The sequence below is a fragment of the Ovis aries genome, chromosome 11, assembly GCF_016772045.2.
Source record: "Ovis aries strain OAR_USU_Benz2616 breed Rambouillet chromosome 11, ARS-UI_Ramb_v3.0, whole genome shotgun sequence".
NCBI classification, from domain to species: Eukaryota; Metazoa; Chordata; class Mammalia; order Artiodactyla; family Bovidae; genus Ovis; species Ovis aries.
The window spans coordinates 21,383,516-21,527,694 of NC_056064.1; the positions used below are offsets into that span (position 1 = coordinate 21,383,516).

General features: G+C 40.2%; 2 protein-coding genes and 1 pseudogene across 4 annotated transcripts; all 3 read left to right on the forward strand.

Annotated features, from left to right (window-relative positions):
• The first annotated feature begins 13,232 nt into the window (after positions 1-13,232).
• CPD (carboxypeptidase D) lies at positions 13,233-85,133 on the forward strand. Its single transcript, XM_015098556.4, has 21 exons — positions 13,233-14,028; positions 19,642-19,889; positions 46,382-46,524; positions 47,435-47,604; positions 48,708-49,057; positions 49,980-50,171; positions 52,323-52,490; positions 56,766-56,875; positions 62,405-62,507; positions 62,994-63,136; positions 65,244-65,413; positions 65,591-65,914; positions 68,112-68,307; positions 70,968-71,103; positions 71,994-72,125; positions 75,064-75,159; positions 75,266-75,330; positions 76,555-76,686; positions 78,080-78,265; positions 79,489-79,588; positions 80,968-85,133. Exons 1-21 carry the CDS (start codon positions 13,283-13,285, stop codon positions 81,192-81,194), a joined length of 4,137 nt encoding a protein of 1,378 aa, XP_014954042.2. The 5' UTR covers positions 13,233-13,282; the 3' UTR covers positions 81,195-85,133.
• On the forward strand, positions 26,831-45,557 carry LOC106991395 (amelogenin, X isoform-like; annotated as a pseudogene).
• Positions 85,134-90,829: 5,696 nt separating the features above from the next.
• Positions 90,830-128,492, forward strand: GOSR1 (golgi SNAP receptor complex member 1). Of its 3 annotated transcripts, none has more exons than XM_012185431.4 (9): positions 90,830-90,880; positions 93,726-93,846; positions 99,316-99,403; positions 99,754-99,861; positions 103,179-103,270; positions 107,472-107,546; positions 114,945-114,974; positions 121,452-121,534; positions 124,486-128,492. In XM_012185431.4, exons 1-9 carry the CDS (start codon positions 90,850-90,852, stop codon positions 124,512-124,514), a joined length of 657 nt encoding a protein of 218 aa, XP_012040821.1. In that variant the 5' UTR covers positions 90,830-90,849; the 3' UTR covers positions 124,515-128,492. The 3 variants fall into 3 exon arrangements, with proteins under 3 accessions (XP_012040821.1, XP_004012576.1, XP_060251291.1); XM_004012527.5 differs by having other exon boundaries at positions 124,497-128,492; XM_060395308.1 differs by having other exon boundaries at positions 121,452-128,492.
• Positions 128,493-144,179: the final 15,687 nt, after the last annotated feature.

Consider the following 144,179-nt stretch of genomic DNA (forward strand, 5'->3'; position numbering starts at 1 on the left):
GGGAAATCAGTCCTGAATATTCATTGGAAGAACTGATGCTGAAGCTCCAACACTTTGGCCATCTTATGTGAAGAACTGACTCATTGGAAAGGACCCTGATTCTGGGAAAGATTGAAGGCAGGAGGAGAAGGGGACGACAGAGGATAAGATGGCTGGATGGCATCACTGACTTGATGGGCATGAGTCTGAGCAAGCTGTGGGAGTTGGTGATGGACAGGGAGGCCGGGTGTGCTGCAGTCACGGGGTTGCAAAGAGTCAGACATGACTGCGTGACTGAACTGAACTCTTTGGAGTCCCCCTGAAATGACACCAATCTGTTTCAGTAGTACCTGTGCAACTTAACTTCCTTCAGGAATATTCTACCAGATGGTTTTTCTAGGACAGGATTCTTTAGATAAAAGTTAAAGAAACGCAACTTAAACCAGTTTAAGCGGGAAGCAGAAAGTATTGCCTCCTGCAAGCAAACGATGGATGGAGAAGTGGAGCTGCCCTCAGGAGTGACTGGTTCTCTTCAGATCACTTTCTGGCATATCTTCTCCTCTCTGCCTCTCTTTGCGTGTTGGCTTCATTTTTGAAATTCCATTGTCCCTGTGAAATCAGAACTTTGTCTTCAAGCAAGTCTAGGCTTCCATCCACATAGCCTTCCAACTGAGCAGAGAAGAAAGCACTTTCCCCTTAGTTGCAGTTAGAGAACTCTGATGATCCTGGTTTGGGATTCATGCCATCCCTGAACCAATCACCGTATTTATGGTGGAGATCTATCTGGATTGTGTGCCTGCTCTAGGGCTGGAGATTGGAGAAACTGTGATTGGGCAACCCTACCACAGGTATGTTTGGAACAGGGAAGGACAGTTTCCAGAGGAGCAGAGTACCTTTGAGACAGATAAAGCAATAAATGGCTATATATGTATGCCTGACTTTTAAGGAAAATCTATATTTCCATGAAATACAAATGTCTTCATTCTTCAATTCACTGAAACTACAAATCAGTAATATAGCCCAGACACTTAAAAAAAATTTTTTTTAATTGAAGTATAGTTGATTTACAATGTTGTATTAGTTTCAGGTGTACAGTAAGCGGTTCAGGTATATATACATACATAGGTGTATTCTTTTTCATATTCTTTTCCATTATGGCTTATTACAGGATATTGAATCTAGTTTCCTGTGATATACAGTAGGACCTTGCTGTTTGTGTATTTTATACATAGTAGGCACCCCACTCCAGTACTCTTGCCTGGAAAACCCCACGGACGGAGGAGCCTGGTAGGCTGCAGTCCATGGGGTCGCTAAGAGTCAGGCACGACTTGAGCGACTTCACTTTCACTTTTCACTTTCATGCATTGGAGAAGGAAATGGCAACCCACTTCAGTATTCTTGCCTGGAGAATTCCAGGGACGGGGGAGCCTGGTGGGCTGCTGTCCATGGGGTCGCACGGAGTCGGACACAACTGAAGCGACTTAGCAGCAGCAGCAGCAGTTTGTATCTGGTAACTCCAAATTCCTGGTTTATCCCACCCCACCCCTTTTCCGCTATGGTAGCCATTACTTTGTTTTCTATGTCTGTGAATCTGTTTGTTTTGTAAATAAGTTCATTTGTATCATAGTTTAGGTGGCTCAGAGGTTAAAGCGTCTGCCTCCAATGCAGGAGACCCAGATTCAGTCCCTGGGTTGGGAAGATCCCCTGGAGAAGGAAATGGTAACCCACTCCAGTATTCTTGCCTGGAGAATCCCAAGGACGGAGAAGCCTAGTAGGCTACAGTCCTTGGGGTCCCAAAGAGTCGGACACGACTGAGCGACTTCACCTTCACCTTTAGATTCCAGATATAAGTGATATCATGTGGTATTTGTTGTTCTCTTTCTGACTTATGTCTCTTAGTATAATCTCTAGGTTCATCTATGTTGCTGCAAATACATTATTTCATTCTTTTTTATGGCTGAGTAACAGTACACTATACACACACACACACACACACACACCTCACATTTTCTTTATCCACTTGTCTGTTGATGGACATTTATGTTGCTTCCATGTCTTGGCTACTATGTAATTAGTAGCATTACTAAGTAATGCTGCTATGAACATTGGAGTGCATGTTATTTTTTTGAATTAGAGTTTCTCTGGATATATGCTCAGGAGTGGAGCCCAGGCACATCTAATCTCACTCAATTTGTTGTACATCTCTCAGCCATGGGCGTATCTAACTATCCATGAACCAATTCTATTTAGGTTTTGGCTTCAGTACAGTTCAGTTCAGTCACTCAGTCATGTCTGACTCTGTGACCCCATGGACTGCAGCACGTCAGGCTTCCCTGTCCAACACCAACTCCTGGAGTTTACTCAAACTCATGTCCATTGAGTCGGTGATGCCATCAAACCATCTCATCCTCTGTTGTCTCCTTCTCCTCCTACCTTCAATCTTTCCCAGCATCAGGGTCTTTTCCAGTGAGTTAGTTCTTTACATCAGGTGGGCAAAATATTGGAGTTTTACTTTCAGCATCAGTCCTTCCAATGAATATTCAGGACTGATTTCCTTTAGGATGGACTGGTTGGATCTCCTTGCTATCCAAGGGACTCTTAAAAGTCTTCTCCAACACCACAGTTCAAAAGCGTCAGTTCTTCAGTGTTCAGCTTTCTTTATAGTCCAACTCTCACAGCCATACATGACTACTGGAAAAACCATAGCTTTGACTAGATGGACCTTTGTTGGCAAAGTAATGTCTCTGCTTTTGAATATGCTATCTAGGTTGGTCATAACTTTTTTCCCAAGGAGCAAGCATCTTTTACTTTCATGGCTTATATGTCCTTTTAGGCAAACTTAAGAACTGGAAGAGAAGCGCTACTTAAGCAACATTCTGTCGTGCTCGGTAGCCAAAATCCCATCTGGGGAATTTCCCAGGTGGTCCAGTGGCTAAAACTCCACATTCTCACTGCAGGGGGCCCGGGTTCAGTCCCTGGTCAGGAACTAGATCCACAGGCCTCAACTAAGAATTTGCATGCTGCAATGAAGATTGAAGATCCTACATTCTGCAAGTAAGACCTGGCACAGCCAAATAAATAAATAAATAATTTTAAAAATTCCTTTCCCTGTTGCCAAATTATCCTCCTTCTACTCATTAACAACCACTGAAGTTACCAAAAATTGGGAGAGAGAAAATCTGCCATGGTAGTGAGAAAGGCAAATATCATCCTTCCTCTTAAGAGCTTTTTAAGGGTTGGGAAGGTGCCCACAGCTAGGGCACCCCTTAAGGCACCAGCAAAGCAGGAACATCAGAATGAGAGAAACATTCATCTTTCATGTCATCTGAATTTTGTAATCCTTAAATCCAGAAGGAAGCTATTTTGATTCTAGAACATATGCAAGGTTTGTGTCATTTTGAAAAATAAAATTTGAATTTGAATTTTATTTTGGGAATGGGAAACCATAATTTCTTTAGTTCTTGAGGCTCTTCTTAATCTGGCCTGAATTGTGTTTTCCTTACTTCTATGTCCGGAGCTTGGATTTGGATCTGGCATAGAGACAGTGCTTAGTCAAGTTCTATTGGATGGATTAATAAATGGATGGAAGACCCACAAAGAAGAATGAAATGCTAGAAAAGCTTTGGGAGTGGGTGTACAGCTGCATTGGGAAGCAGCATTAGAGAACCTGCTGGAACATCTGCTCTGGTGCCCCTAGAGATTTGCTGTAATTTCCATCTGTTCTGTCTTGTCTTTGGTTGCACTGGTTCAACCAGGTTTTTGAATTATTTTGTGTGTTTATTTGTTTTGGTCCTGCTGTGCAACACGCAAGACCTTAGTTCCCCAACCAGGGATTGGAAGCATACAGTGTTAACCACTGGACTGCCAGGGTAGTCCCCATTTCAGCTTGTTTTTATCTGACTCCGTTGTTCTTTCCTTTTTGTGTAAAGTGTTTCCCTTCTCTGTTGAGCAAATGAGCTAGTAATTGCTTCTTATGAGGATCATTTTGCAAACCCACTGCTTTATGCTGTGTCCCTGGCACTCGGGGTCTCCTGGGGAGCCTTGGCTTTTGTGTGGGCTTGCAGCATTTCAGCAGCGGCCTTCTCCTTGTCACTGATATCCTTCTCTTGCCCTGTTTCCACCCAGACCTCTAACAGAGAGAGGACTGCAAACTGTTCCCATAAATAGTATCAGTCTCTTCACCTTCTGGAGCTTCGTCTTGTACTTTTGAGATACAGTCCAGCTGGCTGGGTGTGAATGTGCTTTGTTTGTGCCAATTCAGTCTCGGCAAGTATTTTCATCAAAATTAGAGGCTGAAATTGCTGACTGCCAGAGCATCCCTGGTAACTGAATATGTTTCTGGCTGGGAGGTGTGAGTTGTGCTCTGGGGCCTTTATGCAAGAGCTCACAGTCTCAGTTTATTGCTGTTTATATTGGAGGATGTCTTTGGATCTGGGCAGACTTGACTACATCTGGGCAAGAGAATGCTTAGTCCCTTTTGAATTTGTTGTTAGACTCTAGGACTAGCTTTGGGCAGAACTAGAAAATAAGTATGAGGATTTCCCTGGTGGTCCAGTGGTTAAGAATCTGCCAACCAATGCAGGGGACATGGGCTGGATCCCTGGTCCAGGAAGATGCCACATACTATGGGGCAACGAAGCCTGTGTGCTGCAACTACCTAAGCCCCCAGTACTCTAGAGACCATGCTCTTCAACAAGAGATGCCAATGAGAAGCCGATGCACTTCAACTAGAGAATAGCCCCTGCTCACTGCAACTAGAGAAACCTCATGCTCAGCAATGAAGACCCTGTGCAGCCAGTAAATGAATCATTTTTTTTTAAAAAAGAAAATAAGTTGTAACCCAAATAAAACTATACTCAGCCCTATCTCAGCACTGTCATATCCAAAGAAATTCAAGTGGAACTCCCATAAAACACCTGAGAAGTAAAGCATGGTAAGTCTTTACAGAAGTTATCTTTAAGGTGTGTCTCTCTTAAAGTCTCATATTTCTCAAGACCTTCCTCCAACTTCTTATCTTTATGAAATTCCTCCTTCCTCATGCATGCTCTTTATTACTCTCCTCACTCTTAAGGAAGGCAGAGTGCTAGTTTTTTTAAAAAAATTGAGATAAAACTCATATAAGGTAAAATTAACTATTTTAAAGTGTACAGTTCAATGGCATTTAGTACACTAATAATATTGTGCAACCATCAGCTTTATCTAGTTCCACAATATTTCCACTGCCCAAAAGGAATCCCTGTGCCCATCAAGTACCTCCCATTCCCCCTTGCACTTGTATTTTCAAAACTGGGGTTGACACGTATCCACTACCACGTGCAAAATAGATAGTTAATGGGAAACTGCTGTAGAGCACAGGGAGCTCAGCTCCGTGCTCTGTGATGATCTAGGGGGTGGGATGGTGCGGGTGGGAGGGGAGGATATATCTATACATATAGCTGATTGATTCACTTCCTTGTACAGCAGAAACCAATACAACATTGCAAAGCAACTATATGTATGGCAACACACACACAAACACACACACAGAGCCTCCCTGGGTGATTTTAAAGGGTAAGTGGTGCTGAGAACCATCAGTTTGATACAATCTAGTCTCTCTGGAATTTCCCTACTGACATCTCCACTCTACCCTGTAGGCTAAGCAGTTAAGCCAAAGAAATGTGGGGGCAAGTTCTGTTTTTAGCCCCAGTCCCATGGCAACCCTATTCATCCCCTTTCAGCATTTTTCTCTCTCTCTCCTGTCCCTTCCACCTGTATGCCATTCTCATGGGTCCATATCCTCAAGCAGCTGTTACACAAGTCCATCCTGGTGTCAGCTGACAACACTCTGAAGATCCCTGGTGTGTTTGCCTTTAAATTGAGGAGAAAGCCTTTTAGACACAGAAGAACCTCTGTCTAGGGTTACCCTTTAGGTACTAGACAGATGGGAGAGAAACGGACTGTTTCAGGAATGAGTCTTTCTCAGGTTCTTTGTTACCTATGAAAGAGGCAGCTACTAAAACAACTATGGGGTTTAAACTTAGAAGATAGTGCTGTTGGTCTTCCCTGCTGGTTCATTTTATAAATGCTTAAACATTAGTTAAGGGCTTCTTACGTGGCACAGTGATAAAGGATCCACCTGCCAATGCAGGAACTGCGGGTTCAAGCAGGGGGTCGAGAAGATCCCCTGGAGAAGGAAATGGCAACCCGCTCCAGTACTCTTGCCTGGGAAATCCCATAGACAGAGGAGACTGGTAGGCTACAGTGCGTGGGATCACAAAGAATCAGACGTGACTTAGAGACTAAACAAATGATCCTAGGTGCGTGTGTGTGTGCTCACTCAGTCGCATCCAACTCTGCAACCCCACGGACTGCTAGGTACAAGATACTTAATCTCTCAGAGCCTGTATTCTTATCTGAAAAACGAGGATGATGATACTGACCTCAAAGTATTGTACTAATATTTCAATAAATTGCAGCCTCAGAAACTGATTCTGATTGAAAATTGGTTTATTGGAAAGATATTGGCTGACTCACAGAATTGCTAGAAGAGTTGGAAAATCAGAAAGTGAAAGTGTTAGTTGCTCAATCATGTCTGATTCTTTGTGACCCCATGGACTGTAGCCCACCAGGCTCTTCTGTCTGTAGAATTCTCCAGGCAAGAATACTGGAGTGGGTTGCCATTCCCTTCTCCAGGGGATCTTCTCGACCCAGGAATGAACCCAGGTCTCCTGCACTGCAGGCAGATTCTTTACCATCTGAGTCACCAGGGAAGCCCAGGGACAATGCCCCAAAGTGAGTGGCAGAACTTGGGAGAGTGCTGCCACTGTCACCAATACCAACCATTGCAACTTGTCTCCCCCACTGCCCTGCCCCCCACCACTGGCACTGAGAGCTGGATGGATGCTCTGTCTCCTGTGTCACCCCAGAGACTGTATGTTGCCGCCACGCTTACCCATCACAGCTAACAAGAATCAGCCACAGTCTCTGCTTCTTTGCATTGTTGTTGTTTACTGGCTAAATCCTGTCTGACTTTTTTGCAATCCCATGGACTGTAGCCTGCCAGGCTCCTCCGTTCATGGGATTTCCCAGGCAAGAATATTGGAGTGGGAAATTGCCATTTTCTTCTCCAGGGGATCTTCCTGACCCAAGGATCAAACCCACATCTCCTGCAGTGCAGGTGGATTCTTTACGACTCAACTGCCAGGGAAGCCTGGCTCCCAATTCAAAGCCCGTCACAGGTTCAACTACTTGGCCAAACTGAGGCCCATGTTCCAGAAGGCATTTTCAGACCCTGCCTTCCACCAAGACCGCAAAGGTGGAGGGTTCCCCAAATGAGGGGGGAGGGTTTCAGATGCTAGACAGTCAAAACTAAGGACAAATATCCTTTTCTAAATTAAGAGGATTAGTGAGACAAACTGCCTATTGTAAACACTAAAGCCCTGTACAGGGATTATTTACCGGCACTTTGTACGTAGTTACTTATTTCACTGTGTTGCAGCACTTCCTCTTCCTTATCCCTTTTTTCTTCCTTCATATGCCTCCACCCCCATCCCAGTGCCCGCAGACATACTTCATAATGTTGAATACATAAAACCTGCTGCTGCTTAGGTTTGGTTGGTGAAACAGTTTGGTGTTGACTGGCCATAGTATTGGTTCAGACCTAGACATGTGACCTCAAGTGATCAGCAAACCTGATTGCACAAGGGCATCCTCTGTTGCTGAGTATGAGTAAGAACGGGCTTCCTAGGTGGCTCAGCAATCAAGAATCCGCCTGCAATGCAGGAGACGTGGGTTCAGTCCTTGGGTTGGGCAGATCCCCTGGAGAAGAAAATGCAACCCACTCCAATATTCTCATCTGGAGAATCCCATGGACTCCAGGAGACTGGAGTCCCATGGACTTCCACCCAGAGGAGCCTGGTGGGCTGAGGTTCATGGACTCATAGAGTCGGACATGATTGAAGTGACTAAGCACAGCACGTGAATAAGAAAGCATGTGGCTTTAGAAGCTTCTGGCAGCCCTCTTGGGACCACACAGAGAATCAGAATAAAGTGAACATTGTGTTATAGAAGGCAAGGGTCAAGGACAAAAAGAAAGCAGGTGATTGGTGACCATTTAGCCACAGGATAAAGCTATGCCTGAATCCAGACTTCTCCTTTGGACTTCTCAGTTCCGTGAGCCAATACATTCCATTTATTATTCAAACTAGAATGAGTCAGGTTTTCTGATATGTACAACCGAAAGTAACTGATACTTGCTTCCCTCCCTCTCTACCTCTTGAGAATAGAACTGCTCTCCATTTGGTGCTGGCAAATAAAGAGGGTTATTTTTAAAATACAGATGAAAATCATTATTATGGCCTCATGTTTGGGCAGCAGCCTGTCTATGCCCTAGAATCAGGCCTAAGACAGAAGGGGCTGACCTAATCAAGGGCAATTTTTGAAAGTGATTTCAATAAACATCTTTCATTTCTCTTTGACCTGGAAAGATAAAGACTCTGAGGAAGTAAGAGCAAACGCTATAAAAATGAAAACAAACCAACAAAACAAGCCAACAAACCCCTCTGTTCCACATCCCATTAGCAGGTCTTGAGGACATGTTAAAAAACTGCTGGTCCCTGTGGTCAATGGCTGAAAACTATTACTCTCCATTTCTCTCTCCCACACCTTGTGATGATTATTTCACATCTTTCTCTCTTTCCTCAAACCTCCAACAGCTATTACATCATCCTTACCCTCAACTGATGGCTACGACATCCCATTTCATTTAGAAAATAAAAGCAATCAGCAGAGAATATCTACCAGCTCCCAACACGTCATCTACTCACTTAATTGTACTTACATTCACACATCCTGCCTTTCCCTTTGTGAACACAGGGGAAGTGGCGTTTAGTCACTAAGTCATGTCCAGCTCTTTTGTGACCCCATGGACTGTAGCCTGCCAGGCTCCTCTGTTCATGGGATTTCCCAGGCAAGAATACTAGAGTGGGTTGCCTTTTTCTTCTCCAGGGGCTCATTCTGGACCAGGAGTTGAACCCGCATCTCCTGCATTGGAGGGCAGATTGTTTACCATTAAGCCACCAAGGAAGTGTCTGTGTTCTTACCTAAGACCAAGCCTCTGTTGGTGTATTTGATCCTATGCCCTTCCTTGTCTTGGATACTGACAAGGTCATTTACCTGGTCACCTTCACTAGCCTGTGAAGTTGTCTTTTACTTCTTCCCTTTTACCCAAGTAGTTGCTAAATCTTGTCAATCCAATAACCCAAACATCATTTTAACATATCTTCTCCTTTCTATCCTAATATTGCCAGAATCAGCTCTTGTCTAGAGGGCAACTGCTTTTAAGTCTGCCCCACACAGCCCCTGGAATTCTCTTGCTGAAACACGGATATGATCCATACCACTCTCTTCATAAACAATTCTGTAAGTTTTTCATTTGCTGTGGAATAAAGCAAAACTCCTTTAGCATACTTGAGGCCTTTCATCATCTGGCACCATTCTCCTTTCATGGCTACGGCTCCTGCTGCTCCTCCCAACACACCTTATATTCCAGTCACCGTTACCCTCTGTTCTCACTGGTCCCTCTGCCTTGACTGCTCTATTCTCCATTTTCTTCCCTGTTTGAGAATTCTTATTAAACACACACACACACACACACACACACAAATAACGATAATTTCTGAAAGCTTGTTATATGCCAAGTACCAAGAATTACATTAAATATTATACCTGTATTATCTCACTTAATTCTCAGAAAAATGAAATAACTTCCCCAAGTTAAAACAGCTAGAAAATGGTTGATCTAGAATTTGAACTCAGTTCATGAACTCAGTATTGATGAAGTTTTCTCTGATGCCTCATCACAATTAGCTGCTTTCTCCTCTGGGTTCCGATAGCGAGGTTTTTCCATTTTTGTTTCATTTTGTTTTAGTTCACTCCATAGAAGCAGTCTTATTATTGAGTAAACACACAGACTCTGGAGCCAGACTCCCTGGGTTTGAGTCCTGGATCTGTGGTTTGCCAGCTGTTAGATCTTGTGCCTCAGTGTATCTATCTTTGAAACAGGAGAGTTAATAGTACCTACCTCTGGATTGTTGTAAGGATTAAATGCATCAACCGATGAAAAGGTATAGTGCAGTGGCTGTTACATAGCACTGGCCCCGTGGATGCATCCGGTCCTGCCTGTGTTCTCTCTCACTAGACTCTGGCCTTATAGCAGAGGACAATCCTTTATTTATCCCCCAATCCTCTGTCACCCATAGAACAGACCTTTAGCTAGATGGATGCTCCATAACCATTTGTCAAATTGAACTTGTCAGTGGGTGGGTGTTTCTGCCAGACCATGTGACATTTACAAGTTCATAATCTATGCTGTGTTTCGATTACCTATGAGTCTTTTAGAAAAGTCGTTACTGAAGACCATCAGGCCATCTAACAAGCTCTGCTTTGTTTTTCAAAAGCCAGGTCATTACCACTCAGCTTCTGCGAACTGGAAACTTTTTCCCAAGTTCCTTCACTTGTGAAGCCAGGACTTTCCTTGTGGGAAAGAGAAAAGGGACACCTGTCATAGGTTAGGATTTCTCAGAGGCAGCTGGAGTTATTTAGTTGGAGGCTTCCCCTCCAGTGAGCAGTGACCGGGTCAGGAGCTTTGGGTTTCACTTCGAACCACCAGCACAGAATACCTGCTTAGGATGGAGGCTCCAGACCAGAAAGAGGTTGAAATTGCAAGGCGGGAGGCCTGGGGATTCTTGGGAGGGCGCTGGCTCAAGTTACATCACATTATTTCACAGCCCTCACATGTTTATTTACTGCCTCCCTAGGTGAGGCTGCAGGAGTGCGTTGGCAGGAAGAGGCTTCCAAAGAGAGTGAAAATGGTAGAAAAGGAAATATTTGATTAAAGGTTAACATGCCCCCTGGGGCTGCTTTGATTTGGATTATTGTAAAAGTGCACAGAGTAATGATTAAGTACTCCCTGGGGTAGCGGGGGGAGGTGGTCTCTGTACAGAGTTGGGGCTTTGCTTCTGATGAGTTGCAGCTGGTGTGTAAGAGGCACATGAAACCAAATGGGCATGGAAGAGAAGAGATGCTCAAAGGACCACAGTGACTATACTAAATTCATCATCCTCACCTAAGCCCGAGCCTTCTCCTGTCCTCTTCCTCAGTGAAAGCTCGCAAGTTGCTTTGGCCATAACCTGAAGTCAGCCTACAGCTTCTCTTTCTGTCACCTTCTCTTTCCTGTCTACGTTCTCTCCTAAAGGTCTTTCAAATCCATTTCCTCCTTTCCATCTCCACTGGCACTGTCCTCAAGGGTTCAGAGCCTAATCATGTCTTTTTGGATTATATCTTCTTTACAGGTTTCTCAGCCTCAAGTCTTAGGCCTTCCACTTCATTCGCCACTGTTACTGTTATTTTTTTTTTTTAAGGAGCTCTTTATTCTTGCCTGGAGAATTCCATGGACAGAGGATCCTGGTGGGCTTGCAGTCCATGGGGTTGCAAAGAGTCAGACATGACTGAGCAAATAACACCTTCACTTTATTTTTTATTAATTTATTTTTGGCTGCGCTGGGTCCTTGTCCTGGCGCATGGGTTTAGCTACCCTGTAGGGTGTGGGATCTTAGTTCCCTGACCAGGGATCATACTTGCGTCCCTTGTGTTGGAAGGTGGATTCTTAACCACTGGATTGCCAGGGATGTCCTGGGATTTTTCTAAACTAGCTTAACATCTGTCAGTGGCTCTCCATGGTCTTATGGATCAAGTGCTCCCCAGAGCCCAGCTTGTGAAGCTGTTTGAGTTCTGATTCTGCTTCTCTGGTTTGTGTCCTCCATACCCGTGAGCTCCTTCACAATCCTGACCTGTATGCAGTTCCTAGGATGTGCAGTATTTGCTCATAAGTTTTCAGTGTTTGCTCCTCCTTCTGCCCAGAATACCTACCCACTTCCTCTCCTAATTTCTCTCCTCCTATGCTCCTCCCTCCTTGGGCTGAATGAAGTTTCCTACATCCCTAATTATAAACTTACTACAAACTGTATCCAGTCTCTGAGCAGAGTGAACTGCTTCCCAGCACCATAGCTGTGGCACACAATAGTTGCTCAATAAATACTTCATACATAACCAACTAACTCTACTAATCACATTAGGGTTCAATCATAGTTCAAGGAAGGAGCCTGGAAACGCCTGGCTTTGAAAGAAGGAACTACAACAGTTATTGCAATTATGTTCTTTGATGGGTAAAATTTCACACTTGATAAAAGAATTAGGAGGTTTTGTGCTTCTTCAAGCTAAAGTGATTTAAGCCTACTTCAAAGACCAGTTTAAAGGCCTCTTCTCTGGATGATAACACATTGTATTTGCCAGCTTTAAGGCATTTTGGAATTATTCTCACCAAGCAAATGTTTCCAGAAATGTCATACCTACTGCTTTTGAAATGTCACTCTAAGGCCACAGTTAAACAAGTAACTCGCTCAGGAGAAGTGTGAAAGGTGGGCAAGTGAACCATGAAATGAATTCGCCTACAGGGCTGAGACCAGCCCACACTGGAACCTGTGGCAGTGAAATAAACTGGGGTAACACCGAGGAAATAAATCCATCAACACAAAGAGAGCCTATTACATAGAAGATTTTCACTAGACATAAAGGAGACATCTTCTTTCAACATAATGACTAAAAACTGGAAAAGAGGTAGTGAACCCCTCTGCCTCTCTAAATGATCCAGTCCCTTCAAACGCTGACTGGCGGGGCGCTGGGCTCAAGTTGGCAGACCCTCTCCGACGGGAAGGGTGTACGGTGGGAAGGGCTGCGACGTCTTCTGTCTCTTCTAAGGTAGATTCTTTCGAACCTTTGAGGGTTTTTTTCAAGTTCTTTGATTCTTTTCGAACCTTTTGATTCTTTCTATTCTCGGTTCTAAGCGTTAAAGCGCAGCTGGGGAAAGCTGCAACAAAGATGGGAAGGAAGCCGGTGATAGTAGTCAGAGGAAAAGGGGTGACAATGAAGGGATAACCCATAAAAAAGAGAACGAGTGAGTAGAGGAGAAGCGGAGCAAAAGCAGAAAAGGAAACGGGGTGGAGGGAGAGAGAGAGAGACAGGAACCCTGACCGAAGAGGAGAGTGACCAAACTACCCAGACAGGAGGAAGGCACGCCCAGAGGGGGGAATCTGCTGCTTTAAGGACGGCCCCGCCCACGGAGTGACGCGGCGGCAGGCCCGCCCACCATTGGCTGCGGCCGGAGGGCGGGATGGGGTTGCTAGGAGCGGAGGGGATCCGGCGGGCCCCGGCCTCCCGGAGCGCGGAGCCGGGGGAACGGAGCCGGGGTTAGCGGAGCTGCTGGAAGATGGCGAGTGGCTGGGACGCGCGGCCGCCCTGGCGGCCCGGGCGCCTCCCGCTGCTGCTGTGTCTACTGCTGCTGCTGCAGCTGCTGCGGAGCCCGGCCCGGGCCGCGCACATCAAGAAGGCGGAGGCGACCACGACGACGACGACCAGCGCGGGCGCCGAGGAGGACGAGGGCCAGTTTGACCGCTACTACCACGAAGAGGAGCTGGGCTCGGCGCTGAGGGAGGCGGCGGCCGCGGGGCCCCCGGGGCTGGCCCGCCTCTTCAGCATCGGCAGCTCAGTGGAGGGCCGGCCGCTGTGGGTGCTGCGCCTCACGGCCGGCCTGGGGCCACCGCCTCCTGACGGCGACCCGGGGCCCGACGCGGCGGGGCCGCTCCTGCCTGGCCGGCCGCAGGTGAAGCTGGTGGGCAACATGCACGGGGACGAGACCGTGTCGCGCCAGGTGCTCGTCTACCTGGCCCGCGAGCTGGCGGCCGGCTACCGCCGCGGGGATCCGCGCCTGGTCCGCCTGCTCAACACCACCGACGTGTACGTGCTGCCCAGCCTCAACCCCGACGGCTTTGAGCGCGCCCGCGAGGGTGACTGCGGCCTCGGCGACAGCGGCCCTCCCGGGGCCAGCGGCCGCGACAACAGCCGCGGCCGCGACCTCAACCGCAGCTTCCCCGACCAGTTCAGCACTGGCGAGCCCCCGTCCCTGGACGACGTGCCCGAGGTGCGCGCCCTGATCGAGTGGATCCGCAGAAACAAGTGAGTACCGCCCTCCCTCCACCCACCTCCCCATCCACGCATCCCTCCGGGGCACAGTCTGGGTCCCTCACTCCGCAGGCGTTCAAACAGTGCTCGCAGGCCTAAGGGACTGGAGTAGAGAGGGCGGAGGGCAACACCCCATAAGGGGAACTAGGGCCCAGGCCGCTTAGCCTCTGTCCTCAAGATAATTGTCGGAGAAGCGCTGCCTGGAGGATGTCATTTATTCAAATAATGCAGAGAGCTGCCGTTTGGCTGGAGGGGAGACTCCTTTATGGCTTTCTGGTCCCTGTTCTCACAGGACAGTAGAATAAGCGATGGAAGAGACCTTCAGGATGACCTCGGTCAGCTCGCTTATTTTATAGATAAACTGACAAAATTGCGGTTATGTCATGACTACAGGCACTGTGCTAAACCCCGTGGACTGCATGATCTCAGTTTATGTTGGACACAACCTGATGAGACAGGCAGCATTCTCATTCTTGTTTTGCGTGTGGGGGAAATCGAGAGTCAGATTGCAAATAATTTACATAGTATGAAAATCATTTACATATTACAGAAGTAGCTGGAACTGGACTCAGGCATTTAGTCAGTGTTCTGAGCCCTGGAGGGAGTGTGTAGCCTACAGATGACACCCGTGGGGTCTTTCTCTTGGTTATTTGATAAAAACTGATTCTCTTCCAGTCTTTGCTTCTGACTCAGCTGTGGAGCCTATAGACATGGCTGGCCAGAGAACTCCTCCAGATCTGGAACCTTCACCTGGGAGCAGCCTCATTTTAGACTCTGAAAGGTTTCTGATTCCATTTATGCACATTATTAGTGGACCAGAGTCCAATGGCTAATTGTTACACTTATACACAACACACACAAACACACCTTAGGTGTTAGTAAGTGCCACGTGGGATTTAAAATATTAAAAGAAGCATGAGGACCTCAAGAAATAGGTGTATGACATGAGACTATGCTAAATATAGAGGAGGTGTGTTTATGTACCCAGTTAAGCTTTATGGGAATTGCTCCTACTGACAAAACGTGTGGGCTGCTATAATAGGGGTCATCTCTGTGAAAGAGGGAGAACTTGAGTCTTAAGAGATGCGTAGGATTTTCGGCAAAAAGGAGGAGAGGAATAGAGGAAGAGGGAACTTACGGAATCATGTCCAAAGTGACCAGGCACCTCTTCCCTTTCTCAGCTATTGGCTTTGCCAACATATCCTCTTTTTTTGTGTCTTCCTAAGACTTGTAGAGGATTTCCTTGGTGGCTCAGCGGTAAAAATCTGCCTGCCAATGCAGGAGACATGGGTTCGATCCCTGGGTGGGGACGATCCCCTGGAGAAGGGAATGGCTACCCACTCCAGTATTCCTGCCTGGGAAATCCCATGGATGGAAGGAGCCTGGGCTATAGCCCATGGGGTTGCAGAAGAGTGGGACACAATTTAGTGACCGAAGAACAAGGACATAGGCTTGTGGAGCAATTAAGCTTTCTATCCTGATCTGAAGATTTCTAAGTGACAAATAAAAGCAATAATGAACTCAGGCGTTTTCCTGTAGGACTTAGAATCATCTCTTCTACAAGATTCAGTATGTAGCAGACCTTGAAAAAGTCATGGACATTAGGACAATTCTAGATTCGTTTTCTCTCCCCACCTTTCACTTTACTCCTTCTGAGAGGAGTAGGCATTAATCCCTGGAAGGCATTAACTTCACATACACTTTCTGGGAAGGTTTTTCTTTTAAAGATAATAATGTCAGGCTCTCTGAACAGTTGCATAAGAAGTGTGACTTTAAGCAATGCAAACAGTCTAAAATGCTCCATCATGACCTTTACAAGGATATAAATTCTGTGACTAGATATTTCTGTTCAGTATTAGTTCTGCTGTGACCAAAAATAAAAATAAGCTCTGTCTTGGTGCAAGTCACCTTGAGACTATACTGAAAGCTTTGAACTTTAAATTTAGAAGCAAAAATGTGCTCTCTGGACAACTCTTTCACATCACCAGTATTTAATGATTACAAGGTATGGTCCAGGCTGGGTAGTTCAATGGTAGGAGCTTGTGAAGATTTGAAAAGCTCATCTGTGACGGTTGGTATTACACAAAAAGTTGCTCTCTTTTGTGGCTATGGACTACCTTAGTCATATCCTCCCTCTTTTCAAATGTAACTCTAAATCAGAAGGAAAAGTAGGTGAGTATTTAGGGTAAAAGTATACCCGTCCATCCTCAGTCATAAGTAACTCAAAATGAGTATTATTTAATGGGTATTCAGTAACAAGGGATATGTGAATAAAGTAAAAAACAAGCACACGCATAATCTGAGATTGATTCTTAAATATAGAGTCAGCTTTATGGAGAGGAAATTCTAAAACCACAGACAGTATAGGGAAAGTACCTTTTTCAGTGTATTCTGTGAAGTAAACCATTTGCAAAATTTCTCGATATACTAGTCACCCAGCTGTATTAGAAATAGATTTTTTGGTCATTGTTGCTTTGGATATGTAAAATTTAAAAACTCATTTTCTCCTGCTTAGGAAAGTGAAGTTTATTTTCTTTGTTTCACTTTATACTTCACCCATTCAGTGATTTTGAACTGTTGACAGTTGACTCATATGCTTAGGAAAATATATAAGATTTTAACTCCATCATTAAAATATTTTATAGTTTACTTGGCCCTCATATTTTTGGCACACTTCTTTACTTAAATATAGCTGCTTAGACTTTAGTAGATTGTGCAAAAATGATTTTTTTGGGTATGTTTGTGAAAAGCATTGTATTATTGGGGTGAGTACAGTTCCCTGAAACCTTTAGAATTTAGTTTATCAGACATCAAGTTTTCTTAATTTTTTACAGGTATTTACAGATTTATCTGGGGACCATAACAGAATTAACTTAGAGATGGATTTTTTAATATCTATAGACTTGTTTATAATTTTTATGATATATTAAGCAGCTACTTTAAATCTTCTGCAAGAAATGATATATGATATTGAAGTCAAGTGTGAGAAACACTTAAGAGAACTGATTTGAATGGAAACTAAAATACCCTTCAAATAAAATTGGATTGATATCAAAGTTGGTTTGACAAAGACTAAAAGCAATAATCTTATAGCCACTATAGTAGATATCACTTTCTCTTGAAATTGTCCTTACTAGAGTGGCACTGGTACTTTTAAAGCTATGTACGTAGAGTAAGGAAAATCTAATAATTCATCAGTGGAGTAGATTGCAAATATTTCATTGTTCTAAAGGTATTCAGTTAGGCTACTATGATAGTATTTCTGAGAAGTGTTAGAAGAAATGACAAAGTGAGAAACAGCTTTTAGCAGAGAATCTTGGAATTTAAAGTCTTAATTGAAAATATATAGTTAAAATAGCATGCTTCACTTACTTAGAATATTCAGTTATCCACTTTTTTCCCACTAAAATACAAATGCCATGAGGGAATCTTTGTATTTGTTTCTTCTCTGATGTATTCCCTAGTGTCTAGAACATTTGGCTTATAGTTGACACTCAAGAAAATTTGTTGCTGAATGGATTGCCTGGGCTGGGCTGGCCTTCTTATAACTTTCCCCAAGTCATTGCTGAGGGGAAAAGTACTTAAATTATTTAAAGCATAGAAGCCAAAAAGTAAATAGTTAATACCTTGCTATGGAGGAGGGTTGGGTAAGGTGGAGTTAGAGTGTTAGAATATACACTTAGTTTTTGCTTCTGTATCATTCTTTCTGACATTGGAAGTTGGGGGTGGATTGATAGTCTGTAAGGCAGTGATTCCCTGAGCAGGATGCAAATATCTCCAAAGAAAGGAACATTTGTTGAGCAGATGCTTGAAAGCAGTCATTGTGCTGGAAGACATTGTACGTGTATTACCTTATTTAATTCTCGTAACCACCCTGGGAAGCAGGTAGCATTAATCCCCATTTTACAGGTGAGAGAAAAACTAGGGTTCAATGGATTTAGAGGCAGCAACTTTACCTGACCATGTTAGTAGTGAGGGAAACAAAATGCTCTTACCCATATTTGCCTGGTTTCGGAGCCTCTGCTATTGCCACGACACCAAATGGTCTTCTCCTCTGGTGTCTGGAATTGTGCTAACTGTAATTATATTAGTTATTAAACTCGACTTTTTTCATAGTCTGTTCTGGTATTTATTCACTGTCTTTATCAGCTCATTTCTGTCTTCTGAGGACAGATTCTGTGTTATAAGTAATTTTTATTGTTTGACGTCCTCTGGGAGGTACTAATCATATTTAACTTTTCAAATTAAACATATCATAGACTTAATTCTCTTTCAAGCATATAAAATGTTATAGATCAACCCCCTTTAGAATTTCTGTAGGTCAGTTTCTTTCACTCACAAAAAGGCAGAAGCAAAAAATCCAATTTCAACTGCAAAAAGTGTTTAATCTCCAGCCATAGAAACAGGTTGAGCTGTTACATGAGTGGAAAATGTATAAATAGGGCTGCAGCATGTTTTTGCCTTTAGCTTTTACCATAAAAGGAGTTCTTCAGTATTTCTGTATCTATAAATGTGACTGGATTGTAAGTGGGTTCACTTAAAAGTAAAAAACATAACAAAAATTAAAATTTTCTTTTTATAGAAGCAGCCTTATCTTCATGTCAGTTTATTTTTTAATGGCCCAACCAGGAACCTTGGTCCTAAAAAGAGAGCTGCTTTTACAGTGATACAATGTTCTGTATTGTTTTTCTCTGAAAGCAAATCTCTGTGTCAGGTCTCTCCCCCAGCCCCACCACCAATCTTCTCAACTATGGTGTCTCTCTCGAAAATGCAAGTTTACTGTATTGTGAAACTGGAATGAGGCAAAACACATCCTGTTTTAATTTATTTGTCTCCGAATCTCAAAAATTCTCTCTGGACAGTAATATAAAAAGCATGAAACTTACTAACCCAACTCGTGTATTCAGCAAATATTTATTTATGTAAGCCACACTTTCTATGAGATTGACACATTATGAAGTACACAAATTAGATTGAACTCTATGAAATTGTCATTTTTGTAGGTCAAAACATGGTTGAATATTGGCAAGTTCATATTCAACCTAATCGAGGTCCCTGAATAAGACATCTCCTAAAACATTAATTTCTACTGTGTTATTAAGCTATGTTTTTTCAATGATTGGAAAATTCTTTAAAGTTATTTGAATTTCACTTCAGTTCAGTTCAGTCGCTCAGTCGTGTCCGACTCTTTGCGACCCCTTGAATTGCAGCACGCCAGGCCTCCCTGTCCATCACCAACTCCTGGAGTTCACTCAGACTCACGTCCATTGAGTCAGTGATGCCATCCAGCCATCTCATCCTCTGACATCCCCTTCTCCTCCTGCCCCCAATCCCTCCCAGCATCAGAGTCTTTTCCAATGAATCAATTCTTCGCATGAGGTGGCCATTTGAAGTTAAGGAATTATAAAAACTGCTTGAAATTTGTTGAATGGATAATGCTTTCTTTCCATTTTCCTTCTATGTTGTTTGGTCAAATTATAACTGTTGGTAGAATTGTCTTCTAGATCTCAAGAGGAATATCTAAGTTCGTTGATAAAAGATGTAGAATTTTAAAATATATGTTTTCTGTGCCTTTTAAAAAGTGATGTGTGATTTTTATTTTCCAAGGTTTGTGCTTTCCGGAAACCTGCATGGTGGCTCGGTGGTAGCAAGCTATCCCTTTGATGATTCTCCAGAACATAAGGCCACTGGAGTCTATAGCAAAACTTCAGATGATGAAGTATTTAGATATCTGGCAAAAGCCTATGCTTCAAACCATCCCATAATGAAAACTGGTGCCCCTCATTGTCCTGGAGATGAAGATGAAACTTTTAAAGATGGGATCACAAATGGTGCGCACTGGTATGATGTGGAAGGTATGTAAAGCCCTGAATTTGCTATATTTTCCTCCTTGTTCATTTAACTTTTCTGAGCATACTCTGGGTGGAAAAGAGCAAATAAACTTCAAGGAATTATGATTTTTTTTTTAATCTTGAAAATTTCAAACCCACAGTAAAATTGAAAGAAAACTCCATGAACACACTTGTATGTTTTGTCCAGTCACTAAGTCATGTCAGACTCTCTGTGACCCTGTGGACTGTAGCCCGCCAGGCTCCTCTGTCCCGCCAGGCTCCTCTGTCCTTGGGATTTCCCAGGCAAGAATACTGGAGTGGGTTACCATTTTCTTCTCCAGGGGCTCTTCCTGGACCAGGGATCGAACCCACACCTTGTACATTGGCAGGAAGATTCTTTACCACTGAGCCACCAGGAAAGCCCGAACACCTGTATATCCTTTATTTAAATTCACCAACAGTTATCTTACCACAAATATTGCTCCTCTCCCTACACACACACACACGCACACACACACACACACACACACACACACACACACTCACTCTCTCTCTCTCTCTCTCTCTCTCTCTGTCAGATGATTGTAGTTGAGAAATCCACAGTAACTCAGTGCTGTCACCCCACATCTGTTTGCATGTAACTCAGCTTCCCTGTATTACCCCCCCACATACCCCACACAGCTCCTTTTCTTCCTGATCCGATGCAGTCAAGGCTCCAGCATTTTGCATGCGCCTCTTGTGTTTTTCAGTTTCCCCCATCTAAAACAGTCATGCTAACAGTCTCTTTTCTTAATGATGGTGCATCTTTTGAAGTGTCCAGGCCAGCTGTCCCACAGAACAGCCCATATTCTAGATTTTGTCTATTTCTTCATGATAAGATTTTCAGGTCCAAATTTCCAGCAAGACCATTACACTGATCCCACGAAGAGGCACATAAAATCAGTCAGCTTGAATTGTTTACCATTTCTCTTTAAGTGGTATAAAAACAGCTATTGTTCTTTTTAAACTTTTGGTATCCTTTGAAGGACAACTGTTTGTTTTTATGCACAGGCTTAGACAATTTAATTAAGAGTAATCAGAAGAAACAGTCAATCCATGAAAATGTGATCAGTGTAAAACTTTTTTCTCTTCTTAGAATCTACCCATGGTGAATGCCTTAGGTCAAGAGTCCTTAACCTCCAAAATCTAATGCCTGATGATTTGAAATGGAGTTGATAGAATAATAATAATAGAAAAAAATGCACAATAAGCATAATGTGCTTGAATCATCCCACAACCATTCCCCCGACCCTCCATGGGAAAATTGTCTTCCACAAGACCGGTACCTGGTGTCAAAAAGGTTGGGGACTGCTGCCTTGGGTTTTCGCTTACCCTATTATTTTTATTGGCAGTCAGCCACATTATAAAGTATCTTATGACATTTCTCTTAATGTGCCTTCTTTAAAATATCTGAATAACTCTGAATTTTTATGTCAAGCCAAGAATACCCAAATTGAGTACTAAGTTTCAGGACTTGATACTTTCTATAGTTTTCTGATTCTCCTATAGTTTCTACCCATGTTTCTTATGTATAACTAGTGAGTTGAGCTATTTAGAAAGGGGTATGAAATATATAGAAGCCAAACTTTCTGCCTGTAACAATTAGAGGTGGTTTGAAAACCATTAATAAATTTTAAAGATAAGGGATATACTTTAATGTTTACTTTCATTTCAGTCTTTAGCAAATATTAATATATTTATTTTTAAGACTCTGCAGGTCTTGCTGAGTCTTAGTTCTTTGACCAGGGATTGAACCTACACCCTCCACAGTGAAAACTTGGAGTCTTAGCCACTGAATTGCTAGGGAATTCCCTTTAGCAAATATATGTAATAAAACCAGATTTCTTTTTTAAAAAAAATAGGGTGCAAAATCCTTTTTTTAAATATAAATTTATTTATTTTAATTGGAGGTTAATTACTTTACAATATTGTATTGGTTTTGCCATATATCAACATGAATCCGCCACAGGTATACACGTTCCCCATCCTGAAGCCCCCTCCCTCCTCCCTTCCTGTACCATCCCTCTGGGTCATCCCAGTGCACCAGCCCCAAGCATCCTGTATCATGCATTGAACCTGGACTGGCGATTCGTTTCACATATGATATTATACATGTTTCAATGCCATTCTCCCAAGTCATCCCACCCTCGCCCTCTCCCAGAGTCCAAAAGACTGTTCTATACATCTGTGTCTCTTTTGCTGTCTCGCATACAGGGTTATCGTTACCATCTTTCTAAATTCCATATATATGGGTTAGTATACTGTATTGGTGTTTTTCTTTCTGGCTTACTTCACTCTGTATAATCAGTTCCAGTTTCGTCCACCTCATCAGAACTGATTCAAATGTATTCTTTTTAATGGCTGAGTAATACTCCATTGTGTATATGTACCACAGCTTTCTTATTGATTCATCTGCTGATGGACATCTAGGTTGTTTCCATGTCCTGGCTATTATAACCAGATTTATTGAACTAGTGGTTTTGTGATGTTGTCAAATTACTTCATTATTTGAGATCCTATCTAAAATAATGGACTAAAACTAATTTTTCCTTTTTGGAGAATGTTGTTAAAGGTTAGAAAATAATTTCTAATTGACAGTTGCCTAAGGAAGATAAATACATGTGATACTATTTAAAAAGAAAGTGTGTTTCCTTCACTGTAAGTAAGATTATTTGGTTAAGCCAGGCAACAGGTTTTTCTGAGTCTTCCAGCATCTCAAGGAGCTCAGTTTTGCTGCTGCCGTTATTTTTTACATAATTTATTTGGCTGCACTGAGTCTTAATTGCAGCACATGGGATCTAGTTTCCTGGCCAGGAATGGAACTCCAGCCCCTTGTATTGGGAGCTTGGGGTCTTAGCCACTGGACCACCAGGGAAGTCCCTATTCTTGTTTTTGTGAGCATCTACTTCTCTGCTGTTTTAGCTGGGTGGTCAGACATATTTTATGTTATTTCTACAATAACTCGCTTGTATCTCTTACTGCCTTAGCAATATTGAGCAGTTTCAGTAGTTTCTTGAGAGTGTGAGTGTGTGTGTGTGTTTTAACAGCTTTATCAAGGTGTAATGGACATACAATAAACTGGACAAATTTAAAGTGTATAGTTTGGTAAGTTTCAACATATATGTATACCCATGAAACATACATATTGTTTCAGGAGTTTCAACAGGGCAAATTTGTTGTTTATCTTATACTGGACTGTAGTGAGTAAGGTGTTGTGAAACCTTGTGACTAGGCATATATGCAAACCCAGATGTCCTGGAGTAACTTTACTGACACTTTATGTGACGTATTGAGAAATTCTAACTCAAAGAAGTAGAGACTTTTGCAACTGAAAATGAATGTATTGATCTAGTCCAGCTCTATTGCTTTACAGGAAATCAAGGCTTTAGTGGTGAAATAACGTGTGGGCATCATTTATTTACTGAGCAGATATTTACTGAGCCTTTGCCACATCCTATATACTGTATTAAAGACACGGTGTGAACAAAACAAACAGTTCCTGCTCCTGGGGGTGAGGAAGTACATTAGTAGTGGGGGTGTGAGGGAATTTGGCCCCCAGAACCTTCACCTTCCTTGCCAGGATTGATTCAGTATATCTAGCTACCTACGTGGGTGGCCCTGCTTCTCTCAAACCTCAGGCTCCATCCAGGGAATGACTATCCTAATAAGGCCTGTGAATAGTCTTGTCTTCTGCGAAAGCCTGTTATTGTGACAGCCTAAGCTCAACCTATTCATGCAGCAGTCCTCTTTCTATTTTTTTTAAAAACCACAATGTGCTGATTTGTATGCCTTTTGTTTACCATTCTTTATTCTTTTCTTTCTTCATGGTTTTGAAGACCTTATAAAAAAAAATCCTCTGATGGTTTAGGGTGTTTATTCTAAAGGAAACTTAATGAAACTGAATTATAGTTTCAGTCAACTTTAAGAATTGCCCTCTTTCAACTGATAGGAATTTTTAAAAGGGCAAGTAATCACCTATATAAAGAAGAGAGGTATGAAATGTGACCAGATAATGTGTCTGTAACTAATTCAGGTTTTTTTGTGTGTGTATGTATGTGTGTGTGAATTTAAACTCCTTTGATCATTTGGGCAGCCATTCTCTGCATAAAGTGGAGGTCTGATGGAGCAGCACTAATGTGCTCTAAATATTGAGGTATGTTTGGCTTGAGGTAGATTGCTGACAAAGGAAGGAGCATGGGGGAAATAAAACCAAGCTGTTTTGAACAGCATACAAGGTTAGATTTGGTCCAAAAATGGACTGAAAAGCTTATTCTTTTTTTTTTTTGAAAAGCTTATTCTTGAATAGCATTTTCTGTGTCATTAAGCAGGGCATTATGTTATAATTCTTCTGTCATCAGAAAATTGGAATCTGTATAAAATAAAAAAGAATCAAATGGACAGTCTAGAAATATAATATCTGGTCTTAAGAAATAGACAAATCCATAATTACAGTAGGAGATTTTAAACATGCCTTTCTTAGTAATTTTTAGATCATCAAGGCAAAAATATCAGTAAGGACACAAATGGTTTAAATAACATAAACCAATCTGATCTAATGAACTCGTACAAAATACTGTCCTCATATTTAATTTCCCTGCAGTCTTTTTATAATCCCAAGTATACACGATAAGGACTTTATCATTGGTCCCACTTAAGGTAGATGTGTCTAGTTCTGTTAGTGCTTTGTGTTACTTTGTTCTAAAGTGTATATATTAAAAACAAATATACTAAAACATACTGAACTTAAAGCATTCTTATGTCTTTGCTTATTTCACATTTTAATAGGATCAAGTCTGAACTTTTCAGTCTGACACAGCCTTCTAGCCTTGTACGCGTTGCTAGCCTTCTCTCCTACCTCTCACCCACCACTGAATGACTTGTGCTGTGCTGTGCTCAGTCATGTCTGGCTCTTTGCAGCCCCATGGACTGGTAGCCCACCAGGTTCCTCTGTCCATGGATTTTCCCAGGCAAGTTGCCATTTCCTACACCAGGAGAGCTTTCTGACTTAGGGATCGAACCTGCCTCTCTTGCCTCTCCTGCATCGATAGGTGGATTCTTTACTACTGAGCCACCTGGAAAGCCCCGAACTATTTGTCTTTCTCCAGAAATGTGAACCTTCAGGTACTGGGCTGCTGTCTGTCTGGTATGCATTTCTCCAGTTCAGCTGTAACCTCCTCTGAAACCTTTGCTACAGCAACTGTCACTCTGTTGCCTTCCTAGAGCTTGTTGTTTAACATCAGTAAAATGTTTATCTACTTCTGTTGTTAGTTTTTTGTATCTTCTGCTAGAGTGTGAATTCTTTGATAAGGACTTGCTGTGCTTAGTCACTCAGTCGTGTCCGACTCTTTGCAACTCCATGGACTGTATACAGTCTGCCAGGCTCCTCTGTCCATGGAGATTCTCTGGGCAAGAATACTGGAGTGAGGTGCCATGCCCTCCAGGGAATCTTCCCAACCCAGGGATTGAACCCAGGTCTTCCACATTGCAGGTGGATTCTTTAGTGTCCGAGCCACCAGGGAAGCCCAGGAATACTGGACTAGGTAGCCTGTCCCTTCTCCAGGGGAACTTCCCGACCCAGGAATCAAACTGGGGTCTCCTGCATTGCAGGCAGATTTTTTTACCACCTGAAATACCTGGGAAGCCCTTGATAAGGACAGCGTGGTGCTATTCATACAAAATGTATCACCAGGGAAAAGTCCTGCAGGAAGTGAGACTGGGGAGGTTTTTACAGTTATTTGGAATAAGATCTTTTTTTTTGGAGATAAGCGCTTTATCTAGAGGGATGCCATGGGAATGAAAAGGGAATATGAGATATATGAGACATTGTGTGAGAAGAGTTCCAGAATTAACAGTGAGACAGTAGGACAGAGTATCTAGGCAGAGAAAGGCGTAACTTTGAGACCTTGAGCCTGGATTAGTAAGAATGATCACGGAAATGAGGAAAAAAAAACTACTTGAAAGAAGTGTGTGTGTGTGTTTTCTCTTTAGATGGGAGAAGAGTGAAATTGGAGGTGATACTGGATGTACCAGTTATAAGTACCTAATGTACACTTGGAAGATAGGCTCTGGGGCTTAGGAAAGAGGTCAAGATGATAAAGACATTTAGGAGTTATGAGACATGTGGAAAGCATATGTCCGTGAACTTGATTTTGAAAATTGAATTGATATTGTTTCCTGGCATCATTTAATTGCTTGGAGCCAGAAATTCAACTGGGAAAAAAATACATAGATATGAACAGATGGATGCTTTTTCATCTCCAAAGTGAATATACTTCTGGCATTTTGTATTGGGATGTTTTCCTTAAGGAATGCCAACAGTTTAGATATTCTCACCCTGTTCATATGTTAAGAATACTTTCGATAATCAAATGTGCATTAGTAGAGGACTTTTGGTCTTATCTGATTTTGTGCATTAAGGAGCTTTTGTACATTGGACCTTTTCCTTTTTTCCTCTCTCTTTTAACCTGAGTGGCACCTTGTTTAAAAGGAAAGCAAAGATGTAAAATGATACTCAAACAGGATATTTGCTTCTGTTTGAGTCACCAGTTTGCTTTAGCGAACTGAAATATAGCCTCATATGAAAAAATCTCACCTTTAGGAACAGCGTGCTTGTATATTTTGTAATGTAGTAATAGACTTTCATGAAGGTTGAGAACCAACTGCTAAATACCACTTTAGGATGTGGCCCCTAAATCTTTAGATACAATGTCTAAAACTTAGATGTGTTTTTACTTTTTTTAAACATAGATGGTAGAAAATGAGAAAGTACTTAAAAAAAAACCACTCTCTTTCTCTCCCCTTTTTGCTCTCCCTTCTTCCTATCCCTCTTGCCTTCCCCTCCCTCATTCTTTTTCTTTTCCTTTCCCTCTCCCTATAAAAGCTACCACCTCATCCTGGACACCCTGGTTGTATTACTTCAGCTCTGAAGTGCTACTCCTCTGAAGTGGTCAGAACATGATAAGACACCCGTAACCTTCCTATGGTTAATAACCCATGGGTGGTTGGCTGCACCACCAAATCATTCCTGTAATGTCCCAGTAGACTCCCCAGAATCTCACCCTGCAGCCTCATCACATCACTGTGGTGTCAGCTCAACAGCCCATGGTCCCTCAGCAACCAATGGTGCCAGTCCCTGGCCAACACTCCATGAATCCAACCCAACAGCACCAGCCAAACTTTCCGTTGCTCATGCAGCAGCCCTTCTGGCCCCAGTCCATCCAGCCACAGGCTCACTAGCCCCCTGCCCCCCCAGCTACCCCACCCAGCCCTTGCTGCCAGAGCCACCTTGCCCCCAGTGTTCCCCATGCAGCCTCTGTCCTCCATGTTTCCTGGCCTGCCTCTGGAAGCTTGGCCAGAAACAGACAAGACCAAACAGGAAGAAGTGGATTAAAAGATCAGAAAATGAATTGCTTTCAGAATGACACAGGAACACAACAATTTGTTCCTGCCCTCACTTTACTTAGTAAATTCTGTAACTAAAAAGAAGTACCATTACCCAATAAATGTTTTTTAAGTTAAAAAAATCTTACTCAGCTATTAAAAAGAAAACATTTGAATCAGTTCTAATGAGGTGGATGAAACTGGAGCTGATTATACAGAGTGAAGTAAGCCAGAAAGAAAAACACCAATACAATATACTAAGGCATATATATGGAATTTAGAAAGATGGTAACGATAACCCTGTATGCGAGACAGCAAAAGAGACACAGATGTATAGAACAGTCTTTTGGACTCTGTGGGTGAGGGCGAGGGTGGGATGACTTGGGAGAATGGCATTGAAACATGTGTATTATCATCAGTTCTGTTCAGTCACTCAGTCATGTACGACTCTTTGCGACCCCATGAATCACAGCATGCCAGGCCTCCCTGTCCATCACCAACTCCCGGAGTTCACTCAGACTCACATCCATCGACTCAGTGATGCCATCCAGCCATCTCATCCTCTGTTGTCCCCTTCTCCTCCTGCCCCCAATCCCTCCTAGCCAGTCCAGGTTCGATGCATGATACAGGGTGCTCGGGGCTGGTGCACTGAGATGACCGAGAGGGATGCTATGGGGAGGGAAGTGGGAGGGGGGTTCAGGATGGGGAACACACGTATACCCATGGCAAATTCATGTCAATATATGGCAAAACCACTACAATACTGTAAAGTAATTAGCCTCCAATTAAAATAAATACATTTATATTTTTAAAGAAATCTTAAAAAAGGAAAATGCGCTCAAAGAATTATGTGAGATAAAGTGTTGGCCAAGTTAGACAAACCTGAAAACAGATTCAAGACTGTGTACTTTAACTTTATAGAATCATATCATTAGCAAATATGTATTCAGTGGGAGTGGTGAAGGAAATAGATTTTCATAAGATAAGTTGTTCAGAATACAAAGACCAAGTTCAGGTATGATTTGGTCAAAGCAAACTTGAATTTAAAGACCAGAAATATGGGAAATTTTTTTCAAGGGCTCTCTATTTTTTTCCATTCATTTGACCTAGATCTTTCACTTAAAATTTTGTATGACCATCATGCTCATTAGCTTTTAAAAATATCTCAAGGAGTGCAAAATTTTCATTTAATAACTATCTGTAAATAAGTTGTTCACAAAAGTAAAAATTACGAGAACTCCTCATGATCCTGTGAAGTAGTTTTATTAAAGAAATAACAGTAAGCTCCAAATTTAAATATAGAATAGAAATTGCTTATATTTACACATTCTAAAATACTTTTCCTAATGAAAAAAGAATACATTGCATTTTTTTTCTGTAAAAGATTTATGAGGTTCTTGTACCATACAGTTTGATACTTTATAGCTGGCCTGCTGAAGACAAATTAAAAAAATACTTGCTCTGTTTAAGTCTCAACATTGTAACATTGGTTGTATTTTTTTACATTGACTTTCTGCATGAGGCATTAGAGGGAGTCATTTGAATGAATGATTGAATTTATTTAAATACCCTCCATCTCCTTAAAGCTAGACTTCTCTAGTGAAAACAGTAATAGGGATTGGTTCCATGATATGAAAACGATGAACTGAGCATCTTAAAGCATATGAAGGTTAGTGTGAGGCAAATGGATTGAAGGAATTGAATGAGTATGAAGAGAGCCTTTGATTTAGCCCCCCATACAGTTAGTATTGATCACGATTTGTTGTAGTGCTGGATAGACTCCTACTGGTTACACTTTTCTTCTTTAGTATTGGTAAAGGAATGAAAACATAGGGTAACCGTACATTGCATTCAATTTTTTCTAAGCATAGAAAACTGGGTTGGTAGGTAGGCTTAAAAGCAAAATGTAACCTTTTGTCTTTCTTTGCCAGTTCCCCTTGGGAGTAGAGGAAATAGTCCAAATCAGTGGTTTTCAAACTGGGCATATTTGGGGAGAAGGAAGAGAACAGTTAGTTTGGATAACTTTAAGGAAATAAAATTCCAGCTCTTCCATACCTATTCTTAATACTGGTCTGCCTGAGAAAGATGCTGGCAGTGGAGAGTCAATCTTACATCCTCTTCTCCCACTTGACTGAAGAAAGACATACTTTTCTGTCCATCTGAATCACACTACAGATTGAAGTTTTACAAACTTCCAGTGCACCAGAAACAGAAGGGACAATTTGGTGATTAATGGTATCATAAAAGCATCACTCAAACATCTCATTAAAAGATATATTTTTAGTAATTATTACTTAGATTTATTTATCAAAATCTGTAATAAAACTATGCCATTATTGGTAAATTATATACCAGTAGTTATTGTGCTAATTCAATCTAGAATTCAAAAATGTAATAAGGCATTAAGGTAATAGAAATTAATTAATGGAAATTAATTGAAATTTAAACATGCAAACGTATGTATTATTATAGATTGAAGTATTATAGGGTGATCAATAAAGGACTTTCAAGAATAAAAGTATATCCCATTTGAGTAGCAATCTATAGAGCAAATGGAATGGAATAAAAGTTCAAGAAGAAAAAGGGAAGCATAAAATTCCTCCTGTTGAAGAAGAGTGTTCATACAAATTTTTAAAGTTGATCCTGGGAATCAAACTCTATAGTATTCTATTTGGCTCCACCTAAAAAAATAATGCAAAATTTTTATTTAAAAAATAAAAATTAGGACTTCCCTGGTGATCTAATGGTTAAAACACTGAACTGCCAATTGAGCGGGCACAGGTTCTATCCCTGGTCAGGAAACTAAGATCTCATGTGCTGTGCAGCACAGCCAAAAGATTAAAAAAAAAAAAAATGGCATTATGCAAGAAATCACATTGTTAGAAACTATTAAAATTAAAATCAAATCTTTTAGATACCAACTTTAAAATATGTGGTGTTGAATGATTTCTCAGTTATTTTCCTATGAATAAAAAGTTTGAAGGTCATTAGTTTAGCTAGCCCCTTAAAAGACTAGTGGGTATTAGAGACTTGCTTATTTATGATTGTTAATAAGTAGGATAAATAACAGATCCTTTATACTATTAGTAAAGTGCTTTATTGCTTTGAGGATGCCTGTGGTATGTGTTTCATTCCCAAAATAACATTTTTCTTCGACTGGATAAAGATAATGTTCTGATATCAGCCATTTTGTCCTTTAGTCTGTGTTGAGTCATACAACATATCAGCTTAAAAAATAAACAAATGTATTAACTGAATCTGACAGTAGCTTCAACAGTCAGTAATGTCAGGCGTATCTGCAGATCAGTGTTCTCTGTGACAGTGAATTTTGTATATGTAGGTTTTCTGTTAAGGGAAAAAAAAAAGACAGTGAATCTGAACTAGCTACTTAGCTAAGGTTACTTACTATGCAGTTTTTGATATTTAGTATTGGAAAAATTATGTGAAGTTTAACACAGATGGCAAATAATGCCTATTTGTGGCATCTTGCAAAAATTCTTAAATTATTCATGTTAATATCTCCACTTGTTTTCAGCTTTTTAGATGAGTTTTTTTTAAAGTAATTTTTAAACTAAAGCTTGAAGTTGGTGAATAAAGACTTTTTGATGTTCTAAAGGTAAGAGAGCTTTGTCATTTTTGTTTTGCAAACTAAAAGTTTGCTTCTTTTCTGACGTTGACTCCTATGGGGTCCTAAAGAGATAGATTAAGGTATATATCATGGCTCACCAATTGCCTCCTGGGGATGGCTCATTATTATAGACTCAGAGGAAATGTGCTTAATTTTTATGAGGTTTCATTGAGAGGAGGTATTTTGTAGATAGTTTTCTGTTATTGATTTCTATGGAATTCCATCATGTCAAAGAACGTATTTTGTATAATTTCTTTTAAATTTATTAAGTTTGTCTTATGACTCGGGATATGGTCTGTTTAAATGTTCCACATGTACTTGATCCGTTTTCTGCTGTGGTTGGGTAGGATCTACTATAAGTGTCATTTAGAGCTGGTTAAGTGACGCTTTTTCAGTTCTTATGTATACGTTGCTGATTTTCTGTCTACTTGTTCTGTTGACTACTGAGAGAGGACTATTGAAGTCCACAACTGTAACTGTAGATTGGCTCATCTCTTCCTTTAGTACTATCAGTTTTTGTTTCGTGTGTTTTGAAGTTCCGTTGTTAGATGTCACATTTAGGACTGTAATATTGTCTTGGTGAATTGACTCTTTTAACATTATGTACTATCCCTCCTAGGGTTTCCCTGGTGGCTCAATGGTAAGGAATCCTCCTGCCAGTGCAGGAGATACGGGTTCAATCCCTGATTTGGGAAGATCCCTTGGAGAAGGAAATGGCAACCCATTCTAGTCTTCTTGCCTAGAAATCCCTGTATATAGAGGAGCCTGGCGTGCTATAGTCCGTGGGGTCACAAAGAGTCAGACATGATTTAGTGACTGAACAATAATTATCCCTCCTTCTATCTGGTACTTTTCCTTGCTCAGAAGTCTACTTTAATCTTAATATAGCCATTCCATCTTTCTTTTGATTTATGTTTGCATTGTATATTTTTTCCATTGTGTTAACTTACCCATACCATTCTATTTAAAGTGAGCGTATAGTTGGGACTTGTTTTTTTATTCAGTTTGACAGTTTTTTTTAGTTGGTGTATTTGCATCATTCACACTGAATGTAATTGTTGATATGTTTGGATCAAGCTTTACTTTTTAATTATTTTTCTTTTTGTCCCTCTGTTTCTTATTCCTTTGTTTCCTCTTTCCTGCCTTCCATTGTATTGTATGGATGTTTATTATATAATTTTAACTACAGTATTTTTTACTGTATTTCTTTGTAAAGTTTATTTTGGTGGTTGCTCTGGGGATTACAGTTTACATAATTTTTTACAGTTCTACCTAGAAGTAATATTTTACCACCTCAAGAAGAACATACAAATCTTACCACCATACCCTTTATTTTCCCCCATTCTATGTTGCAGTTGTGGTTTATGTATTATATCTATAAACTCCCACCAGACCGTGTTATACATTTTGCTTTCAACTGATATACATAGTTTTGAAAACTTAAGAGGAAAACATAGTTTACTATATTTATCCAAATATTCGCCATTTCTCTTCTTTCATTCCTGAAGTTCCAAGGTTTTTTCTGCTATCTTTTCTCTTCTACCCAGAAAACCTTCTTTAGCATTTCTTTTAAAACAGATCTGCCTGTGGGGGATTCTTTTAGCTTTCCACCACAGACAATATCTATTTCTGCCTTCGTAGTCCTAAAAGATATTTTCCTTGGATATAAAACTCTGGGTTCTGGATTGACTATTCTTTAAAAAAAAATTTGTGTGTGTGTATGTCATTGCCTTCTGGCCTTCATGGCTTCTGATGAGAAATTCACAGTCATTTAAATTGTCTTCCTATACAAATGTAACATTTTTCACAGAGGACTTTCAAGATTGTTCCCATTGTCTTTGGATTTCAGTAGTTTGACTATGATATATCTAGATGTGAATTTCTCCTGTTTGAGATTTGGAGAAGGAAATGGCAACCCACTCCAGTGTTCTTGCCTGGAGAATCCCAGGGACAGGGGAGCTTGGTGGGCTGCCATCTATGGGGTCACACAGAGTCGGACACGACTGAAGCGACTTAGCAGCAGCAAGCTTCTTGAAATATAAGTTTTTGTCTTTTGCCAGATTTGGGAAGTTTTCATCCATTGTTTCTTCAACTTTTTTTTTTCCAGCATGGCACTCTTTTTTCCTCCCCTTTTGAGACTCTAGTAACAAGAATATTAAACATTTTGATACTGTCCCTAAAACTCTGTTCTTTTACTTTTTTTTTTTCTGTTGTTCACATTAGGCAATTTCTATTTATTTGTCTTCAAGTTGACTCCCCTTTGTCATTTCTATTCTTTTGCTGAACTCATCCAGTAAATTTTAAAATTTGGTTATATTTTTTACTTCTGAAATCTATTTTTTTAACCTCTTCTGTTTGTTTCTTTTATTTCATTTCAAGACTGTTTAATCTTACCTCTTTAATATTTACCTGGCTATAATAATTACTTTAAGGTTAGTCTGATAATTCCCATACCTGGGTCATCTTGGAGTTGGTATGCATTATTTTTTCCTTGCAAGCTGTTGACATTTGACTCGTTCTTTAAATGTCAAATAATTTGGATTATATTCTGGACATTTTGAATCATATAAGATTGGAGCCTTGTTTAAACCCTATAAAAATGGTAACTTTTTGTTTATTCATTCTGGTAGTGAATGACCCACTTAGGTTCAGTTGCAGGTTTTTACTTGCCTTCAGTAGGCTGTGATTCCAATGTCAATTCAGTTTTCAACACCTCTGTCCTGCCTGTTCAGACCTGTCCTGTGCGAATACCACCCAAGGAGCAGTGGTCTGCTGTGTAGATCAGTTCTCAGTGACTTTGGTATGCTGTTCAGGGTCAGACCCTCACATGTGCAATTCAGAGTTGAGCCCAGGAGTTCATAGAAAACTTTATAGGATCCCTTTTTTGATCTCTGTCCTATCTACAGTCACTTCCAAGGTCTCCCCAAATAGATCACAAATAAAGATACCTTAAAGTGTTAACTGTCATTAGTTGTCAGGGAAATACAGGTTGGAACCACCATGAGATAGCACTATCCACCTGCCAGGATGCTTAAAACTACAAAAGGCTGACCAGTTGCTTGAGCAACTTGTTAGCTAAGGGTGTGGAGCAACTGGAACATTCATACCTTGATGTGGGAATGTGAAACAGTACAACCACTTTGGAAAACAGCTTAACAGTTTCTTGTGAAGTTAAATTTTCGCTTATCACATGATCCAGCCACACCTCTCCTAGGTATTTACCCAAAAGACATGAAATAATTTGTCCATGTTAAGTCTTAGGCACAGTTTTATTCATAATCACCTAAAGCTGAAACCAAGTCAAATACCCACCACATAGTGATTGAATAAACAAATAGAGGGCTTCCCCGATTGCTCAGCTATAAATAATCCGCCTGCAATGCAGGAGATGCAGGTTTGATCCCTGGGTCCAGGAGATCCCCTGGAGAAGGAAATGGGATCCCACTCCAGTACTCTTGCCTGAGAAAGTCGATGAACAGAGGAACCTGGTGGGGCTACAGTCCATGGGGTCACAAAAGAGAGGACATGGCTTAGCCACTAAACGATAACTACATCCATACAATGGGGTCTACAGTAATGAAAAGGAGAATTTCTATGATAATGATAATAGAGACTTTAATTGGCAGATATTACAATGTATTATTTTGTAACTCTGCATTCAAATGGGTATATCTTTCCTTTTTCTCCTTTGCCTTTCACTTCTCTTCTTTTCATAGCCATTTGTAAGGCCTCCTCAGACAACCGTTTTGCTTTTTTGCATTTCTGGGGATGGTCTTGATCACTGCCTCCTATACACAGTTTCACAAACTGTCCATATTTCTTCAGGCACTCTGTCTATCAGATCTAATCCCTTGAATCTATTTGTCACTCCACTGTATAGTCTGGAGAAAAGGAGAAAAGGAAAGATATACCCATTTGAATGCAGAGTTCCAAAGAATAGTAAGGAGAAATAAGAAAGCCTTCCTCAGTGATCAATGCAAAGAAATAGAAGAAAACAATAGAATGGGAAAGACTAGAGGATCTCTTCAAGAAAATTAGATACCAAGGGAACTTTTCATGCAAAGATGGGCACAATAAAGGACAGAAATGGTATGGACCTAACAGAAGCCAAAGATATTAAGAAGAGGTGGCAAGAATACACAGAACTATACAAAAAAGATCTTCATGACCCAGATAATCATGATGGTGTGATCACTCATCTAGAGCCAGACATCCTGGAATGCAAAGTCAAGTGGGCCTTAGGAAGCATCACTATGAATAAATGGAATTCCAGTTGAGCTATTTCAAATCCTAAAATATGATGCTGTGAAAGTGGTGTACTCAGTATGCCAGGAAATTTGAAAATCTCAGCAGTGGCCACAGGACTGGAAAAGGTCAGTTTTCATTCCAATCCCTGAGAAAGACAATGCCAAAGAAAGCTCAAACAACTGCACAATTGCACTCATCTCACAAGCCAGCAAAATAATACTCAAAATTCTCCAAGCCAGGCTTCAACAGTATGTGAACTGTGAACTTCCAGATGTTCAAGCTGGTTTTAGAAAAGGCAGAGGGAGGGTGGGATGATTTGGGAGAATGACATTCTAACATGTATACTATCATGTGAATTGAATCGCCAGTCTATGTCTGACGCAGGATGCAGCATGCTTGGGGCTGGTGCATGGGGATGACCCAGAAAGATGTTATGGGGAGGGAGGTGGGAGGGGGGTTCATGTTTGGGAATGCATGTAAGAATTAAAGATTTTAAAATTTAAAAAATAAAAAACTAAAAAAAAAAAAAAAGAAAGAAAAGGCAGAGGAACCAGAGATCAAATTGCCAACACCCACCGGATCACTGAAAAAGCAAAAGAGTTCCAGAAAAAAACATCTATTTCTGCTTTGTTGACTATGCCAAAGCCTTTGATTGTGTGGATTGCAACAAACTGGAAAATTCTGAAAGAGATGGGAATGTCAGACCATGTGACCTGCCTCCTGAGAAATCTGTATGCAAGTCAAGACGCAAGAGTTAGAACTGGACATGGAACAACAGACTGGTTCCAAATGGGGAAAGGAGTACATCAAGGCTGTATATTGTCACCCTGCTTATTTAACTTATATGCAGAGTACATCATGAGAAACGCTGGACTGGATGAAGCACAAGCTGGAATCAAGATTGCCAGAAGAAATATCAATAACCTCAGATATGCAGATGACACCACCCTTATAGCAGAAAGTGAAGAAGGACTAAAGAGCCTCTTGATGAAAGTGAAAGAGGAGAGTGAAAAAGTTGGCTTAAAACTCAACATTCAGAAAAATAAGACCATGGCATCTGGTCCCATCACTTCATGGCAAATAGATGGGGAAACAGTGGAAACAGTCACAAACTTTATTTTGGGGGGGCTCCAAAATCACTGCAGATGGTGACTGCAGCCATGAAATTAAACGATGCTTGCTCCTTGGAAGAAAAGCTATGACCAACCTAGACAGCGTATTAAAAAGCAAAGACATTACTTTGCCAACAAAGGTCCATGTAGTCAGAGCTATGGTTTTTCCAGTAGTCATGTATGGATGTGAGAGTTGGACTATGAAGAAAGCTGAGTGCTGAAGAATTGATGCTTTTGAACTGTTATGTTAGAGAAGACTCTTGAGAGTCCCTTGGACAGCAAGGAGATACAACCAGTCTATACTAAAGGAAATCAATCCTGAATATTCATTGGAAGAAATGATGCTAAAGCTGAAACTCCAGTACTTTGGCCACTTGACGCGAAAAACTGACTCACTGGAAAAGACCCTGATGCTGGGAAAGATCGAAGGTGGGAGAAGGGGACGACAGAGGATGAGATGGTTGAATGGCATCACCGACTCAATGGACATGAGTTTGAGCAAACTCCAGGAATTGGTGATGGACAGGGAGGCCTGGCATGCTGCAGTCCATGGGATCACAGGGAGTCAAACATGACTGAGTGACTGAACTGAACAATGTGTTGTAAAACAGTGCTTACTAAATTGGTGTAATTAAGATATCAAAATAAATTGACCAGCAGAACAAAATAGAAAGCACAGTAACAGAAACAAAAGCATTTGGGATATAATTAATGACATTTAAAACAATGGGGAAAGAATTATAGGGATAACTGGTTAACTTTGAGACAAAAATATAGGTGGAATTTACCTCAGATCATACCAAATAGTCTTAAGTCCATATGGAACATGATGTAAAAATGTAGCCATAAACAAAACCAGAAGCCAACAAGTATTTTTATATTCAGGATGAGAAAAGCCTTTCTAGACAGCAAAGTATTATGAAGCCATAAAAGGAAAAGAATGAAAAATTTAGCTACCTAAAAATTGTAAAATATCTCTTGATTAAAAAACTGCCTTAAAAAAGTGAAAAAAAAAGAGATTAAAAAAAAAGGATAAAAATAAAGGCATAGAGAATATATCTGGGTAACAATTTAGCATATGTGTATAAAATCTTTAAAATAGGCATTACCTTAACACAGAAATTCATGTAACTTTGTCTTCTTGTTGCTCTTAGCTGCTGCTGCTGCTAAGTCGCTTCAGTCATGTCCAACTCTGTGCGACCCCATAGACGGCAGCCCACCAGGCTCCCCCGTCCCTGGGATTCTCCAGGCAAGAACACTGGAGTGGGTTGCCATTTTCTTCTCCAATGCATGAAAGTGAAAAACTGCTCTTAGCTAGTATTTCTTAAATTGCTGTTGAAGAAAGACAGTTAAGGGGTTAACAAAAGAATGCCAGGATGAAGCCTGGTGATTATAGTATTATAAGAGTCTACTTCACTGCCTTCTGGCATAATTAAAGTGTGAGTTGACTGTGTTTGCAATTTAATACAGCTATTAAGTTCTTTTTTCCTTAGATGAGAACAATTTTTCCCTATTAAGTTTTACATATGCAGAAAAACAGATTAGTTCACACTTGTATTGCTCTGAAATTATTTTCAGTGTTCTGTCTTTGTTTTCCTCAAGACTCTAATCTCTGGAATGGAAATATGTCTTCTATTTATAAGTCCCTATAGTCTTAGTTTGATGACTTACAGACAGTGGCCATTGTACTGTGACCAATATAGTAGTAAATATTGGAGATTAATAAATATTTATGATGAATAGCATACATATGTCCACATATGTACATGCATGTCAGAGTTGACCGAAAGTGACTAACATCACTAAATGACTAACTGTGACTGGTGAGTGAAAGTGTTAGTCACTCAGTCGAGTCCGACTCTTTACGACCCCGTGGACTGTTGCCCACCAGGCTCCTCTGTGCATGAGATTCTCCAGGTGAGAATACTGGAGTGGGTAGCCATTCCCTTCTCCAGGGGATCTTCCGGACCCAGGGATCAAACTCAGGTCGCGTGCATTGCAGGCAGATTCTTTACTGTCTGAACCACCAGGGAAGCCCTAAAATATGACTGGTAGGGAGATGAAAAATCATCCTCTCACTTTTCTGCTGGACTCAAAGTAAGTGCCAAGATGCTGGGAGATAAGAGAAAACCAGAGATGGATAGCTTGCCTTCTAAGAAAAAAGGTTAAGACAGAGTTACCAGGCTTATAGTGATGGTAAACCTGCTCATGTCTTTTAGGAAGACAGTCTATTTGACATAGCCACATGGATGGTCAATGAGAATCTCAAATTTAATGCATTCAAAATAGAAATCTTAATTTCTCACTGTCCTAGCCTACTTACTTTTGTTACTTCAACAAATATTTATTGAAGGAATACCATGTGCCTGGTACTGTTCTTGTGCTTGGACTATCTGTCAATGTGTATAACAAATATCTCTGCCCTTGTGTTGCTTATAATCTAGCAAAGAGAAACAGACAATAAACAATAAACATAATAGGTAAATTTTAAATAGCTATAGAAAAAAAAAGGGTGAGAGGAATTGTGAGTGCTTGTGAGATTGTCTTGGGGACAGTGATGGGGAGAAGTGACTAGAAACTAAGTGGGGAGATCAGGGTGAACCTCATTGTCAAGTTGAAATTGGAACAAAGAGCTGGAGGTGAGGGAATGAGTCAAGTAGGGATATCTGGGGGAAGAGCACGCCAGGCAAAGGCAATAGCTACAGCAAAGACCCAAAGTCAGGAGGTACCTAGTGTAGCTGGTGAACAGCGGGGTGCCCAGTGTGGCTGGTGCAGAGAGATGATGATGGGGAGAGTGTAAAAGGTGGTGAGAGAGGGAAGGGGAGTGGTAGTGGACAAATGACGCACCGCCTTAGGCTTTGGCTTTTAGTCTGAATGCAACAGAAAGTCATTGTATAGGGAAATAACCTCTGGCTTGCATTTTAGCAGAATTACTCTGGCATCCCTGGAGAAAAGAACATAGAAATGCTAGGGCAAGAACAGGGAGACCTTTTAAGAGTGATTGCAGAAGTCCTGGTAGAGAAAGGACCATGGCTTATACCAGGGCGGCAGCAGTAGAGTTGAGAAATCTTTGGATTCTGGATATATCTACAAGTTACAACTAGCATGATTTCCTGATGCTTTAGATGTGAGATGTGACTCCAAGGCTTTTGACCCTGAGTAACTAGATTCTTCCAGTGCTGTTGGCCATTGTAGGAGAGACTGCAGGTGGAGCAGGTTTAGGGGAGATGAGTCTGTTGTTAGGTTTGTGATACCCAAGTAGAGATATTGAACAGGCCTTTGGATGGACAAGTCTGGATTCTGGAAAGAGGTGTAGGTTGGACATAGAAATTTGAGAATTGTCAGCCTGTAGATAATATTAAGCCCTGGGGGGTGGCGGGGGGGGGGGGGGGGGTTGCATGAGACACCAAGGGAATAAGTAAAGTAAGAGAAGAGGACCAAAGACAAAACCTTAGGCTTGCCATATCTGTTTCCTTTGTTCTCCTTCATCCTCTCAGTTAATGACACTAATGACACTGTCTCCCTAGTTTCTCAAGCCAAAAATCAAGAAGTCATCCTTGATTCCTTTTAAACAAATGTTTTCTCACACCCAGACCTTTCTGCTTCATCTCTTTTACCAGCAACCTAGTTGAAGCCATCATTCTCTTCTAATTCATCTCCCTGCTTTTCTTTTTGTTCCTCTACCATCATTTTTCACCCAGCAGTCAGAATGATCTTTTAAAAAGGCAGTTCAGATTATATCACACCTCTGCTCAAAAACCTGCGATGTTCTGTGCAGCAAGGGAAACAATCAATAGTGAAAAGGCAGCCTACTGAAAAATATTTGCAAACTGTTTATCAGATAAGGGGTTAATATTCAGAATACAACTCAACAGAAAACAAGTAATCTGATTGGTAAATGGACAAAGGACTTGAACACACATTAAAAAAAAAATCAATGACCAGCACACATATGAAAAGATGCTTAATATCATTATCACGGAAAAACAAAACCACAAAGTGATATCACCTTCTACCTCTTAGGATGATCACTATTTAAAAAAAAATGCTGAATTAAAATAGCAAGTTTGATGGAGTTGTGGAGAATTTCAATCCCTTTGCACAGTTGGTAGGAATATAAAATAGTGCAGTTGCTATGGAAAACAGTATGGAGCTTCCTCAAAAAGTTAAAAATAGAATTACTGTATGATTCAACAATCTCACTTAAGGGTATAAACACAAAAGAACTGGAAAAAGGATCTTGAAAACTTGTACACCCATGTTCACTGCAGTGTTATTCACAGTTGCCAAGAAGCTACCTAAATGTTTATTGACAGATGAATGAAGAAAATGTATTTACATCCAGTGAAATGTTATTCGGCCTAAAAAAGGAAGGCAATTACTTCTGATAAAGGACTATTATCTAAAATATATTTAAAAACTCTGATAGCTCAGTTGGTAAAGAACCTGCCTGCATTGCAGGAGATCCTGGTTTGATTCCCGGGTCGAGAAGATCTGCTGGAGAAGGGATAGGCTACCCACTCCAGTATTCTTGGTTTTCCCTTGTGGCTCAGCTGGTAAAGAATCCTCCTGCAATGCGGGGGACCTCGGTTTGATCCCTGGGTTGGAAAGATCCCTTGGAGAAGGGAAAGGCTACCCACTCCAGTTTTCTGGCATGGAGGATTCCACAGACTGTATAGTCCATGGAGTCACAAAGAGTTGGACAGGACTGAGCAACTTCCACTTTCACTTAAGACTCAACACTAATAAAACAACAACCTCATTTAAAAATGGGCCAGAAACCTCCAGACATCTCACCAACAGATATACAGATGGCAAATAAACATGAAAAGATTCCACATCATATGTCAACAGGGAAATGTAAATTAAAACAAGTTACTGCTACACACCTATCAGAAAGGCCATACATAGTCCAGAACACTGACAACAGCAAATGCTTGTGAAGAGGTGGAGCAACAGGAACTCTGGTTCATTATTGATGGGAGTGCAAAATGGTACGACTATTTTGGAAGATAGTAATAGATTTCACTACATTGTCTTCTACTTTCCTTACTTTTGCCTCTCTCCTAAAGTTGTAAGTGGTTGATCCACTATCTTTTCTATATGTTTGTCTCTGCCATTGAGATTTGTTTCTTTTATCATTTTCTTATTTCTAGTTGTGACCTTTTCTGCTTGGAGAAGTCCCTTTAACGTTTCTTGAAGGGCTGGTTTATTGGTGATAAACTCCTTTAGCTTTTGTTTATCTGTCAAACTCTTTATCACTCCTTCAAATGGGTATTCTTGGTTGTCTTTTTTTCAGCACTTTGGATATATTGTATCATTCCCTACTGGCCTGCTAAGTTTCTGCTGAAAAGTCAGCTGATAGTCTCATGGGAGTTTCCTTGTATATAATTAGTTGTTTCTCCTCTTGATGCTTTTATGAATCTCTTTATATTTCAGTTTTGGCCTTTTAAATATAATGTGTCTTGGTATGCACCTCTTTGAGTTCACCTTGTTTGAGACTGTCTGTGCTTCCTGGACCGGATATCTGTTTCCTTCCACTGGTTAGGAAAGTTCTCAGTTACTATTTCTTCAAATAAGTTCTCTTTTTTATCTTTCTTCTCCTTCTGGGATACTATACTGTAAATGTTAGTGTGCTTGATGTTGTCCCAGAGGTCATTTAAACTGTCCTCACTTGTCTTTTTCCTGTTCAGCTTGGGTGGTTTTTCTCTACTCTGTCTTCCAGATTATCTAGTATTCTACATCATCTAATCTACTGTTGATTCCCTCTAGTGTTTTTTTTTTTTTTGCCATCGTCTTTTTTTAAAAAACATTTTATTTCTTTTTAATGGCAGGATAATTGCTTTACAATATTGTGTTGGTTTCTGCCATATGATGTATGATGGTATGAATCAGCCAGACGTATACACATGTCCCCTCCCCCTTGAACCTCTCTCCACTTCCCACCCCATCCCACCCCTCTAGGTTGTCACAGAGCTCTGATTGAACTGCCTGGGTCATACAGCAAATTCCCACTGCCTTTCTATTTTACATATGGCAGTATATGTGTTTCCGTGCTGCTGTGTCCATTTTTCCCAGCCTCTCCTTCCTCGCCCCCCCACCATGTCTCCCCGTCTGTGCTCTATGTCTGCATCTCCATCACTGCCCTGCCAATAGGTTCATCAGCACCATTTTTCTGGATTCCATATATACGTATTAGTTTATGATATTTGTTTTTCTCTTTATAACTTTCTTCACTCTGTATAATAGGCTCTAGATTAATCTACATCATTAGAACTGACTCAGATGTGTTCCTTTTCATGGCTGAGTAATATTCCATTGTATATATACAATTTTAAAAGTTTAAAAATAATATTCCATTGTATATAATACTGTTGATTCCCTCTAGTGTATTTTTCATTTTATTTATTGTATTCTTCAGCCCTAATTGGTCTTTTTTTTATATTTTCTAACTCTTTGTTGAAGTTTTCACCATGTTCATCCATTCTTCAGTGAACATCTTTATGATCATTACCTTTAACTCTTTATCAGGTAGATTACTTATCTCTGGTTTATTTAGGTCTTCTTCTGAGGTTTTGTCTTAGTCTTTCGTGTGGAGCACATTCGTCTGTCTCCTCATTTTGCCTGATTTTCTGTGTTGATTTCTTTGTATAAAGTAAGTCTGTATGTCTCCCAATCTTGGAGAAGTCCTATGGGCTCAACAGCATGTTCCCTTCTGGCTACCCAAACCAGACGCTTCATGGGTGTTCCCTATGTGGGCTGCTTATTCCTTTCAGTTGTGGCAGGGCCAGCTACTTGGGCACACTGGTGGTGATGCTCAGCATTGTTTGACCACTGGTGGGTGAGGCAGGCCTCCAGCTCTAACAGACTCCAGGGAAGATTCCAAAATGGTGCCCATCTCAGCATGATAGAATAAAATCACAAAAATAGCTACTGCTAACATCTCAGTCCCCTAGAGGAGTCCCAGCTGCCTCCTGCCTCTCCAGGAGGCTCTCTAAGATCAGCAGGTATGACTGATTCAGATGCCTTTCAAACTGTTTCCTCTGTACTGGGACTTGGAGCGAGTGTATTTTTGCATGCACCCTTAGGAGCAGAGTCTTAACTTCCTACAGCTCTTTGATGCTCCTCTACATAAGCCCCACTGGTTTTCAAGCCAGACTTTTTGGAGGTTTGTCTTCCTAATGCAGGACCCTGGGCTGGGGATCCTGGTGTTGGTATTGGACTCCTTGCTCCCGAGGGATGACTGCCACAATGTTGATAGTCTTCCTGCAGGTGTGTGGGTCCTCGCTAGAGCATCTCTGCCTCTTCCCTACACATTTTATCGTGGTTCCTTCTTTATATCTTTAGTTGTGGAAAATCTTTTCTGCTCTTCTTCAGGTTGTTTTCCAAGATAGTTGTTCTGTAAGTTGTTTTGCCTATGTGAGGTTGAGAGCTAAGGATCTTTCTACTCTACCTTAAAAAAAATTTTTTTTTTAATTTATTTGACTGCATCAGGTCTTAGTTGGTGGGATCTTTGTTATGTCATGTGAGATATTTCATTGTGGTGCACAGAGTCTCTAGTTACAATATGTGGGCTTCAGTAGTTGTGGCACTCAGATTTAGTTGCTCTGCGGCCTGTAGGATCTTAGTTCCCCAACCAGGGATTGAACTCTTGTCCCCTGCATTGCAAGGTGAATTCTTAACCACTGGATCACCAGGGAAGTCCCTCTACTCTACTGTTTTGATTCAGACTCTTATTGTCACCTTTGTGGTACAGAAGAGTACAGTTAGAATAGTTGGCCCTTAATATCAATAACCTCAGATATGCAGATGACACCACCCTATGGCAGAAGGTGAAGAGGAACTAAAAGCCTCTTGATGAACGTGAAAGAGGAGAGTGAAAAAGTTGGCTTAAAGCTCAAGATTCAGAAAACGAAGATCATGGCATCTGGTCCCATCACTTCATGGCAAATAGATGGGGAAACAGTGGAAACAGTGTCAGACTTTATTTTGGGGGGCTCCAAAATCACTGCAGATGGTGACTACAGCCATGAAATTAAAAGACGCTTACTCCTTGGAAGAAAAGTTATGACCAACCTAGATAGTGTATTGAAAAGCAGAGACATTACTTTGCCAACAAAGGTCCGTCTAGTCAAGGCTATGGTTTTCCCAGTGGTCATGTATGGATGTGAGAGTTGGACTGTGGAGAAAGCTGAGCACTGAAGAATTGATGCTTTTGAATTGTGGTGTTGGAGAAGACTCTTGAGAGTCCCTTGGACTGCAAGGAGATCCAACCAGTCCATTCTGAAGGAGCTCAGCCCTGGGTGTTCTTTGGAAGGACTGATGCTAAAGCTGAAACTCAAATACTTGGCCACCTCATGCACAGAGTTGACTCATTGGAAAAGACCCTGATGCTGGGAGGGGTTGGGGGCAGGAGGAAAAGGGGAAAATGGAGGATGAGATGGCTGAATGTCATCACCAACTCGATGGACGTGAGTCTGAGTGAACTCCGGGAGTTGGTGATGGACAGGGAGGCCTGGCATGCTGCAATTCATGGGGTTGCAAAGAGTTGGACGTGACTGAGTGACTGAACTGAACTGAGCTGAACTGAATAATGTTTTGACATGAATGACCTTCATAACTTGAGGATCACTTGAGTATCTTTCATGTTCATTCTGTCAGAAATCTTAACCTCTCTGTGCCTTACTTCTCACATCTGTAAAATAGGTGAAATAGCAATACCTGCATCATAAAGTTGTTGTAAAAGCTAAATGTTAATATGAGTAAAGGTCATAGAACAGAGTTGGGCTGCAGAGAAGAACCAATTCTGACTCCTTGTTGAAACTGTTTCTTTGACTTGCTTTTTGTTGCTTTTGTTATTATAATCATACATACTGACCTGCCTCAAAGGACCCTGTCCCTCTTTCTGACTGTTAAACTAAGGTACCAGGCTTCCCAGTGATTAAGAATCCCAAAGCAAAGGACTCTGGTTTGATCCCTGATCCAGGAAGATCCCACATGCCCTGGAGCAGCTAAGCCTGTGCACCACTATTGAGCCAGCACTCACTCTAGAGCCCATGAACCACAACTACTGAGCCCACATTCCATAACTACTGAAGTCCAAGTGCCTATAGCCTGTGCTCCACAACAAGAGAAGCCACTGCAATGAAAAGCCTGGGCACTGCAACAAAGAGTAGCCCCTGCCTACTGCAACTAGCAAAGGCACGTGCGCAGCAATGAAGACCCACCACAGCCAAAAAATAAAAATAAATAAATGAATAAAAATCTCAAACTTAAAACAAAAAACCTAAAGTGGCTTTGTTCAGCTCTGACCCTGTCAGATAATCTGACCCTGTCCACAGAAATTAACATATCCCTTTCACTGGCTTCCCTGGTGGCTCAGAGGTTAAAGCATCTGCCTGGAATGCGGGAGACCGGGGTTCGATCCCTGGGTCAGGAAAATCCCCTGGAGAAGGAAATGGCAACCCACTCCAGTACTCTTGCCTGGAGAATCCCGTGGAGGGAGGAGCCTGGTAGGAGCATGGGGTCGCAAAGAGTCGGACTCGACTGAGCGAGTTCACTTTCACTGGCTGGCCCATTCCTAGAGATACTTTGCAAGACTGATGGCCCTTTTTAAAAACTTTGCTTCCTCACTGCCTGTCCCTCTTTATTGTGCCTTTTGACTTTAGTTCCTCACCGCTTCTCTGGTTCTGTAAGAGAACCTGGCAAGATGGTTATTTTGAGACATTAGTCTGCCATCTTTTCAAATAAAGTTGTGTTCCTTGCCTCAACTTTGCCTGCCATGTGGCAAAGGGAGCGGAGAGAGCTTGGACTCAGTAACACTGGCATATAGTAAACATTCAAATATAGAGCTGTTATCATTGTTACTGTTATTATTGACTGTTACATTTATGCTTTTTATAACTTTACCTGTCAGATACATTTCCTTTATATATATTCCTTTCCACTGTGTATTCCTTTTACCTTCCTTGTTAGTCTCCTCTGTAACTCAAGAGCCTTCTCTGATTTCAGACAGCTTAATGAAAGAGAGTTTATATAAGCAGAGATGGCTTTGGTCTTTTTGAGAGTAGAATCCTGAGAATAAACTTACTTTTTCTTCCATGTTTCAGGTGGTATGCAAGATTATAATTATGTATGGGCCAATTGTTTTGAGATCACGTTAGAACTATCCTGTTGCAAGTACCCACCTGCTTCACAGCTTCGACAAGAATGGGAGAACAATCGTGAGTCTCTGATCACATTAATTGAAAAGGTAAAAGCAGCTGTATGGGAGGTTGGGTATGGAAATAATTGATTAAATAGGGGGGAAATTTGTGTATATGAATAAGTCTATGCTAGATACCCTTTGTCTTTTTTTATTATTTAAGATGATAGATAATCTTTAGAAAGTATTAGAATCTATCAGAACATACTCTAAGCCTCCATTACCCTCCCCCTGAGCTCTTTTCCTCTGGAGAGCTTCCTTTGTCTATCTTACAACACTTCTACACGAAATACTTAGCAAATAAATAAATAATTAGCAAAAGTTGTATCACCAGATTCTTACAACACCAAGTGATCGTATTTGCTAGAGAACCTTTACCACCACATGAACCACAACATAAGTTTAACTTACATATCAGGCAGGCTAATATACTATTGCATATATCAGAAATTGAGGCCTCCCAGGTGGTGCTAAAGAACCCACCTGCCAACGCAGGAGACCTAAGAGACACGGGTTCCATCCCTGGGTTGGGAAGATCCTGGAGGAAAGCATGGAAACCCGCTCTAGTAATCTTGCCTAGAGAATCCCATGGACCGAGGAGCCTGACGTGATACAGTGCATAGGTTTTCAAAGAGTCAGACACGACTTAAGCGACTTAGCATGCACGCACGCATCCCAGATATTATCAGTTGTATCTCATTGAGAAAAGCAGAAGTCTAGCTTTGAGAAGAGGGAATTTCAAAAGTACTTTACCAGCCTAGGTTTCAGATGACTTAAGTTTCAGGATTTAATCTTTTTGGTCTGTATTTTATTTTAACTTGGAGGGATTGAAAAATGTTTCAGAGTTCTAGAGGAATAACTTTATTTTTGAGAAATTCTAGCTTCAATGCAGAGAGGGTATTCTCTCTTGCCTTCCAAATTGACTCTGAGCAGTCTATGTTGATTCTTGTTTTTCTAGGTCCACATTGGCGTTAAAGGATTTGTTACAGATTCAGTAACAGGAGCTGGCTTAGAGAATGCAACTATCTCAGTGGCTGGTATTAATCATAATATCACAACAGGAAGATTTGGTGATTTCCACAGATTACTTGTTCCTGGAACTTATAACATTACAGCAGTTTTAACTGGGTACGAATTCCATCTTTCAGTTTGTTAAGATGGTGTATCACATTGATTGGTTTGTGTATACTGAAGAATTCTTGCATCCCTGGGATAAACTCCACTTGATCATGGTGTACGATCCTTTTAATGTGTTGGTGGATTCTCTTTGCTACAATTTTGTTGAGGATTTTTGCATCGATGTTCATCAGTGATACTGGCCTATAATTTTCTTTTTTGTGTGATATCTTTTTCTGCTTTTGGTATCAGGGTGATGGTTGTAAAATGAGTGTGGGAGTGTTCCTCCCTGTGCAATTTTTTGGAAGAGTTTGACCAGGATGGATGTTAGCTCTTCTCTAAACATAACTAGATAAGAATTTAAACTAGACTCTTAAAATGTCAAGCTTCTGTGTATATCTAGACAGAAATACATTTGGGGAGATCTTACTATATCTGGCTTCTGTTTTTCCTTGTTTTCTGATCTTTTTCCCCCTTTTGTAATGAGAAAATACTACAGTAGAGTCTTTTGTCACATTAACTGTACAACTGGATATGAAGCATAGTTGTAAAATTGGGAGGAAGGAGTTTTAAAAGCTCAAGGCTAATTGAAAACCAGCGTAGAAAAAACTCAGGACTCTACAAAAGACACTTTGAAGAGCTGTCTTATCATCAGGTTTCTAATACACAAAATGAGTGGTTACCTACGCCCTCTGGAAGCCTTTCTGTAAGCTCATTTTGCTAAGGATTTACCTGTAGCAAATAAATTACCTTCAATTTTGAACTTTCCTATTTGGTAAAGTAGTTGGAATGTCAGTTTGATAAGGTGCTATGAAGAATTGGATCATTTATCCCTACTTTGAGTATTGTAGGAATGGTTACAAATGGATCAACAACCTCCATTTTTTATTGTATTCTCTTCTTTGAATATAACTTTTTATAAGCATTCTAATGTATGGAACCTGAAAGGATGGTAAGAGAAATAGTTCTTTATTAATCTGAGATTCTTTGTGAAATAATATCCTTGAGAGACAGTGCAAGAGTATGAAAAGGCTGTTGTGCTTTTATAATGTTAAAGCATTGTCTGTTTCAGTTTAACTCCAAGCCCATCTACTTTTTTGAATTTTTCTTTTCAGATATATGCCACTGACTGTTAATAATATCATAGTGAAAGAAGGACCAGCCACAAAGGTGAATTTTCCCCTACGACCGACTGTGGCTTCAGTAGTCCCTGACACAACTGAGGCTGTAGTAACAGCTAGCACAGTTGCTACACTTAATAGTCCTCTTGGAACACAGTCTACCCACCAGCCAATTCAACCACAGGACTTTCACCACCACCATTTCCCTGACATGGAAATCTTCTTGAGAAGGTTTGCCAATGAATATCCTAACATCACCCGACTGTATTCATTGGGAAAATCGGTAGAGTCAAGAGAACTTTATGTAATGGAGATATCTGATAACCCAGGTGTCCATGAACCAGGTAATTGGTGTAGTTTCACACATAATTTCATTACTGCTTCTCAGAGCTGTGGGCTGTATTTCTTTGCTTCATCTAGAAAGGTCACCTGTAGTATTTATAACTGGACTAAAGAAAATGGAACCAATCTTCTGCTAGAAAAAAAAAGCATTTGATAATCCATATTATGCACCATGGGCTTCCCTCGTGGCTCAGATGGTAAAGAATCTGCCTGCAATGTGGGAAACTGAGACCTGGGTTCGATCCCTGGATTGGGAAGATCACTTAGAGAACGGAATGGCTACCCAGTCCAGTATTCTTGCCTGGAGAATTCCATGGACAGAGGAGCCTGGCAGGCTATAGTCCATGGGGTCACAGAGAGTTGGACACAACTGAGCGACTTATGTATTATGCAGCTTATTTAGCATACTACACACACAGATTAGATTATTCCTGCTAATAGTATTTTTATTTTTGTAGCATATGATATATGTATGTATATCTATATGCTGTTTAGTCGCTAAGTCGTGTCTGACTCTTGCGACCCCATGGACTGCAGCCTACCAGGCTCCTCTGTCCATGGGATTTCCCAAACAAGAATCCTAGAGTGGGTTGCCATTTCCTTCTCCAGGAGATCTTCCTGACCTAGGAATCAAACCTGTGTCTCCTGCATTGGCAGGCAGATTCTTTATCACTGAGCCACCAGAGAAGCCCTTATATGTATATATACATATTCATATATATATATAAAATATATGTTTACTTTGAGCTTGCTACCTGACATGTAGTAGTAACAAAGCTGCTTTATAAGATGCTTTTTCCTGTTTTCTTTTGTCAAAATACAGCTTACATTTTTGGTTCAAGGTCTTTGTGTATTGGGTGAAAAGTGAGCGAGTCTAGGATGAATGAAGAGGGAAAAAGGTCTTCCATGTAATTCTGTTTTCAGGTGAACCAGAATTTAAGTACATTGGAAATATGCATGGAAATGAAGTGGTTGGAAGAGAACTGCTACTGAACCTCATCGAATACCTTTGTAAGAACTTTGGTACAGATCCTGAAGTAACAGATTTGGTTCTTAACACTAGAATTCACCTTATGCCATCCATGAATCCTGATGGGTATGAAAAGGCCCAGGAAGGTAAAGAATAGTTGTCTATTAATGCTTAATCATTTTGATTGTCATTCAGTTCAGTTCAATTCAGTTCAGTTGCTAAGTCATGCCTGACTCTGCGACCCTATGGACTGTAACATGCCAGGCTTTCCTGTCCTTCACCATCTCCTAGAGTTTGCTCACTCATGTCCATTGTTTATCATATGGCATAATTATTTGAGCATAGAAAATAATTTGAACTGGTTGTTTCCCTAAAATTTCTTCCTGTTTTATTCTTGTAATTTATCACTGATCTTAGCTTTTGTATTCTTTTAAGATAGGCTAGTTTATTCACCAATTATGCCATCAAGTTTATATTTAATGAAGTCTCCAGTTTGGTAATGGTTCTTATTTACTAAAATAATGTAAGATTTTCATAAATTGCTCCATTTTAACATTAATTTTTGTTAAATTATTTTGTTGGGAACCTTATCTAATAAGTGAAAACTCAAAGCAGATTGTTTTTTGACTCCCAGTTCTATTCTGCATGTATATGTAGTCTCAACCTGCGAAGTTACTGATGTCCCATTCCTCTGTCTTCCCTGGGCTAGCCTATCTCTGCTGGGGCATCACAGTAAGGGCAAGGAGAGCAATTTTATTACATGGACCACCTTATGCAGAACACTGCAGAGTGAGAATCCATCTTTTCTTAACCTGTGGTTCCTTCCAGATGGTGATACCAGTGAATAGAATAGATCCCACAATATGAATATGCAGCCACATGGTTTGTTACTGTCACTGATCGAACACTGAGAGACTGGATTAGTGAATGCTAGGTTAATCCTTATATATGTGTATTATTTAGATTCTTTTCTTTAGGACCTCATTCTTTGTCAGCCCCCCAAATCCCTTCCACATTCCTCCCTTGAGATCCTTCTGAAAGATGGAACTCATACTTACTACTAGTGATCCCTCTAGTAGGCTTTCTTCACTCACTTGCGTTCATTTTCTTATCCCTTAGTAAAATGGAATAAGCTCAAGTTGAACTCTTTCTCTTCCATCAGGTTAAACTTCCAACTGTGTTCCTGACTAACTTTACCTTTTAATAGTGATCACTAATATAAGCGTACTGCAACTTTTTTCTTTTCATTTGGTCTGTTGTTTTTTTTTTTAACTTTGTTTAGTGACCTATATATCAGTACAGTAAAATCCCCTATCAGTCCTGCCCGCTTAATACTGTGATCACATTGTTGTATGTGGATTATTGACAAGTGAGCAATATTTTCATATAATTTGTATGATTGGGCTTTTTCCCTCCTCAAAGTACGATGAAAGGCAGAAATGAAAGGATAATGGTTTTACCTTCCTATTCAAAAGATCTGGAAGAGTTACATTTTTTTTTTAAACATAAAAACAGTGTGTTTTAATCATGTTACCTAACCGAACTTGGGTCCACTCACCTGCCGCACAGCAAAGCCAGTTTACTGACACTAGGTTGCCGTGAAGTAAAGTACAGGACTTACTTGCAGACATCAAACAAGGATTATGGGTAGCTTATGCTCAACAGACCCAAACTCCTCTATGGCTTTCAGGGAAGGGTTTTTAAAGGCAACATTTGGGGTGACGGTGCATGGTGCATGACTTTCTTCAGGTTGGTGGTGATGTAACAGGACGATGTTTCAGGAATCTTAATTATCAGCTGGCTCAGTTGAAGGTTGTCCAGTTGGTTTCAACCAGTCTGGGGTCCACATGCTTGTGCTCAGCAGAGTCATCTTCCCCTACTAAGTAGGGGCCTTAGTTCCTGCTGAACAACTCAAGGAAATGTGTCAGATTATATGTATCCTGGAGGAGGAACTGGGACAGTTTTATCCTGAACTGTTGTCATTACTTTTTTTGCTTAACTTCTTTTCCTTTGTTTCTGAATTTCCTCACTTCCCTAGTTAGTCATTGCTTGTGGATCTCAGAGAAGACCTCAGAAATGAAAGTCTTTTTTCTGCAAACAAGAATCACGGCATACAGAGGAGCTTTTGTACCTGGGAAGGACTCACAGGGTCCTGCTAAGTTTCAGTTGTAGTGTGATTGATCATAGTGAAGCCTGATGTGTTCACACTTAGCTTTGAGTTAAGATAGCTGAAGTCATTTGTGCTGGATTAAAATGTAAGTGAAATATAGCTTACATTTGAATCTTTTATCATACAGGAGATCTAGTAAGTGTAATCGGCAGAAACAACAGCAACAACTTTGACCTGAACCGGAATTTCCCGGACCAGTTCTTTCAGATCACAGAGCCCACCCAACCAGAAACTATTGCTGTAATGAGCTGGATGAAGACCTATCCATTTGTGCTATCAGCAAACCTGCATGGAGGTAACAGCAGTTTGATATTCCACTAATTAATTCTTGTTGAGAGCATTTGCAAATCCTGGTGGAATTTTATGTGTTGATTGTCTTAGGCTCTATTAAAGTGGGCATCCTGTTATTGCTTTTATGGCAGACAACAACAAAGGTCTTTTCTCATTACCTCTTAAGCCAGTTTCCTGGCTGTTTTCCCCTCCCGCCCCCTCCCCTGCCCCCATACTCCTCTGTACTCTCTCTTTCCATCACCCCCGCCCCTTTCCTCTTTCTGGCTCTCACTCTCTCCCTGCTTCCCTTTTCCTCCTTCTCCCTTCCTCCATTTCTCTCTCACCTAGTTCTTCAAGTGGTTTATGTTTATCCCTCACACAGGTTTTGTGTTTATCTCTTTTCCTGGGAATTTGGTAACATGTTCTTTGTCAGTCATAAAAATTAAACCCTAACAGATCCAAATGTTTAGTTCTACTTCTCCCTAAAGTTTAATAAGCCCTTTTATGTAGGTTTAGATTTTGACATTCTCTTGTCTTTCATCTGCTGTGTATTTATCTGCAACACAGGGACCTCACTGTTATGTAGTACCTGAGTTTATACACTTCCATATAATTCAGCTGGAATTTATCAGTTGGATAGGATGAGAGGTCAAGATTAAAAATCATTACAGTGTCCAACTATGGTTGTGTAAATAAGTGTCAATACCCAAGAGACCCGAAAACTTATGTCTACATGTAAACTTGTATGTGGATGTTCATAATAGCAGTACTCATAATCACTAAAATATAAATAACCCAAATGTTGACTTATTGATGATTAAATGAAATATGCTATACAATTGAATATTATTTGGCAATGAAAAGGAATAAAGTACTGATGCATGCTACAACATAAATGAGCCTTGAAAACATGCTAAGTGATAGAATTCAATCATAAGAAACCATATATTATATGATTACATTTTAATGAAATACTCAGAAATAGGCAAACCCATAGAGACAGAAAATACATTAGAGGTGGGAGAGAAGGGGTCACTGCTAATGGGTGTAGATTTTGTTTTTGTTTTTTTTAAGTAATGAAATGGTCTATAACTAGATAGTAGGGGTGGTTGTACAACCCTGTGAATATATGGAACAACATTGAATTTTATACTTTAAATGGATGGATTGTACAGTATGTGAATTATATCTCAGTAAATTTAAAAAAAAAAGAATGAAAGTATTAACACCAGGGGCAATGGGTAAGAAATTTACTGTCAATATTTGTTAGACTATACAAGAAAATATCAGTTGAGATTTGATGGTATATAGATTAACTTGACTTTTTAGAAATGACAATATATGTTTAAGGATATTTGTATTTAAGAAGTAAATCAAGATTCCCCCAAAATGGCTTTGAAAGTTTGCCAATAGTAGGATAAAAGTCTTTTATAACTGGTTGCTACTGCTAAGTTGCTAAGTCACTTTAGTTGTGTTCGACTCTGTGCGACCCCATAGATGGCAGCCCACCAGGCTCCCCTGTCCCTGGGATTCTCCAGGCAAGAACACTGGAGTGGGTTGCCATTTCCTGGTAATCATGGACAATTCTCAAAGACCCAAATAGGAATTATGAAGTTACAGCCTGGTTAGCAATTTTTTTTTTGCTTTTTTCTTACTTTATTGATTGTATACCATGTGTGACAGAAAATATTTTTTGTTTTGAGCTTTTAAAAATATTCTCAGAATACATCAAGTGTCATGTTTTGTTTTTTTTTTCAAGTGTCATGTTGACTAAATCTGAAAACATAATTCTAGTTACAGTCCAGTGAGAATAATTTACATATGTACACATGTGGTATCAAGACCTTGGCATGGTAGGGATACATCTTTAATCATGTAGATACGTTTCTTTCCATGACATATTTCATTTTCTCATCTTTAAAATCTTTAAATGAGTTTTGAAATCCTGGCAAATAATTTAACAGAGGAATTCTTTGCTGCCAACTTAACAATTTAGAAGGATTTTGAAAGAATTTAGAGAAAAGATTTCCTTTTGTAAATTTTATGTTAATTTTTATTTGGATGAAATTCATATCACATTAACCGTGTTAAAGTAAATAATTCAGTGACATTTAGTGCATTCACAATGTTGTGCCATAACCACCTCTATTTTGTTAGAAAACATTTTCATCTCCCCAAAAGGAAATCCCTTACCCATGAAGCAGTTGTTCTGTCCCCATGCCCCACAAGCCCTTGGTAACCACCGATCCACATTCTGTCTCTATGGACTTGCCTATTTTGGATATTTCATAAGAATTAAATCATACAATATATGACCCTTTGTGTCTGTCTCCTTTCACCTGGCATAATGTTTTCAAAGATCATTCTCGTTGCAGCATGTATTCATACTTCATTTCTTTTTATGACTGAATAATATTCCATTGTAGGTATATACCATAATTTGTTTACGTATCTGTTGATGGATCATTTTTATTTTTCACTATTACAAATACTACTACTGTGCACATTGGCATACAATATCTGAGTTCCTGTTTTCAATTCTTTGAGGTTAACCTATGTTTGGCTTTTTGATGGAAATGCCAACATGTTTAGCTTCTTGATGAACTGCCAAACTACTCCACAGTAGCAGAACCGTTTTATGTTCCTATCAGCAATATATGAGTGTTCTAGTTTTGCCACATCCTTACTTACCTTGTTAATTTGTGTTTTTTTGATTGCAACCATTTTAGTGGCTGAAAGGTGATATCTTACTGAAATTTAGATTTGTATTTCCCTGATGACTAATGATATTGAGCATGTTCTTGTGTGCTTCTTGGTAATTTGTGTATCTTATCTGGAGAAATTCCAGTTCAAGTCTTTCACCCATTTTTAATTGGGTTTTTCATCTTTTTGTTGAGTTGCAGGATTTCTTGACATAGTCTGGGCTCTAGACCCTTATCACATTGCTTATTTGCACATATTTTCTCCCATTCTATAGGCTATATTTTAACTTTCTTAATGACCTCTGATGCACACTTTTCTTAATATTGATGAAGTTAAATTTATATTTTTGTAAATTTTGTAAAAAGCTCATGCTTTCTGTGTTGATACTAATTTTTTAAAAATAAACTTTTATAGGAATATCCTAAGTCTTTTATGACATTTTTTTGGCCTTAGAAAATTAACCATTTGAAAGGCAATATTAAGTATAAGCTGACTTTTTTAAGTTGTAATTTTTAAACCTGAGTCATCAATTCAAGGTGAAATTTAAAGAATTTTTTGGAGTAATTTGTCTAAAAACAAATGTTGAAGTACACTTACCTTATTAGAACTGTTTTGAGAAATAAAATGAGTGTTCATACTTGTTTCTTAAAGAAAATTTTTTTAAACAGATGAATGTTTGCTGGTATTCGTTACCACAGTATTACTTCATCTGGATTCAAGTTGAGTATGTTCCTTCACTTCCACCTGCAGGAAGTGGCATGACAAAAAGGCAAAATGAATGGCCTAATGAAGGCAGAATAAATGAACACATGGACAAATGAAATTGATGTGAATAATAGGAAGATAAGGGATTTGATTCTATGGTTGGGGAGTAGGCTCAGGGCTCCTGCTAAAGAAGCATCTTAATTGCTTCATTTACTATGGGTACCATGAAGGAAGTTGACATCCTTTCTATATGTATTAAAACACACTCTCTGTACTTTAGGTCATGAAAAAAACTGGAGTTATATGATATAACTCCAGTTGACAAATTTATAACATAAACATAAAAGAAATTTTTAGCATTTGTTTCTGGGTGAAGTTTGGGACTAGTTCTCCTATCCATAACATAAGTTGTTTAGCATCTCCAATTTAGACTCCACATCTACAAAATGAAGAGAGTAGGTTAATTGGACTTCAAGAGTTCTTTCTTATTTTAAGATTCTTTGAGCTTATAAATGTCTGAATTTACCAAAAAAAAAAATCAAGTTTTGCTCACATTTTCTGATCCTTAGTATTACAAAAGTGAAATTGTTTAATTAAGCCTGTATACTTCTGATTTCAGTTCTAATGTGTAAATTATGCCTGTGAGTTCAGGTGAACTCCCAAGACCTTTCCAGTTAATGCAGCCTTTAAGTGTCATATATAGCTGTTTAATATTTTATTTATCTACTTTGATTTTCTCCCAAGGAAGTTAGCAACTTTTTCATTTCTATTGAGGAAATTAGTCTTAGAAAATTGTATTGGTGTCCTGTCCCTGGCAGTATTGTGAAAAGCTTACTTTCTGTTAATGCTCCATCTTGCAAAAAATAACACATTTTCCTCATTTCCCTTATAGGTACTTTGGTGGTTAACTACCCTTTTGATGATGATGAACAAGGCATTGCCATGTATAGTAAATCACCAGATGATGCTGTGTTTCAACAAATAGCACTTTCTTATTCCAAGGTAGGCTTGTGCTCAAACATAAAATGTTATAAAAATTAATTTTTCATTAAAGGATGCATTAAGACAAAGCCCTACAAGTCTCAGGTCAAGTGCTTTCTTCTCTGTTAAGCCTTCCTTTTTTCCTTGCAGACCACTTTACTTCTCTTTCTTCGTTGTTTCCCACCTCACTTTTAAATGTGCTGCATGTGGTCTATAGCCATACCACCCTGAACACTCCCAGTCTCGTCTAAATGTACTTAGTGTGTTTCCTCACTAGCTTTTAAGCTCAGGTAATGTCTTTTCATCTATAGCTTTTAGTACAGTACTTGGAATGTAATAAACTAAACAAACTGCTAGTTTATTTCATTTGACAAATACTTAACTATAAATCTCGTAAAGTAGTCTAAGGTGGGGTTGGCAAGGTACAGCTCTAGGACAAAATCCAACCTACCACCTATTCTTGTAAATAAAGTTTTATTGACACACAGCCACATCCATTCTTTAAAATATTGTCTGTTGCTGCTTTCTCAGTCAACATTTGAATATAAGTCAGTGTAATTCACCACATTCACAGACTAAAGAAGACAAACACTACAGTCCTCTCAATAGATGCAGGGAGCAGAATCAAGTCATTGCGACAGAATCTTTTGAGTCTGTAAAACCTAAAAGTTTTACCGTCTGGCTCTTTACAGGAAAAAAGTTGCCAACCTATAGTCTAAGGTATTTAAGCACCTAGTAGTCAATTTTCATTCCAATCGCAAGGAAAGGCAATGCCAAAGAATGCTCAAACTACCACACAATTGCACTCATCTCACATGCTAGTAAAGTAATGCTCAAAATTCTCCAAGCCAGGCTTCAGCAATACATGAACTGTGAACTTCCTGATGTTCAAGATGGTTTTAGAAAAGGCAGAGGAACCAGAGATCAAATTGCCAACATCCGCTGGATCATGGAAAAAGCAAGAGAGTTCCAGAAAAACATCTATTTCTGCTTTATTGACTATGCCAAAGCCTTTGACTGTGTGGATCACAGTAAACTGTGGAAAATTCTGAAAGAGATGGGAATACAAAACCACCTGACCTGCCTCTTGACAAATCCGTATGTAGGTCAGGAGGCAACAGTTAGAACTGGACATGGAACAACAGACTGGTTCCAAATAGGAAAAGGAATACGTCAAGGCTGTATATTGTCACCCTGCTTATTTAACTTATATGCAGAGTACATCATGAGAAACGCTGGGCTGGAAGAAACACAAGCTGGAATCAAGATTGCCAGGAGAAATATCAATAACCTCAGATATGCAGATGATAATACCCTTATGGCAGAAAGTGAAGAGGAACTCAAAAGCCTCTTGATGAAAGTGAAAGAGGAGAGTGAAAAAGTTGGCCTAAGGCTCAACATTCAGAAAATGAAGATCATGGCATCTGGTCCCATCACTTCATGGGAAATAGATGGGAAACAGTGGAAACAGTGTCAGACTTTATTTTGGGGGGCTCCAAAATCACTGCAGATGGTGATTGCAGCCATGAAATTAAAAGACGCTTGCTCCTTGGAAGAAAAGTTATGACCAACCTAGATAGCACATTCAAAAGCAGAGACATTACTTTGCCGACTAAGGTCCATGTAGTCAAGGCTATGGATTTTCCTGTGGTCATGTATGGATGTGAGAGTTGGACTGTGAAGAAGGCTGAGTGCTGAAGAATTGCTGCTTTTGAACTGTGGTGTTGGAGAAGACTCTTGAGAGTCCCTTGGACTGCAAGGAGATCCAACCAGTCCATTCTGAAGGAGCTCAGCCCTGGGATTTCTTTGGAAGGAATGATGCTAAAACTGAAACTCCAGTACTTTGGCTACCTCATGCGAAGAGTTGACTCATTGGAAAAGAGTCTGATGCTGGGAGGGATTAGGGGTAGGAGGAGAAGGGGACGTCAGAGGATGAGATGGCTGGATGGCATCACTGACTCGATGGACGTGAGTCTGAGTGAACTCCGGGAGTTGGTGATGGACAGGGAGGCCTGGCATGCTGCGATTCATGGGGTCGCAAAGAGTCGGACATGGCTGAGTGACTGAACTGAACTGAACTGAACTGAGTAACATACTACAGGGAGCAGGTAGAAATTTCTGTATTTTTATGTTACTTTCATAATCAGAAATGTGTGTAATTTTATTTCAAAAATTATTACAAAACATGTTAAAAGTTCAGGCTTGGGAACCAGGCTTGTTAGTTTCTGGTTTTGGTCTTACTTCTGACTCAGTCTGTGATGTTACTGGTCATTGATAAATGAAACTTATTTCTGCAGGTCTGCGCTCTCTACTCAGACCCTTCTGTCATTCTGCTTTTCCCATTCCCTCGTTCTATACAAGGTGAACTTGTGAGATTGTTCAGAGTTTCTAACAGGGAGTATGTATCTTATTTCACTTTAAAGTATAGTTGTCTTCTGTTTGGATATGCCATTTTTGAGGGATATACCTGGAATAATTTTTTTTTTAATGAGAAAACTTCCAAATCATCAAAGTAGAAACTAAGAGATAAAATTTTATACATATCCCCATCACATCCTGCCCATTATTATCGTTCCACTTTTCACCCTCTTTGTAACTTTGCATTCCTTAGCCTCTTTTTATTTTCTTTGATCTTTAACCCTTTTGATTTGGTTTCTTTTCTACCCAGCCTAGACCCATGGACATACCTTTCAGTGATGCATCTTAGGGTCTTTTATGCCCTTTTGACATATCTGCCTTGCCAATGGCCAACCCTTATTAATTATAGTCATCTCTCTGATACATCCCAGAAAAGTCACACAGTTATGGCAGTTGACTACAATATGTATATATAGTGCACTTTAACGTCAGCCTAGCCCTCGGTTCTCCCCAGCAAGCAACTTGACTCCCTGGCTCATTTCCCACTATGGTGATTCTGAGCATTTATCATCTACTTGAGCCTTCTAATCCCAGCTTTGTTTGTCTTTCTCTCTGTAGATCACTTTGCCTTGAACTAAAGCAGAACTGTGAATAATCTGACATGCATTCATTCCAATTCTGTCTTCTCAATTATTGTTTGTTTTACTCATATTCTTCATTTTTTTCTCCTAATTTTTAAAAAATTGAAGTACATATGATGTGTAATATTATATGTTACAGGTGTATAATATAGTGATTCACAATTTTTAAGGATTGTACTCCATTTATAGTCATTATAAAATATCAGCTATTTCCCTGTGTTATTCAGTATATCCTTGTAGTTTACTTTATATATGGTAGTTTGTACCTCTTAATCCCCTACTCCTGTATTGCCCCTCCCTTTTCCTCTCCCCACTGATAATCACTGGTTTGTTCTCTGTATCTCTAAGTCTGTTTTGTTATGTTCACTAATTTGTTGTATTTTTTTAAATTCCACATTTAAGTCACATCATACAGTATTTGTCTTTCTTTGTATGATTTATTTCAAATTAGCGTAAAGCCTTCCAAAAATCAATAAAGACAAAAGAGGGAAGTTTAAGGAAAGGCAGGCATTAAGATGATTCAGAATGACCACCAAGCAGTGAATGTGCCCTTAATCTGAAACCTAAATCTGAAAATACTAACATAATAACTGGGCAGGTGAAAGCAGTGGAATACATGGAGGAGGTTTCAAAGTACATACAAATTAAAGGATCTGGTATATTTAAAGGGATAATCACAATTTAAAAGGGCAGGTGGATTTAAAGGAAAATCTTCCAAACACATAGCTTCTGGGAGAGAAGAAAAGCAAAAAGAAAGGAAGAAGTGCCTGCCCTTTGACAATTAGTGAAGAGAAAAAGGTCAAAAAATGGTCAAATGTTATACGTCAAAATAGGAAATGACTGGTGATTTCTGGCTTTATATTTTTTGCCTGCCTCAATTTTCTAATTTTCTACAATAACTTTTATTATATTTTGAGTATAATGAAATTTAATTTTAATTCAATTAAGTGAAAGTGAAAAAACAGAGCTATACAATGTGACAGATATCAAGGGAAGAGAAAATTTCAGGCAGGCATTAGTGGAACACTAGTGGTATTTGAATAAAATGTAGGTTATTTTAGTTAATAGTATCATGCCAATATTAGGGCTTCCCTGGTGGCTCAGACAGTAAAGAATCTGCATATAATGTGGGAGACCTAGGTTCAATCCCTGGGTTGGGAAGATTGCCTGGAGGAGGGCATGGCAACTCACTCCAGTATTCTTGCCTGGAGAATCCCCAAGGACAGAGGAGCCTGATGGGCTACAGTCCATGGGGTTGCAAAGAGTCGGACACAACTGAATTAGTTTTTTTTTGTTTTGATCAAGGTGCTATGATTATATAAAATGCTAACATAGGAAATACTTGATCAAAGATGTATAAAACTCAGTACTATTTTTGTAACATTTCTACAAGTCTAAGATTAGTTCAAAAGAAGAATAAGAAACCTGAATAGTTTCCACTTGTCTCCACTTCCTTATTGTTCTCTCATGCCTCAGTTTCTTGTCATCCATCTTCCACCTACACTGTTTCATCTGGAAGTACCACCTCAAAGGTCACCAGAAGCCTATTTTAAACTTTAACTCTCTTGTCTTCTCCCTTTGAACACATATACAACATGTACATAAATATTCCAGTAATCTAAAGTAATAGCTTTCATTTGATAGTAGAGTGGTATAAATGGTAAGCCTGTAAATGGTATGTTAAGTTTATGAAAGGGGATTATTTTGTATATTTTAAAGTTAAATGGTTAATTCTCAGCGGTGGGAAAATAAAAAATTATTTCTCTCTTTATACTTTTCTGTACTTTTTATTTTCTATTTACAAAAGAGAGAGGTGAAGTTTTGACCATCTTCCAGAGCTTAATTTCTTCAGGAAAATTCCCCTGTAACTCTAGTCAAAAATAATCTTTCTCTCCTCTAGCTTTCAATAGTGTTTATTTGTGCCTCTATAGAATTTTTTTTTTTTTACTCTGTATTGAGCAAACAATTGCACACATGCTGTGCCAGACACTGCTGGAGACTGAGAACACACAGACACAAACTGTTTCAAGGAGCAGGGTATTGTCTTTAGGGAAGAAAAAGGCGCAACCAGTTGTAGCAGAATAAAATAACTCCAAAGAACAGAAGGGCTGCCTCGGCCCCTAACAAGTCAGAGAAAGATGCTTACCTGTCCTCGTTTGTGAACTACCTTTTAGGGACTTTAAGCCTCTTGAGATCACGAAATGAAAGTATGAATATGAGCAGTTTGGTTTTGCTTGTGAGAGGGATTGTGTTGGATTTTTATATTACTTGTAAATACAAGTAATAAATGAAGTCTTCAGTGTTTTTTTTTTAACAGAGCATAAACTGTTTAATTTTGGTTTTAAAAAGTAGGTATTAAATCCATATAGTAAAAAATCAAAGTGGCACAGAAAGCTATACATTGAAAAGTCTCTGCTTCCATGACTCCATCCACCCCAACACATATCTTATTGGTAACCACTCTTATTATCTTTCCTTATCCCCCTCATGTTTTTTTTGATGCAGATACAAACAAATACAAGTAAAGATTCTTTTTTTTTTTTTTTTTAAGGAAAACTCGCAGATGTTTCAAGGTAGACCTTGTAAGAATATGTACCCTAATGAGTATTTTCCTCATGGAATAACAAATGGAGCCAGCTGGTACAATGTCCCAGGTAAAACATTCTTTATATCAAGGCCATGCGACTTGATGGCTTTTCTGTCCTCCCAATGGTACTGCTTGTTACTGAGTTTTTAGTTTTGAGGAATAATCATTCTTTTAAAAATATTTTATAATTAGTTTAAAACATTCAAATTAGTTTTTCAACAATTTTTTATATTTGGTGCACTTTGAATTTTGAGTAAAATTATTGTACTTGATGAAAATGGTATATTTTCCCTCTGGCTATTATAAAGAACATTTAGATGTGCTAATTAGAAGAGTGTGAGCTACACTTGAATTCTTTCTGAACATGAAAGTACAGATGTTTTTTACCTGTACCACAAGCATAGAAGCACTCTTACATGAACACATTATTGGTGTTCAACTACGCTGATAAAAGAACGAGTTTGACTTTTTACTAGGAATGTTGCTTGCCATTTGGGATCTGGGCTAGTTAGAACTTCTTCAGAGTAACTAATTTAAAGTTTTTATCCTTCAGGTGGTATGCAGGACTGGAACTATTTGCAAACAAATTGCTTTGAAGTGACTATTGAACTAGGTTGTGTGAAATACCCATTTGAGAAAGACCTGCCAAAATTTTGGGCACAGAATCGAAGATCCCTAATCCAGTTTATGAAACAGGTGACTATTCAGGAGTGACATCGGAAATTTCTCCCAAGAGCAAGATTTTTGTGTGTACATGTGGTTTTCATGCATTGATTTTGGAATACACCTCATTGGAATTCCAGTTTGACCTATTCATGTTTTAGTAAATTTATTTAGGAGATTTATGGATGTAAATAAGTTTATTTTTATGTGTGGAGAAAAGTTCGAAATGATTAAATGATGTAGTGATGATGTTTTACACTTAATGGATAGTGTCACTTTTTACCCTGTCCTTATAAAAGGCTACTATAAATTGGATACACACCTAAAAATTTGTCAAGTGATAAGCAAGCTCAGCATTTTAGGCTTCCCTGGTGGCTTAGTTGGTAAAGAATCTGCCTGCAATGAAGGAGACCCAGGTTTGATCCCTGGGTGGGGAAGATCCCCTGGAGAAGGAAATGGAACCCACTCCAGTATTCTTGCCTGGAAAATCCTGTGAACAGAGGATCCTGGTGGGCTATAGTCCGTGGGCTCACAAAGGGCCAGTTTCAGCTGAGTGAATAAGGAAGCAAAAGATGGGCTATGGGGTGAATGTGTGTTGTTTTTTTTTTTCCTTTGCCAGAGATTTACTGTGAAATGATGAGTTTTCTTTTGTTTGGATGTACATGGTAACCAGTAGGTAAAGACTGTAAAAATATGCTAATAATGATGAAAATTGTTAGGATAACCTGAGTACTCCTTTGTGCCAGTACTTTTCTGAGTAAAGTGGTATAAAGGGTGTGAGTTTATATACTAATGGGCTTCTCTGATAGCTCAGTTGGTAAAGAATCTGCCTGCAATGCAGGAGACCCCGCTTTGATTCCTAGGTCAGGAGGATCCACTGGAGAAAGGATAGGCTTCCCACGCCAGTATTCTTGGGCTTCCTTGTGGCTCAGCTGGTAAAGAATCTGCCTGCAATGTGGGAGACCTGAGTTCAGTCCCTGGGTTTGGAAGAATCCCGTGGAGAACGGAAAGTCTACCCACCCCAGTATTCTGGCCTGGAGGATCCCAAAGAGTCAGACACGACTGAGTGATTTCCACTTTACATACTAATATCTTAGAATGCTTTATTCTGAAATTTTTTAAACATTAGGAAAAACTGTAAGACTAACACAACAAATGCTACTCTTTTACCTAGGTTTAACAGTTTTTCCATTTGCTACATTTGTATTTTTTATATACATACACACACACCTATATACACATACACGTACTTTTGCTGAACTATTTCAGTATAAATTGCAGGTGTTATGATATTTATCCCTAAGTATTTCAGAATATTTAAAAGTAGTCTAAAAATAGAGTTAATTCTCCTACCTGACATCTCCAATTGCTATTATCTCACCTAAGAAAAGGGCTTCCCAGGTGGCACTAATGGTAAAGAATCCACCTCCAGTGCAGGAGATGCAAGAGATACAGGTTCGATCCCTGGGTTTGGGAAGACCCCCTGGAGGAGAGAGCATGGCTACCCACTCTAGTATTCTTGCCAGGAAAATCCTGTGGACAGAGGAGCCTAGTGGGTTACACTCCATAGGGTCTCAGAGAGTCAGACACGACTGAAATGACTGAGCAGAGCAGAGAGCGAGCACCTGAGGAAATTAACACTAACTCCCTGTACTGCCTGATACTTTGTCCACATTCAAATTTCCTCCTTATTGTCCTCAAAATGTCTTTCTGTAGCTGTATGTTAGAACCACAATCTTGTCAAGATTCATGCATTGCATTTGGTTTGATTATTATATCTCTTTAGTCTCTCTGATCTAGAGTAGTCCTCTAGATCATTTTTTTAAATGACATTTCCTTTTTAAAGCAGGTCAGTTTTCTTATTGAATGTCCTATATTCTGAAATTGGTGCTGGAGTTTAAACAGTTGTTTATTTTCCTCATGGTAAAGACAAATATAGCTTATGAAGAATTAGCCTTTCAGAAAATAAAATGTTTTATTTAATGGATGGTTACATTTAGCTTTACTCTGAAGTCCTGAATTCCTGTTTGTTCTACACGTTTACATTATTTAAGAATCTGTTATGTTGGATGTGAACTCCCAAAATACCTAGATGATAATCTTTATCAGTAAAATCTGGATATCCTTGTGCTTTATTCAGGTCCATCAGGGTGTCAAAGGATTCGTCCTAGATGCCACAGATGGCAGAGGTATATTAAATGCCACCATTAGTGTTGCTGAAATTAATCACCCAGTAACTACTTACAAAAATGGAGATTACTGGCGTCTCTTGGTTCCAGGAACTTATAAAATCACCGCATCTGCTCGAGGGTGAGTTACTGAATGCTCTGAAATTGAGTGCTTGAGGATGAAAGAAACCGCTCTATTCTGGAAGATTATCGCCGTAAAGCCCTATAGAGGCTAAGCAACGTTGAGTTGCCCTGTCTTGCCAGGGCTTGGGTACTCCAGCTGCAAATGTGTGACCCTGATCTGTCTACTTTATTGCAGGTATAACCCGGTCACCAAGAATGTGACCGTAAAGAGTGAAGGTGCTGTTCAGGTCAACTTCACACTTGTCCGATCTTCAACAGATTCAAACAATGAATCAAGGAAAGGCAAGGGGGACAGTACCAATACTGATGATGTCAGCGATCCGACCACTAAAGAGTTTGAAGCTTTAATTAAAGACCTTTCAGCTGAGAATGGTTTAGAACGCCTCATGTTACGCTCCTCCTCAAATCTGGCTCTTTATCGTTACCATTCATACAAGGACTTGTCAGAGTTTCTGAGAGGGCTTGTGATGAACTATCCACTTATTACAAATCTTACCAAGTAAGTGTCACCTTCTTATTGACTTTTTTTTCCCCTTTCTTTCTCCTTCCTTCCTTCCTTTATTCTTTTTACAGAGGTTACATTCAGCATAAACCACATTAAATGGTTCTTGCAATTCATTTAGAAGTATTTGGGTTGAATGTATAGAGTTGGTGTTAACTTATTTTGAAACAGATATTTGCTTGGAGATCTTTCTAGCAATGAATCTTGGAAACTTTTACAAGAAACACTGGAGCAGAGCTACTTGTTAGTTCAGTAATGTGTGGTCTGTACCTCCAGAAAACGTAAAACCACTCTTTCTAATGATTACTTTGATTTCAAAACCCTTTCCACTTCTCAGCTGCAGATTTTATGCTCTGAGTAAATATTATTTAGTTTTATTTTGCTAGGGGCAAGGGATAGGTTTAGAACTATGAGCTCACTTGTCAGGAATAATGTTTACCCTTTTCTTCAAATTAGAAAATGAAGTTTGATTGGCTGTCATTTTCTGTACTTTAGTCTCTGCTCACAGTTACTGTTCCCTGAAGCCTTAGGGGCTCATGTGATTAAGGGTTCTAAGAAAACATGCAGTACTGGCTTATGTGAAACTGGTGACTGAGATAACTTTTACCTTCATTTCATTGTGCTTCTCTGCTTCACTTTCACTGTTTCAAAATTATTTCCTTGATCTGTTGATCCCTATTGTTTGCCTATTGTAGGGTCTTTCCTTTGCATTTTTCCCTGAGAGTAATAAGTCTCTACTCCAAACCAAATGAACATTATCTGCTTTTCACTTTTTTTCCTTCACTGTTTCTTTTAATTTTACCAGTAAATGTAGTTTCTCAAATTCTGGTTTATAATGTTTGTGATTACAAAGGATTTTACTTTTGCACATAAATTGCACATATTTACTTTGGCAATTACCAATTATCTGTGGTGTTGGAGAAGACTCTTGAGAGCCCCTTGGACTGCAAGGAGATCCAACCAGTCCATCCTAAAGGAGATCAGTCCTGGGTGTTCATTGGAAGGACTGATGTTGAAGCTGAGGCTCCAATACTTTGGCCACCTGATGCAAAGAGCTGACTTAGCCCTATAGAGGGCTAGAAAAGACCCTGATGCTGGGAAAGATTGAGGGCAGGAGAAGGGGACGACAGAGGATAAGATGGTTGGATGGCATCACTGACACAATGGACATGGGTTTGAGTGGACTCCTGGAGTTGGTAATGGACAGAGAGGCCTGGCGTGCTGCAGTTCATGGGGTCACAAAGAGTCGGACACGACTGAGCGACTGAGCTGAACTGAACTGAAATTACCTCTCTTCCATTGGAAGATACCAATTACCTCTCTTCCTCAACTGATTCTTGAACTTTTCTGCCCAGGTCATGTTTTAATATGGTCCATCTTAGTGCCATATAGAGGTTTAAGACTTTCTTATTTTAAAATTTAAAAAATTGGACATTGTTTTGCTTTCTGTTTACTTAGTGAAGTTTTTTAACCTTTAAATGCAATTGAGCATGCATTTTTTGTTAAATAGTCCCCTCCTAATGTACAGCATCTGCCCATGGTGGGACGCAAGACAATTTTAGGTGGCCCTCCAGCGGTTACTAAGTGTCGTTAAATACCTTCGTGCGAAAGCAGTGCTCTGTCTATTCTATTAATCCTCAGTTTAGTGCCAATTTTTTTTTTCTATCTGACTCTTAATAAGTCTTTTTATTAGAGAAAGCAGGCCTATAAAATTAGTTTTGCTGTGATTCTGGCACTGCATTTAAAATGTAAAATGTCTTATTCACATAAATTCATTTAGATCTTAAAAGTAAGATTTCATGCATTTGTGTCTATTTAGAGATTTCAGTAATAAAAATTTAAGTGAGTTAACTTAAGAGACATATGCTAACTAAAGAAATAATATAGATTCTAGAAGATTGGGTAAACATCACGAAGATGATCGAGGAGTGACTGGACTTGAAGGAATGCAATCATAGTCATTCCTGAATCTGATAGTATCTCACATCTGTTTGACTTTCTTTGATCAAGGGAACCTAATTTTCTTAAAGTATTCTGACAGATTTATTCTTCAAAGATTTTTTAGGACTTTTTGAATTTTGTTCTCATTTCTGTTTTTAAAATCTGTAAGGCAGCATTAACAGTAATCAAGTAAGGCAGCAATCAGGTAAGTAACTTGATTATTCACTGACTTTTTGATTCTGGTTCTCGACAGTCTGGGACAGAGTGCTGAATACCGTCACATTTGGTCCCTTGAAATCTCCAATAAGCCCAATGTATCTGAGCCTGAAGAGCCAAAGATTCGTTTTGTTGCTGGTATCCATGGCAATGCTCCAGTTGGAACTGAACTTCTTTTAGCTCTGGCAGAATTTCTCTGTCTGAACTACAAAAAGAACCCAGCTGTTACACAAGTAAGAGAATAACCTGTTTTGACATGCTTTAAAAGGATAAAGCTCAGTGACTTACTGATTGTATACTGATATCAAAGGCATCATTTTTTAAAAAATTTAATTTCCTGTTAGATTTTTATACAGTGGTACTTTTAATATCATTATAAACTTTACTCTTTAAAAATGGACCTTGGTATATAGTTGTTAATAGTGTCTATTATATTTCTTTGTATATATTAAGAGCCATAGAGGAAAAGAAATAATAAAGGTTTGCATTCAGTCCTCTGTTCCTTTATGTTACCCTTCCATTCTTTACTCACAGTGATATACATCCTAATTTGAGGGACTTCCATTGCCAGTTATTTACAGTTAGGGTACTATATTGAAAAATGAGGTGGAAGAGAAATAGTTTTTCTTTTCATGTAATAAAGATAAAAGTATTAGATGCTAAGAGATTTTAGAAAAAGTGATACAGCCATGCCAACTTCAGTCATCCATGACTAGAGACTATACTGCTGGTCCAGAAGCTGCTTATATATGGTTAAACAGCCTAGTTTCTGTGTTGTGTTAGAGAAAGGAAGGAAAGAGTACACCTCTGTTTAGAACATTCACAAATTGCCACTGTCTGTATAGAACTTAGGAAAGGGAAAAGGAAGTAGTATTTGCTTAATACCTACTGTGTTGTAGATACTTTACATATACCATAATTTAATCCTCAACCCTGCAATTATGTTATCTCCATTTAATAGATGTGAAAACCGAGGCAGAGATATTAGATAACTTACAGGAGGTCACACAGCTGCTAAGTGGTAAAACTGGGATTTAAGCCCAGGTGTGTGTCACTATAAAGCCTGTGCTATTCTGTTTTACTCTACTGCCTCCACTGAGAGAAATTTGGAAAGAACTGATGTCACGATTAGGATCCCATGATGTGGGATTAGGTGAAGTGAACGTAAATCAGGCTTGATTTTCAAAAAGGGAGATCCCATTGCCTTCTTCCTGTTTTCAGAGATTTTGTTGATGACGATGTTTCAAAACAGGAGATTACCTAGGAGAGTGGTTCTTAACCCTGGCTACACATTGAAAAATCTGGGAAGTTTTTAAAAATCTCAGTGGCTGGGCTCCATCCCCAGAAGCATCAATATTCCTTTAAAAGCTCCTCAGCTTATTCTGTTTGGAGAAGGAAATGGCAACCCACTCCAGCACCTTTGCCCAGAAAATCCCATGGACGGAGGAGCCGGTAGGCTACAGTCCATGGGGTCGCAGAGAGTCGGACACGACTGAGCCTATTATTTGGCCACAGTTGCTACCTACTGATCTTATGGTTATAAAAGGTACATCTACCATGGATTTCAAAACTCCTAGTTTATAAGATTTTGCCTCACTGGTCTAATTAGGCTTTAGATTGTGTTTCCCAGGTGGCTCATTGGTAAATAATACACCTGCAGCGCAAGAGACAGGTTTGATCTCAGGGTGGGGAGATCCCCTGGAGAAGGAAATGGCAACCCACTCCAGTATTCTTGCCTGAAGAATCCCACGGACAGAGGAGACTCGTGGGCTACAGTCCATGAGGTCGCAAAAGAGTCGGACACAACTAAGCAAGTAAACAACAACAATGCTTTAGATTGCCATTTGTTTTGAGCTAAGTGTCAGAATTGTCTGGAGACGTCAAAGAAACATATACATAACCAGAGACCTGTGGTTAAGCCCAAACATATATACTTTAGGAAGAAAATCTCCCTCAGGGGAAAGATTCTAGAATAAATTAATTAAAGGATTACAAATATACTTCAAGCTATTGACTGTTTTACCAGAACAAATAAACCAGGGATCACTTATTCTGATTCACTATTAGAAATATTTAGGATAAATTAAATGAGAAGTTCATGCCATAAATATAGGTATTAACACCTATGGATATGGATCATCTGAAGGAGAAATTATTTGGATAAGACAAATATCCTACCCCATATTTCCTTGATAGCTGATTTCAACTCTTCTGTCTCATTGTTTCCAGATGTACATTGATATTTGTCAACTAGAACATTATATCTTCTAGTTTTTGATCTGGAAATACCATATTGCCATTATTATTGACCTAAGCCAGCCAGTGGTCAGCAAACCTTTTCTATAAAAGGTCATATAATGTACATTTGGGGCCCTGTGGGTCAGAGGTTCTGTGTTGCAGCTGCTCAACTCTGCCACTGCAGAACAAAAGCAGTCATATGAATGGGCAAGACTGTGTGCCAGTAAAACTTTATTTACAATAACAAGCATCAGGCTGAGTTTAGCCTGTGTGTGTGTGTGTGTGCTCAGCCATGTCTGACTCTTTTGCAACCTTATGGACTATAGACTGCCAGGCCTCTCTATCCATGGGATTTTTCCAGGCAAGAATACTGGAGTGGGTTGCCATTTCCTCCTCCAGGGGATTTTAGTGTATAGACAGTGGTTTTTAACCCTTGATGTAAGTTATCGGGAGGTCTCTAGGAACATTAGTTGTACAGTTTTTGATTATTTTTAAAATTTATTTGGAGCAAGAAAGAATTTTATTTATTTTTCAATTCTGCCTTTTAAATCTGTGTTTAAAACAAATAATGAAGACTTTCTGTTTGAGGCATGGCAAGGTATCTTTTGATTTCACATAGAGCTAATATGCCTATTTATTTCTGTTTCTGTTTTAGTTGGTTGACAGGACTAGAATTGTGATTGTCCCTTCTCTAAATCCAGATGGGCGAGAGAAAGCACAAGAGAAAGACTGTGCTTCCAAGACAGGACAGACAAATGCTCATGGCAAAGACCTGGATACAGACTTCACAAGTAAGACTTATTTTTAGGCCATTAAAGTACTTTGCAGATAATTTTGTTTCTCTGTGCTAGGAGATTGGTTAATCCTGTTATTTAAATGAGTAAGGGGTGCTTTTTTGTCTAGGATGTACAGTATAAATGAATAGAGACATCTTAAAAACTTTGCAGGTTTCCTTGTTTTACATTTGCAAAGGTAATTCAAGTTTTTTCTTCAAAATCCAATATTGGGGAGAAGTTTCCATCACTAGTCATACAGAGATGGATATTCTCTCTCTACTCTCTTATATATGTGTGTACACACACACACACGATGTAGGTGTATGTTGATTTGAAGGGGCCTGTTTCTTATTTACTTAAATATAAGGATCATCAGCTATAGATATTCTGCAACTTTTTCTACTGGATACATCACTGATATCTGTCTATTTTAATGCTTACAAATCTCTAACATTCTTATTAATGGCATTTTAGTATGCTATTAATGTATGGTAGTACTCTAATTTATTCAACAATTTCCCTGCTGGACATTTAATTTCGTTCTAATTTTTTGTTCTTGCAAACAATGCTGCAGAAAATTTCTGAAAATCTTATTTTCTTTCAAAAACAGGTTATCATTTTATAAGGGAGGATATATCTATCTCTTTTTGTTTCCAGTAAGAATTTTCTTAAACTTGCTAAGAGTCATTGACCTTTCAACATTATCTAAAATATGTAAAACTCAAGATAACCTGCCTCCTAGGATATATCTTTCTTTCTTGAGATAGTGGCTTATGGTGTAATAAAGTATTTACAGATTTTGTAAGTTAACCTTTTGACTATGTTCAAGTAGGGAATATTTTCTTAGCTGTTCATACTAAAATTTTAAAACTCGGTATTTTATGTTTGACTTTTCTATTTTTTAGGTAATGCCTCCCAACCTGAGACTAAAGCCATCATTGAAAACTTGATTCAGAAACAGGACTTCAGTCTTTCTGTTGCTCTAGATGGTGGTTCGGTGCTGGTCACATACCCATATGACAAGCCAGTGCAAACAGGTATGTAGAATGTTACTTTACATATATAGCATTTAAGCTTAGATAGGAAATTTCAAATTTCAATTATGTAATGTCCCTTCTGAAACTTTTTAAAATGGTGAGTCTTTGAGCACACTGCATGAATAACCAGCCTAAGAAGACTGTACACCCCTCAACAGTTCAGACAGTTCCTTGTAGGAGGGAGCCTAGCTTTATTTAGTGTAGCCATCTTGTCACACCTGTTCAGTTCACTCCATAATCTTTTATGGAATGGTTATTATATCTGTAGATATTGGAAATACAAAAGTGAATAAGACACAGTGCTCGCCCCAAGAAATTCATATCATGTGACTGGTTCCAAATAGGAAAAGGTGTACGTCAAGCCTGTATATTGTCACCCTGCTTATTTAACTTATATGCAGAGTACATCATGAGAAACGCTGGGCTGGAAGAAGCATAAGCTGGAATCAAGATTGCCAGGAGAAATGTCAATCACCTCAGATATGCAGATGACACCACCCTTATGACAGAAAGTGAAGAGGAACTCAAAAGCCTCTTGATGAAAGTGAAAGAGGAGAGTGAAAAAGTTGGCTTAAAGCTCAACATTCAGAAAATGAAGATCATGGCATCTGGTCCCATCACTTCATGGGAAATGTATGGGAAGACAGTGAAAACAGTGTCAGACTTTATTTTTGGGGGCTCCAAAATCACTGCAGATGGTGATTGCAGCCATGAAATTAAAAGACGCTTATTCCTTGGAAGGAAAGTTATGACCAACCTAGATAGCATATTCAAAAGCAGAGACATTACTTTGTCAACAAACGTCTGTCTAGTCAAGGCTGTGGTTTTTCCAGTGGTCATGTATGGATGTAAGAGTTGGACTGTAAAGAAAGCTGAGTGCCGAAGAATTGATACTTTTGAACTGTGGTGTTGGAGAAGGCTCTTGAGAGTCCCTTGGACTGCAAGGAGATCCAACCAGTCCATTCTGAAGGAGATCAGCCCTGGGTGTTCTTTGGAAGGACTGATGCTAAAGCTGAAACTCTAATACTTTGGCCACCTCATGTGAAGAGTTGACTCTTTGGAAAAGACTCTGATGCTAGGAGGGAGTGGGGGCAGGAGGAGAAGGGGACAACAGAGGATGAGATGGCTGGATGGCATCACCGACTCGATGGACGTGAGTTTGAGTGAACTCTGGGAGTTGGTGGTGGACAGGGAGGCCTGGTGTGCTGCAATTCATTGGGTCGCAAAGAGTCGGACACGACTGAGCAACTGAAGTGGACTGAACTGAATCAAACATGGAAAGTGAAAGTGAAAGTTGCTCAGTTGTGTCCGACTCTTTGCAAGCCCATGGACTATATATAGTCCATGGAATTCTCCAGGCAAGAATACTGGAGCGGTTGTCCCACAACACAGACAGATTCTTTACCAGCAGAGCCACAAGGGAAACCCATGAATACTGGAGTGGGTAGTGTTTCCCTTATCCGGTGGATATTCCTGACCCAGGAATTGAACCAGGGTCCTCCTGCATTGCAAGCGGATTCTTTATTAACTGAGCTATCAGGGAAGCAATGGTACTGAATTCCCCTCTCCTGCTTTAAACTGTGCCTGACTGATTGCGCCTTGTGGGGAGTTAAACAGTTACCTGTTGAATCTACCTGAGGCCATTATATGTGGAGATAATTTGTGTCGTTTTCGATACATTTTCAGGCTTACAAGGAATATTGTAATTAGGCCACAGTTGCCTCCAAATGTAGTAAAACATACCAAAATAGGTTTGTATTTTTCTGCAGTGACTTGTTAAACTCACAGTGCCTTTTAATATAAGAAAGTTGCTTCTCTTCTTGGTCAGATTATCCTGAGGTGAACAGACTAGAGTAGTTCAGTCACTCAGTTGTATCCAGCTTTTTGCAACCCCATGGACTGCAGCACACCAGGCTTCCCTATCCATCACCAACTCCCAGATTTTGCTCAAACTCATGACCATTGAGTCAGTGATGCCATCTAACCATCTCATCCTCTGTCATCCCCTTCTCCTCCCACCTTCAATCTTTCCCAGCATCAGGGTCTTTTCCAGTGAGTCAGTTCTTCACATCAGGTGGCCAGAGAATTGGAGTTTCATCTTCAATATCAGTCCTTCCAATGAATATTCAGGACTGATTTCCTTTAGGATTGACTGGTTTGATCTCCTTGCAGTCCAAGGGACTCTCAAGAGTCTTCTTCAACACCACAGTGCAAAAGCATCAGTTCTTCAGCGCTCAGCTTTCTTTATAGTCCAACTCTCACATCCATACATGACTACTGGAAAAATCATATCTTTGACTAGATGCACCTTTGCTGGCAAAGTAATGTCTCTGCTTTTTAATATGCTATCTAGGTTGGTCATAACTTTTCTTCCAAGGAGCAAGCACCTTTTAATTTCATGGCTGCAGTCACCATCTGCAGTGATTTTGGAGTCCAAGAAAATAAAGCCTGTCACTGTTTCCATTGTTTCCTTACCTATTTGCCATGAACTGATGGGACCAGATGACATGATCTTAGCTTTTTGAATGTTGAGTTTTAGGCCAGCTTTTTCACTCTCCTCTTTTACTTTCATTAAGAGGCTCTTCAGTTCCTCTTCACTTTCTGCCATAAGGGTGGTGTCATCTGCATATCTGAGGTTATTGATATTTCTCCCGGCAATCTTGATTCCAGCTTGTGCTTCCTCCAGCCCGGCATGTCTCATGATATACTCTGCATCTAAGTTAAATAAGCAAGGTGACCGTATATAGCCTTGATGTACTCCTTTCCCTATTTGGGGTGAACAGAACCATGTACTTAATTATAATAACTCCTTAATCAACTTCCTCAAGGCACAAGATTTACTCAAAGGAAAGGAATGTGATTTCTGTGTCCATAAAATTGAACTTGGAGAAAAGTCCTTTCGATTTCTCTGCTAACTTCTGAACTTTTCTTTTTGCAGTGGAAAACAAAGAGACTCTAAAGCATCTGGCATCTCTTTATGCAAATAACCATCCATCGATGCATATGGGTCAGCCCAGTTGCCCCAATAAATCAGGTAGGTATTTACCCTACCCTTTGTTATTGTTGTTGCTGTTTGGAGAGAGGACAAGGACTTGCCTTATCTGATCTTATTGACACTACATTTCTCAATGCTTTTATAGATGAGAATATTCCAGGAGGAGTAATGCGTGGAGCAGAATGGCACAGTCACCTGGGCAGCATGAAGGTATGTTTTATAGAATACAGCGAGAATGGGATTGTAAATACGTACCGGACATGGAATGAAAGAATAGGTGGCTTTTCTGATACGGTGAAGTGAATGAACTCGCTCAATACTCTCTAATAATCTAAATGGGAAAAGAATTTGTAAAAGAAAAGATACGTGTATATGTAGAACTGAATCACTCTGCTGTATACATGAAACTAACACAACATTGTTAATCAGCTATACTCCAATATAAAATAAAGATATTTTTAAAGAGAAGCAGCCTAAGTCAGTTAGAATATGAGGCGTAATGGAGAGCAACAGAGGATAAGAATGGAAGAGAGTTTGAGGCTTTGAATGCTTTGCTTTAGTAAGGAATGGGAAGCCATTGAGCTTTCGAACAGGGATATGGTGACGTGATCTGAGCTGTGCTATGGAAAAATGAATCTCTTAACAGGGGGTTAAGATGGTCTGGAGGAAGGAGAGACTGTGGTGCAGGGAGACCGGTTTAGAATAGCCTAGACAAGAACAATGAAGGCCGAGACTAGAAAAGTGGCGATGGGGGTGGGGTCAAGGGATGACGTTTCAGAGCTACTGTAGAGGTGGAGTTCACCAGAGTTGGCGAATTCTAGGTGATAGCAAGAAATCAAAGACAAATGATTCCATAGCCGTGTGATAAAATGAGTTATTAACTGAACTGAATCAGGAAGAAGAATTTTGGTAGTCAGGGGAAGGTGGGAAGTTAGGTTTTGGAACTTGTCCACACCAGTAGTTCCTCCCTAAATATTTGCTATATTGCGGTATGGTAGGCTTGAGCCCCCAGGTTGCAGGTATCAGAGAGTAAGTACTTGTGCTCCTGCCTCTAAGAACTTCGAAAACAGCAGTAACAGCAATGAAGTTCCAGGATTTAAAGGGAAGCTGACACTCTGCATGTACTTTTCATTTATTCAACAAACCATAAAAACAACCCCTCTACCAACCAGGCACTGTGGGAAGCACTGGAGATGTACAAATGAATTAGACATAACCCCGGTCTTAAGAATCCTCTTAGGAGTAGATGTGTTTGTGACTGATTATAATACCAAGGGGTTTATTTATATTTGCTGTGAAATGCTTTACAGATTCTTTGTTTACATCAGCCAAGTTGTCTTTTTATTCCATTCATCCCATTTGAGCATTACAAAGCCCCATTCTTCCTTGTGCTTGCTCATCTTCCTACATTTCTTTGTGAATTTTATATTCCAGGATTATAGTGTCACCTACGGCCACTGTCCGGAGATCACAGTGTATACAAGTTGCTGCTACTTTCCTAGTGCAGCACAACTCCCTTCGTTGTGGGCAGAAAATAAGAAGTCTCTGCTCAGCATGTTGGTGGAGGTGAGTAATCCTCTTTTAGAAGCAAACTGCCAGGAGTATGTTCAATGGAAACATTTATCAGAACGTTTTCTTCATCTCTTAGCAAAATTTCTGCGTTATTATTTTTTAATAATTTTGTTTATTTTTATTTATTTATTTCTGGCCGTGCTGGGTCTTCATTGGCGTGCTGGCTTTTCTCTAGCTGGGGCAGGGGACTCCTTTTCACTGCAGCACTCGGGCTTCTCTCTGCGGGGGCTTCTCCTGCTGTGGAGCAGGGCTCCAGGGCATGTGGGCTCAGGAGCTGCGGCTCCCAGGCTCTAGAGCACAGGCTCTCAGTAGTTGTGGCATGGGGGCACAGTTGCTCTGCAGCATGTGGGATCTTCCCAGATCAGGGATCAAACCCATGTCTGACACTGACCGGTGGATTCTTTACCACTGAGCCACCAGGGAAGCCTCAATATTATTTATTTTAAATGACATAGAAAGGAGAGTTTTATTCCTTTTATATTGCCTAAATAGGTGCCATGAGTTCACATATCTGCTGTATGATGAGGTAATTTAACCCTGTGAGATGCCGCAGGTTCTTCCATTGGACTGTCACACAGTGTAACTCCTGAGGTGGGAAGTAAAGCATTCAAGGCATAGGAGATTTGGGTTCTAACATTTTAGGCTTGACTATATCAGAGTCCCCTTTTCACTTATTTCCATCTCTGTGCCTCTGCAGCAGTGAATGAGTCGCCAACAAGGTCAGAGTCAGTGGGGAGGGAGGAATAAGCCAGCCTTCTGGAGGGTTTTTGGGGGGGGTTTATGTCATGTCTCAAGCTATCACTCCTCAGATATCTGGCATCATGAAAATGTCGACTAAAAAATTATTCACAGCCTAAAAGTTGCAAGTTATGTTTTATTCGGTGAGAGCTTTTAGGACCTAAAGCCCAGGAGGCAGCATCTTCAGTAACCCTGAAAGAACTGCTCTAAGGAAGTTGGGGAGCAGCCAGGATATATAGAACTTTTGCTACAAAGGGCAGGTAGTCTTAACATCAGAAGATTGTTGTTAATTAAAGAAAACCAGATATCTCAAGTTAAGGAAGTTAGCCATTTTCTGTACATGGGAAGATGCAAGAGAGTGAGCCCACTGAGCTCATTCCTTTGATATGCACCTCAGCTGTCTGGGGCCAGTACACTGTGTTTTCACATTCGGAGTTTTCTCAGGGCTCACCATGAGGAGTGGCTGCAGTCTGATGGCTGCTAGAAGGCAAGTATTCTTCTGCTTCCTAAGTTCCCTCAGGGCTTACCAGCTCACCATCTGCTGTGGCTACAATCGCTGATGACCGTGACATTCTTTGTTTGCTGATAGGCAGGCAATATTTCCATTTATCAAAAACACAAATTTATATCTTAAACATTTTTTTTTCAGGTTCATAAGGGAGTTCATGGATTTGTTAAAGATAAGACTGGAAAGCCAATCTCTAAAGCAGTCATTGTGCTCAATGAAGGAATAAAGGTACACACAAAAGACGGAGGTTATTTCCATGTACTGTTAGCCCCAGGTGTCCATAACATCAATGCCATCGCTGATGGCTATCAGCAACAACATTCACAGGTAAGAAACTCAACTTGAGTGGTATAACGTAAATTCTTGTTATTCATAATACTCCTAGAAACAGGAATATATATATGTTAGATATATATGTTAGTTGCCTAGTCGTGTCCAACTCTTTGTGACCCTGTGGACTATAGCCCACCAGTCTCCTCTGTCCATGGAATTCTCCAGGCAAAAATACTGAAGTGGGTTGCCATTTCCTTCTTCAAGGGACCTTCCCAACCCAGGGATCAAACCCAGGTCTCCCACACTGCAGGCAGATTCTTTACTGGCTGAGCCACCAGGGAAGCCTAAGAATACTGGAATGGGTAGCCTATCCCTTCTCCAGGGGATCTTTCCGACCCAGAAGTCGAACCGGGGTCTTCTGCATTGCAGGCAGATTCTTTACCAGCTGAGCTACCAGGGATTAAACTTCTGTTTAACATTAAACTCTTGTTACGAAGCTTGTAGGCAACAAAGAAAAAGGGACCATCTCCTGATTATGATAGTTATCTTTCTATCCTTTAGCAACAAAAGGAAATTTTTGTAGCATTTTGTATACTTTAGATGACAACCAACCATCTCCTTGGTTTGCTGTAAAGGCCCTAGGAACATAGAGTGGATATAGTATACCATAAGTGATCACTGCAGATAGTGACTGCAGCCATGAAATTAAAAGACACTTGCTCCTTGGAAGAAAAGTTATGACCAACCTAGATAGCATATTCAAAAGCAGAGACATTACTTTGCCAGCTAAGGTCCGTCTAGTCAAGGCTATGGTTTTTCCTGTGGTCATGTATGGATGTGAGAGTTGGACTGTGAGGAAGGCTGAGCGCCAAAGAATTGCTGCTTTTGAACTGTGGTGTTGGAGAAGACTCTTGAGAGTTCCTTGGACTGGAGGGAGATCCAACTAGTCCATTCTGAAGGAGATCAACCCTGGGATTTCTTTGGAAGGAATGATGCTAAAGCTGAAACTCCAGTACTTTGGCCACCTCATGCAAAGAGTCGACTCACTGGAAAAAACTCTGATGCTGGGGGGGGATTGGGGGCAGGAGGAGAAAGGGATGAGATGGCTGGATGGCATCACGGACTCGATGGACGTGAGTCTGAGTGAACTCCGGGAGATGGTGATGGACAGGAAGGCCTGGCGTGCTGCAATTCATGGGGTCGCAAAGAGTCAGACACGACTGAGCAACTGAACTGAACTGAAACTTTTTCCTCATTCTTACATTTTATCTTCCTAGGTCTTTGTGCGCCATGATGCTGCAAGTTCTGTGGTAATAGTCTTTGACACAGATAACCGGATCTTTGGTTTGCCAAGGGAGCTTGTGGTAACTGTATCAGGTAAATTTTCTGTAGTCGAAGTTAAAAACTCATCCTGACATTTCAGGTTGAGAGTGGATCAGCTCCACAGTCATTTGAACCTTCTCCTCTACTGTCTTCTACCTAAACATGATTTTCCTGGAATATTTTCCCGTATGTTCTCACAGCTTGCCCCTTCCCCATTTTCTGGTCTATACTCAAATGTCATCTCCACAGAGAGGCCTTCCTCCCTGATTACCCTAGCTAAAATAATACCGCTATCACTGTCTCTGCCTCACATGTTTGGGTTAAAATACTTCTCACTAGCTGCCATTACATTATATGTTTAGTCATTTATTTGTCTGTATATTATCTCCCCCACTAAAACATGAGCTCTGACAGGAAAGGGCTTTTATCTGCCTCCCCAGTGCCTAGAACCACGGGTGGCATGTAGTGGGTCTTAAGGAAGAGCCACTTCACTGTTGGTTGAATGAATAACTTGCAAAGATCATAAGTCCTTTGGACTTTGACTTATATTAGTTCTGTTTTTCCCATGATCCTGGAAGGAGGGAATATTTGTTTCCTCCAGGATTAATGTGCCGTTGCTTGAATTACTGAAAGTTTAAGAAGGAAAAAATGTGGTAAAACAATAAATACTATGCTGTATTGTATCTTTGGACACAAAGAACCTTGGTTTGTTTCTAAGGAGAGCTTGAACCTGTTAGAAAATAACCAAGTTTTATTATAGGGTGTGTTGGGGAGAGATCCTTGGTTGAGAGAGACTCATATTTTTGGAAACATGGGCAAATCATGGGGCCTTTTTTGTGGTGTTTATAGTAGACTAGTTCTTAACTTGAACCAGATAAAGCATGAATCACAAAGTGCTTAGAAAGACAGAAGCTGGGATCCAGTTTAAATCTGACTCTGCCACCTATTTGCTATTGTGCCATTAATTTTTATTATGATTTTATTAGTTGTATTTTATCATCCTTAGACTCTTATTCTGATGAAAATTTACTGGAAAGGAAAAGTAGAAGTCATTGATTGATTTTAAAAAGCCAGTTACACAGCATTAGCCATAGTCTGCATTATGGTAAAAGAAAAAAATATATTTGTACACATATACACATGCATGAAGGAAAATCCAGAAAAAATATGCACTAGGGTTGTTAAAAATGATCTCAGGATAATGGAAATGTGAGGAAGTAGAGTTTGGGGTTTGGGTTTTTAGTATTTTGCTTATTGATAGTTTTCTAATTTTGTGCATAATACATGTTACTACTTCTATAATAATAAAAGGTTGTTTTTAAGTGCATGAAATAAATAAATGAAGGGAATATGCTAAAAAGTGCCATTGTAAGCAGCTGCTTATTTGCATCCTTCAGCTGGAGCTCCAGTCACGTGATGGTTCTGTTTGACAGGTGCCACCATGTCGGCATTGATCCTAACAGCTTGCATTATCTGGTGCATCTGCTCAATCAAGTCTAACAGACACAAGGATGGCTTTCATCGGCTCAGGCAGCATCATGATGAATATGAAGATGAAATTCGCATGATGTCAACTGGCTCCAAGAAGTCTCTCTTAAGCCATGAGTTCCAGGACGAAACAGACACTGAGGAGGAAACGTTATATTCCAGCAAACATTGAAACACACGCCTTGCATCTCTCCCAGCATAAGTACCAAGCAAAGTCACAGTTCTTTTTGGGAGATACTGCATCGAGGAGAGAGACTGTCTTGTGTCTTCAAAGAGCTTTGGGAAGTTAACTTGCTAAATTTGTATTCTCTGTGAATTTGGCTGCAGTTTTGAACTTCCCCTCCTTAAAGTACTCTTACCTTAAAAAAAAAAAAAATCTGCTTTCTATTTATGCAGCAGAGATGGGACAGCCACTTCGTTTTTCTTTTATAATTTAAGATGAGCTGTTTGGAGCTTATGTTGCAACTGCACAAAGCCAACTAGTGGATGTTGTCTTTTGCACATCAGGTGGTTTACTAGTGGCTTTAGCTTTTTCTCTTTATTTTAAATGGCCAAAAGAATCCAGAAACATTAAGGCAGGGACAGCAGTCAGAATCTGACATAAAGCTTTAAAAACTCACTTTTTTTTTAAACCTATTGAGGAGTACTTCTCTCTAGTTATTGAATAGCTGGAGTTTCTCTTATTATTCAGGTTTAATGGAGGCTGAATTGATTTTGAAACTTATATAGAGCATTAGGAAATGAATAAATGGGCTTCTGTATTGGGCTTTCTACCTGTTCCAAGGCTAGATCAGAACTGGTGGGCTGTGCTCTAAGCACAGAGGATTTCTCTACCTCTCTTTAAGGTTTAGCAAAGTTCTAAACATCCCCATTTTAAGGGATAACTCATTGACTCTGTTGTAAAAAGATCTCAATGTCCACTTGAGTAGAGCCAAGAAGGAGATCTAGCAAAAGCTAAAACTCATGTTGCCTATCTTTTAACAAGGTAAAAACCCACAGGTGCTGTTGCTTTTATCTGTGAAGCACTAGTTTATTCTAGGAATGCCTAATTCTCTAATACTTCCTAAATTCGAACCTTTTTTCTATGTTGTACACTTAGGGTTTTCAGATGACCTGGCAATCGACAAGATCTGAATTCTACTGAAAATACCTGGAAGTATGGAAGAAACCTCCTTGCACACTCTTAACCTACATTTGAACACAAAATATCTACACTTCATGTGCAGCCCAGGCCGGCACCCTCTCATAGCATCCTGTTACTGAAATAGCTTGGCCAGCCTTATTCATAAAGGCCTCTGCAAGTGATTGGGTTCTTTGTCCTAATGTTTAATTTGGCAGTCTCTTCTTGATCAACCAATTTTGTTGAAAGTTCAGTTGAAAGCACTTAAATATGGCTCCCTCTATTAAAAAACAAACAAACATAAACACCATAGTGAGAAAGTATCATCTTCAGTGCCACTGAAGTTATTGCAAATGCCTAAAAGATTTGCATTTTACTGTGTCTGTGATATTATGCTATTCAATGGAAATGATGCTTTTTTGTGAGTATGAGTCTTACCAATGATCTAACGCTTTAATACCTTGGAATGTTTTAACGGCCAAGTTGCTGCTGAACTTGTACTAAATCAGGGGATCAAAAAACTTGCTCTCATCTTTTCAAGTTGAATTCTATATCCATTCATGTATCAGTCGTCCCAAAGCTTTCACATGGAGTGATTCACCACCCACCTAGGTCATTCAACCCAGTTTCCTGAGAAATGTACCCAAAGTAGCTTTATGCAGAGAGATCTGGTTTAGCAGGAATAATGGTCATGAAATTTATTACTGAGTATCTGTAGTCTAATTTGGGTGGTTCAGGGTTAAGCCCTTCTGGTATTAACTCTGTTATCAACACAACTCTCAGTTTTGAGCCCTTGCCACCCTGCTCTCAGTTCACCACATGCACAGAACAGACGTCATGAGGTTCTGGAGCTTAATGAAATATACATGATTTAGTTTCTTCTGATAATACTTTACATTTTCCTTAAGGGGCTGATGTGGTGGCATTGCTCTTTTCAGCTTTATTTTTAAGAGTGCAAAGTCAGAAAACCCACAAAGGGCCTATAGAGTGGCTGGCTCCACTTGGGACAACTGCAGGTAGAAGTGAAACAAAGTTCACGAGACACCCTTCAACTTTATTAACATTGGTCTTCACTAGAGGATGCCTTTTAAATTCATTTCTCTCTTGAATGAAACAGATCTTTCACTGTACCTCACAGTGACTGGAGTCCATGCCTTTGCAGCATGTGTAAAATATTTTTAGAGATGAACATATAAATAGTTCTTTTAATAATGTTTCCTGAAAGGAAAGCCAAATTCTGCTCTAAATCTTGAACCTCTGATGAATTTCTAAATGATGCATTGCTCTGGAAAACAAGGCCTTCTCAGCCTGTGTTACCTGTTAACATGAATGTACAGGATCATGACTACTAAGACTGTGTTCTCTGCCCCACTTGGTCTTTTATTTGTGGATCTAATGTAATATTAGACCACATTAACTGCTTAAGGCATTGAAGCCATACGGCATGGGGAATGCATTTCTTCAGTATTTCTCCTAGAGGCTTTCCATTTCCCTGGAGTCATGGAGGCAAGTAAGTATCACAGTATTAAGAAATTTGCCCAAAACCTGAGTTGTGCCTTTTTTTTACTCACAAGGCGTTTTTTTATTTTTTGTCCTGGTGATCAGTGTGTAAGCCTTCTTCCCTCGCAACTCCTTAATAAAAGCAAAGTGATTGAGTAGGTCATGTTCAAAGTGTCTGCCTGTGTAAATGCACTTGTACTGATTATACAGTTCAATAAGAACTCAAGTTAATTTCAGAAGGAAAGGCCCTTTGGTTTTGATGTATTTTGCTGAACATTTGAGTAGTGGTTGGGACCCCATCCAGTTGAGGAATGCTTACAATTCTCTTTGGAGGGAATGTGCTTTGGGACTTTGTCATCCTCCAGAAAGGAAACAGAATGTGTATTTGGCCCAGTGTGATTGACTGGTTAACGTTTGGTAACTTTCACCTGAATGAGGTTTGCTGAATTAATGAGTATTGCACGTAAAACTAACTCTGAATTGGCAAATAAATAAAAGGTAGTGCTGATGACTGCGCTTATTGTGTTTCTGAGGTAACACCAGGTTACTCAGTATAACCATGACCTGTTCTTCTATTTCCATTTATTCTCAGCAGTAAATCATTTTATTTTCCTGTGGTCAGAAATGCACTTGTGCCAGGTTTTGTCCTTGCTGTATTAAAAGCTTCTTGGCTGCAAATGCCATCATAGTGCCCTACGTTATGGTTCTTGAGCAGAATCATTTTTAACAGTAGCAACTTTAATGTTACTACAAAAATTCCGCTACGGTCAATGTTCAGTGATTTTCTAGCTAGCAAATTTTTGATAAGTATTTGGATTTCTGATTTGCTGTAATTAAAGCAGATTTGGGGGGGTACGATTAGAGCCCTTGATTAATGTCAGGTAAACTTGGATTTCCAGTTCAGGAAGAAATATTTCCCAATACCCAATTCTCCTGTTTTTAGCAATAATTCATGAATATTTCACTTGACTTTCAGAATATTATCCTAGTTGATTTTGATTTGGCAGAATCTATTGTGAAATTAGAAAACAGGCTACCATTTTGAGGCAGTTGGATATAAATTCTATAAATGTGTATGACTCTGGCTTTTATAAATGGCATAACATGAGTGTACAAGCTACATTCTCTGCTGGCCATGCTGCAGATTTTCTGGAGGTATGACATAGTGGTATTTTTCTACTCTCAGACTAAAAATCAACTTTTCACCTCTCCACTTTTTCAGAGTGACATTCCCCAGCTCCAGAACAATCTATAGCTATTTACATGAGGTGCCCAAGACTCCTTCATCTCAAGTGCTTCAGTCTTTGGTTTATTATCATGCACTGTGCCTTCAAAACGAAATTTTTAAAAGGGACTTTAAATGAAGCTTAATAGTAGTTTAAAAAAGTCAATCTGTGTAATTTATGTGAAATCTAACTGTAATGAGGTCCTTTCTGTTTTTTATATGTAAACAGATCTACTAATCCTGTATAAAGGTTATTTTATGATGTCTGTCTTTGTGTTTTGTCTCATAATCTTTTTTCGAAAGCAGTAGACCAGAAAAGGTTATTGTCTCAATTCAAAAGTTACAGATTTAGTGTTTCTACCTATTTGAGGGGAAAAATAGTACCAGACAAGGAATACAGGTTGTTAGCTGTAGAGTGTTTCTGTCTTCACGAATTGGCTTAACATAAAACTATGTTTCTGGAATAATTACATAGTAGCCAGAGGTCAGCTAGATTGATGTGTGAGTCTAGTCATTCCGCAATGAACATAATAAAACTGGCCATGGAAAGGTTTATGTACCCATCTCAAGCTTGCTTGTTCTAAATTTGGTTCTTTTTATAAATAAGCAGAGTTAGAGTAATATGTCCTGGCACTTTTAGACACAGTGGTAATGAACTTAAAAGCCCTTTTTTATTTAGCAATGATTTGTTGATAATGTTGCTATAACAGGAATTAAGAAAACAAAGTTATATTTAAAAAAAAAAAAAAGAGCTCTGCAGGAATTCATACTCCAGGCCAGAGAAACAGAAATGGAAATAAGCCATACTTCTGTTGTGACTGGTTCCTCTAAAAAGAAAGTCTGCTATGGAAGCGATACAGCACAGCGTTGAGCATGGACTTCAGAGCTCTGCCACTTGCTTCCTCTGCGACTTTGTTTTGTACAAGCTTCTTAACATTCCCTTGAGTCTCAGTTTTTCTACTGGTTAAGGAATAATACCTGATAGAACTGTAGTGGGAATGAAGCAAAATGACACTAGCAAAGGGCCCAACATTGTATGTGACTCAGAAATGGAATGACGGTGGTAACCAGTATCCTTTGCTTTTTTCTGATCACTTTGAAAGAAAGTTATTTTAATCACCTATATGAACAAAAGATCGGTTTACAGGTGGGCTTTTTAATTTAGAAGAAATCCCTAGACATGAATACTAAAAAGAAAAACTTCCAGTATGTGCTTCCATAAATTGTATATAGCATGGCTTGTGCTGGGCTAAATCGCTTCAGTCGTGTCTGACTCTCTGCAACTCTATGGACTGGGTAGCCCACCAGGCTCTTCTGTGCATGGGATTCTTAGGGTTGCCATGCCCTTCTCCAGAGGATTTTCTTGACTCAGGGATTGATCCTGCATCTCTAAAGTCTCCTGCATTGGCAGGCAGACTCTTTACCAATAGCGCCACCTGGGAATGGCAGTAAAATTTTAAATTATGCCACATGCTTCATATTTGGTTTTAAGTAAAATTAGATTATATTTATGTTTTCTCAGTGAAAACAGCTTTACTTAACTGCTGTGAGAAATGAACAGTAATGATGGTCTTTGTCCCCAAATATTTGAAGTATTTTCCTGAATTTTTGGAGTTTTCTCAGAAAGAACAAGAACCTTTTGGTTTATGTCATAAATATTGAGGTGAACATCCAGGTCCCTGAAAACATTGGTGGCAGCCTAAGCTACCTGTCTCCCAATATTTCACTGAAAATAATGCAAAAAAACAAGAAGGAAAAAGTAAATATACAGAAACCTCAGTGTAAGTTGAAGCCAGAGAATTTCAAAACTCCAAACTAACAATAAGATGAGAAAAATAACCAAATCTCAGCATACACTCTCACATGCCCTGCCCCAGCCCTAGCCTAGTACAAAGCTTTGTGGAGAAAGGCAGAAGAGGAATTTCAGCACTGGGCCTAAAGTTAGTGTAAAACTACTTCCAGAAAGACTAAGTGCATCTTAAGTCTGAATGGCCTAAAAAAGAAAAAAAAAAAGTCCAAGCAGATCAGATCAGAGCACAAACCATAGAGAAGAGGCTTTGGAGTGAGTGTAACTTAAAGGGGTCGAAAAGAGTCAGACACAACTTAGTGACAGAACAATGACAACAAACAATAAGGAGTCAATCTTGGACACAGGAAAAAGTACAAAAGAAGAAATACACTTTGGCAATTGGGTGATGAGAACAAAAAGAGAAAGAGGACAATTTAGAGTCCTGCAAGATAAACGAAAACTGGGCTTCCCTGGTGGCTCAGTGGTGGGGAATCTGCCTGCCAATGCAGGAGACACGGGTTCGATCCCTGGTCTGGAAAGATTCCACAAGCCACAGGGCAACTAAGCCTGTGAGCCACAACGACAGGCCACGTGCTGCAGCTACTGAAGCCTGAGTACCTCGAGCCTGTGCACCTCAATGAGAGAAGCCTCTGCAATGAGAGGCCCACCCACCACAACTCGAGAGTAGCCCCTGCTCCCCGCAACTAGAGGAAGACTCAGCGCAGACATAAATACATTTTTGGAAAAAAGATAAAACCTGTGGAAGGATTGGAAAGTTACTAAAGTAACAAGGACTTAAGGGTCCTGACCCTAGCAAAGGGAGCTCAGAGGTGAACGTGATGAAGTTTTCACCTTAAGGCATTTGTTGACTCATAAGTGGTGGCTCAGATGGTAAAGCGTCTGCCTGCAATGCAGGAGACCCAGGTTTGATTCCTGGGTCGGGAAGATCCCCTGGAGAAGGAAATGGCAATCCACTCCAGCACTGTTGCCTGGAAAATCCCATGGACGGAGGAGCCTGATAGGCTACAGTCCATGGGGTCACAAAGAGTCGGACAGGACTAAGTGACTTCACTTTCACTTTCAAGTGGTGAGTAAGAGAGACACAGTAGCAGAGAACCCACAGAAGCTTTAGGCAGGTAATGTCAGTTCAGCACCTGCCAAGGAAGGGGGCACTACTGGTCATCCGACTTTCAATTAGGACACTTGCACGACTACACATTACGAGTAGCAGTAATTACAAGTAACCGAAACAGGCCAATTTTTACGTAGAATCCCACTTGGTATTAGTCCCACCCCACACATGGTTACGGATAAACTCAAAAAGTGATCTCTCTTGGGTAATGTAATCCACACTTGACATAAATGCTGCTCCTAGCTTTAACTATGGAGAAGGCAATGGCACCCCACTCCAGTACTCTTGCCTGGAAAATCCCATGGACGGAGGAGCCTGGTAGGCTGCAGTCCATGGGGTTGCGAAGAGTCAGATACGACTGAGCGACTTCAATTCACTTCACACTGGAGTAAACTGATCTGCACCTACAAGAAGTGCCTACAAGAAGCAGAAAATTGTGTGGAGGAAGATACCCCCTAGAGTCTCCTATGATTACTACAAATTTTAATCCATAATGTATAACATCCAATTAAAAGTTCCTTTTATTATCCCATCTCAAATGAAGAAAGATCAAGGAAAAAAATAGAAACAGTGCCATGGGAGTCACAGATTTTTCAGTTACCAATCAGACTTTAAAATAATGGCAAGGAATAAATTCAGGAAAGTAAAAGATGGAAGAATTTTAGCAGATAATTGTCCTCAGTCGCTCAGTTGTGTCCAACTCTTTGCAACCCCATGGACCGTAGCCCTCCAGGCTCCTCTGTCCATGGGATTCTCCAGGCAAGAATACTGGAGTGGGTTGCCATGCTCTGCTCCAGGGGATCTTCCTGACCCAGGGATTGAACCCACGTCTCTTACATCTCCTGCATTGGCAGGCAGGTTCTTTACCACTAGCTCCACCTGGGAAGCCCTTGGCAGATAATTAACATCTATTAAAAATTAGAGACTTTGACTTCAGGACAAAATGGACTGGATGTAGTTCTATTCCTCCCACCAAGCACAGCAAAAAAAAAAAAAAAACAAAAAAAAAACCAAAAACCTCATGCATTATACATAAAATAAAGGAGACTCAGGTAGAGAGAAGGCAGACCACCCAGGAACCGCCTAGGAACCTCCAAGTGACCTGCATCCAAGGAATGACACAGTGGTGAGTTCCCTGGGTCTTCTTTGCCTCGTGTATCCCATAATGGATCCTGGAGACACTAACAACCCAGAAATGCCAAAGGGCGCAGTCAAAAAAAAGTAAAGAAAAGCCTTCTCCAGCCAAAGAACCAGGAAAGGGGCAACCTACCACGGCAGAACAGTCTTAGATAACAGTTGTACCACTCCAGCCAATCGCTACAGAAAAAACTGAGGCCATCTCTACCCTCCGCCAGCATAGGCTGAACGGGCAGCCTAGCACTCTTCCCCACTGCCTGGGTGATATCCAAAGAGGGCCACGTGGGAAGCTAGACTCTCACTACCACATAGTGATAATGAAGTCCCCTGTCATGGTGGCAGTGGAGGGCACGTGGGGAGCAGTAACAAGTCACCCTTCCCACCTGGGTTAACAACAAAGGCCAGGATGGAAGGGATGGGGTGTGTGTGTGTGTGAACTTTCACTCCCAGCTAGTAGTAACAAGGTTCTACTATCTTTCCCATCAGCATAGAGTCAAAGGAGCTCTGCTGAAACAGAGGTGTTAAATAAGATCCAGAGTCTTATTGAATATGATACCTAAAATATCCAGAATACAATTTTTAAAATCACTCATTATTCCAAGACCCCAGAAAATTTCAACTTGAATGAAAAAAGACAACAGATGCCAACATCAAAATGATACAGACATGGAAATTATCTGACAAGGATATAATAAAAATATTTCAGTGAGCAATTACAAATAATCTTAGAATAAATGATAAAAAGAATCTCTGCAAAGAAAAACTCTCACCAAATAAATAAAAGATATAAGGAACCAAATGAAAATTTTTGATCTGAAAAATACAATGATTAAAGCCAAAGAAACCTACGCTAAGACCCACCATAATCAACCTTCTGAAAACTAAAGATAATGAAAAAGTTTTTAAAGCAGAGAGAAGAAATATATTAGTTTTAGTGGAAAAAAATTCAAATAACAGGCAATTTCTCATCAGAAACTGTGTAATCAGGAAGGAATTGGCACATTTTTCAAGTGCTGGGGGAAAAAAGCAATTGTCAGCCCGATTCCTAATCTGGCAACGAAATTTTTCAGGAATGAAGGGGAAATCCAGACATCTCAGACGAAGAAAAACTAATAGAATTTGTCTCCAGCTGAACTACTTTTTAACAAATGGCTAAAGGAGGTTCTTGAAACAAAACATGATACAAGGCGGAGGTAGGATGCAGAGGTTGGTCTCGGGAAGAAAAGAGCCTCTGGCTCCGAGGAGAGAAAGAGTGGCTAAAGATACACATTTGAGAGAAGGTGAAGGAAACAGGCAGTTGGGTCTGAGGATGACTTTTTTCTCAGCCTGGGAGATAGCTCCCGCTGCAGCTGCTGCTGCTGCTAAGTCGCGTCAGTCCTGTTCGACTCTGTGCGACCCCATAGAGGGCAGCCCACCAGGCTCCTCTGTCCCTGGGATTCTCCAGGCAAGAACACTGGAGTGGGTTGCCACTTCCTTCTCCAATGCATGAAAGTGAAACGTGAAAGTGAAGTCGCTCAGTCGTGTCCGACTCTTCGCAACCCCATGGACCGTAGCCTACCAGGCCTCTCTGTCCATGCGATTTTCCAGCCAAGAGTACTGGAGTGGGTTGCCATGTCCTTATCCAGGGGAGGTATCGCCTAAAGAGGGGATAAACCCAGCCAGCTCAAGGCGATGATGCAGGTTTGGGACGCGGAGAGCGAATACAGACAGCAAAAAGATGTTCAGTGAGTGTCAGGCGCTATATCTGAAGCTGTCCATCTCGCTACTCAAAAGGTCAATATGATATATTGACCACCAGGTGGCGGTGTCTGTGGAAGCTCACGTATCCCATCGGCCCTGGCGCCCAGCGGAAGAAGGCGTGGACGTGACTCTCTGGCTCGCTTCGCCTCTACTCTCCTGTCCCCACTGACGTTGGACAACAAAGATGGCGGCAGGAACGAGCAATTACTGGGAAGGTGAGGGGAGAACTCCTTGTATGTCTTGCCAAGGGGCAGAGGGGCTGAGTAAGGACGGGTCTTGGCGGAGGCAGCAGAGAGAAGAGCCTGGCCTCCAGAGCGTCTGAGTTGAGGGGTCGGGCTGGTCTCGTGGGAGTCCTCGGGCCTGGGAGTTGTAGAAACCGTACGGTCTGGGGAGGAGGCTGACCTGATCGGCAGCGGGACCTGGGGCAGGTGTTGGGCAGAGAAGGCTGAGCCGCGGCCGACAGGAAGAGGGTCTGATTCTCCGGAGGAGAGCTGGGCTGAGACGGTAGCGGAACTTGGACGGAGGGGTTTGGGGTGTGAACTCTGAGAGGAAACGAGTGTTGAGTCCAGAAGACTGGAGGAGTCAGCGCCTTAGAGTTGAGGTCGCTGTTGGACAATTGAGTAGGGAAAGAGAAAGGAGGAACTTGTCGGTCCGGTCCATCGAGAGAAGTTATGTGAGCGGAATGACTCCCTCCTGTGGGGTCCCCTTGGCAGCGTCGGGCTGGGACTTAGAGGATTGGGTGGCGAGTCGCGTTTGAAGGCAGAGGGAATAACTTTACCTCCTGCTCCGGAGATCGGTTTTGTTAAAAAGAGAAAGTTGGGAGAATCAATATGAATTGTAATGATTGCATCTGCTACACCTCTTCTACCAAAAAAAACAAAACAAAACAAAACACACACACCCATCTTGTGACTTGACAAGTACGTTTATTTAATTCCTGAAAATATGATTCGATAAAGTGGTCTCAGGTAAAACTCATTTCTGGACCATGATGATGAACAGAGATCAGAGAAGGGCCCCCCCCCACCTTTTTTTTTTTTTTCCAATTGTCTCTTTGCTCTTCTGCAAAATAGAAACTACTCTCCGAAACCCCTTTCCTTTTTAGCCTATTTATTTCCTCTTGCTCCCCACTGAAGCCTCTGGAGACCACCACAAATAACAGTATTGTCACGATCAACCTCTTGGTCTAAAATACTTCATTCCAAGTTCATGGGTATTTACCTGTCATACTTTCAGTATGCTCTTGATATTTTATACTTGAGAAGACAGTTACTAATTACAGAGAAGTGTGCTAATAGTTTAAAACGTATTAAAACGCTTATTTGAAACGTGTGTGCTAGCTAGAAAAAAATTTTAAATTATGTAGAAGTGGTTATTGGTATCTTTAGTCATTGGGCTGTACTGTTTTGAAGCATCGTGCTATAATAATTATAGCAGCTTATTTTTTATTGAGTACACTTGCTCTACAATGCTGTGTTAGTTGCTGTTGTACGGTGAAGTGCATCAGCTGTGTGGATACATATATCCCCTCCCTCTTGAACTCACCCCACCACTTCCATCCCACCCATCTAGGTCATCACAGAGCACGGAGCTGAGCTCCCTGTACTAGAGCTCCCTGTTCCCACTAGCTATTTTAGGCATCTCTCTCTCTCTAGTCTAAGTCTGTGTCGGACTCTTTCGATCCCATGGACTGCAGCCTGCCAGGCTGCTCTGTCCATGGGATTCTCCAGGCAAGAATACTGGAGTGGGTTGCCATTTCCTTCTCCAGGGGATCTTCCCAGCCCAGGAATCGAACCCAGGTCTGCTGCATAGCAGGCAAATTCTTTACCAACTGAACTATGAGGGAAGCCCTGTTTTTTTTTTTAAGTAGTGTATTTACGTCAAACCTAATCTCCCAGTTCATCCCACCCTCACCACCTGCCTCTGTGTGCAGCATGTTTGTTCCCTGTGTCTATAGTTTTGTGCCAGGTGCTTTAAATACATGATTAGTAATGCATAGAAAAACTCTGAAGGTAAAGATTTATAAAGCAAAAAGCAGAGATTCATCGGTTAAATCGGTTGTGAATAAATCTCAGAGCCAGTTCTCAGAGAACTTTAGACTGAGCTGAGATTCTCAGGTTTAGTGTCTGGGAAAATGTACTTCACTGTATTACCTGTATGGTGCTTCCTACATCTGGTTGCTGGTTAGTGTATTGAAATAATGTTTTATATTCTTATTCCTGAAAGATGAGATGTTTATACTATGCGTTCTATATTCCAATAGTTTTATTTTGACCTCTACTTCATCATGAATGTAAGTACTCATTTCTAGATAAGAGTTACTGGACTGGCTTCTCTCACTCAGCTTAGATGCCAAACTATTATATGATGCCAGTTTCTCTCCATGTGTGTTTTCTTCTGTTCTTTTCAAACTTATGCTCTTATTTCTGTCATACTTAGAGCTGACCTTGTCGGTAGCACATTGTTCATTGGCTGTTAAACTCAGCCTCTTCAAATATCTTTCAGTAAGCTTGTAGAAAGATAGTTTTTTAAATCTTTGTCAGTGATTTTTTTCTCTTTATCACTCACTCTGTTGTTAAGAATTTCATAAGTTTCATAAGCCTAGTAAAGCTTTGACACTTAAAGAGATAGGATGATCCCTGTCAAAAAGAGTGATGGTTTCTTTTTTATAAAATTAGCTGGTAAACGGATACAGTGCTGGTCATAAACCATATTCAGTTCCTTTGGTGATTTGTTCTCTTCTGTTTTCCCCTGAGTTACAAAATTTTAGTTACTGCTATAGAAATAATTTCAGGGACGTCAGAACAACATTTGTTGTCTAGCTGTCTTTAGGATAAAGCCGAAAATTTGCATTTCCTGCTGTTTCTCCCCTTTTGGCCTCATCTGAAGTTTAAATACGTGATGATATGTTTCCATGGGTAAGTGTTTGGTTCGCATCATTTAGTACTCTATATATATGATCATCTTCATAGTTTGTTTTCTTCAGAAAAGTTTTGTGTTTTTTATATCTACTGATGGGCTTTCTGTGTCTAATTATTTGCTTTTGTAATTTTGTTAAAGATCTCAGGAAGCAGGCACGACAGCTGGAAAATGAACTTGACCTGAAACTAGTTTCCTTCAGTAAACTATGTACAGGTTACAGCCACAGCAGTGCCCGAGATGGAAGACGCGACAGGCATAGGTACCGCCAGATTCTCTCTCTTTTGCCTTAGAGTTATTTATATAATATTTTTAAAGCATTAAAAAAATAAAATATATAACTCTGTAACTTGGTCTTTTGGTGACTTTTTGGTGGTTTTTAAAGTGATTTATAAAAATTCTTAATTCTAGAGACTGACATTTATTTGGAATCCTTAGGCAAATATTGTGTTGGTATCAGGAGGGAAATGTTAAGGCTTAAGAATGAGTTCATCAGAAATAAATTTCTATTTCATCCCATATGAGGAAATGTTGCTTTGCCCACATTGTGTTTCCTATATTTTCTGATTTTCTGGATCTGAGGGACTACTCCAATGCAAAGTATACCTACTGCTATTCTGGTGTTTTAGAATTAATCTAATGCAGTGTATATTTTAAATTTTGTTTTTTTTTTTTTTTTTTGTATTGGGGTATATCTGATTAACAGTGTTGTGATGATTTCAGATGAACAGTGAAGAGACTCTGTATCCATTCTCCCCCAAAACTCCCCTCCCATCATCCAGGCTGCCACATAACATTGAGTAGAGTTCTCTGTGCTATTCAGTAGGTCCCTGTTGGTTATCCATTTTAAATATAGCAGTGTGTACATGTAATTTTTGAGAAACTGGTATACTACTCTTTGAACAGATGTAAATGTAGTCTTATCTTTGAACCTCACTTTAGGCCATCCACTTATTTTAAAAAACATTAGGAAATACTTAAGACAGGAAGATAGAAAGAATAATATAATGGATCTCTGTGTGCCTATCTCCCACTTTAAGAAATAATCATTATCAATTCATTTGAAGCCCCTGATGGCATCCCATTCTCCGTATGTTTTTACTACATGTATTTGTGTTCCTGAACGATTCATAATGGTTACTTTTTAACTTGCTTTTTTGTCTAACATTATTTTAAAAAAATAATGTTATTTATCTTTGGCTCTGCTCGGTCTTCCTTGCTGCATGGGCTTTCTCTAGTTGTGGCAAGTTGGGGCTACTCTTCGCTGCAGTGCTGGGGCTTCTCTTGTTGTGGAGCACGGGCTCTCAGGCACGTGAACTTCAGTAGTTGTGGCTCCCGAGCTCTAGAACAGAGACTCAGTAGTTGTGGCCCATGGGCTTAGTCGATGTTACTATTGTAGTTGTTTGGGGGCACCACAAACTACACCCTTGTAAGATGGCAGAGTTAATCAGTGTTGTGTGTGTTCTGACTCCTCCATGGACAGGTCATTCCCCCTTTTCTTTCCCTCTCCTCAGGCCTTCCGATGCCTTGGGACACAACAATATTGAAATAAGACCAATTAATAACTCTGCAGTGACCTCTAAGTGTTCAAGTGAAAGTGTCTGTCACTTTAAATCAAAAGCTGGAAATAATTTTAAGCTTGGAGAGGAATTCATACTGAAAATCGAGATAGGTCAAAAGCTAGGCTAAACAACTGAGTTCTGAACACAAAGGAAAGGTTCTTGAAAGGAGTTTAATACTGCTGCTCCTGTGAACACACAGATGATAAGAGAGTGAACAGCCTCACTGCTCATACAGAGAAAGATTTAGTGGTCTGAACAGATCAAACCAGCCACAGCATTCCCTTAAGCCAGAGCCTAATGCAGAGCAAAGCACTAACTCCCTCCAGTTCTGTGAAGCTGAGAGGGGAAGCTGCAGAAGCTAGTCGAGGTTGGTTTGTGAGGTTTAAGGAAAGAAGACATCCCCGTAAGAGCAAGGAGACGCCATAAGTGCTGATATACTAGTAGAAGCTGTAGCAAGTTATCTAGCAGATCCAGCTAAGGTAATTAATGAAGGTGGGGACATTAACTAGCAGGTTTTCAATATAGATAATACAGCTTTCTATTGAAAGGTGTCATCTAGGATTTTCATAGTTAGAGAGAAGTTGATGTCTGAAAGCTTCAAAGGACAGATTGACTCTCTTGTTAGGGACTAATGCAGCTGATGACTTTAAGTTTAAGCCAGTGCTCACTGACCATTTCAAAAATCCTAGGGCCCTTAAGGATTATGCTAATCTGCTCTGCCAGTGCTCCATAATTTGAACAACAAAGCCTGGATGATAGCGCATGTGTTTACAACAGAATATTTTAAGCCCACTGATGAAACCTACCCTTCCGAAAAAAAGATTCCTTTCAAAATATGACTGCACACTGACAGTGCACGTTGTTCACCCAGGAGCTCTCATGGAGATGTACAGTGAGATTGATGTTATTTTTGTGCCTGGGTTAATGTCCATTCTGTAGCCCATGGATCAAGCAGTAATTTCAACTTTCAAGTCTTATCACTGAAGAAATAATAAATAATGGAAGCCGCTATCTATGGCTTCCACAGACAGTGCTTCTTCTGATAGGTCTGGAGAGAGTCAGTTGAAACCCTTCTAGAAAGGATTCACCATTCTAGATGCCATTAAGAGCATTAAGATCACAGGAAGAGGTCAAAATAATGTTACCAGGTATTTGGAAGAGGTTGATTCCAACCCTCATAACTTTGAGGATAACTTTGAGGGGGTTCAAGACTTCTGTGGAGGAAGTAACTGTGCATGTGGTGGAAATAGCAAGAGAATTAGAAGTTAGAGTTAGAAGTGGAGTCTGAAGCTGTGACTGAACTGCCACAGATGACAAGTTATTTCTTATATATATTTACAGATAGATAGATATAGATACATGTATACATATGGATATATCTGAGCTTCCCAGGTGGTAAAGAACCCGCCTGCCAGTGCAGGAGACATAAGAGATGTGAGTTCAATGCCTGGGTCAGGAAGATACCCTGGAGGAGGGCATGGCAACCCGCTCCAGTGTTCTTGCCTGGAGAATCCCATGGACAGAGGACAGACAGGCTATAGTCCTTGGGATTGCAAAGAGTCGGACCTGAATGAAGCGACTTAGCAAGCACACATGCATGGATATATGTGTGTGTGTGTGTGTGTGTCTAAGTTTCTTATAGATAAATGGTTTCTTGAGATAGAATCTACTTCTACTCCTGGTGAAGATGCTATGAAGATCATTGAAATGACAACAAAGGATTTAGAATATTACATAAACTTAGTTGATAGAGTAGCAGCAGGATTTGAGAGGATTGACTCCAATCTTGAAAGAAGTTCTGCTGTGGGTAAAATGCTGTCAAATAGCATCGCATTCTGTAGAGAAATCGTTCGTGAAAAGAACAGTCAATTCAACAACTTCAGTGTTGTCTTATTTTTTTAAATTGCCATAGCCACCCCAGCCTTTACCAGCTACCACCCTAGTCAGTCAGTAGCTATCAGTGTCAAGGCAAGACCCTCCATCAGCAAAAAGATTACTCATTGAAGACTCAGGTAATGGTTAGCATTTTAAAGCCATAAAGTATTTTAAATTCCGGTATGTACATTGTTTTTTTTTTTAGAATAATACTGTTGTATACTTAACAGATTACAGTACAGTGTAAACAACTTTTATGTGCACTGAGAAACAAAAAAATTAATGTGATTCACTTTATTGAAATGCTTGCTTTATTGTGGTGGTCTGGAACTAAACCCACAGTATCTCTGAAAAAGATACAAGTATACTTGTACTTTTATGACTCCTTTAAAGGGGAAACTATTCGAAAACATTCCATCAGAAATTCTACAACAAATTGAGAATGAGTTTGTGGAGTTACTTCACTCTCTGTCCCTTTTAACAAGAAACCTAGGGCCATGAGGATCCAGTGTGCTCAGGTTGAAAGCACGTCATAATGAATAAACTCAGTGATGACCAGGAGTTTTTTTTTTCACTTTCTGTGTTTTGAGAACTATGTGGTCTGTGAATCACCACATACTTATGAAATGAATTAAATTTAACTGAGTCTCAGTATTGTGGAGAGGATGTTTTCCCTCATTTCCCTGGACTCATACCTCCCTGAGAGTGGTGAATGTAGAGATTGCCTCCTCATTCATTCAGCAAGTATTTTAATGAGCATCTGCCACGTGCCAAGCACTGTTCTAGGTGGTAGGCTTATATCTATAAACAAGATAGAGGCAGTTTTCTTCCTGATGGAGCATACATCATTGGTCCATTGTTCTTTTTCATATATCTGGTAGGGGAGGATCTGTATTAGTAGTGTATAAAGTATTTCCCCTGGGCACTTTCTAAGAGATAACCATGGAACCTTGGGTTGACTCTGACATGTAATAAAGAAAGATATTTTAAGGTGAATGAATTAAAATTTTAAAGAAAAATTTGGACCTAAGCATCCTAAATTGAAAATCCTCCTTATTAGCTACTTTTTGGCTATTTCACTGTCTGTTACTGTTGCTGTAAATGTGTATGTAGAAAAGAGAGAGAGCCAGGGTAAATTTTGCCATTTAAAATAGAAGTGTTAGTGTTAGTTGCTCAGTCGTGTCTGACTCTCTGTGACCTCATGGACTGTAGCCCACCAGGCTCCTCTGTCTCTGGAATTCTCCAGACAAGAATACTGGAGTGGGTTGCCATTCCCTTCTCCAGGGGATCTTCCCAACCCAGAGATTGAGCCGGGGTCTCCTGCATTGCAGGCGGATTCTTTTCCGTCCAAGCTATCAGGGAAGCAAACTGATGAAGCAACTGCCACAGGGCGAGACGAAGTCTTAGTAAGAGTGGAGAACATAGTCATTGTCTGGTATTTATCTGTGCTCGGTGTAACTAAGATCAGTATTGAGCTACAGCTGCTCATATGATAATATATACCACTTGGGGACTTAATGAAGATTCATGGTTTTTCAGAAGAGACAGAAACTTTCAAGACATTTGGTTTTAGAATTTGAATCTGTCAAACATAAGTTTCACTTGTAAAAATTAGGTTTGACTTTCCAGACTTTAGAAGACAGTTCAATACATGTTTGCAAAGCAAAACAAAAGAAATTATATAATCTAAGAGGAAATGTCAAAGATTGGTATTAAAACTTCCCGGCCAGATGTGGCTATCTTTATTAGACTTGAAGCCAATACCTGATTATTTAATATTATTTATCCAGTTTGTGGATTATTTAAATCTCAATTTTATTTCTTTTTGGAAAGAGTTATGGAAGGAAGACAGAACTTAAGGTGAAAATTTTAAAGATTATTTCTCACAGATCTAACATAATCTCTCTAATACATTTTTGGCTCCTCTTACATGCTGTACTATGTAGTTCTGCAGGTTTATTTCACATAATTTGTTCCTTCAGATCCAGCATTTAATTAGGCACTGTCATAGCTTAAGTTATTTTCGTTTGGGAAACAGGAAGCAAGCATTTAGAATTTCTTTGCATTATTAAGATTGGGACAGTCGTACATTCAATTTTATTTTATACTGAATTTAATATTCAGGATGTGTGATCTTTATAGGAAAACTTCAATAAAGATTATATTTTTTTATGAATCAAAAAGAATGTCTCAGGGGTTCTGACCTTTTTAAAAATAATTACCTTATCATTTTAAGTATATTTTAAAGGATTAGGTTTAAGTAATAGATTCTCTTTATTTGAACTTCTCTTTAGCTCTGACACAACACCCCTTTTAAATGGATCAAGCCAAGACAGAATGTTTGAAACTATGGCGATTGAGATTGAACAGCTTTTGGCAAGAGTGAGTACCTTCTGTTAAAGGATTATTTTCCTAGTAACTGTACTTGTTAGGTATGGTACTAGATTATATTAATGCAGACATATTTATTGAAATTACCCTTTCATTCAAAATGTGTGCCTCCCCAGGCCACTTGAGTTTTGATAACAGCCATTCCAAGGTCCTATTTTATTAGCCCTTTTGGATTATTTTGGGGAAATACCGAATCCTTACATGCTGTCTCTTGGTTTTTTGTTTTTTTTTTTTGCTGTTAGCCAGAAGGGCATATAGGCATTTAATTTGCTTTTATCTCTTTATCGTGCTTTCTGAAATGTTTGTATGGGTTTTCTTTCTTTTCTTTTTTTCTGTTTTAGCTTACAGGAGTAAATGATAAAATGGCAGAATATACCAGCAGCGCAGGTGTCCCCTCCTTGAATGCAGCACTGATGCATACATTACAGCGACATAGAGACATACTGCAGGTAATACATTGGGCTTGAGATTTTTATGTCATTATAGGAGGTTTTTGAGTTTTCTTTACTCCATGAAGAGAACTATTCTATACTAGTGATAAGATTATATAGCTAATATAATCAAGAAAACTAAACAAAAAGTTAGAAACAAATTCAGTAAGTTAATGACTTGCAAAATTAATATATAAAGCAAGCAGTTTTCCTACACACACGCACACAATAACCTGTTAGAAAGTACAGTGGAAAAAACTAAAAGGTTTTATGTATAATTTAATAAGAATGTATAGGAAGGACATACGTATATAAAGTTCTGCTGAGGAGCATGAAAGATTTGTCTCTCAATCAGCCTGTCCATTGATTGTTCCCTGATAGTTGGTCAGGAAGATCCACTGGAGAAAGGATAGGCTACACAATCCAGTATTCATGGGCTTCCCTTGTGGCTCAGCTGGTAAAGAATCTGCCTGCAATGCAGGAGACCTGTGTTTGATCTCTGGGTTTGGAAGAGCCCTTGGAAAAGGGAAAGGCTACCCACTCCAGTATTCTGGCTTAGATAATTCCTTGGACTATATAGTCCATGGGGTCGCAAAGAGTCGGACACAACTCAGAGACTTTAACTTTCATTGAATGTTATCCCAATGGAAATAACAGGGTTTTTCTTGTTTGCTTCATTTTTTTTAAAAAATGGCAAAATGCCACCAAAGTTTATTTGAAATTATAGTCATACAAAAATAACCCAGAAGAAAACATGTGAAGATGAAGGTAAGTAGTAAAGGATGCCTAGTTCTACCACATATTAAAACCTGTTAAGAATCTAGAATAATGAAGACCATTTGATTCTGGAAAAAAAATTAGATCAATAGGATACAACAGAGTTCATATATAGACCCAAATATGCATGAAAATTTAGTTTCTGAGAAAGGTGCTATTTTGAATCAATGGGGAAGAAAGAGATTATAAAATAAATAAGAGTTGTTAAAACTGGGTAATTTCTGGCAGGGTCAGGGAGGGGGGAAGCACTCAATTTCTATATCATTCCTCCTATCCGGAGTAAATTCCAAATGGGTCAAAGATTTATATGTAGAAAAAGAAACTATAAAATTTCTTGGTGGTTGAAATTATACATTTTGGGGTAGTAAAGGACTTTCCTGCTGCTGCTGCTGCTAAGTCACTTCAGTTGTGTCTGACTCTGTGCAACCCCATAGACGGCAGCCCACCAGGCTCCCCCATCCCTGGGATTCTCCAGGCAAGAACACTGGAGTGGGTTGCCATTTTCTTCTCCAATGCATGAAAGTGAAAACTGAAAGTGAAGTCACTCAGTCATGTCTGACTCTTAGTGACCCCATGGACTGCATTCCACCAGGCTCCTCCATCCATGGGATTTTCCAGGCAAGAGTACTGAAGTGGGGTGCCATTGCCTTCTCTGAAGGACTTTCCTAAGCAAGACCTATTACCAGAAACTTTAACAACTGATACAGAGGTACATTGATAGAAATAAGAAAAAGGGAACCCAATAGAAACGTGAGGAAAGGATTCAAACTTATTTATAGGAAATGAGTGGCCAAATTCATAAAAAGCTGGTCAGCCACATTCTCAAATGAAAAAATGCAAATCAGAATGAGATAAGATTTTTCACCTGTCAGATTAGCAAATACTGAACCATTTGTAACCCATTTATGGCAAGAGTGCAGAAAAATAGGCACTCTTCCATTTTCTGGGAATGTAAGTTGTAGCCTTTCTAGAAAGCATTTTAGCACTATCCAAATTTTTGTGTAAGATTGTTTGACCCAGTTATTCTACCAGGCATTTACCCTTTAAATATACCTAGAGAGTACAGTAAAATATATACACAGCTTGTTTATTGAAGCTCTTTTTAACAGCCAGAAAAAGGAAAAAAAGGAAACGAAATTGTTTATTGTAGGGAATTTATTAAATTATGGTAGTGGTGGCACTAGTGGTAAAGAATCCACCTGCCAACACTGGAGACGCAAGAGACCCTAGTTTGATCCCTGGGTTGGGAAGATCCCCTGGAGGAGGGTATGGCAACCCACTCCAGTATTCTTTCCTGGAGAATCCCATGAACAGAGGAGCCTGGTGGGCTACAGTCTATAGGGTAGCAAAGAGTCAGACACAACTGAAGCAACTTAGCACTTAGCATGCAGTCATAATTTTAAAAATTATATATTAAATTTTTAAAAATATAGGTTCAGTTTGCTAATAGGGAAAGGTTACTTGATATTTTATGAACTTAAAAGATTACAGCAGACTATGGTAGGAATTTTTTTTAGCATAAATGAATGAAATAATAAACTTGTATATGCAAAAACATATTTCCTAAAAGAAACTGAAAGAAAATAATGACAGTATTAAGAACTGTGGAACAGAATGGTTTTTATTTATATTTCATTTGGTGCTCTTTTAGTTCATGGTGCCCCACGTGCATGTATTATTTTTGCTTCTAAAGGATCAATAGGGGCTCTCTGGGAGGTGAGATTATGTTTTTTTTTGTTTAATCTTTTTAATATATTTATCTGAATTTTTAAAAGCAATGAATATTCCTTAATAACTTAAAAATATGGTAGAAAAAAGAAAAGGAAATATTCTAAAATTATTTTATTCTTTACGATTCTCTTCATTTGATTGGTTTAGAAATTAACTTTCTGCAGGAGTTCCAAAAAAGATGAAATTTGAAAATAAGCCCGATTGGGTACACTAAGGAGTAGAAAGAGCTTCCAAAGTTTTGTCCTAGGCTATTTGAAGTTATTTTATCTGAGGATTATTTTTTCTTCACAGTTCTGCCCTGTAGGACAGGGTATGAGAGGATACACAGGATGGTGCTCTAATGGCACTGTTACCCTCGTGCCGGGCTTCCCAGGTGGCACTCTAGTGGCAGAGAACCTTCCCGCCAGTGAAGGAGATGTGAGAGACCTGGGTTTGATTCGTGGGCCGGGAAGATCCTCTGGAGGAAGGCATGACAACCCACTCCGGTATTCTTGCCTGGAGAATCCCATGGGCAGAGGAGCCTGGCAGGCTGCAGTCCAGTGGGTTGCGAAGAGTTGGACAAGATTGAAGTCAACACGCACGTACATACATACAACTGAAGTGACTACACACACACCTCACTACCACCACCCCCCTGGTGCCAAACTGTTTTCATTTGAAAAACGTTGGTCACTCTTTGGGAAACTGATTATAATGGTATTTTTTACCTCTTGACAATTAGATTTCTTAAATAGCAGTTTTCTCGACAGAGATTTGTAGTATAACAATACATAACTGGCTCAATAAGGTAAAAGTTTATGTTGAGACTGGATATTAATTTATTGCAGGATTATACACATGAATTCCATAAAACCAAAGCAAACTTTGTGGCAATACGGGAAAGGGAGAATCTCATGGGATCAGTACGAAAGGATATTGAGTAAGTTACCTTTTATATTATTTTGTAAGGTGTTTACTCAGAATTAGATTGAAAGTGTATCCATGATTAACAACAAATTGAGTAGCAGAACCATGATTTAGATTTCAAGGTTTCTATTTCGCATTTCACAGTTCTTTAAACATTGTTGCTCCAACATGGTCCTAATCTACTTTGCTGGTCTTATCTCCAGCTTACCCTAGTTTTACCATTGACTCTTGCCAACCGTGATGTTCCTGTCTTAATTCAAAGTCCAGTTTAGATGATGTCTTTGTGAGTTTTTCTCTGATTGTCTCCTACCCACCTTGAGCATTACATTAATAACATTACCAATAACCAAAGCTCTCTGCGTTTCCCCTCCTTATGACCCTTTCTGTCCCTCTACCCTCTCCCTTACCATAACAATTACATACTTAAGTAGCTATTAGAGTAGCCTTTATTGCCCCAGAATCCAAAATCTGTTTTTTCCAGGTTTTATACAGACTCATAGCTTCACATCAAATTATTTAAGGACTCCCAGCATTTTTCTGCTGCTCTTAATCCATAATTTTTTGACTGTGTTCTTTTCCGCTCTCCCTTTACCTCACCTTTAATAATATAGCATTTTATACACAGTTTTGAAATTTTTTTTATAGCTGTTCTTGACTGACAAGGTCAAATCCATTGGGCATCTAATTAAAGCTGCAGTCTTTCCACTTTTAGGCCATCTGTTGAGACCTTTCCTTGTCTCACTTGTGATAGACTTATAGTATTTAGGTTTCATAAGTGTGATACATATGATTCATGAACTGTGATGTGTACTACCATATTATGAACTGTAAATTTCATGTGTACTCTGACAAACATTATCTTGGAGTTCCTTTATTTTGTTGTAACAGTAAGACAGTTTTACAGCACAAACCACTTAATAGTCATTCTATTCAAAATTTTTGTCCAAAACTCTAAACCTAGGATTGTCCAGTCATCAGTTATGTTTTTACCTCCAGAAATTATCTTGGAAAATTAATTTTTATTGTTTGTCTCTGTTTTATCTGTTTTTCTTATATTTAATCATATGTACTTTGTATAACATATAGGAGTAAATAAAATGAAGCATTTTTGCTGTATTTGGAATTTTGTAATATTACTAGTTCTCAGGCACATGTAGGTCTTGTGTCTAGTTTCTTTGTAGTCTGTATACATACATATTTTAAAGAATGCATTGAGAACCAGTGTAACAGACAGCCTTTAATGTATAGTCGTCTAGCTACCACACAATTTGTGGGAATTGCTAGACTACATTCCAGTGTAATAACTTGTTTTCTTGAAGTTTATCATGAAAGAAACATGTTCATCCATGTGCTAAACTATTTCTTGATTACTAACTGTTAGACAATATGTCGGTTGCAGTAGCAGGTAGAAATGAAAAGATTAACTTGGCCCTTTAGATGCCAGAGGGGAGTAAGCACATATTCAAATTAGTATAATATATGGCAAAATATAGTTAATGAGATAAAATATAGTAGTAATACACTCTGTGGATCACTATTAAAGAAAGTAATACACTGTGTGGATCATGACGAACTGTGAAAAATTCTTAAAGAGATGGGACTACCAGACCACGTAACCTGCCTCTTGAGAATTCTGTATGCAGATCAAGAAGCAACAGTTAGAACTGGACATGGAACAACAGACTGGTTCCAAATAGGGAAAGGAGTGCGTCAAGGCTGTGTATTGTCACCCTGCTTATTTAACTTATATGCAGAGTACATCATGAGAAACGCTGGGCTGGAGGAAGCACAAGCTGGAATCAAGATTGCTGGGAGAAATATCAATAACCTCAGATATGCAGATGATACCACCCTTATGGCAGAAAGCAAAAAGGAACTAAAGAGCCTCTTGATGAAAGTGAAAGAGGAGAGTGAAAAAGTTGGCTTAAAACTCAACATTCAGAAAACTAAGATTATGGCATCTGGTCCCATCACTTCATAGCAAATAGATGGGGAAACAGTGACAGACTTTATTTTTTGGGACTCCAAAATCACTGCAGATGGTGACTGCAGCCATGAAATTAAAAGATGCTTCTCCTTGGAAGAAAACCTAGACAGCATATTAAAAAGCAGAGACATTACTTTGCCAACAAAGATCCGTCCAGTCTAAGCTATGGTTTTTCCAGTAGTCGTGTATGGATGTGAGAGTTGGACTATAAAGAAAGCTGAGCACCGAAGAATTGATGCTTTTGAACTGTGGTGTTGGAGAAGACTTGAGAGTCCCTTGTATAGCAAGGAGATCCAACCAGTCCATCCTAAAGGAAATCAGTCATAAATATTGTGGAAGGACTGATGTTGAAGCTGAAACTCCAATACTTTGGCCTCCTGATGTGAAGAACTGACTCATTGGAAAAGACCCTGATGTTGGGAAAGATTGAAGGCAGGAGGAGAAGGGGAAGACAGAGGAGGAGATGGTTGGATGGCATCACCGACTCAATGAACAGGAGTTTGAGTAAACTGTGAGAGTTGATGATGGACAGGGAGGCCTGGTGTGCTGCAGTCCATGGGGTTGCCACGAGTCAGATGTGAACTGAATGACTGAATTGAGTGACTAATAGTAGTAATAGCTGATATTTAAGATTTTTTCTGCAATTACTGCTTTTTCATATATTATCTCTTTTTTTGGCTTCATATAATCTTTTGATATGGATTAAATTATTAGTCCCATTTTATAAAACTAGGTATTAGGAGTCTTGTTTGAGGTTAACTGGTACATGGACTTCCCAGGTGGCTCAGTGGTAAAGAATCTGCCTGCCAATCAGTAGACATGGTTTCAGTCCCATTCCTGCGTTGGGAAGATCCCCTGGAGAAGGAAATGGCAACCCACTCTAGTATTCTTGCCTGGGAAATCTCATGGACTGAGGAGCCTGGGTAGGCTCTTTGGGGTCACAAAAGAGTCGGACACAGCTGACCAACTAAACAACATTAGTCTTCCAAGTCCATTGTGGTATTGGTTATATTGTGCAGCTTTCCCTGGTGTTTTCTCTCCTGCTGCGCTTTGTGCATTGGAACCTACTCTCAGGTAGTGTGGTTCACTTTAATGACCCCCTTTTGTCTCACTGCAGTATGTGTGCAGGTACTTGAATTTTTTTGTTGTGGTTCTTGATACTTTGTAAGTAAAGAACTGAAACATGAAAATGTTGGTAGTAATGATACAAAGCATTTTCTTGTAAATTGTAATGAACTGAAACCAGGATAGAAATCCTGAAGTACTCCACAGTTGGCAGATCCGTAGCTTCCTTTTAGGGAAACGTTCCATTTCAGTGGCTTCCCTACCTCATGTGCTGTGTTGTAATCAATCAGGAGTATTATTCCCACTTGGGGAAAATAAAGATGAGGAAATAAACGAGACAGAAAAGAAAGGCTCTAAAAGCCCCTCTTTTCTCATCTTTTACCTTATCCTCCCAAACCTCACTCTGCAAGATGGACGATACAAAGTTTCGTGAAGATGCTGTGTTCTTCCACACCCCGTGACACTGCACATGCAGTCCTTCCTTCCTGAAATAGTCCTCCACTTTCTACAGCTGTAAATTGTCACTTGTTCTGTAGGGTATCCTTTATGGATTTTCCCTGCTTAAGAAGGTTTTTGTATTTCTCACAAGCTCTCTAATCTACCTTCTGCCCTATAGTAATGACTACTCTCTTCTTTTGTATATAAATACTATAGTAATAGTTCCTATTACACTGAATTAAAATTAAATAACTTGTGTACCTGTCTAAACTGTGAACAACTCATGGCTAAGTAGCATGTTTTACTGTTAGAATGTGTGGTGCCTGACAGATGTTGAATAAATATTTGCTGAGTTAATGAATAAACAAATGAATGAATGTATATTCTCTTTTCATGTACTGTAGTGAGTTGGACTTTTTGGGAACTGATACAAAATACACATTTTTAGAAATTACCAAATGTATATATAAAATTTTAAAAAGGAAAAGTAAGATTTTTGTCTAAGAATGTTGGATTATTTCAGTGAAAAATAAATTCTTAAGCTAGAAAGCCGTGCATATTTATCTATCATAGATGCCATTTTTAAAAGGAGATAAAAAGGATTATACAGTTTAGTTGTACATGGAGAAGCTCAATTTGTCCACTTTGGATATTACTGGAGTAATCATTTAATCCTTTTTTATAGTGTCTGCCAACAAACATTCTAAAATTTTCTTTCTTCTAGGTCATATAAAAGTGGGTCTGGAGTAAACAACAGAAGAACTGAACTGTTTTTGAAAGAACATGACCACCTTCGAAAGTAGGTATTATTGAATAAATGCATACTATGTGGTACATACATATTAATTTATTTACATATATTGCAAACATTTTGTGCTGTTTATTATACCGAATGCTTTACCAGTGCTAATTCATTTAATTCTTCTAATGAAAGAATTACAACTTCTCTGACCATAATTAGGAAAGATAGGATGCTATCAAATATATACACAAAAGTCTGCATTCACATTACTTATTTGTTAATGTAATTTGTAATGTATTAGTAACTGTGAAGTGAAGTCGCTCAGTCGTGTCCGACTCTTTGCGACCCCATAGACTCTAGCCTACCATCGACTCTAGCCTACAAGCTTTTCCATCCATGGGATTTTCCAGGTAAGAGTACCAGAATGGGTTGCCATTTCCTTCTCCAGGGGATCTTCCCAATCCAGGGATCGAACCAGGGTCTCCCGCATTGCAGGCAGATGCTTTACCCTCTGAGCCACCAGGGAAGCTGTAATATGTCTTATTACCTTAATGTTTGTTTTCTTTAGAATGTCTGTTGCCCTAATACTTTGTCTTTTACTGTAGGTTAATAATATATAGATACTGACTTATATTTGAATGGCCTGATACTACTTATATATGTCAAGAAGCTTTATAAAGGGTAATTAGCCATACATCAAATTCAAAGAAAATATCTTTTCTAAACTCAAAATACCTAAAAACTTGGATGAACTGTATGTGTGTGTATATATATGTATACACACACATACATACACATATATATAAAAATGTATATATATATTTTTAAAAATAAGCCACCATACTCTATTCCTGCTTCATCTCGTTTTCTTCTCAAATATACTTCTCAAATTTCTTCTCAAATTTCTTTAATTATTTTCTTTGTATTTTGTTATAGAACTTAAGGATCAGAAAATTACTTAAACTCTGAATTTGGCCTCTAAACACTTGAATAGCTAATAACCATGATAGTTAAATGATATGAATTATGCTTTTGTTGCTGAATGTCGTAAATTAGTCATGTCCATACGAGCTTAATGTACTGTTCAATTTACTTTTCTTTGAAGATCACCGCTTTAAATATGAGCTGTCGAAATCAGAACATGGGAAGATCAAGACCATTTTAGTAGAACTCTGGCTACTTCTAGTGTCAGAAAGTTTTTAGTGTTTTTTTCTTAGTATGTTAAATATTATTGATTGGCACAAGGGGGCAGTCTTCCCTAGAGTAGCTTATAGTTATTTATAGCTTTGGTATCTGATAAAGACCACCAAAAAAAAATTTTGCATTATATCTGAAAATATATTAATATATTCTTTGGGTATAAAGTAAGGAATAGGATACTCGAGTAGCACAAAAATAAAGATGAGCTTACATTAACGTTTTTATATTCATCAACCCCAAAAGAAGTTAAACAGAAATGCAGTTGTTTACGGATGATTTGATGCTGAAAAGAGTTTATCAGTTATGTAAATTAATATTCTTTATTTCAGAACACGTCATAAATTTTATATGAAAATTTTTACTTTTGCGTTCATTAGTAATTCAAAGAAAACCCTTCCCACTGTCCATTTTACAGGGGGAAAAATACATTAATTTAGGGTCACACAGCTTAAATGATGTGTTTAGGGTTATAAAAAATAGCAGTAAGATTGGCTATCAAAAGGTATTTTCCATTTTTGTTTCTCGGGTGATTTTATGTAGGATATGTGAAGTGAAGTCGCTCAGTCGTATCTGACTCTTTACGACCCCATGGACTGTAGCCTACCGGGCTCCTCAGTCCGTGGGATTTTCCAGGCAAGAGTACTGGAGTGGGTTGCCATTTCCTTCTCCAGAGGATCTTCCCCACCCAGGGATCGAACCCGGGTCTCCTGCAGTATAGGCAGATACTTTACCATCTGAGCCACTAGGGAAGTTGTATGTGGGATATACTTTACATATATTCCCTTCAGCATTCTTGTGAAAAAGTTTGTATGTACTCATTCTATAAAGAAAGAAACTGAAGCAGGATGAAGTTGAGTGGAATATGAGCTGATGAACTTGAGGGGAGTTGTTAAGTTACATAATAGATTATTTTGTATTGGTATACAAGGTTTTTCTAGAGATTTCAGAAACATTATAAAATGCTTCCTTAATATTTCATATTCTTTATGACTCAGGTAGGTTTTTATGAGTTCAATCCTTTTATACCATTTATCGAAAGAACAACAAATGGAAACTATGATTCCTCACATTTTCTCTTAGTCTTTCTGTTTCTGCTGTAAACAAATTTGTTGATATTAAAAAAAAAATTTTTTTTTACACCAAAATATTTCTTAAAATACTTTGAATTAAATACTTTTGAATTAATTACTACTTTGATGGGGGAAAAAAGCAAAAACTGTCTCCCCATTAAACTTGACTTCCTGTGTATATTGTGTAATGAAGACAGTGTGGTATTAGTGGAAGAACAGACAGATCAATGGAACAGAAGAGAAAGTCCAGAAACAGACACACAAGTATAGTCAAATAATCTTTGACAGAAGAGTAGAGGCAGTTCTATGGAGAAGATATAGTCCTTTGAATAAGTGGTGTGTGAACAACCGGACATCAACATGCAAAAAAATGAATATAGATGCTGACCTTATACCTTTTCCCAAAATAACTCAGATCATAAAGTACAAAACTACTAGAATCGTATAGAATATAAATAGAATCAAAATAACTCATATCATAAATATAAAGTACAAAACTACTAGAAGTTTTACAACACAGGAGAAATTCTAGGTAACACTGGGTTTAGCAATGTGTTTTTAGATGCAGTGCCAAAAACATCATGAATGAAAACGTTAAGACTGAATTCATTAAAATGAAAAACCTCTGCTCTTCCAAAGACACTGTCAAGATGATGAAGTGGACTGGAAAAACATACTTGTAAAACATATCTGATAAAGGACTGTTATCCAAAATACACAAAGAACTCTTAAAACTCAACAGTTTCAGTTCAGTTCACTCACTCAGTCATGTCCGACTCTTTGCCACCCTGTGGACTATAGCACGCCAGGTCTCCCTGTCCATCACCAACTCCTGGAGTTTACTCAAAGTCCTCTCCATTGAGTCGGTGATACCATCCAACCATCTCATCCTCTGTGGTCCCCTTCTCCTCCTGCTTTCAATCTTTCCCAACATCAGGGTCTTTCCCAGTGAGTCAGTTCTTCACATCAGGTGGCCAAAGTATTGGAGTTTCAGCTTCAGCATCAGTCCTTCCAATGAATATTCATGACCAATTTCCTTTAGGATGGACTGGTTGTATCTCCTTGCAGTCCAAGGGACTCTCAAGAGTCTTCTCCAACACCACAGTTCAAAAGCATCAATTCTTTGGTGCTCAGCTTTTTTAATAGTCCAACTCTTACATCCATACGTGACTAGTGGAAAAACCATAGTTCTGACTATATGGACCTTTGTTGGCAAAGTAATGTCTATGCTTTTTATTATACTGTCTAGGTTGGTCATAACTTTTCTTCCAAGGAGCAAGCATCTTTTAATTTCATGGCTGCAGTCACCATCTGCAGTGATTTTGGAGTCCCAAAAAATAAAGTCTGTCACTGTTTCCATCTATTTGCCATGAAGTGATGGGACTGGATGCCATGATCTTAGTTTTCTGAATGTTGAGTTTTAAGCCAACTTTTTCACTCTCCTCTTTCACTTTCATCAAGAGGCTTTTTAGTTCTTCTTTACTTTCTGCCATAAGGGTGATATCATCTGCATATCTGAGGTTATTGATATTTCTCCCAGCAATCTTGATTCCAGCTTGTGCTTCCTCCAGCCCAGCATTTCTCATGATGTACTCTGCATATAAGTTAAATAAGCAGGGTGACAATACACAGCCTTGACGCACTCCTTTCCCAATTTGGAACCAGTCTGTTATTCCATGTCCAGTTCTAACTGTTGCTTCTTGACCTGCATACAGGTTTCTTAGGAGGCAGGTTACGTGGTCTGATAGTTCCATCTCTTTCAGAATTTTCCACAGTTTGTGGTGATCCACACAATCAAAGGCTTTGGCATAGTAAATAAAGCAGAAATAGATATTTCTCTGGAACTCTCTTGCTTTTTCAGTGATCCAACGGATGTTGGCAATTTGATCTCTGGTTCCTCTGCCTTTTTTTTAAATACAGCTTGAACATCTGGAAGTTCACAGATCACATACTGTTGAAGCCTGGCTTGGAGAATTTTGAGTATTACTTCACTAGCGTGTGAGATGGGTGCAATTGTGTGGTGGTCTGAGCATTCTTTGGCATTGCCTTTCTTTGGGATTGGAATGAAAACTGACCTTTTCCAGCTCTGTGGCCACTGCTGAGTTTTCCAAATTTACTGGCATATTGAATGCAGCACTTTCACAGCATCGTCTTTTAGGATTTGAAATAGCTCAACTGGAATTCCATCACCTCCACTAGCTCTGTTCATAGTGATGCTTTCTAAGGCCCACCTGACTTCACATTCCAGGATGTCTGGCCCTAGGTGAGTGTGAGTGATCATACCATTGTGATTATCTGGGTCGTGAAGATCATTTTTGTACAGTTCTTCTGTGTATTCTTGCCACCTCTTCTTAATATCTTCTGCTTCTGTTAGCTCCATACCATGTCTGTCCTTTATCGCGCCCATCTTTGCATGAAATGTTCCCTTGGTATCTCTAATTTCCTTGAAGAGATCTCTAGTCTTTCCCATTCTATCGTTTTCCTCTATTTCTTTGTAGTGATCACTGAGAAAGGCTTTCTTATCTCTCCTTGCTATTCTTTGGAACTCTGCATTCAAATGGATATATCTTTCCTCTTCTCCTTTGCTTTCCGCTTCTCTTCTTTTCACAGCTATTTGTAAGACCTCCTCAGGCAGCCATTTTGCTTTTTTGCATTTCTTTGTCTTGGGGATGGTCTTGATTCCTGTCTCCTGTACAATGTCATGAACTTCCGTCCATAGTTCATCAGGCATTCTGTCAGATCTAGTCCCTTGAATCTATTTCTCACTTCCACTGTATAGTCATAAGGAATTTGATTTAGGTCATACCTGAATGGTCTAGTGGTTTTCCCTACTTTCTTCAGTTTAAGTCTGAATTTGGCAATAAGGAGTTCATGATCTGAGCTGCAGTCAGCTCCCGGTCTTGTTTTTACTGACTGTATAGAGCATCTCCATCTTTGGTTGCAAAGAATATAATCAATCTGATTTTGGTGTTGACCATCTGGTGATGTCCATGTGTAGAGTCTTCTCTTGTGTTGTTGGAAGAGGGTGTTTGCTGTGACCAGTGCGTTCTCTTGGCAGAACTCTCTTAGCCTTTGCCCTGCTTCATTCTGTACTCCAAGGCCAAATTTGCCTGTTACTCCATGTATTTCTTGACTTCCTACTTTTGCATTCCAGTCCCCAACATCTTTTTGGGGTGTTTGTTCTAGAAGGTCTTGTAGAGCTTCATAGAACTGTTCAACTTTAGCTTCTTCAGCATTACTGGTTGGGGCATAGACTTGGATTACCATGATATTGAATGGTTTGCCTTGGAAACGAACAGAGATCATTCTGTCGTTTTGAGATTGCATCTAAGTACTGCATCTTGGACTCTTCTGTTGACCTATGATGCCTACTCTATTTCTTCCAAGGGATTCTTGCCCACAGTAGTAGATATAATGGTCATCTTAGTTAAATTCACCCATTCCAGTCCATCTTAGTTCATTGATTCCTAGAATGTTGATGTTCTAGGTAATTTCATGAGATCATAAAACAAAATTTCTGTGCTAAATAAACCATGAAAAATGCAAGTAAAGGTATTCCTGGGACTTCCCTAACTGTCCAGTGGTTGAGAGTCTGCTTTCCAATACAGGGGTGCAGGTTCGATCTCCTGTGGGGAACTAAGATCCCCCACACTGCATAGAGTGACAAAAAAAAGAAAGGAAGACAAAAACAAAAAAAAAGATGTTCCTTGGGCTACCCAGTCAAGAAACAAATGTGCCATAATATCAGTGTTAATGGAAGAGTGGTTGCGAATGATTTGTACGTTCATCTTTGTTTTTTCAGTATTTTGCAAATGTTATCTGTAATATAAAACTTGGTTAGCACTTGGCTTTTTGTGTCCTACTGCAGCTTAATAGTATTGTTCACATGTCTTAGAAGATACTAAGACATAGGGTCCCTCTGGTTAACTGTAAGTAGGTGGAAGACTGAAATCACCACAGTGCTTGATGTAAATTATCTCATTGGCTTGTGACAACTTCATCAGATTTTTTTTTTACAGTTTACAAAGGGATCAGTTTTTCAGCTTTATTTATTACATACTTGCTTGTTTGTTTTCTTGCTTGCTTACTCATTTACTTCCTTATTCTTTTATTCACCTCCTCTTTTAAAAGATTCTTGTTAGTTATTAACCTAAATGGTTTTGCCAAGTTCTTACGTTTTGTTAAACTGCTTTAAAATATGTGCTTGAAATTTGTGTCATTTGCAGTTTGTATATTGAGGGAAATGAATTACCTTTTAAGCAGAATTAATATCTAAGTGTTGCTTTAGTGATTCCTTGGTACAATAATTGATGATGAAATTTAGCTCATTGTTTTCAGCTAGTTTAAATTGGTTTCTTGAAAGAAACAGAAACTTGTTGCTTAATCACAGACAATAGGTGCCTCTTTGGAATACCTCTGGGCTGTCACGAAGTGTTTGTTTATGAAGGATGATTCCACTTGATTATATATTATGTATCCCCAAAGGAGAGTAATTTTAAATTGTTTTTACTAGATTGTGCTGTCTTTATGGCAAATTGATACATATGTCTGTGAGTTTGTTTTTATTTCTTTCCGCTATAAAGCTGCCCTTTTACCAAGCTGTGCATTCCTCCCTAAAATGGATTTTTTGGAGATGTCTTTCTTTCCAGTATTTGATGCATAAGTGGAAATGTTTCACCGATCAACAGTGCATTGGTATCTTTATTCAGATTCTTGAATTCTAAAGTGTGGCAAGCTGAGATTTGATTTTGTTTTTCAAAAAAGGAAGAAATTTTAAGATGTAAATAATTACTGCTTATAGGCATTGAAACTATATTGCCTATCCTGTCTCAACAGTTTGGCTGTAATTCTGAAGTTTGGGATAGACAGTGGTGACAACTTGGAGCTATCTAGATTAAAGAAGTAGTTTTATTTTTTTGTGCTCTCATTAAAACTATTCTGACTTTAATCATTAAGTATCTCTGTGGAAGAAATAGATTTAAGCCAACAAATTAAGATGAAAACTATATATGTGGGTTAACTAATTTCAGAGTCCAGAATTTTCTATAGCTGCTTTCAAAAGTCTGGGTGTTTGTCACATAAATGACTGGAAAAATAATCTATCTGTAAAATATAGAAAAATTAAGTGCAAGTTTTAAATGTGCTTTTAATAATTCCAGAATTTGAATTTTCTTTTTATTTGCAGCTCAGACCGTCTAATAGAAGAGACAATAAGGTAGGAAAAATGGGGGTTTTTTGTTTGTTTGTTTGCACATTAATAAACAGATGAAGTTAATCCTATAACTAGAGTTAAAATCAGTTAATCTTCCTTAAAGATGGGAATTTATTACATGGTAATGTATTTTTACTGTGACTTCCCCTTATAGGATACTTGAAGCCTAAAACATTTGTTTCGGAACTATTGGCATTAGGGTGTTTTACCTAGGTTAATTTTCCTAGTGAGTTCATTCTCAACGTTTTCAGCCTCTGTCTTTTTATTCTCACTTTTTAATGGAAAACAGTCATGAACATGTGATTTGTTAAGTGTCTTATATGCAACATTTATGTAGACTTGGTTTCTGTCATAGCAGTTATAGAAAGTCTGCAGTAATTAGTAGTATCTGTAATAACAGTGAAGTAACTTCTTGTTTAAGGTAAGGGAAATTTGTTTGTTGGTTTTAACTGTCTAATTCTCTAGGTTTGATAAATTTTTAAATACCTATTTTAAAACAGTAAAAAAAAAAAAATTAACTAGTAACTGTCTCAACTCTTCAAAATTAAGCATTGTCTAAAGTACCTTTTCAGGAAAGGTAGCATGAAATACATGGAAACAACAAGCATTTGTATTCTTATCATAGACTTTGGTATTGTGTTCAGGCCTTCCCAGGTGGTGAAGATCCTGCCTGCCAATGCAGGAGACGTAAGACATGTGGTTTAGATCCCTGGGTTGGGAAAATCCCCTGGAGGAGGGCATGGCAGCCCACTCCAGTTTTCTTGCTGGAGAATCCCATGGACAGAGAGGAGCCTGGAGGGCTGCAATCCATAGGGTTGCAAAGAGTTGGACCGACTGAAGCAACTTAGCATGCATTGTATTCAAGGGTTGTACATGCTATATGTTGTTTAATCTCCTCAGTAACTAATGAAAGTGAAAATGAAGTCGCTCAGTTCTTTGTGACCCCACGGACTGTAGCCTACCAGGCTCCTGCGTCCATGGGATTTTCCAGGCAAGAGTGCTGGAGTAGATTGCCATTTCCTTCTCTAGGAGATCTTCCCAACCCAGGAATCGAAGCCGGGTCTCCTGCATTACCGTCTGAGCCGCCAGGGAAGCCCAGTAATTCATGAGATAGGTACTAATCACTAGATACTATCTTCAAAACAAAAGAGAAGTTAAGGTAAGTAATTTGCCCATAATCACATTACTAACAAATAATATTGAGGATTCAGATCCTCAAACCTGAGTCTCTAACTCTAGAGCAAGAGCTCTGTCTAAACCACTACTATATTTCCTGCCTTATTAAAAGAAGATGAGCTTTGGAGTATGATTTGCTTTGAAACCTGACTGTGCTACTTAATTAGATCTCTGTTCTTGAACAAGTTTCTTGGAATCTTCATGTTCTTATGTATTTAAATGAATTGATGATAATACCTACCCTAAAAGATTGTTGTGAAGATTAAAGATAATATAAGTAAAATCCTTGAATCGAGACGATCCCCTGGCTACCACTAAGTTAATTTAAATGGCAGCTCTATTATTAATATTTTTTAACTGTTTATTTTGATATTTCAGGTTTCAGAAAAGTACCAGTGGTACTGAGTTTCCACATACCTTTTACCTTAGATTCCCCAAATGTTATCATTTTGCCACATTTGCTTTTTCACTTTTTTTTTTTCTGAACTACTTGTAAATAAGTTCCAGGCATGATGCCTCTTTACCTCTGAATATTTCAGTTTCAGTGTTCATATCCTGAAATTTTTATGTTGAAATGAGCTCATGGATTCTTACTGTATTCAGTGGATTATAGTATGTTCCTATAATTGAAAATCATAAATTATAATTTTATAATAAGATGAATTTATCATATCTTGGAATTTTGTTTGAATTTCATGCACTGAGTCTTCCAACTCTCCACAGTTTTCACAAAATTGCTCAATTGTTGACTGAAGTATCTCCCTTGTGGCTCCTTTGCTTTCATCAGTGCATAAAGTTGGGTCACATTTTATCAGGGATTCTTTTCTTAAAGTTTCCCCATAATTCTACCTATAAAGTTTTACCTTTTCCTTTTGGAGCTATATTTTAAAAACAGTATACACAACTGAATATAAATTGGCATCAATTTGTTGAAAAGACCTAATATTTATAAGTTTATTCTTAAGCTTTAAATGTATAATTAATATTATCTATTGTTGAAAAAATGGCTTCCCAGGTGTCTCATTGGTAAAGAATCCACCTGCGAAGCAGGAGATGTGGGTTGGATCCTTGAGTCTGGAAGATCCCCTGGAAAAGGAAATGGCAACCCACTCCAGTATTCTTGCCAGGAAAATCCCATGGACAGAGGAGCCTGGTGGGCTACAATCCATGGGGTCGCAAAAGAGTTGGATACAACTGGACACCTAAACAACAATTGTTTAAAAAAAAAGTCCCGAGTTTAGTTCACAGGATAGGTGAGAATATTGAAGTTCCAGTAAACATTAATGATTTACCATTTTAAAAGCATTACGTATTATTTGGAGTTTGTCTTATCCCTGCATATTTGACCCTTGAAATAACAACAGCCTAGATTTCACTCCACTTGACTCCAGATGATGGAATGAGATAGGAAAGGATATCTAGATATACTTTGTGTGCTACTGGAAATCATGCATATTCAACAAGATAATAACATAATGTATGATGATAACATCTGTTCTCCAAGGAATACAAAGTGCTTTGCGGGAATTATTTTTTAATTTTCTCTACTTCTGAGTCAGAGTGCATAGGAGATAGTGATAGTCCCAGTTTAAGAAAACAGAGGGATATATGATTCAAAGATTGTTGCTCACCCCAGGTTTGAATTGTTACCTTTTTCAAGGCTGTAGTACCTATTTAAAAATATCTGGTAAAGTAAATTTACTATAAAACAACTACATTTTCAGTTCGGTTCAGTTCAGTTGTGTCCGACTCTGCGACCCCATGAATTGCAGCATGCCAGGCCTCCCTGTCCATCACCAACTCCTGGAGTTCACTCAAACTCACGTCCATCGAGTCGGTGATGCCATCCAGCCATCTCATCCTCTGTCATCCCCTTCTCCTCCTGCCCCCAGTCCCTCCCAGCATCAGGGTCTTTTCCAATGAGTCAACTCTGTGCATGAGGTGGCCAAGTATTTGAGTTTCAGCTTTAGCATCAGTCCTTCCAAAGAACACCCAGGGCTGAGCTCCTTCAGAATGGACTGGTTGGATCTCCTTGCAGTCCAAGGGACTCTCAAGAGTCTTCTCCAACACCACAGTTCAAAAGCAGTAATTCTTCAGTGCTCAGCTTTCTTCACAGTCCAACTCTCACATCCATACGTGACCACTGGAAAAACCATAGCCTTGACTAGACGGACTTTTGTTGGCAAAGTAATGTCTCTGCTTTTCAATATACTATCTAGGTTGATCATAACTTTCCTTCCAAGGAGTCAGCGTCTTTCAATTTCATGGCTGCAGTCACCATCTGCAGTGATTTTGGAGCCCCAAAATTAAAGTCTGACACTGTTTCCCCATCTATTTGCCATGAAGTGATGGGACCAGATGCCATGATCTTCGTTTTCTGAATGTTGAGCTTTAAGCCAACTTTTTCACTCTCCTCTTTCACTTTCATCAAGAGGCTTTTTAGTTCCTCTTCACTTTCTGCCATAAAGGTGGTGTCATCTGTATATCTGAGGTTATTGATATTTCTCCTGGCAATCTTGATTCCAGCTTGTGCTTTTTCCAGCCCAGTGTTTCTCATGATGTACTCTGCATATAAGTTAAATAAGCAGGGTGACAATATAGAGCCTTGACGTACTCCTTTTCCTATTTGGAACCAGTCTGTTGTTCCATGTCCAGTTCTAACTGTTGCTTGTGCTTTAGACCTGGTGCATTCACTGTCCGAGTCCTGGGATGTCTTTTTACCATTATCCTACAATGACCTCCTTAAATGGAATCACTTATTTCCAGGATTTACTGTCTTCTACTTTCTTAGTTTATCCTCTCATTATGTTGACCATGTTCTTTAGTAGCTTCCTCAGAAAGAATAAGAAGTAAATTTTATGGACTTTACACATCTCAAAAGAGTTTCTATTCTACTCATATTCTTTTTTTTTCCAATTTTATTTATTTCATTTTTGGCTGCACTAGGCCTTTGTTGCTTTGCATGGGCTTTCTCTGGTTGTGGTGGACTAATGCTGCTCTTCATTGCAGCGCGTGGGCTTCTCATTGTGGTAGCTTCTCTTGTTGCAGAGCACAGCCTCTAGGCACACAGGCTCAGTAGTTGCAGCTAGCAAGCCCTAGAGCATGGGCTCAGTGGTTGTGGCGCGTGAGCTTAGTTGCTCCACATGTGGAATCCTCCTGGACTAGGGATCAAACCCATGTCTCCTGCATTGGCAGGCAGATTCCCATCCCCCGGGCCCCAGGGAAGTCCCTATTCTACTCATATTCTTGATTCATTGTTTAGCTAAAAATCAGAATTGTAGGTTGAAAATAATTTTCTCATTTTTTAAGGCATTGTTTCCAGTACTGCTCTTTAAGTCCAGTACCAATTAAAATTTTCTGTCCTTCGTAAATGATGGGCTTCCCTTGTGGCTCAGCTGGTAAAGAATCCACCTGCAATTCGGGAGACCTGGGCTCAGTCCCTGGGTTGGGAAAATCCCCTGGAGAAGGGAAAGGCTACCCACTCCAGTATTCTGGCCTGGAAAATTCCATGGACGGTATAAGTTCATGGGGTCACCGAGAGTCAGACATGACTGAGCAACTTTCACTTTTCGTAAATGATGTTTTTTCCCTCTGGAATCTTTTAGAATCATCCCTTTTCCCCTGTGTTTTTGTTTGTATTTAATCTCACCATGATGAGGTTGACATGCATCATTTTTAGTCTGTTTGATGGGCTCTTACAATCTGAAAACTTATCTTTAGATCTGAGAAATTTTCTTACATTTATCATTTTCTTCCCTCCTCCTTCTTGATCTTCTTTTAAAAAATGTATGCAATTTATATTTGTCAAATATACCTAAATAAAGCAGGGAAGAAAAAGAATTCACCTAAAATACAACTACTACATTGGTTAATAATTTGGTGTGCTTCCATATTTTTCTCTCTGTAGCTCTTCATATCTGTGTAAAATGATTTTAAAAATATTAATATATTCATTTAAAAAGGCAGGTACATGTATAGTCATGCGTTTAGAAAAAGTGGAATGATATTAACCTTAGCAGGTTAGTTTGTGCCATCACCTAACTTATCCATGACTTAAAGCAGTAAGTTGTGACAGGGTCATATGGGTAAGTGTTAACCCATAAAAAGGGAAGGGGGTTTGCTTGTAGAGTGCTAGTTATAGACACTGCAGTGGGGTTCCTCTTCTTGACTAAGGATAAGAACTAGGAGGTCGAAATATATGATGGTCTAGGGAGCTGCCCTACTGTAGCCAGTTACTGAACGGTGGAACAACAACATGCATTTTTCCTGGTTCCTTTTATCTTTCAGTTTATATTTTTTTGAAGTGTAGTTCCTGTTGTTCAATTGCTAAGTCTTGTCTGACTCTTCATGACCCCATGGACTGCAGCATGCCAGGCCTCCTTGTCCCCCACTGTCTCCTGGAGTTTGCCCAAATTCATGTCCATTGCATCAGTGATGCCATCCAACCATCTCATCCTCTGTCAACCTCTTCTCCTTTTGCCTTGAAGCTTTCCCGGCATTGGGGTCTTTTCCAGTGAGTTGGCTTCTCACATCAGGTGGCCAAAGTATTGGAGTTTCATTTGTCCTTCCAATTAATATTCAGGGTTGATTTCCTTTAGGATTAACTGGATTGATGTTCTTGCAGTTCACTAGACTTTTAAGAGTCTTCTCCAGCACGCTTCGAAAACATCAGTTCTTTGGCACTTAGCCTTCTTTATGGTCCATCTCTCAAATCCATACATGGCTACTGCAAAACCATAGCTTTCACTGTATGGACCTTTGTCGGCAAAGTGATATCTCTGCTCTTTAATACACTGTCTAGTTGGTTCTCAAATAGAATTTTGGAATATAATCTTTTCATAAATTAAGGGCTGGTTGTATATAAATATTTTGTGATATACTACACATTTGGTTCTATTTTTATAATTGTAATTCCTTACTTCCCTCTCAAAGAGTTTTTCCTGATTAAGGATATTTTGGTAGCTGGCCCCTTTTAAAACCATTTTAAGAAGCTTTTGTAATGTATGATTTGTCAGTTGTGTTATTTCATTTGTTACTTTGAATTAAAAAAACAAAACAAAACAGGAAATGGTCCACTGCCTTGTCCAAAACAATATCAGAAGATAGCATTGGGGATAAAGTGATCAGAGAAAGAACAGTGGGAAGACGACTTGGGAATTCTTTTCATGTTCCTTCCCAGGTGCTTTTCAAAGCTGGTGTCGTTCACCTTCACCATAGTTTTCTGTTCATGTTTATGAGTACGATGAATCCATGCACGATTGTCTTAAATGTCAATTGATGAGCTTCTCTTTTTCTCCCTTGCAGCATTGCTATGGCAACAAAAGAAAATATGACTTCACAGAGAGGAATGTTGAAATCAATTCAGAGTAAAATGAACACTTTGGCTAGTATCCTTTTTGACGGTTTGAAATCTGTTTTTAGGGGGGAAAATCTCTGTGTGCTTCACCACTCTCTCCCTCCCCTGGGCAGATTGCCGTCAGTAGTGACAGTAGAGGTCATGTGTAATTCTGTATTGTGAATATGCCCTGCACTTGTACTTTGTGAAAGTTCATACTGTTTAGTGCCATTTCTAAAAGATAGCACACCAGAAGTTTCATACTAGTAGATCTCGAAAAAAAATGATAAATATAATTTCCAAGTTATTCACAAAACTATTTTGCATCTTAATAGCTCTTGAATCCACGTTAGAAGTCTACAGTGTACACTGTTTTTACACAGAGGTCATAAATTTTGTGCTTTTTCTTCTTTCTTTTTTCATTTTGGAGAATTAAGTCAGTGGCGTATGCTTAGAAAGGGAAGGAAGTAGCCATACATGTAAGTGCTGATCACTGCTGATTTCCATATTTTCATTTTGCACAAGCTGAACTCTAGTATAGATTTGCTGCTTGTTTGTTGTGACCTCTACCTTTTCTAGTTCTTCAGTTTCCCAGTTTAAATTAGTACTACTCATACTCTGAGAAATCCAGCAGGGAAACTGCTAAGACCAAAAACATTCTGTTTCCTTTGAGGAATCAGGCCTTTTAGAGAAAAAAAGTTTCCTTCCCCAATTACTAATAGGGAAAGGACCTATAATTTCAAAAGTTGAGTATCTTCTGATCCTAGATGATTTGAGGTCACTTCTAGTGTGATCCCTTATTTGCCTAAGGAAAAGAATATCCTGAAGTGTGTTGATATTTTCCAGTTTTTGGTGAGTTTTGTTCTTGCTTTGTGCTTCCTTGGTGGCTCAAACAGTAGTCTGCCTACAATGTGGGAGACTGGGTTCGATCCCTGGGTTGGAAAGATTCCTCTGGAGAAGGAAATGGCAACCCATTCCAGTACTCTTGCCTGGAAAATCCCATGGATGGAGGAGTGTGGTAGGCTACAGTCCATGGGGTCACAAAGAGTCGGACACAACTGAGCGACTTCACTCGTCACCCTAAGTATAAAACCATACATCTAAAATCATTTGCTTTATATAGGGCTTTGCTGCTGCTGCTGCTAAGTCATTTCAGTCGTGTCCAACTCTGTGCAACCCCATACACAGCAGCCCACCAGGCTCTGCCATCCCTGGGATTCTCCAGGCAAGAATACTGGAGTGGGTTGCCATTTCCTTCTCCAATGCATGAAAGAGAAAAGTGAAAGTGAAGTTGCTCAGTCGTGTCTGACTCTTAGCGACCCCATGGACTGCAGCCCACCAGGCTCCTCCGTCCATGGATTTTCCAGGCAAGAGTACTGAAGTGGGGTGCCATTGCCTTCTCTGACAGGGCTTTTCAGTTAGTAGAGTACTCTGATATACATTATCTCATTTTATCAGTATGATAAATTAGAATCATTTCCAAAAATATGTTTTAAAAAAATCAAATAAATGGGTTTGATTAGTTAGGACTCTATAGAAAGATAATAATAGAAACCTAATTTACACTGACCTAATGAGGAAAAGGAGGGAATTAACTTGTTCATATGTCCGTAAAATTCAGGAGTAGAATTTGGCTTAATGGATGGCTTGGATGCAGAGGCTCAGATTTTATTATCAAGAATCTGCCTTTCTGTTCTTTGTTCCCCTCCTCCATCTCTCATTTCTGTTTACTTATGTGATGGCCTTATTCTCAGACACATTTTCTCCTCATGCTGATAGAGATGGCTACCAGGGTCACCTCCTGCCAGATCAAAAATCATGAAATTTCTAACAGCTCTGGCACATGTCCAAAGAGGACTGTGGTTGCCCTCACTTGAGTCACTGCCTAACCCAGCCACTGGCCAAGGGGAGGGAATATTCTCTCCTGCCAAGCCTGAGTGGGTATGTATACCTGATGGCAGAAGGCAGCAGCAGCCCCACCCAGTTACATGAACTGAACTAGATTATTGGAGAAGGAGCAGGGAGATTCCCCTAAAAGAAAAGCTAGGTAGAAGTGTGTTCACTACAGACAGTGTTTCCTAATGTCAAAAGTTTTCTTATTTCCACTAAGGGCAGTGTTGACCCTTCTTGTACCAAGCCAGAAAAGATTAAGCATCTGCTTTCTATGAGATTTGTACCTGACACCGTGTAAGTTTTTGTAGTCAGAAACCGCTGCTGGCAATGCAAACCAGTATAGGACGCACAGGCATGTGCTTTGATGACATCATACTACCAAGTAAGATACGAAGATATTTTATGGTACCAAGTACAGTACAGTTGTGACTGCTGGGAAACTCCTGAAACTTTCCTCTTTGCTTCCATTGTGTTCCCCACAAAGGGCAGTCAGAGCAGTTTAACCCACCTTCCAACCCTATTCCTGCCCACTCCTGCTAAGTGAATTTAAAATTTTTAAGTAATTAACCAGTGTTTGATTATACAAACCCTTAGAGTTTATTCCCACCAATTGTCTGAATCCAGGGGGGGCTTATCACCCTGTGGGGAGATCGTGTACTCCTCAAAACCCTTCTGGAAGAACTTCCCAGTCTCCTGAGGAAAGGGATTTAAGAGAGAGAGAGAGGAAGAGAAGGGAATGCAGGGTGGTGGTGGCAGCTGGCTGTGCCTCTGCCTGCCTGCCCTGCAGGGCTCCTTCATTCCTGGCCGCACTGGCTCCACCCAGACAGTCCTCCCTTGGCACATGGCAGCAGCCATCTCTGCTGCCTCCTCCTGTCTCTCAGTGTTTTCCTTTCTGTTGCTCTTACCCGTGTGCTGCAGTGTACCACGGGGCCCAGATTTGCTTGGGACTTTGAGCAGTAAGGCATTGGTGTTTGCTGCAGCTTCCTCAGTGTGATTTTCTTCCCCTCTGTTTCTTCTCATCATTTGTCTTTCTGGACTCCACTGATCTCTGTTTTTTGTGATTCCTGTGACTTTTCAAAGAGGCTTCTTCCACATATGACCTTAATAAAGATTTCCCAAAGATCGTTTTCCTGCTGTAAACAGCCTCATCCAGCGAATCAACCTTAGGAAGCGGCGTGACTCCCTCATCCTGGGTGGTGTTATTGGCGTCTGTACCATCCTGTTGCTGCTGTATGCATTCCATTGATGGGACATCTCCAGGGACTCTTGACAGCCACCACTTTCACACCCTGATCCAGAAGAAGAAAAATAGGAAGAAGCTGACTGATCTGCTAATTAGCCTGACCAGCAGGATTCATTCAAGACTGATAGTGATGGACTCTGATGTGGTCAGGTTGAGCGGAAGTCACAGGTTTTCTGTGCTATCTTTTCTAACACACATTTCCCTCTGTTTTCAGTTTCTAAAAAAAAAAAAAAAAAAAGATGTTTTGTCTCCCCAAGAGGTAAGTAAACCCATCAGAAACAGAATTTCCATGCTTCAGTGATAGTGTTGAAGGCTGATGACAAGCCAGGTCATGAGGCTGGACTCTTCAAAAAACCAGGCTTCTGTATATCCAAAGACTGCTTTCCTTTCAGCCACCAGATGGAGTTGTGAATAAAAATAGCTTTTTCCTTTTATTTTACACTCATGATGAGAAATTCCAAGTCATTTCTTGATAATCTGTGCTATAAATTTCTACTCTTTGTCCCCAACTTTTTTGGTGTTCAAGGAAAATGGCAATTTTCAAAGAATCTTTGAAATTTTCACAGGCCATCTTCAGCACAGTTGAGGTTATCTGAAACAAGACAAGCACTGCAAAAAAAGACTTTATCTTGTTTTTTAATCATGCCCACACTCGGGTTAACTGTATTCCTGAAAAAACCATCAAGAATGATAGGCTTTTTTTTTGGTCAGTCATTGTTTTTTACTTTTTGTTAGTTTCTTCTATTGAGTAATATCTATTACTACAAGAAAAGAAAATTCCAGTTCTACCACGACAAAAAGCCAGTAAGTATCTGTCAGTGCCCCTAACTGTTCCTCCTCATGTCGTGATTAACACTGACAACCAAGTGAGGAAAATGCTTGATTTTCACTGAGGTCTCTTCAACAAGCTGCATGTACAAAGACAGTGAAGGGCCACCATCCAGGTGATTCCATTTGTAAATGTTCCACATGTCGGAGCAAAAGTTTAAGGACCCCTGTCTTACGTACCAGGAATTCTGTGTTCTGTGAAAACCTATTCATTCCAAATCTGTTAAGCTTTTCCACACATCCGGAGAATGAGGGGCTTTACTACTGAAGGAGAAAATACCAGAGTCTGTCTCTGTCTGCACTATCAGAATCTGTCTTCTCTTACCACCATGGACAGTGACAAAATCTTAAACCACCCACCAGAATTCCAAGTTTAACCATTTCCCAGTTTCTATAAATGTTACGACTTTTCTAACTGAACTACCACAATTAGGTCGAAGACTTCCAACATCTGCTGTCCTTACAAGAAAGAAAGCTACTCTTCACCTCTGAAATGTATTGTGGTATTTATAGTATTGGCTGAAGACCATGCCACAGGAAATAAAAGGATATTAGCATGCAGTTCTTCACTCCATCACAATGTGTTCATGGTGACATTCAGATGAACTTGATTACAGGCTGATCGGTAGACTAACCTCTGGTTGGGTACAGAAACAGAGGTTTTTCATTCTGGCATTAGAGTTTCATTATGTTCTGGGTATGAAGAGCAATTGATATTTTTTTTTTTTTAACTATGGGGTTTATTTTTCTAAATATGGGTTGATTGATCAGTCAGTTGATTGGGGATGCCCTTAAAAGAAAATTTAAGTTTTCCCACTGTGAACCTTGAGAGATCAGAGAAGTAAGTTCATTTATTAAATTCTCTCCTGGGAGAACAAAACTCCTCTCCCCTGACTCTCTATTTATCTTTGATTTTTCAAAGGGTCTTGATCGATGGTTGTGCCTCAGCTAGAATTTGTGGGACTTTGGTTGCTATATAGTCAGCATTTATAAAATCTGAAGTATCGTAAATAAAGTTATTTATTTAATTATACTACCAGTGTTTTTTACTGGTCTGATTATTTGGTGTGTTCATGAAGGCTGATGGTGGCCTGAGAGTAAAACTAGGACCCCCGCTAATCTAGCTTGCTGCAGCTGAGCAAACGCTTTTGATAGCTGGTAAGCCTTTCCATTAGGGTTATGCGTAAATGAAGTAATAGAATTATGTTGATTATTTTCTTTATGAAAATAAACATGTTCTTCTAAGGAAGTTGAAAAAGTGTGGTATAGATGTTGGTGTCAGACAGGTCTGACTAACCTCCCCGTGGTGTAACCCATAGTGAGGTGACCCAGGGCCAAATGTAGGGCTCGTTTCTCCTTTACGGTTCCGTCCTTTGTGGAAGGAAGCCCTGGAGCAAGGACAGACGTGTGCCATTGACCAGTAGAGGCTCACTTTGGATCCCATGGTAGCTGACGTGAACTCTTCAATTTCATGCCATTTAGCCTTTTTTCTTTTTTTTTTAACAGCTTACTTTTCTCAACTTTTTGCTCGTTATAAACCAGTTACTAGGCTTAGGGGCCAACAGTAATTTGCTTATTGGAGCCAGGTGCAAGGAGTTTTCTATTCCTTGTCCCAAATGTTGCCTGCTACAGGAAGTTACTCTCTCTCAGTCATGTCTTATATAAGCCATGTCTTTTAGGAATCTTACATCACTCAGAACTTTCCACTTCACTTGAAATGAGAAACCATGGCAACAGAAAGGGCAGGAGATTCCAAAAGGTATACTTCTCTGAGAGTTTGCTTTACTGTGTGCCAGTAACTTTAGTTTAAAATGGTTAATGAATCTATTACTCAGGTTCAAGCCCAGATATTCAAGTACTTTAGTTGATCTGTCCTGGGTATTTCTATATTCTTGTTACTATTAACGATACTGAGGGAGTCCCTGTAACAGGCAGCATTGCTCACCCGTCTTTTTCTAATGTTAGAAAAGGGCTTTTCTTCTCCAGTCTTCCCTTCTCCTGCTTACCAAGATTTTCTAAAGAATGTCTTTTTACAGCTTGCCCCGTACTCATATCAGACACGGGAGTATGATCCTGAGAGTGGAGATGGTTAATGAGAGAGAGGAGTCAGCATGAAGGCCCTCTTGGTACCTGGAACCAAATAATACTGACTTTAGTTCTTTCCTGTTGGATGCTGAACAGAAAAATGTACTTATTGAGCCTTTTGATGCAATGACTTTTGGCCTCTCTGGAACTGAGGCACCTTGGACTTGCATTCCTACCATGAATTTTTCTGTTTCATTGTTAATGATCTCAACCTGATGAAAAGGACTTTAAAGAACTGGACTAGCCTTTTTGGTTTTCTAATACCTCATGTTTGATCACTAGCCAGATACGATTTCTTGGAAACTGACTGCATTTTCTAACTTGCAATATGAAGCTATTGAGGGTGAATGGCCATGTCTAGTGTTACACTGAATTTTGTGGCAAATGTAAAGAGGAAATGGATTCTACTGGGAATTAAAATGATTGTGTTCCATTCTTTGGGGGTAGGAGTTGTTTAGCCTGGTCTCCAAAAAGATACAGCTTTCCATCATGATCTTTATAAACTAATATCACTCCTTTATGAACCTGCGTACCCCTAAGTTTTATAGGACAAAAGAAAATGAGGAGCCAGTGACTCTAAGGATGTTACTGGATAAGAAGCTGAGACAGCTGAGCCGTGTCCTGAGGCATCTTTCTTATTTTCTTCGTGTCTACTGCAAAGTGTCACTTTCATATCAAATGTTTGCATCTATTCCTATCCTATTAGCTCTTAGAGAGGAAGAGAAATCAATTCCAATCACACTTTACCATGATGGAAGATGTTTCCTCATGAAAAAAATGCCAATACAGATTTTCAAAAATCTATTGCAAATGCACTTTTAAATTTTTTGCTTTTAAAATGGCTTCTTGGAACCAGGTTTATCGTATTTGTACTTCATTTTTGTTCTCATCGAAATGTGCATTTTCTGACTGTATAAAAGAAGCTTTGTTATGTAATTTAATAATAAATTAGAAATCTGAATAGTGTGTCTGGTTCTTTGTCTCAAAACAGTACCATTGAGGCAGTTTGGGAGAGTGATTATAACATCTTCGGTGTTAATAAATATTTCTCACAGCATTCCGAAACCCAAGGTGAAATAATATGGACACTGGAGCTATCAAACTATCATTCAGAAACATCATAGGAACATTCCACTAATAATTTAGCCCAAGAAGTGAAGGAGAATCTCCTATCAGAGTGAAACTTCAGGAAGTATGATGGAAATGTCCAGTTGTAGAATTTAGCAAGAAAAACAAGTTCTTGCCCTCCCTAAAGAATGGCATTTTATCCTATAGATCAGGAGCTGGTTTTCTACCCCCAGGAATTTGAGAATTCCTCATTTCCCATTGCGTCTCCAAACGTTGCCACTTGTGTGTTCTGCATCCTTTTTAAAAATAACAGTAAAATTGAGATACAGTTCACATTCCACAAAATTCACCCCTTCGAAATGTACTGATGGATTTTAGTATGTTACTTGTGCAGTCAGCACTACTGTGTAACTTTGGAACATTTACATCACCCTAAGAAGAAACCCTGTCCCCGCTGGTAATGACTCCGCAGCCCCCTGTATCCTTTTTATCTGACCACACTTTTTCCTTTGGGGGCCACTCCAAATTTTCCCTCCCATCCACTCACATGGGCTCTAAAGCCACTCTTTGGGTTTTTGACCCTTTTTTTGGCTTCCTAATGTGTCTAGCCCTGTGAATGTACACCTACATAGACATACAGAAAATCCAACACCCCTTAGAGAGAGAGGCCTCCCTTTTAGAGATCGACAAAGTAGCACAGAGGGCTAAGTTGCTCAAAGTCAGAGTGGACAGTTAGAAAAGGATTTGAATCTTGACGGCTCTTTGATTCAAAACCTTGCTGCAGTTCTGTCATAGTTCTGTAATATATATATTAACTCATGATCCAGAAGCTATAGAACTGCCACTTTTGCCTGATTTTACAGGCAATGCATGTAAAATATTTAAAGCCCAGTGGCTTATTTTCAAGGAATGCTTACTACTAGCCAAGTGGTTCATAAAGTGTTCTCATTTGTAAGTTACTATTTCCTTATGAGAACTAATTCACCGAAGTTGTAGGGAAAAAAAAAAATTTTTTTTTAGTGTCTTTGAATCAAACCTCCTGCCCATTTCTTCTAGTTTAGAACCTCAGAGGTCTTCCTAGAGACTGAGAGCTGAGGCTGATCCTGAAAAAGCCCCTCAGGATGGTCCTCGGTCAGTGCCGCCCAGACCATGTTGTGTTTTTCCCTTCAGGTGGTGTGGCTTTAACAGTCTACCAGCTCCTACTTAACCTGAATGTTCCTTAGGATCCGAGGTTCTACCCCATCATGCCTCCTCTGCTACCAGAGGTGCCTAGAAGTTTTGTTTTTTTTTTAAAAAAAAAAAAAAGGTCAGGGAATCTCACCAAAAGTGTTAGCTATCAGGACATTTTCTCTAAAGCAAGAGCCATGAGAAAAACAAGTGTATTCCTCCTTCTGAAGACAGATTTGCCGGCTGAGTTGAAACAGAGGAATACACTTCAGCCCGACACCTTCTGCTCCACTCGGCTAAGATTTCCCACTTTGGCAGAGCTGATGAGCTTGCAGAGCTCTTTATTACTAACTCTCCGAAGACACTTAAAAGCCAAGAAGATTGGGAGCTGAAAGGCTGTCATAACTTTCTGCTTAGAGGAATCCCAGAGATCCTCAACAGTGTTCTTGTCATCCTTGTAAAACTGCCTACTAATTTGTGATCCTGGTCTGTGCTATTCGTTTTCCCTCCTTTGAGATATACAGCTCTTTAGGAAACAGTCACTTTCTCTTAATTAGTACATTTCTTTTAGATTCTTTCCAACATCCAGTGAATCTTCTTAGTGGTGAAACTGCTTACAGTTTGAGGGAGAGCAGGCAACTATGTGGTTGGGAGCTCCTTTTAACTCAGTGCCAAGAAAATACGGTTTAAACGTAATTATTTCCTGCAAAGTGACACGTTCTGTGTTAGTAAATGTGGCACTTTTTTTAAAACAGTTCTTATTAAGGAGAACACACACAGACTTCCCTGTGGTCCAGTAGTTAAGACTCCATGCTCCCAATGCAGGGGGCACAGGTTTGATCCCTGGTTGGTGTAATAAGATCCTGCAGCTGCCAAAGAAAGATAACAGTTTGAGAATACAGCATTTTGAGGTTTTTTGCCCTGGAATCAGTTCTGAGTCCTCTCCCACAAGCTGGGGCCCTGTGATTCATTTCCAAACTGCACAAGCAGCCACCCTCTGGACAGGGTGCCCTGCCTCCCATCTAATCTCTCGCCACCCGCTCTGCACATAGCTGCCTAGTTTATCTTCCTAAACAAGTTCTAATCTCTCATTATTCTGTTCAAGAATATTTGGCAGCTTCCTTCCATCCTTACCGATGTATTATAGCACATTAACATGTAGAGTGTACACCTAGTACTTTGCTTTGTACACGCATGCATGCATACACACATCACACATACAAAATCCTGTTCTCTTAGTGAGGGAGCCTTCTCCTTTCACATGTAAACAAGCCCAAGAGATCAGAGTCCTCCTGATAGCCATCAGCTGCCCTTTGCCTAACCAGAGTTTCCTTCTCTCTCGAGAATCATCAGAGCCACTGGGTGCAATGATGGAAAAAACAAGGCCTGAAGTCAGAAATCCTATATTCTGCCACTGGATGTGATGCTCTTGGACCAAGGGCAAGTCACTATACCACTCTCAGTTCAGTTTTCTTATCTGCAACATGGACTCTAGCAGCTTGATGTAGTTGTTGAGAGCAAATCAAAGGTAACAGTGGGACAAAATTGCTCAGAAAGTTTTCAAGAAATAATGTGGGCTGCTCAGACAGTAAAGAGTCTTCCTGCAATGCTGGAGACCTGGGTTCAATCCCTGGGTCAGGAAGATCCCCTGGAGAAAGGAATGGCTACCCACTCCAGTATTCTTGCCTGGAAAATCCCATGGAAGAGGAGTCCGAAGGGCTATAGTCCATGAGTCACAGAGTCAGACACGACTGACTTTCACCTTCACTTCACATATATAAAGATGTTGATAACAGCACTGACTGTAAAAGAAAGATGGTAAGTAACCTAAATATCCATCATAAGGAGGATGGGTAAATACATTATGTAAATCTCTATCATGGAATACTATGCAGCTGTTAAAAAAAGAAAGGTAACTTGCTATGTACTGATATTGAATGATCCCCAGGATATGTTAAGTGGGGAAATAATATGCCTCTCCCTCAGGGAATATTTGGCAACTTCTGGAGACATCTTTGGTTGTCATAACTGGACTGGGGTGGAGTAGGGTGGATGCTTCTGGTGGTGGGTAGAAGCCAGAGATGCTGTGAAAAAATTCACAGTGCAAAGGACAGCAGAGTCATCAGGCCCCAAAGTGTCAGTGGTGCCAAGGTTGAGAAACCCAAGCTCAAACTGCATTCGTGTTAAAGTTGACAGTGTCTCCCCAGAGTTGAAGATTACTCAACTGTGTCCCAGAACCACCGATTCCTCCTTACCACCCTTGCCTGACTCGAGCTGCTTACCGGGACCTAGGTGGCACTGTGATCTTCCCCTCCCCTCCTGCCTTTCCTTCCTTCCTCATCCCATCGCTTCTTCACCTCTGCAGCACACACATTTGCACCATCCCAAGTGACCTGATGTCCCAAGGGCTTTGTGAATTTCCTCTTTTGGAATGGCCTCTTTTCCAAGCCAGCCTGTGAAATGCTTGCTTCTTGTTTTTAAACTCTATGTATGGGAAGTAACTACTTATTGGGTATGGCGATTCCTTTTGGGGTGACAGAATGGGAACGACATATAGGTGATGGTTGCATGATGATGGGAATGTTTTAAATACCACTGAATTGTGCTCTGTTATTTTTTTCTCTTTTTTTAAAAGTTTTTCTTTTATTTTGGAATATGGCTGATTAACAATGTTGTGATAGTGTCAGGTGGACTGCAAAGGGGCTTAGCCACACTTTTTTTAATATGGACCATTTTTTAAAGTCTTTATAGAATTTGTTACAATGTGGCTTGTGTTGGGGTTTTTTGGCCCTGGAGGCATGTGGGATCTTAGTTCTTCCATCAGGGATCAAACCTGCACCCTTTGCACTGGAAGGTCACATCTTAACTACTGGACCACCAGGGAAGTCCCTGAATTGTACACTTTAAAATGATTATTTTTAGTACATGTATGGCCTTTCCATTTTGCTGTACAATAGAAACTAACACACCATTATAAAGTAACTATACTCCAATAAAAATTAATTTTAAATTTTTAATTAAAAATTTTTATTATAAAATAAATGATACATTTTATGCTGTGTTAATTTCACCTCAATTAAAAAAAATACTTAAATGGTCTTTCCTCTGGGAAGACTTTCTGACCTGCACTCCTCTGTGCATGCTATTTTCCTCTGTGATCTCACAACCCCTATCAATCAACATAGTAGGTGCTCATAAGTACTGAGGAGGAGAAGGAAGGAAAGAAAGATAACTGGAAGACCCTGGTTGCCCTGCATCGAAGTGCAGCGGTCGTAATGCTAGAAATGAATGTCGTCAGATACTACGGCCTCTTCATTAACTGCCGCCTCCCTGCTTTACCGCACCCGAGCCCTTCAGGTTCCTTTCCCTGGGTTCAATCAGGGAAATTAGGCACTGTGAGCTGATTGATCCACACTGGTAGAAAACTAGAGCTCTGGACTGTTCATGAGACATTGAGGATTTCACGTATTGTATTTAATCATTTACGGTGGTGACGTCTGGGCTCTCTAAGACCCCATCAAGCCGACTTGATAATTTTTATTTAAGTGAATACCATTCCAGCTTTTTAATTTCTTCTCTTTTCCCTCCAGAAGGTGACCTATGGCGAGAGATGACAAGCGTGGCTTTCCCAGCCTGTCTGTGGTAAAGGATTTGGTAAATTTTCCTTTCTTGCAGACTCGCTGCTTCCAGCCCTGGTTCCCACCTTGGGACATGACTTAGGCTTGTAGGTGTTGTTTTGCAGACCCCAGGTAAGTAAGAGCTTCATCCAGGTTCATGTCTTTTTAACAAAGCAGTAGTGAATTAATAAGAAATGCTTTATCTTCCTAGACCTCTTTGTGACTCTATTCTGGTCCTGCTCTTTGCTCCAACCCACTGATGAGTTCATAAAAATTTCACATAAGTTAAAATCCATCTCCTCTCCAGGGAGCTGGGTTCTATCAGATTAACATTTAACTCCAAGGAAATGTGGACATTTGCCTTAAAGAAGTTCTTTATCCCAGGGAACGATCTATATTGTTGTCACTATTTGAATGTCATTAATTATGCTGTGAAACTTTATTTCAGCCTGAAACTCTGCATCTTTCTGTTGAAAATGACAAAGTTTTAGGGATCAGTTCAGTGGCTCAGCATCTAAGCTTTTTATTATGCTTTTCCCCTCACAAAATTAATGGGTGTTTATTATAGAAATAAAGATCAAGTAGAAAAATAAAAATACATATTTATCCCCAACATTCTGTGATAATTGGCTGTTAATGCATGGAATGTTTTTCATTTAAAAAAAATATCTTAAACACATGAATATTTTTAAAATTGGAATCCTATGGTACGTATTATCTTGTGACCAGGTTTTTTCATGCAATACAGCATGTAGAGCCTCCAGTGTCATTAAATTTTCAGCCACAGCATCCTTTGCAATGGTTGTGTTGAATTTCATTATGCAGATGCTCAACTCCTGATTATTTAATTGTACAGATATTACAATGTTTATATTGAAGACAAAAGGAGAAGGGGGTGGCAGAGGATGAGGAGCTGGATAGCATCACCTAGTCAATGAACATAAATTTGAGCAAACTCCGAGAGATAGTGGAGGGAAGAGGAACCTGGCATGCTCCAGCCCATGGGTTATAAAAAGTCAGATATGGCTTAGTGACTGAACAACAGCAAACACTATTTTGGGAGGGGAGGTGGGCCACACCTTGAGGCATGTGGAATCTTAGTTCCTCGATCAGGAATCAAAAAACCCTTGCCCCCTGCAGTGGAAGCATAGTCTTAACCACTGGACCACCAGGGGCAGTCCCTGGATATAACACTCTTTTTTAAACTATAAAGTGATTTCCAATTTTTATCCCATTATAAATAACTGAGCAACACTTTGTTTTTCTTTTTAAAAATCTTAAAAGCAGGATACCTTCTGTCAACTCCCAAACTACTGTTACGTCTGCAACCCCATCGTTTCTTTCTGGATGAGTGTGTGTATTTGCTTGCCTTTTTTAAGTTGAACCCAGCTGAGCTCTCCAGTTTGCTGTGAAGAAAGGTCTAGGCTAGTCGATATAAGAAGGGAGCCCAAAGGAGAAGTGCCGGAATGGAGAGACTAGCCCACCTGGAGCCAGCCGAGGTTGGTTTTATAGAAGCAGGGCTGAGTGAGGGGAACTCAGTGACCTCCCTTGCAAGACTCCTTTTAAAAGGAACCACAGCAATGTCCATTCTTTGGAACACTCCATCTCCTATTTGTTGATTCGCTACAGCGATTGTTCTCGATCCTTGTGGCGTATTAGAATCACCCGGGAAGGAGACAGTTAACTATATATTGAGTTGGCCAAAAAGTTCTTTCAGGTTTTCCATTAACATCCTACTGAAAAACCCAAATGAACTTTTTGACCAACCCTATATATATATGAATCAGAGAAGGCAATGGCAACCCACTCCAGTACTCTTGCCTGGAAAATACCATGGATGGAGGAGCCTGGTAGGCTGCCGTCTATGGGGATCGCACAGAGTCGGACACGACTGAAGCGACTTAGCAGCAGCAACATATATATACTGTCACCCTGCTTATTTAACTTATATGCAGAGTACATCATGAGAAATGCTGGGCTGGAAGAAGCACAAGCTGGAATCAAGACTGCCGGGAGAAATATCAATAACCTCAGATATGCAGATGACACCACTCTTATGGCAGAAAGTGAAGAGGAACTAAAAGCCTCTTGATGAAAGTGAAAGAGGAGAGCGAAAAAGTTGGCTTAAAGCTCAACATTCAGAAAATAAAGATCATGGCATCTGGTCCCACCACTTCATGGGAAATAGATGGGGAAACAGTGGAAACAGTGTCAGACTTTAATTTTTTGGGCTCCAACATCACTGCAGATGGTGACTGCAGCCATGAAATTAAAAGACCCTTACTCCTTGGAAAGAAAGATATGACCGACCTAGATAGTATATTGAAAAGCAGAGATATTACTTTGCCAACAAAGGTCCGTCTAGTCAAGCTTATGGTTTTTCCAGTGGTCATGTATGGATGTGAGAGTTGGACTGTGAAGAAAGCTGAGCACTGAAGAATTGATGCTTTTGAACTGTGGTGTTGGAGAAGACTCTTGAGAGTCCCTTGGACTGCAAGGAGATCCAGCCAGTCCATCCTAAAGGAGATCAGTCCTGGGTGTTCATTGGAAGGACTGATGCTGAAGCTGAAACTCCAATACTTTGGCCACCTCATGTGAAGAGTTGACTCATTGGAAAAGACCCTGATGCTGGGAGGGATTGGGGGCAGGAGGAGAAGGGGACGACCCAGGATGAGATGGCTGGATGGCATCACGGACTCAATGGACGCGAGTCTGAGTGAACTACAAGGGTTGGTGATGGACAGGGAGGCCTGGCATGCTGCGATTCATGGGGTTGCAGAGTCGGACACGACTGAGTGACTGAACTGAACTGATATATGTTCCATTTTTAGGGCTTCACAGGTGGCACTACTGGTGAAGAACCTGCCCGCCACCCACCAATGCAGGAGATGCTAAAGACGTGGGCCAAGCAGATCCGCTGGAGAAGGGAATGGCAACGCACTCCAGGATTCTTGCCTGGGAAATCCCATGGACAGAGGAGCCTGGCAGGCTACAGTCCATGAGATCGCAGAGTTAGATGCAAGCACATTCCATTTCTACCCCCCAAAAATTTCAGTACAATTGCACTGGGGTGAAGCCCAGATGTCGGAAATTTTGGTAACCTCTCTAGGTGAGTCCATCTTGCAGCCAGCGCTGAGAACCTCTGCTTTCTGACTTCCAGTGGGACTGGGATTACTGGCCTGGGGGCTGAATGTCTTTAGGTCACAGGCTGCTTTCGGGGAGTCCCCACTTCCCACTGGGCTTTACCAGAGTCGTCAGCAGCTGTTTCAAAAATGCTGACACATGGAGGAAACGGTATCCCAGCCCAACAGCTCACTCTGAGTGATGAGACTGAAGATCAGCATTTTGCTACAGCTGCATCAGCCTCCCCAGACAGTCAATTAGCCACAGACTTCAGCAGATGCTGCCTGAAAGAGCTCTTTTGAGGCTGACTTTCAATGCCCAGAAGCACATTATGTAGCTAAGCAATACTATATTCACATCAGGCAAAAGCATCTTGCTTTAAGTCGCAGTATTTATTTCCTGATGAAAGGGGGACTCGCCTTGGACCTGGAACTTGGTGGTACCCAGACGGATGGAGAAGAGGGACTACGATGGTCCTAGAAAGTCCTAGATGGGACTAGGATGGATGGAGAAGAAGCATGACTAGGATTCTGGGGGTGCAGCCAGCCAAGGACGAGGGAGCATTAACCTAGAGTTATAAGACAGAGGTTTGAATCTCATCTCTACTTTTGCTCAGCAACATGGCCTTGCAGTCAGTCCAGCTAATGATCAACTTCTTGGAGCTAGAGGGACCTCCCTGATGGTCTAGTAGCTAAGACGCCATGCTCCCCATGCAGGGGGCTTGGGTTTGATCCCTGGTTAGGAAACTAGATCCTGCATGCCACAACTAAGACCCAGCACAGCCAAGTAAATAAATAAATTTTTAAAGTGGGAATAGAGATTGCTGCCATAGTTATGTCATAATTAAAACTGAGAGGTAATGCTCATAAGTATATCAACAGAGGCAGGGGTGCAGAGCTGACCTGACAGAAGAGATTTTTGTGTTTGCATTAATGGCCAGAAACCTGGCCTCTTATGCCTCCTTAGTTCCCCCTTTGGCTGATATAGGGGAGGAGAGACCATTCACAGGGGTCTGGCAGCCATCTTTAACTCTGATAAGGACAGCTAAGGGCAAGAAGAAATGTGAGCTTCTGGAGAATTCCCTGGGGGTCCAGTGTTTAAGACTCCTAGCTTCCACTGCCAGGGGGCTTGGGTTCAATCCCTGGTCAGGGAACAAGGACCCCACATGCTGCATAGGGTGGTCAAGTAAATAAAATAGAGCTTCTGAGAGTAGAATGGGGTATCTCGTGATTTTTCCCCAGGTAATTAGCATTAAGAATGAGACTGACAGGGGGAAGGGATAGTTAGGGAGTTTGGGATTGACATGTTCACACTACTATCTTTTAAATGGATAACCAACAAAAACTTACTGTATAGCACATGGAACTCTGCTCAATATTGTGTGGCAGCCTGGATGGGAGGGGAGTTTGGGGGAGATGGATACATGTATATGTGTGGTTGAGTCCCTTTACTGTTCGCCTGAAACTGTCACAGCGTTGTTAATTGGCTATACCCCAATACAAAATAAAAAGTTAAAGAAAAAATGAGACTGAAGCTTTTGGTGAAAATGCATATCTGCAGTTTACTATGGATTGAATTCACCTGTGCCCTGTATAGCTGCCCTCTATTAGCCATCCATGGAGGGGTGACTTTTTCATGTCTCCTGGTCTCCAGTTAATGTCCATGTCCTCAGAGGGAAGGTTTTCTCCTACATTAGTGAATCCTTCCTTCAAGCAAGGAGAGGGCTCAGGGGAGGTGGTTTTTGCTCCCTGCGGGACCTGGTATCTCCTGAGAATGAGTCTCTGGTGCTCAGCACCCGCCCCCCCAAACTCCCCACCTCCACGCACCCCTGATCTGCCCTGGGGAGATGCTTCTGAGCAAGGGATGTGTCCTGGGGTAGAGGGTTCTCTGGGGACTCCAGCCTCCTGGGACATGGCTTTCTCAAGAAGGTTCCTAAGCCAGGGGACTTTGCCCTTTGTGTGGTTGGACCCATCGGGGCTACTGTTGGAGCTGGGGCTGAGCTTCAAGAAACTTTTAGGAACAGATCTCCCAGAAACAGGAGTGGCCATCCAGAGATGAGAACCCGAAGACCTCTCGTTGAAATGATTTGGTCCATGAAGCTCCATCCGTACCAGACATACTTCTGGCTGGGTAAGTGCTGATGGCTGCAAGTGACCAGAAAGAAGACCGATGACATCAGGGGAGGCGGCTGAGACAGAGACTGGGTTTGGGGGACAGATAGACCTGGCTGCATTTTATTTTATCATTTTTTTACACGGACCATTTCAAAGTCTTTATTGAATTTGTTACAATATTGCTCTGGTTCATGTTTAAGTTTTCTTGGCCTCAAGACACATGGGATCTTAGCTTCCAGACCAGAGATGGAACCTGCACGCCCTACATTGGAGGGTGAAGTCTTACCCACTGGACCACCAAGGAAGTCCCACTTTGCTGGATTTTAAATTAGAAGTTCTCTTGTTGGATCGCACTTGTAAGCTGTTACTGGTGGGTGACCGCAAATTGCAACAGTCATCTCAAAAGTCATTCAGAGAAAGTTTTTGGTTTTGAAAGAACAAAGACCCAGAAAAGTGAGCTAGTTCATTTTTAATTGGCAAGTGCAATTGACATATTTCATTTGAAGTGATGAATATATACAGCTGATGACCTATTACCATCTCCTGCCTTAACCACAATTTTTTCACAATGATCTCAAATCTACTTTACAGACATAGAGCTTTACCTTTCGGATGGATGAAGGCAAATTCATACATTAAACCAATATGACAGCAAGAGAATCTTTATCTTTCTGCACTGAACGAGACCAGGATCACCCAGTTCAAATGCTTGTAAGAACTCTGCCTCGGTTAATTAATCAGCAAACCAGACCTCTTCGTTGAATTCAGTTCTTATCAGCAGAGACTACGGCTTTCAATAGAACAGTGTGCAGTTGACAAGGATGTGCTTCAGAGCTTCTTTTAATTAAAAGCCTTTTTAATATGAAACCTGTATTTCTGATTTGATATTTAAAAAAAAGCTTATATTATTGTAGCTTCAGTTCCAAGTAGAACTTCACTGCTGATCAGCTCTGAGGCCTTGAGCTAGTTCAGCTAAGCTCTCAGATTTTTGTACAGACAACCCCAAAGAGTTATGAGATGTAGTCCCCACACAGGGCAAATGTAGGACTCTGACATCACCATCCCTAGACCACTTTCTCTGTGTCGTTCCCCGTCCTCCCTGGGCAGAGGTTTGGGCCCAGAGCCACGCCCACTCTCCCCCCCCCATGCCACCCCAACTGGCATGAAGAACATGCAGAGATCAGTATACAAAATAGCATGGACTGGGTCATCACAACTGAGTGAAAACATACACGTCATTCTGGATTCATTCACTTGTCAGACATCCAATGAAACAGGTGGCTCAGTGGTAAAGAATCCACCTGCCAATGCAGGAGACTCGGGTTCAACCCCTGGGTCAGGAAGATCCCTCAGAGAAGATGGCAACCCACTCCAGTATGCTTGCCTGGGCAATCCCATGCACAGAGGGGCCTGGAGGGCTACAGTCCATGGAGTTGTGAAAGAGTAGGACACAACTGAGGGTGCACACACCATATGCCCAGCTCTTTCTTGGGCCTCAGTCATTAACTGTGTGCCAGGCAGACTTAAGACAGACTCTTTCTTGGGCTTCTGTACAACTCAACTTGTATACACTCTGTAGATGCGCAACTAACCAAACCCACAGCAGATACATTAAAAAAAAAAAAAAAAAGGATAGAATTAAGATTGTGGTGGGAGAGGAACAGACAGTAAACCAGCAAACAAAGAAGTCAGTAAGAGGAGTTCAGTTGCTGGCCAGCGTGATGCCAAAAAGAAGGCTGGTGAAAGAGTGGCTGAAGAACGCGATTTGGAGACATTTTTGTTTTTGTTTGTTACACTTTCTGCATTTTCCAAGTGTGCCACAATGAAGGTGTATTAATTTTGAAATCTGAATGAAATTAAGGAAGGAAAAACCACTCCACACTCCAGGGAAAGTCACCCAGAAGGGAGAAGTGGCTGGTGAGAGATTCCCCCGCTCTTTCCCCACTTTCTAGCCTGTCGTCACTGTGCTGTGTTTATGTGTGACCAGCTGCACAGGGAGCAGGAGCCGGTCTCCTCGGTGCCTGTTTACCTCCTGCCTGTTCACCCAGCGCCAGAGCGGCTCCCCCGGGCCGTGATCAAAACATGAGTTCATTGCGCTTGGTTCCCCGGGGAGAACAAGCCAGCCCTGCCTGGAACTGCGTGTCCCCGTCTTCAGGGAATGTCCTCAGGCTCTAGAATGTCTCTCCTGGCCAATCACCCAGAGGATGCCTGGCCTGGGACTTCCGTCAGCTTTCCAGCAGGTGGGTGGGTTTGGGGAGGACTGTGAGGTCTGGTTTGAAGGGTAAAATCACACAGGCCCCTTTTTTTCCATCTGGGTTTAAGCCCATCACAGTTGACTCTGCAGCATCCAAACTGTCCCATCCGTGGGTGGCGTGCTGCAGCCACAGCTCCCCAGAGAGGTCAGCAAAGAGTGGGGAGCTCCAACCTCAGAGGGGGATGGAGGTTCCAGGGGCATCTACCTCCAGCTGGGGTTGGTCGTGGGAGGGCAGGTTCCAGCCAGGAGGCCCAGGATGGGGCTGAGAGGAGACCACACAAAAGCCAGACAGAAGTACCCAGTTCTAGGGCAAGGACCCAGACCAAGCACTGACTCCAAAGCAAAGGTCAGACGTGAGCCCTGGGGAGGGGTGCTGGCCCTGCTGGAGGGATGATGGATGGAGCCTGTCTGCAGACCCACCCGCTCAGTCAGTCAGTCCAAGGAGGGGAAGAGCTCCTGAGGGCTTCCAGCCCCTCTGACAGCATCCACCCCACCCGACCCCACCCCTATGGCGCCATTCTGTGGTTCTGACACTGGCTTGTGTGCGGAGGTGGGCTTGAAGGGACCTGTTACTTAAAAGCACTGTAGAGTCCAGCTACAGTGCTAAGAGCACTTAGATGAGCCCTTTTATTATAAAGTGACTTGCTGTATATTAAAAACAGATTCCTTTTTAAAAGCCTAGAAGAAGTATGCTCGGATATTCACATTGATTGCCTCAGCTAATGGAATATGGGAAAGATTTTCTCCTCTGTCATACATTCCTACTTTTTTAATTAAATTATAAATTGTTCAAGTAATACAGATATAAATGCTTGCTGGAAGATTCCGAGGATCTGAAGCATGTGGCATAAAAACTGAAGGCTGCCTGGCTCACCACTCCAGGGCCACTTTCCCACCCAATAGTGACTACTGACATCAGCGTGGTGTCTAGTAGTTGGATAGTTTTGATGTTTAAAAAAGAAAAAGGCTTAAAGAATGACTATTGCATGGGCCAGGGAGCACAGAAAGTTCTCATGGAGGAAGGTTGTTGATCACATCTGAGGGGCCTGAGAGTCAGGCAAGCAGACAGAGGCTTCTGGGCCGTGATGTGTATCCCATGGCCCTCCTGCCCACTGCATTCCTGGGAGAGTTCCAAGGAGACCTTCTCCTCTCACCCAGAAACCTCTTCCCCTGACAAGCAGCTGTGTACAAAGCGATCCTTGTTAAAACTTCCCTGAATTCAAAAGTGATTAGGAAACATGTAGAAGATTCTCCAACCAATGAGAAGGCAGGAATGTGGGCTCATCTACCCTCAGCCACCCACTTCCCTAGCTCCTGACCTCTGCCTCCCAATTTGCCCCAGCAGGCAGATTCATATGGAGAAGGAGTCTTCTGGCTGGTAGCCTGGTGCTTCCAGCAGCTGTGAAGAAAGTAAAAGCGGTTTAGAGGCCCATCCATCATTCCCAGAGGGTCCTCCAACAGATCAGGCAGGCCTCAGGGCTCCATGGGCCCAGTCACTGGGGCTTCCTTGTGAAGTCCCACCTGCCAGCATCTTCCCTCTTCCTGAGCCTGTGGTTGCCATGGTGATAAGTCAACCCTAGGCATGGCTCTTTCTTCTCCCTGGTTCCAGAGAGCAATGGAACCCAATGAGCCCCCAGTAGCCAGAGCTGCTCCTAACGCACCTTCAGAATTTGCTCCCCTGGTGCTTAAGCCCTGTTTTTAAATTATAGGCAGAAAAAAAAATCAGAGAGAGAAAAATTGGAGACCTAAATGCCCAGCAACAGGAGAAAAGATAGGTAAATACATTAATGGTGGTTTATAACTATTATGTGGTAGTCACTCAGTAGTGTCTGACTCTCTGTGACCCCATGGACTGTAGCCTGCCAGGCTCCTCTGTCCATGGAATTCTCCAGGCAAGAACACTGGAGTGGGTTGTCATGCCCTTCTCCAGGTTATACCTATTATACAGTCACTAAAAAAATGATGTTTACGAAGAGTCTTTAATAACATAGAGAAATGCTTGGCTCAGCAAATCTAAAATAGCAAGAAAACACATCTCAAAGCTTGGCGGTGCATTAAATTTAGGAAATACCATGTCCCTACCCTCTCTCACCATGAAATTAAAAGACGCTTACTCCTTGGAAGAAAAGTTGTGACCAACCTAGATAGTATATTCAAAAGCAGAGACATTACTTTGCTAAGATCCATCTAGTCAAGGCTATGGTTTTTCCTGTGGTCACGTATGGATGTGAGAGTTGGACTGTGAAGAAGGCTGAGCACCAAATAATTGATGCTTTTGAACTGTGGTGTTGGAGAAGACTCTTGAGAGTCCCTTGGACTGCAAGGAGATCCAACCAGTCCATTCTGAAGGAGATCAACTCTGGGATTTCTTTGGAAGGAGTGATGCTAAAGCTGAAGCTCCAGTACTTTAGCCACCTGATGCGAAGAGCTGACTCACTGGAAAAGACTCTGATGCTGGGAGAGATTGGGGGCAGGAGGAGAAGGGGACGACCCAGGATGAGATGGCTGGATGGCATCACTGACTCAATGGACGTGAGTCTGAGTGAACTCCGGGAGATGGTGATGGACAGGGAGGCCTGGCGTGCTGCGATTCATGGGGTCGCAAAGAGTCGGACACGACTGAGCAACTGAACTGAACTGAACCCTCTCTCGCAGATTCATGTTGCACATCGATGTAGTAAAAGTTCTGAGGAGTCTGACAATAAAGCAGCTGTAATTAGCTTTATTTAACTCACTGTTTCCTGGATCTGTTTGACAGACCCCTTTGCTGTGAAGACCCCTTTTTGGGCCGAAGCATGGTCATCCTCTGCCTCCCTGCCGGGTGGTCACTGTATGGGCTGCCCACACCTCCCTAGGGACCCCCAGAGCGCCTGGACATGGGGACTGCGTATCCTACCTCCTCTCCCTGCGCCTGATTCCCACCCCATGGCCTGGCACTTGGGAGTTTGCAGCGAGAGCTTTGGCATTGTCCACGTTTGTTTCCAGTTTAGCTGCTGCTGATCCGCTGTTTCATTCCTCCTTCTTTAAGTGCTGCTGTTGCTGTTTATGACTATGCTGTGCCCAACCGTTTGCGACCCCATGGACTGGAGCCCACCAGGCTGCTCCGCCCATGGGATTTCCCAGGCAAGAATACTGGGTGGATTGCCATTTCCTTCTGCACTTCTTTAAACGGTGTTTATTGTAAGAAATGAGCACTCAGTCAACCCCAGCACTGTCATTTATCTACCTTCAATAAGGGATTAATCACCGATGGGCCATGAGCCAGGTGCATCAGCTGGCCTTCCTGATGTTTCGGTGTGATGAGC

Bases quoted from the DNA above. Each gene is read 5' to 3' on its own strand.
- CPD (XM_015098556.4), top strand. From the start codon at position 13,283: ATGGCGAGTGGCTGGGACGCGCGGCCGCCCTGGCGGCCCGGGCGCCTC. The intron at 49,058-49,979 runs GTAATTGGTGTA...TTCTGTTTTCAG, and splicing joins CCCAGGTGTCCATGAACCAG to GTGAACCAGAATTTAAGTAC. The intron at 50,172-52,322 runs GTAAAGAATAGT...TTTATCATACAG, and splicing joins GTATGAAAAGGCCCAGGAAG to GAGATCTAGTAAGTGTAATC.
- GOSR1 (XM_060395308.1), top strand. From the start codon at position 90,850: ATGGCGGCAGGAACGAGCAATTACTGGGAAG. The intron at 90,881-93,725 runs GTGAGGGGAGAA...ATTTTGTTAAAG, and splicing joins AACGAGCAATTACTGGGAAG to ATCTCAGGAAGCAGGCACGA. The intron at 114,975-121,451 runs GTAGGAAAAATG...TCTCCCTTGCAG, and splicing joins CTAATAGAAGAGACAATAAG to CATTGCTATGGCAACAAAAG.